Below are 106,516 nucleotides of genomic sequence, written 5' to 3'. Positions count from 1 at the left end.
TGAGCCCCATGGACAGGCAGAGCAGGGCTGGCAGCCAGAGCTGGAGCACTTCCAGCAGGATCTGGGGAGCAGCAGGAGCAGGAGCAACACGGAGGTGACTTTGTCAGGGGTGACTTTCCAGCTGATGGTGTTTCATGCCCATCAGCTCCACGCTGTGGGGATGAAGGATGGCCAAGGTGTGAGCGCTGCTCTTCACTCTGCTCGAGGAGGATTTGGGATCATGGCTTGGAGGTCCTGCAGGCAGGGACTTTGTTGGTCATCTAAGGTGGCTTTGTGCAGCTGGAGGGATGTAAAGCACTTGGTGGGGAGAGTGGATTCAACTGCTTTGTCCCACTGAAACCCCTGTGGGTACGGGACAGCTCGCTGCACCCCACTACCCTGGGAGGGCAGGGTCCCAGCCATGGCAATGGGAAGGCAACCGGGCTTTAGTGGGCAGGGAGTCAGGGCACTGGGGGACCTCAGCTGTGGAGCAGAGCCCTTCTGGAGGAGGCTAAAGCCCTGATTTCTGCTTTGCCCCCGTTGAAGCTGGGGATGCGCCAGACCAAGGGATGCGGTGCCTCTGCACGGGCATGGGGGTTTAAACCTCTCCCTTGGGGGGGGATTCAAGCATCTCCGAGCCGGGTCCAGGTGATGTTTGAGAGGCAGAAAGGGCACAGCCGGGCCTTGGTTGGGGGGGGGGGGGCGCTGATTTATCCCATTAGAGCCCCCTCCCTGCTCGCAGCCCCCAGGACGGGTCCAGCCCCGCAGGTCCCCCCTCCCCGGCCGGGCCTCAGGGAGGACGGGGTTAAAGCTGCGGCTCCCGCACCGGCTCCGCGCCCGCCCTCCCCCCGCCTCCCGGCGGCGAGGAATTTCCTAAAACACCCAAAAAAAAGTGGGAAAATAATAATAATAATTAAAAAAACCCCAAACCCAACACCCCCCCACCCCCCTCGGGCCCCCACCCCCATCTCCGCCTTTAATACCAACAAACAAACTCCTCGGCTCTCCCTAAAGGAGGCGCCTTTGACCGGAGCGAGACGAGACCCGTCGGGCACCGGCATCGGCATCGCGGCACCCCCGGGACCCGGCACCTCGGCACCGGCATCTCTGTATCCCCGGGAACCGGCACCCCCCGGCACAGGCATCCCCGGCACCCCTGGGAACCGGCGTCTCTGCACCCCCGGCACCTCGGCACCGGCACCACCGGCACCAGGCACCCGACACCGGGGCAGAGACCGCGGCACCGCCGGGTACCGACAGCAGGAGCGAAGCCTCCCGGCACCGAGACCGAGCCATCACCGGGCACCGCACCGGGACCAGCACCGGGACATCGGGCAGAGGCACCCGCGGGCACCGGGACCGAAGCCGCCGGGCGCCGATCGCCGCGATGCTTCCCGGGGCAGGACCCCTCGCCTTCCTCCTCCGGTGCCTGCTGCTCCTCCTCGGCTCCGAGAGCCGCGCCCGGGCTCGTAAGTGTCCCCCCCCCCCCCCGCCGCTCCCCTCCACGGGTCCCTTTGTGCCTCAGTTTCCCCATCGCCGGGGTCCCCGGCACCATGAGGGTGGGACTACGCTTTGCGGGCATGGCCCCGGATACGGGGGTGCAGGTGCTGGTCCTCCATGTGCCAGCAAGCCAGGTCCCCCATCCTGCAGTGGTGGACACGCAGTGGTGTCCTCCACTACCTGCGCACACTGCTGGGTGCTGGTGAGGATGCTGGGGGCTGGAGGGGCTGGCAGGGATGTGCTGAAGGTCCGGGACCTTCCCGTGGGCTAGAAATGGTGCAGGGCAGGGAGCTGAGATGCAGCTCTTCCCCTGCACAGCTCCCGCTCAGCAAGGGCACATCTCCCCGCTGCGGGTGGACAGGCACATGGGCAATTTGGGGAAAGGATGCCTCCAGACCAAAGCTGGGGGCTTTTCTTCGTGTCCATCCCTTGTCCATCTCCATGTCCATCTCTTGCCCATCCCATGTTCTCACCTGCTTCTGCTCCCAGCTGGCAACTGGGATTTGGGATGGGAAAGGGATTTGTGCAGCGCTTCCTTGTTCAAGAAGCCTTGAAGGACTTGGCCAGGGCTGTTGAGGACTTGGGTAAGGCACTGGGACCCACTGGGCACCCCTACAACATCACAAAGCCACCTGAGCAAAGCAAAGCAGCACCCGCTGGGTCCCTCCGTGTATTCTCCTCTCTAATCCCAGCGGAGCCTGTCGGTGGCTGCATTAGGGTGATTGATGACCTGCCTGCTGCCAGCAGTGCCTTAGGCACTCGGCAAATAACCATCCTCCTGGAGCACTGACCCAGACTGTGAGCGCTGGATTTGCTTGTCCCGGCAGTGGAGCGTCCAGGGGGGAAAGGCAGGAGGATGGATGGGGCTGTGCAGAGCCCTTGGAGAGCAAAATCGGGGTGAGTTTGGCTACTTCCCCTTCCCTGGGCTCAGCCCGCAGCATCGTTCCTCGCACAAGGGATTTTGGGCTGACTCCGTGCCTCTGCCAGGGCTGTGTTACCCGTGGTACCCAGGTTAGGAGGAGGATGGAGACATCACCAGGAGGTTGAAGTAGGTGCTAGGTGAAGTCTTTGCTTTGCTGATGGAAGGAGAGTCCCTACATTGCACATAAACCGTGATGAATGGGGCAGTGGGGGGTTGTCTGCTTCGGGAGGAAGTGTTGGGGTCCTTTTGCATCCCTTGTGATGGTGATAAAGGGCTGGAGACTGCGGGACAGGGGCAGGGAAGTCCGGGATCTCCTCTCTGCATCACTTTGGCAGTGCTGAGGGTACATCCCATGGCGCTGGGGGCTCCAGGAGCCCCATGCCTGAAGGTAGAGGGGTCTGGGTGATGAGACCCTCATCCTCCTCCATCCACCTCTACCCTTCATTGCCTCGCGTTTATCTCTGCGCTGAGCACTCGGGGAGGATGAAGACAAGAACAAATTAGCTTCGAGCAGCCTCATCAGCCAAGAGACCTCCAGTGTCGCGGCTAAAAATAGGTGAGGAGCAGAAACACTCGGGCTCGAAGGCAAGTCAGAAAGGAGGAATTTGCCCACAGAAACAGGCTATTTTAGGGGATTTACACTGTGAGCCGAGAGGCTGTCAGGGGCACAGGTTACTGGGCTGGATGCGTTGCGGGTGAGCAACGCAGCAGCAACAGCTGAGTGCAGGGATGGTTTGGCTGGAGGCATTTAAAGCCAGCATCTCTGGAGAGCACGGGGCAGGGGTGTTCTCCAGGAGCTGGGGGAGTTACTGCTTCATTTCATTTCATTTCTAATGTGGCTCCTGCAGAAAAAGGGAGCTCATGGGGTCTGTTCTATGAGTTTGGACCCGGTGTGATGGGGGAGTGGGTGGTCCAAGAGGGGAAGGAGTGGGATGAAAAGCAAACCCTACCTGTGGACAGGGTAAGGGAGAGGTGATGCCTGCACATCCTACTTTAGACACCCAAGAATCCCCTTGGGAAGGAGCAGGGGGAGCAGAACCCCTGTCTGCTGCTCACAGAGGCCCTGAGGATGCTCTGGATGCAGGACTTGGTTCCTCCACCCTGGGGAGCTCAGGGATGCTCCATGAGGCTCAGTTGCATGTTTCCAGGCTCCCACAGTGCCAAGAAGGAATTCCCAGCCCAGGACTGAGCGAGGCGAGGGTGTGGGAAGTGATCTGGATGTGAGCAGAGCCATTGGGATGCCGCATGCCAAGGGCTGGGTGCGTTTTAAGCAGTCCCCTCTGAGCTGCGGTTGCACTTTAAGCCCTCCGTAAACACAGGGCTGTCACGGGAGTGCTGGGACTTTCTGTTCCAGACACTGCTTCTTACACCTTATTTATGGCTGCTTTTAAAACCTACAAACTGCCTTGCATAAAATAAAGCATAAAATGTTCATGCTTTATTTATGTCTATTCATTTATATTTATTAAGTTTATAATGATCAAGCATAAGATGTTTGGGTGCCATGGTTTAGTGGGAGGTGTCCGTGCCCACGGCAGGGGGTTGGAACTGGATGATCTTGAGGTCCTTTCCAACCCAAACCATTCCATGACTCTATAAACACAGCCCCTGTGCCTGGCGTGGGGCTGCCAGGCAGGTGTGGGACCCCCACAAAGGCTCCTGGGGCCGTGAGCATGGCTCAGATGGGTCCAACTTGGTGGCGAGCTGTGAGGGGACTGCCTGGGATGCAGAGACATAGAAAGGTTTGGGATGCAGGGACCTTAAAGCTCCTCCAGTTCCAACCCCTGCCACGGGCAGGGACCCCTTCCATAGAGCAGCTTGCTCCAAGCCCCTGTGTCCAACCTGGCCTTGAACACTGCCAGGGATGGGGCAGCCACAGCTTCTCTGGGCACCCTGTGCCAGCGCCTCAGCACCCTCACAGGGAAGAGCTTCTGCCTTATCTCCAACCTGAACTTCCCTGTTTCAGTTTGAACCCATCACCCCTTGTCCTATCACTGCAGTCCCTAATGAAGAGTCCCTCCCCAGCATCCTTGCAGCCCCCTTCACACACTGGAAGCTGCTCTGAGGTCTCCACGCAGCTTCTCTTCTCCAGGCTCAACAGCTCCAGTGTTCTCAGCCTGGCTCCATACAGGAGCTGCTCCAGCCCCTGCTCATCCTCGTGGCCTCCTCTGGACTCCCTCCAACAGCTCCATGTCCTTATGTTGAGGACCCCAGAACTGCACCCAGTGCTGCAAGTGGGGTCTCACCAGAGCAGAGCAGAGGGGCAGGATCACCTCCTTCAGAGACCCCCTGCACGTGGGATGAAACAGGGGCGAAACAGGGTGACACTTGTGGGGCATTCCGGTAGCATCCTTGTTGGAGGCACTTTGGTGCCTGGAGTGAAAGTCCCTGCCAGGGAGACTGCGGCATGGGGCTGGTGGAGGCTTGCTGCTGCAGGTGAGCAAACTGGGAGAGGTTTGTGCCTTCATGTTCTCTGCTTTGGGGTCTTGCAGGTGCATTAGTCCCTCTCTAGACACAGGTCAAGGCTTTACCTGCAGTAGGGCCTCACTTCTGTGGACTCTTGTGTGTCCTGTAGCACGTCTTGGGGGCTTGGAGCAAGCTGCTCTATGGAAGGGGTCCCTGCCCATGGCAGGGGTTGGAGCTGGAGGAGCTTTGAGGTCCCTTCAACCCAAACCATTCGGTGCTTCTATGATTCTATGACCCCATGATTCTATGATTCTTGTATTTGAGAAGTGGTCAGATGGGACCCGTTCCTGAAGGCATTTACAGTGGGAAACACCCCCCTTTCCACCTCTACTCCTGCTTCCAGGTCCCTTAGGGCCACCTCCAAGCACAGAGCAATCAGCAAGCTCAGATTGGGTCTCCATGGTGGCATGGACCATGCTGGGCCGTTGTCATCTCCTTACCTAGGGAAGGGAAACAAGGTGGTGGCTTCACCTGGCTCCTTTGGTCCTGCAGCTTTGCAAACCCGCTGCAGCTCCAGAGCCCTCTCTGGCAAAGCAGAAGTGAAACAAGGTGACTTTTGTGAGCCTGCCGCTGCTGAAGATGCGATAAATGAGGTGACTGAGGGGCACGGGAGCAATTGGCTGCCACAAATGGCTTTTGACTCCGAGCGGAGGGGGAAGATCTCCAAAGTTTGGCCTCGGAGAATGAAATTATTAATCCTGGCATGGGAAAAAATGATCTAAACTTTTAAACCTCCTCCATCCCTCCATCCATCCCTCCCTCCATCAGTCCATCCATCCATCCCTCCCTCCATCCCTCCATCCATCCCTCCATCCATCAGTCCATCCCTCCATCCATCCACCCCTCCATCCATCCCTCCATCCATCCCTCCATCCACCCATCCGTCCATCATCCATCCCTCCCTCCATCCATCCCTCCATCCATCCATCCGTCCATCATGCACCCATCCCTCCATCCATCCCTCCATCCATCCATCCCTCCATCCGTCCCTCCCTCCCTCCCTCCCTTCATCCATCAAACCATCCACCCCTGCATCCATTCATCCATCATCCATCCATCATGCATCCATCCATCCATCCATCCCTCCCTCCATCCCTTCTTCCCTTCATCCATCCCTCCCTTCCTCCATCCATCCATCCATCCATCCATCCATCCATCCATCCCTCCATCCCTCCCTCCATCCATCCAACCATCCATCCATCTATCCCTCCATCCATCCAACCATCCATCTATCTATCCCTCCCTCCCTCCCTCCCTCCCTCCCTCCCTCCCTCCCTCCCTCCCTCCCTCCCTCCATCAAACCATCCACCCCTGCATCCATTCATCCATCATCCATCCATCCTTCCATCCCTCCATCCCTCCATCCCTCCCTCCCTCCCTTCATTCATCCCTCCCTTCCTCCATCCATCCATCCATCCATCCATCCATCCATCCATCCATCCCTCCCTCCCTCCCTCCCTCCCTCCATCCATCCATCCATCCATCCATCCATCCATCCATCCATCCATCCATCCATCCCTCCCTCCCTCCCTCCCTCCATGCATCCCCAAACATGCTGCTGCCTCAGGCCCAAGCCCCATCACACAACTGAGACGTGGACAAGTGTCTGCTGCTGCTCATGTGACCAATCAGGCCCTCTGCACACATGAATCAAGCTGCTCTCGAGGGCTGGACCCAAACCAGGGCTCCACTTGGGATTAAATGCTTGGAGGAAGCAGCCAACTGGCATGGGAGCCTGCAAGCCGAGCGGGGCCGCCGCGCACAGAGGCAACTTCATCTCTTCCCCCGCAGCGTAATTCATGAGGATGCTGCAAGCAGGGAAGAATGAAGTCGTTTTCTCACCCTTTGGCTATGAGAAACGATGGTTTCTTCTTCTTTTTTTGTGGAGTTTTGTGGAGTTTTATGCCTTTTTCGTCTGGGTTTCTGCAGTTCCCAGCCCCATTGTCCCCGTTCCTGTGTGGTTTGCTGTAAGCACATGTCCTGCGTGGCTGGAAATATGGGTGTGCTGAGTTGTGAAGAGGCTTGGAGCAGGCTATGGGGACAATGTAAAGAGCTGACGGCCCTGCCTTGGCAGAGGGGATGGGCTAGGTGATATCCAGAGCTCACTTCCAACCCTGGTGATTCTGTGTTTCTATGTAGGCAAAAGGAAGGAAAATGCTTCTGCCTGTGCCTCTGGTGGCATCCACCCCAAAAGTAACTCAAATCTCCACCGCTGCAGATGCAACGTGGCCCCATAGCGCTGTGCTTGGGCTAGGTGGTGTGGGCAGTGGTGGCCACCTCCTCTGAAGGAATAACTTGGAGAATCAAGTGCTTGAAGCCATCAACTCAATGAGGAGCTCAGGGTTGCTGGCAGGCTCACAGGGATTGAGTTGGAATCATAGCAGCCTTCCAGTGTCTGAAGGGGGTCTATAGGGATGCTGGAGACGGACTCTTCATCAGGGACTGCAGTGATAGGACAAGGGGTGATGGGCTCAAACTGAAACAGGGGAAGTTTAGATTGGAGATAAGGAGGAAATTCTTCCCTGTGAGGGTGCTGAGGCACTGGAATGGGTTGCCCAGGGAGGTTGTGAATGCTCCATCCCTGGCAGTGTTCAAGGCCAGGTTGGACAGAGCCTTGGGTGCCATGGTTTAGTGCGAGGTGTCCCTGCCCATGGCAGGGGGGTTGGAACTGGATGATCTTAAGATCCTTTCCAACCCAAACCATTCTATGATTCTGTGATTCTATAATTCTATGAAAGGGACCCATAAAGAGCATCATAGACCCATAAGGCTGCCCTTCCCAGTGGTCACAGGGTCTGGCCATGGTAGAGCATTGCTTGGGTCTATCCTGAGTTGGGCTGGGTCAGCCTGGAGAAGAGAAGGCTCCTGAAGGGGAGACCTGAGAGCAGCTCCAGTGCCTAAAGGGGCTGCAGGAAAGCTGGAGAGGGGCTTGGGACAAGGGCCTGTAGGGCTAAGAATGATCTTGGAGCAAGCTGCTCCAGTGGAAGGTGTCCCTGCCCGAGGCAGGGGTTGGAGCTGGAGGAGCTTTAGGCTCCCTTCCAACCCAAACCACTTTGGCATCCTATGGTCAGGAGCTGAAGGGGATGTGTCTGCCCACTGCAGCGTTTTGGTATGGGTTTTGCCTCGGTGGCAGGAGAAACGCTTTGAGCAGGTGGCACCTCCAGCTTTGGCAAGGGACAGCACTGGCCAGGCTCTCTGAATCACTGCTGTGTCCCTGCTGCCAGCGCAGAGCATGGGATGGCCATAAACTGTAACACAACAAGGTTCACCTCAACAGCAGGAACAGCTCCTTTACGTTGAGAGGTATCCGAGCCCTGGCAGCGGAGTCTCCATCTCTGGAGACATTCAAACCCCACCATGGACACGGTCCTATTTAAGCCTTGCCTTGGCAGGGGGTTGATCTCCAGACGTCCCTTCCAGCCCTAATGGTCTTGTCGTAGTTTTAGCATCATTGGGGTGCTGAATGCCACTGGGCTCGTTTTGGGCACCTCTGAGGAGTCCTTCCAGCAGCACAGCAGGCTCAGCACCCACCAGCTTGCCTGTATTCACACGATGGGCTGCAGGAGCTGGGCCCCATGCCTTCAAAACCAGCCCTTTCCCCTCTCCCCACATCCCCAGGGCACCACAAGCTTTTAAAAGACCCATAAATGCTTCAGGGAGCGTAAATATCTCCACTACCTTGAGCAACGTCATCGCCCAAACTACCTCAAATCCCCCCGATGACATAACCCTTAAATCACCTCCAGCTTTTAGTGGGGCTTTGGGCACCGAAAGCACCAATAACACACATTCATGGAAGAACTTAAGCCCTGGAATGTTCCCCCTGGCTGCTTGGGGCTTGGGGAGACATCACAAGAGAGCAGGAGCTGGGCTGTGGTGGGAGTTATGGGGTCTGGGTTCCTGCACGTTCAGTTGGGGTCAGAGCTTGGGCCTGCAGGACCGGTGATGCTTTTTGATGTGAGTGTTAGGGATGGCTGAGTTGGGCTTCCTGTGGGGAGTATGGGCATGACCTGGGCATGGTTTTGTCCCACAGGTCCTGCTGTGGGCTGGCCTCATCCTGCCAAAGAGTTATAGAATGATAGAATAGTTTGGGCTGGAAGTGATCCCAAAGCTCATCCAGTCCAACCCCCTGCAATGAGCAGGGACATCTTCATCTCGATCAGGTTGCCCAGAACCACATCCAGCCTGGCCTCACGTATCTCCAGGGATGAGGCATCCATCACCTCTCTGGGCAACCTGTGCCAGTGTTTTACCACCCTCATTGTAAGGGATTATCACTCTGGTCCCTGGTGAAGAGTCCCCCTCAGCATCCTTGTAGCCCCCTTCAGACCCTGCCCCAGCTCTTCCCGTCCCATTCTCTCACAGAGCTTCTGGTTGTCTTTCAGGGCCGGACGTGTTCTGTGACTTCAATGGCAAGAAGTACAGCCCGGGGGAGAGCTGGCACCCCTACCTGGAGCCGCAGGGGCTGATGTACTGCATCCGCTGCAGCTGCTCCGAGGCAGGTCCCGCCGAGGTGCCCCGCGCCGTGGGGGGGATGCTGCTGCAATGGCCATTGGCTTGGCAGCTTTAAAGCAGATGAGGTTTAAAGCGGGTCTAATTTGACCAGAAAAGCCCTTTCCAGTCCCATATGGACATCGGATTCATCTCTTTCCTTTTGAAAATACCCCCTGTCGCCATAGGGTGGTGGGGTCACCTTATGAGGGAGCTATCTCAGTAGCGTTGGTGGGCTGCAGGCTCAGGGCTGCAGTGGGACCATGGGTGGTGTTTGATGAGACCATGAGCTGGTTGGGGTTAACCTGGGGATGGAGATCTCCATGGCTGGGTTGACCTGGGGATGGAGATCTCCATGGCTGGGTTGAACTGGGGATGGAGACCTCCTTGGCTGGGTTGACCTGGGGATGGAGATCTCCATGGCTGGGTTGACCTGGGGATGGAGATCTCCATGGCTGGGTTGACCTGGGGATGGAGATCTCCATGGCTGGGTTGACCTGGGGATGGAGACCTCCTTGGCTGGGTGAGCTACACCAGCACAATCAGTTGTGATAATGTGCCCACCATCCAACATCTCCGTCCTCTGGCAGGGGTGAACGTGGAGCTGAATGAACCTTCTCTGACTCTGTCTCTCCCCAGAATGCCAACATCAGGTGCTACCGGATCCAGTGCCCGGCTCTGCAATGTGCCAGCTCCGTCACGGACCCTCAGCAGTGCTGCCCGCGGTGCCTTGGTAGGTGGACATCCCATGGGGAGAGGGTGACAAGGTGGCCATGGTCCTGCAATCTCCGGGCAGCCTGTACCTGCACTTCTGCCTTATCTCCAGCCGAAATCTCCCCTGTTTCAGTCTGAACCCATCACCCCTTGTCCTATCACTGCAGTCCCTGATGAAGAGTCCCTCCCCAGCATCCTTGCAGCCCCCTTCACACACTGGAAGCTGCTCTGAGGTCTCCACACAGCTTCTCTTCTCCAGGCTCAACAGCCCCAATGTTCTCATCCTGTCAAACCCTTCCAGGTTTCACCTCTGTGCTGAGCTCAGCAGGCTCAGGGCAGCCCCGTTCTCCCGAAGCTTTATGACCATGCGATGCCCTGGCCACTTCTTCCTGGGGTGTCAACAGCTTCTCACCCTTTTGGCTTGGGTTGGTGGGGAAGCCGCTGAGCATCCGTGCGACGCCGGTGCCTGGCTCTCATCCTGTTGCTTCCTCATCTTTTGCAGAGCCACATTCCCCTTCTGGCCTGCGGGCACCCCTCAGGTCCTGCCAGTACAACGGGACAAGCTACCAGCAAGGGGAGATGTTCACCACCAGCGAGCTCTTCCCCAGCCGCCAGCCGAACCAGTGTGTGCAGTGCAGCTGCTCCGTAAGCGACCAGCGAGCCCAGGGGAGGCAGGGGAGGGGGCTCGGGCTCTGCTCCTGCACCCCGACAGCGTCCCACCAGGGCACAGACCTCATTGAGGACCACTGGGGGCATCCATGGTGGGATGGTTTGTCATCAGGATGGGGCTGTCAGTGCAGGAGGTTGAGCTTCCTCTGAAAGGGAGCTGGGTTCTCCCTGCCCGGTGACTAAGGACCACTACAGAGATGGGTGCTTCCCTCTCTTTGATCCCAAGCAGGGTCCATTAGGCCCTGAGGTTGGAGCACAAAGCACTCTCCTGCATCTCCTTCCCAAAGGGAACAGCATGAACAAGCTGCTCCAACAGTGGGTTATGCACTGGAGATCCCACAGGCCAGTTCTGGGGGTCCTTGGGGTGGGCAGGGGACAGCCCTATCCCCACTGAGCACAATGGGGTTCTTTGCCTGCTGTGAGGACCAGGGCTCTGGGGCTCTCCATGCAGCATCCAGCTATCCCACCTGCCCCACTGAGGCATCCTATGGCAGATGGACAGCAGAGAGGACACCCAGGAGCCTTTCCACGTGTGTTCTAGCTGCAGAACAGATGGAGTTTGTAGCTGGGAGAGCTCAGCATGCTTGGCAAGCAACAGCAACAGGAGGTACCAGCTCTTGGGCTTCGGAAGCTCCTGGGATGTGGAGCTGGTGAGATTGAGTGAGCTCCAGAAAGGATTTGGTGTCTCCAAACCACTGCTGGGTGCCTGGATCTCATGGTGGCACCAAACCACTGCTGGGTGCCTGGATCTCATGGTGGCACCAAACCACTGCTGGGTGCCTGGATCTCATGGTGGCACCAAACCACTGCTGGGTGCCTGGATCTCATGGTGGCACCAGCAGCCAGCTCCTGCCCTGCCTGGATGGAGCTCACCACCCCTTGATCTTCATTCTGTTTGCTTGATTTGAGGGGAGGCTGAAGCCAGAGCTGAGATGAGCTTGAGCACCAGGAGCTGGGCTCCCCTGGAACCCCCTGCAGCATCTTCATCCCCAGCCTCTGGGCCATTGATGTGCAGCGCCATGCCCTGGAGAAGGGCCATGCATGTGCTTTCCAGGCTGCCCACACAAAGCATCTACAGGAAGCATCTGCCTTTTACCCCCACCTGCAATGACTCTGCACGTCCTCGATGGTCCTGCTTGCCCTGCCTGAGGGCTCTGATAGTGGTTCAGGATGCTGAGTGCTCCTCAGCACACAGGGAGTGCCCATTGCCAGCAGTGGAGGGATGCTCCTTCTCCATGAGCCTCCAGCAATGCCGTGAGACCGGAGCTGGCTGCGCTCTGCCCTGAGCTCTTCCAGAGGCTGGGATCCTGTGAAAGCCCATCACCACCAAGTCCTGACAGGGCTGCCTTGGGAGCTGGCAGCAGCTCTGAGGAAGGTGTGTGGAGCGTGGAGCCCTGCCTGCCAGGAGCTGAGTGTCAGCAGATGAATGGAGCAGCTCCTCCTCCTGGAGAGGGAGCGAGGAAGGGGGACTGGAGGTGCCGATGCTGGGCTGGGATGCTGGGAGGAACTGCTCATGCTGGCTGCAAGCCTCTGCCATAACAGAGGGCTGCAGACATGGCTTTCACCACCCATCATACAGAGCCTTTGCATGGGAGCAGGCTCCACGGGTCTGCGCTTTGCTTCCAGCAAGTAATTGGCCTAAGCTTGGCCAGGAAAGAAAGAAGAGTGAGAAAGCCCAAATCGCCTCCTCCTCTCATGCCAAGAGCACGCACGCTGTGGTTGCCATCAGCTTGATAGCGAAGTATGCGTAAAGCTGGTCTGAGCCCTTGGTGATTGTGCACACCTTGGAGCTGGGGGGCGAAAGGAATAGCTGAGGTGTAGAAATCACACAGCTTCTGAGGCTGCATCCTCTCATAGGGAGCCCAGCTGGGTGCCAGCCCATCACCTAGGGACAAACACCAGGAGGGAGCACTTGAATCCAACTCTGTGTGCAGGCCTGGCCCTGCTTTCCCATCCCATCGCATCCCATCCCATCCCATCCCATCCCATCCCATCCCATCCCATCCCATCCCATTCCATCCCATCCCATCCATCCCATCGCATCCCATCGCATCCATCCCGTCCCATCCCATCCCATCCCATCCCATCCCATCCCATCCATCCCATCGCATATATCCCATCCCATCGCATCCATCCCGTCCCATCCCATCCCATCCCATCCCATCCCATCCATCCCATCGCATCCCATCCCATCCCATCGCATCCCATCCCATCCCATCCCATCCCATCCCATCCCATCCCATCCCATCGCATCCCATCCCATCCCATTGCATCCCATCCCATCCCATCCCATCCCATCCCATCCCATCCCATCCATCCCATCGCATCCCATCGCATCCCGTCCCGTCCCGTCCCATCCCATCCCATCCCATCCATCCCATCCCATCCCATTCCATCGCATACATCCCATCCCATCGCATCCCATTCCATCCCATCGCATTGCATCCATCCCATCCCATCGCATCCATCCCATCCCATCCCATCCCATCCCATCCCATCCCATCCCATCCCATCGCATCGCATCCATCCCATCCCATCCCATCCCATCCCATCCCATCCCATCCCATCCCATCCCATCGCATCCATCCCATCCCATCCCATCCCATCCCATCCCATCCCATCCACCGCTGTCCCCAGGAGCTCCGTGTCCTTGTCAGAGGCCCTGGCCCTCCCTCAGGCTCTGTTTATCCAGCAGGATAATGCCTTGGATACGAAGAGGAAAATCCAGGGATGGAGTGTTGCAGGGGCTGTGTCCGATGCGCTCAGCTGCTGGAACAGCTGCAGGAACAGCTGGTCTAAACCTCCCTGAGACCTCCCAGAGACCAGATCCGCTGGGAGAAATCCTGCTTTTTATCACACTTGCTCTTTGCCGCCGGGAGCAGGTCTTTGCCATGAGCCTCTGCTCAGGAGGAGAAGGAAGGAAGAGGCTGCGTGGCCAAACCCTGCTCCCTGCAGGTCTGCATCCCATGGAGGGCCCTGAAGCAGAAGCCTGGTTTGGGTCGCTCCATCCTCCACCACATCCTCTCGTTGACCAAACCTTCTTCCTCCTCTTCACATCCCTTTCACAGCGGTTTGGCTTCCTGGTGGGAGAAGAAGCTGCTGTGGCTTGGTTTGCTATGGGTATCATTGGTTAACCTCTTGGCTTTGGTTGGCTGAGAGCTTGTGGACACCTGGTTCATGGAGGAGAGGCCCTTGCTGTTGAGGTCCGGGTGCTGCTGTGCTGCTGAACATCCTTTTTTACCCTCCTGCAAAGCAGCCAAACCTCATCCCTGCGGCAAACAAGTGCAAGTCCACTGACTGAGGAGGGATTGGGATGCAACAGGGTCAAGATCGGCCTTGACCTGTGGTCTTCAGCTTGAATCACTACAGGAATGATGTTTCCTGAGCTAACCAGCACGCCAGTGGAAGGTTACATCTGCACCTCCGTCCATAGCTCTTGATCCAGTGTCTTTGTGAGCTTGGCTCTGGTGCTACTGGATAACCCAAGAGGGAGGGCAGAGCAGAGCTGTGGAGCTGGGTCTGGCTTCAGCATCATCACTCTTCCCCTTTCCACTTGCCTCTTCCAGGTCCTTGTCCTGGGAGATGCCAGAGGAAAGGCTCTTTGAGCTGGTGGCTGCTGTGCAGCCTTTCCAAGTGTGTGGTGGCCATTTCAATGTGGCAGCACTGATGATGCTTGAGAGGAAGGCGCTGCCTCCTTCTCCTTGGGGAATACCCCCCCATTCTTGCTCTTGGCCATGAGCATGCCAGGAGAGGACACCACAGACCATGTTCCACCCCACAGGACGGAGCTTGCACGCACAGATCTTCATCCCTCATCAGCTGATAGACTGGTGGTAGTTGAGGATGGATTCCTGGCTGGCTTTTGATTTAGGATCGATCTGACACCCCGCACACAGGACATAGAGCCCTGTCCATCTCTTCATGATGCTGATGATGCTTTTGTTGCTCCTGCTCTCCTAGGAAGGCCAGATCTACTGTGGCTTGGTGACCTGCCCGGAGCTCCTGTGTTCCTCTCCCCTCACCGTGCCGGATTCCTGCTGCCAGGTCTGCAAAGGTAATGAAGGGCCCAGGAGCTGCTCTTATGTGAGGGTGGGGAGACCCCAGAGGGTTGCCACCGGCTGGCAGGAGCCCCCTGAAGCCACTGTGGCACGATTTGGGAAGCCTGTGCTGTAAATCAGAGCTGTTCCTCTGTCTTGGCTGCATCATAAAACTAAAGATGAGGGCTTCCCCTCCGCATCTACTCGCGTCCTGCCTCCCTGCAGCCCATACACTGCGGAGTGAGGAGGGCATCAGGCTCCACGTCTCCAGGTGAGACAGACTCAGGAGGAAAAGAGCAGGTTCCCTCCTTGCTGACAACGAGCTCACAGCACAAAAGGACTCTTTGCCACGAAGCTGGAAGGCCGTGGTGGTCTCCTGGCCCCGGACGTAGAATGAGCTCCTTCCAAACCCTCCTCCTGTGCAGTCTGTGTTCCTCCCGCTTGGGTTTTGGTGCAGCTGGGACCTGTCCTTGACTTGGTGGCAAATGTCTTCGGATTTCTTTTCTTTTGAATCAGAGACCTCAGAGCAGCTCCCAGTGTCTGAAGGGGGCTGCAAGGATGCTGGGGAGGGACTCTTCATTAGGGACTGCAGTGATAGGACAAGGGGTGATGGGGTCAAACTGAAACAGGGGAAGTTCAGGTTGGAGATAAGGCAGAAGCTCTTCCCTGTGAGGGTGCTGAGGCACTGGCACAGGGTGCCCAGAGAAGCTGTGGCTGCCCCATCCCTGGCAGTGTTCAAGGCCAGGTTGGACACAGGGGCTTGCAGCAAGCTGCTCCAGTGGAAGGGGTCCCTGGCCGTGGCAGGGGATGGAGCTGGAGGAGCTTTAAGGTCCTTTCCAACCCAAACCATTCCATGATTCACAGTTTTTCTTTCACTTCTCCCTTCCCTCCTGCCACCATAAGCACCTCCTTCATTTGCTCTCCAAAGCTACAAGCTGTTAAAGATGATGCAGAGAGAGGTCCAAGTTTTGGGGTAGATTTTGGCTGTTATCAGTTTGGTTTGATGATTTTGAGTATTCTGGGGGGAGTGGGGTGGGTTTTATGTTTGGTTTTATTCTCTTCATTTGGGGATGCATCCAAAGCTGTGCAGCAGGCCTTGGTTATATGTTAATATAAACGTTAAGTATCCCAGATAAGGAATAAGTTGGAGCTTAAATCCTCAAGAGGGTTTCTGTTTCTGATAAGGACAGCTCTGCTTTCAGGAGGGGAGAGACCCTCTACATAAGTACTGAGAGCCAAAGGCCTTGAATTCCAGCCCCACTGGACCCTGCTTCCTCCTGTGAGCAGGGGAAAGCTGTGCATCACCCCTGCGCTTTCCTCCTCTGTGCCCTGACAGTGAGTCAGATTTAAGGTCCCTTCCAGCCCAAACCAGTCTGGGATTCTCTGATTCTATCTCCATCACCTCACACGTTAACTCTGCGGTGTTTTCATGCCACCTCCCTTCAGCAGCCACAAGGCCACGTCCTTCTCGGAGCTGAGCTGTTGTTAACAGCGGGGAGAAAAGGGTGTTTGGGGTATGGCACCCGTCTGATGGGAATTAAAGCTCCTCTGCACTCACAGCACCGTGAAGGGAGCTGCTTGCAGTCAAGGAGAGCAGATCCTCACCCGGCCCCGCAGCGTTTCACAGGACCCTGTTTTCCCTTGCAGATGGCTCACAGGAGAAGTCCACGGAAGAGGAGCCCCTGCAGTTAAACAGAGGTGTTGTACGTGACGTTTGACTCTTAAACCTCAGCCCAGCCCCATTGCACAGCTCAAAGGAAGCCGTTTGTCCCTGAGCCCTAGGTAGAATCAGAAGCCCCTGGTTTACAGATGAATCCTGTGTGGGAATGGGCTCTGAGGGCTCTCAGCACAGGCTGAGACCTCAGACCACCGAGGAAAGACTCTTGTCTTCTTCCTCTGAAGCACCTCCAGTGTCTTTGGAAAGGCAAAAGACTTAGAACTGGAAACCTTGGGCACTTCCCGTTGTTGGGAAGTTGAGGTTAAAGCAGCTGAGGAGCACGGACAGAGGAGACCCAGAGGTAACCCACAGCCAGACGTGACCCTTACCCACAGTCAGATGGCCCAAAGCTCTCTTTGGGTGCTTTTTGCATCAGGAGATGGTGTCTCCTCTCCAGCCTGCCCTCAAGGGTCTCCAGTCTCCAGTCACAGAGCAGCCAGTGCCTGTTTGTAGCAGCAGCTCCAGCAAGGAAGAAGTGACTCCTTGGCTCCAGGGGTTGATTCCTGGTGACGTTTCAGAGCTGGGCAGCCCATGGCAGTCCTGTGGGATTAAGTCACAGCTCCTGACCCTGCCCTTTTCCATGCTGCCGGGGGCAACGCCAGCATCCCACCTCCATCACCTCCAAACCCTCCAAACCAGGCACAAGGGAACCCGTTGTGCCACGTGTCGCGTCCCAGCAGCTTGCTCTTGGGAGCCTGGGATGCTCCTTGGGATGCCAGTCCTGCTGGCTCCACACCAAGCCTCCTGGTGCTGCCAGGTGGGAGGGCAGGATGTGGCCCATCCTTACCTCTCTGATCCTGTTTGGATAGCATTGATCCCAGTCCTCAGTTTCCCAGCAAGCATCTAGGCAAGACCTAGCCTATGTTAGTGATGTAGGACCTCACTTGCTTCTCTGAGGGCATTGGGTTGCTGCCCCAATGAGGCTGACCCACATGCAACATAGGGAGGACACCAATGTGGGGCACTGCTCAAGTGGTTACAGCGACCTGGGTCATTGCTCATCCCTGTCTCTGGGCCTTCCTTTCCCAATGGAAGGTGTGTAGGACACTGCATGGCTTTGGAGTGAGAACAACCCAACTGCCCGGGTCTGAGTCCCCTTCTTTCCTCTCTCTGGTCACAGAGGCACTCACAAGACCAGTGCCTGGGGGAGGCCATGGGCAGGAAGCCTCCCGGAGCCACTGTGGCCGCTGCCCTCAGCTCTTCCCTGGAGTTCGTGCCCAGGAGCTTCAAACCCAAGGGAGGAGGTGGCACCACCGTGAAGATCGTCTTGAAAGAGAAGCACAAGAAAGGTGAGGGGTGGAGGGGGTGGGCTGTGTGTGCGTGGAGGAAGGGGGCTTCTCCAGGACATGGAATGCTCCAAGGAATCTGGCTCAGGAGCAGGTTTCCACCACCAAGTCCTTCCTATTCCTCTACAGCCATTCTCACCCAGCTATCTCAGCCCTGGTGGCCCATACAGTCTTGATGGCATGTTCAAGGACAGGTTGGATGGAGTCTTGGGTGCCATGGGTTAGTGTGAGGTGTCCCTGCCTATGGCAGGGGGTTGGAACTGGATGATCTTAAGGTCCTTTCTAACCCAAACCCTTCCATGAGTCTATGATACTAATCTACTGCTTCCCAAAAGGCGTTGGGAGAAGGTTGGTCCTTGGGGTGTTTTGGAGATCTGGGACCTGGGAAGGGAGATGCTCAACTGGAAGATTCCACATGGTCCTTCCAGGGCAGTGCCGCAGAGGGACAGGATGATGCTCCTTGCACCTACCACGTGCTGGGTCTATCCCAGCGCTGTGGTCTTCCTCCTGGAGGAGGGAAAGAGAGATGAGGAGGTAACCCTCATGGAGATAAAGGCGATGAGGAGGTAACCCTATGGATGCAGAGGGGAGAAGACAGGTCATTCCTCCTGCTGGGGCTCTCCCACCCCTGTGTCTCCAAAGGGCTCTTCCCAGACCTTGGAGATGAAGCCCTGGAGGAAGCTGTGGGACCTCCAAACGTGTTCGTGGAGGAGTCAGCAGGTGGCACTCTTCACTGTGCTTCATGCCTGGGCCTGCCTCCGAGGGACCCTGGGCTTCAGAGCCCTGGAGGATGCCGAGGTCCTGCCCACGCTCACCCCACCGGGGAGGTTGTCCCCAGCAGCACCCATCTCCTGCAGCTTGGGTCCCCTGCCCCGTAGAGTCAATTGGGTTGGAAAAGCCCTTTAAGCTCATCCAGTCCAACCCTTCCCAGCACTGCCAAGGCCACCACTGAGGCACTGAGGTCTCGTCTACGCCTTCCATGGCACCTCCTTAGCGGGGTGGCTGCCGTATCCCCTTGTCTGCTGCTGGATGTGCTGCCAGAGCACCGTGCTCCTCAAGAGAGCAGGGCCACCCGTTTCCGAGGTGTGAAATGAGTTGGGCTCCACCAAGCATTGACTTTGCAAAGAGGAGGGGGATTCATTTCCCCTCTTTTCTTTCTCTCCTCCAGCCTGTGTGTACAACGGGAAGACCTATTCCCATGGGGAAGTGTGGCATCCCGTCTTCCGGCTCTACGGCCTCCTGCCCTGCATCCTTTGCACTTGCAGGGATGGTGTCCAGGACTGCCAGAAGATCACCTGCCCCAAGGAGTATCCGTGTGAGCATCCAGAGAAAGTAGATGGGAAATGCTGTAAAATATGTCCAGGTAGGTGAGATCCCACCTTCTCCTGCAGGTACCTTCCAGGTCCTTCCTTTAGCCTTGGTTTGAAGCCCCAGGCAGATGTGTTCACATCACTGGTCACTTGAATCGACATCAGCTCAGCAGGGCAAGCACCAGTGTAAGGGTTGGTCTGCCTTGAAGGGCAGCAGGACTGGCCCAAGGTGAGGAAGGCGCATCGATCCCATAAGGTTGTATCTGTTGGGTGGCTGTAGCCTGGAGAAAGATGCTCAAGGAGGGACGTGATAAGAGTCTTCAGATGGAGAGAAGATGTTTTCTGGGGAGAAGGTCTGTTCTCCAGAGCTTCAACTGGGACAAGAAGTCATAGGGTTAAATTGTGGCACCTGAAACGTAGGTTTGAAGTTAGGAGGATGCTTCCCAACTGTGGTGTTACCTGTGGCACTCATGGCTTGATTGAACTGGAATTGAATTCCCCAGTCCTGGAAGGGGAAGGTTTGGCACACAACGGTTGGGGTGCTCCAGGTAGAACTGGGCTGATGCTGGGGCTGGGACACGGTGGAGAGGACCTCTTTATTTCTCATATTCAATGGGGTTTGGGTCTCTTGGCTGCTTCTTGGTCGTTGGAAAGCTGTTCACCTTGAACCACACACCTGGCAAAGATGGGGCAGAGCATCCCTGTCATTCAGCAGTAGATGTTTAGCTGAGCGACCACCCAGTGCTTCCCTGGAGACACTGGAGGTACCTGAGCACCTCTGAGCATCCCTGTGGATGCAGCGCTTCCTGGCTGATCTCTGATGTGCATCCTCAAGGCGGTTTCCTGGGGGGGTCTCAGCAGGGAGAGCCAGCAAAGGGCATCGGCACACTTCACAGTGCGGGATGAGAAGTGGGAGTTTCCAGCCTCTGAGCAGGGATGCTCTGAGCCAGCAAAGGGCATCGGCACACTTCACAGTGCGGGATGAGAAGTGGGATTTTGAAGCCTCTGAGCAGGGATGCTCTGAGCCAGCAAAGGGCATCGGCACACTTCACAGTGCGGGATGAGAAGTGGGATTTTGAAGCCTCTGAGCAGGGATGCTCTGAGCCAGCAAAGGGCATCGGCACACTTCACAGTGCGGGATGAGAAGTGGGAGTTTCCAGCCTCTGAGCAGGGATGCTCTGAGCGAGCGAAGGGCAGAAGCTCAGCTTGTTTTAATAAGGTTCCTGATGTGTTTATGAGCAGGATTTATGACGTGGTGCCTGGTGGGAACGGGATGTGATGACTGAGCAGAGCCCTTCCAGTCTCGCATTCCCATTATAGTGGCTCTTTCTGCTTTCAAGTCTACAACTTTCTCTGCTGGGATCTCTCGTCTGCTCGGTCTTCATTTATTTCCAGTTAAACACTCTGACCCAGCCAAAACGGCTTTCTCCTTGCTTTCCAGTACTCCCAGATTGCAATCTCACACACACACACGTGGCTCAGCCGAGTCTCAGTCTCGTCCTTTGCTTTGCTGCATGGAGGTTTCACCCATCTTCCTTTTCCAGGCAGCTCCCAGGACTTTGCTCCTCTTCCTCCTTTGTTCCCAGCAGCCTGGGGACAAACAGAGTGATTCCTGTTAACAAAAGGGATCCTGACCGCAGGGGAACCCGGTGCTGTGATGCATGGGTTGGATGGGGAGACCGTTGTGTCCCTGCTTCTCCTCCGCAGCACTGTTGGCCATAAGAGTGATGCTCCAAGGTTGTTAAATACCTGTTGTACCTGCAAGGATGTGTAGTTCCTTCTCTGTCGTAAAGGTGGGGATTCCTCAGTGGGTGCAAAGAGCAGCCAGGGAGTGAGTGAAGTTCACTGGTCCGGGATGGAGGTTTCCCTGCATCCGGACCCCGCGGTGGCAGGGATGAGGGTGGTGGGTCGCGGCCGTCCCCCATCACATCACACTGAGCCTGCAGAGCTGAATGCTTGTCCTCCCATTTGACAAAGCCCTGCTTTGCATCCCTTTAAAGCGGGATTTCCATCCCCTCTCTGAGCAGAGCAGCTCAGGACCACGCCAGCAAGCACAGAATGAGGCCTAGAATAACTGTCCTACTAAAATAAACCCCAGGCATCTATTCATAGCCAAACTTTCTTTCGAGTAGTGTAAAACAGCTCCGGCATCCAAAAGGACGGGGAGAACAAGGCTAAATTCAGCAGAGCTGAGCTTCTCTGCGTTCCAAAGACCACAACCAAAGGCAATAAATCTCCTTCCAAACCCACGGGGGATTCTTAATTACTCCAGATCCATTAAAAGCATGAAACAATCAGCAGCTCTGCTTTAGCAAGGATGCTGGAAGTCACGTAGGGGCCTGCCGGTGCCCCCGCTGAGGGTCTCCCCACTGTTGTACCCCATGTGGGGCGAGGCTTTGGGCTGGGGCTGAGCCGGGCGCGATGCCCAGGCCCGGTGCTGGCTCCCGTGTTGCGGGTTCATCCCTGCGTGTTGCTGGCATTGATCCTGTGGGATGGCAACAGGAGAGAGATGGGAAGCAGGGAATTCAGCCTGGGCTTTGCAGTGGTGATGGTGATGCCCCAAGGTCCTTGCAGTGGGTATATGGGGGATGCAGGTGGGGAAAATCCCCCTTCCCCATCCCTGTTGGCACAAAGGATACCGAAATCATGGGGAATGGGGATGAGCAGATTCAGAGATCCTTTAGCAACATCTCCCTTTGCTGTAGATTGTGGTGTTGGGAGCCAAGGTCCATTTGGGGATGTGGTTATCCCACATGGCATCAAACCCAGTGAGATGCCTTTCTCTTGATGCCAATAGGGAGGCCAACGAGATGCAGGGGCTTTGCAGTGGTGATGGCACCACACCAAGGTCCCTGCAGTGGGTATGGGGCATCCAGGTGGAGAAAATCCCCCTCCTCCATCCCTGCTGGCAAAGAGGAAGCCAAAATCAAAGGGAATGGAAAACCTGGGGCTAAGCAGATCCACAGACCCTTTATCAACATCTCCCTTTGCTGCAGATCGCAGTGTTGGGGATGAGAGCCCTGGAGCCAAGGTCCATTCGGAGACACAGTGTCCCACGCAGCATCAAACCCAACGCGATGCCTTTGCCTTGCCCCGGGTGCTGAGCTGGCTTCCTCCAAGCTCCTTCCTGCCCCGTTCAATGAGCTCTGTCCTTGTTCTTGCCCAGAAACCAAGGTCAAACCCACTGCTGAAGCAGCCACCACGCGCTGCGCCAAGAACCCCAACCGCGTCCTGGTGTACGTGTTTGTGCCACCGAGCTCCGGGTCCTCCAAGGAGATCCTCAGGACGATGGCAGTGGAGAAGGAGCCTGCAGAAGAGGTGGAAATCTACAACTGGAAGCTGATTAAAGGTGGGTCATGTCCCGCCAGCAGCCAGCAATGGAGGAGGTGTGTGGAAACGTGCTGCTTTCCAAGCTTTGTTCGTGCTCTCAGGCGTTCCTAGTGGTGCTCCAGACCTCATGTGGTGAGTGCAAAGCTGCTGACAGCAGGCTGGCTCCTCCAGCTCCATCCTTCTGCACTCTTTTGCCATCAGTTGCATGGAGATCAGGGGCTGGAAACCACTCCTGGCCCCACTGTGTGCCATCATGAGCTGTAACACCATCCGGAGGTACAGCACATGGGCAAACAAGGGCCATGGGTTCTCCTCCAAACCTGCCCTGGCTTTCATGCCAAATGCACATGGAAAGCAAAACAAAACGATGTTCTGGTCACTCGTTTCTTGTTCGTTGCTGGAGCAAAGCTCGCAGAGATGCTGCAGAGGTGCCCACAGAGGGGCTGAATTGGCCCCAGCTCACTTTTTGGATGGGTGGATTTGGATGCTGCTGTTGGGGTGTCCTCCAGACAGCAAATACACCGCCAGTGACACCAATCTCTTGCTCTCTCCTCACACCTTTAGCTTCACAACACTCTTACCAGCAGAGGAGCCTACCTCTGCTTGGGCCACTTGGTAGATACCTGTGATGTGTTTCTATTGGGCATGGGAATGCATTGCAGTGCTCCAAGCCCAAGTCTCCATTGGACATACTCTACCCCTTGCAAAAAGCTGTGCCTTGAGCCCTTGAGGTTGGCCAGACCCTACTTATGGATACAGTGAACCTTGATCCACGTCTTCTGGATGAGTGTAGGCAAACAGTGGTCTCTTGGGCATGTTCCTTCCATCCCTCCCGTAGGAGCCCTCCGCTGGCTGCCTCTTCAAGCTGCCAATGGGGAGAACACGTGGAGAGGAGTCAGAGATGGAGCCCTGGCTGCCACCCCGTCTCCACGCTCCCCCTGCCATCCTCCATCCTCCCCAGTGCCCCTCTCCCCATCCTCCCCCCTTTACCCCGGCACAATGGCACCTTGTGGCTGGAGGACACTGTGAGCCTGCACTGTCTGGGCCCCACCGCTTCCTCCCCTCGCTCCTTGGCAGAGGTTGCCACCCAAAACCTTCTCGCCACCTTCCGAGGCCAAGAGCTTCGTGTCTGCACGGAGCTCCTGAGCCCTGCCAGCCAAGGAGGACAGGGGAGGCCCTTGTCCCCGAGGCCAACACAGCTCTTTTGCTTGGCAGAGCAAAGTGTTACTATTGGGAAAGAGCATGAGCTCAGGCACATATGGATTCCACCTCGCCATGGTCCATCACTCCACCAACAGAGCAGCGTGTGTGGAGAAAGGAGCCCGCAAGTCACGCCTGGAGCCTGTCCCTCTGCCTTTGTATGGGCTTATGGGACCTACGTGGCCTCTTCTGTTCCTCTGTTTCCTCTTCGGGGCTGGAGTTGAGAGGAGAAACCGGCGCCAGCACCAGGATGAAACCATACCCGGTTTGGTGATGGGGCATGACCAGCCCCAGTGAGCTGCAATGGGGCTTCCCCATGGTCTTAGGGGTCTGGACACCTCAGTGACTTTGGAAAGAGACTTTCTGATGGTTTAAGGGAGGAATTCTCATGGGGAGAGAAGACAACAAGGAGCAGGGAGGATCAGAGAGGGACCAGCATGGTTTGGAGTCTCTGTTGTTGACTCCTGCCCCGCTGGAGGCCTGGATTGCACTGCAGGTGCAGCATCCCTATGGATCTCTTTCCCACATTTCCCCTGCCAGGCTGCTGATTAGACATCCACCAAACCATTCCTTTCTATCCTGAAAACCTGCACCTCGGGGACCGTCAGCAAGGCCCAGTGTTTCACCACACTGGTACATCCCCATAGCACAGACCTGCCAGCCGCATGCTCCTCCATCATTTGCTTGATGAGATCATAGAACCACGGAATGGTTTGGGTTGGAAAGGACCTTAAGATCATCCAGTTCCAACCCCCTGCCATGGGCAGGGACACCTCACACTAAACCATGGCACCCAAGGCTCTGTCCAACGTGGCCTTGAACACTGCCAGGGATGGAGCATTCACAACCTCCCTGGGCAACCCATTCCAGTGCCTCAGCACCCTCACAGGGAAGAGCTTCTTCCTTAGATCCAATCTAAACTTCCCCTGTTTCAGTCTGAACCCATCACCCCTTGTCCTGTCACTGCAGTCCCTAATGAAGAGTCCCTCTCCAGCATCCTTGTAGCCCCCTTCACACACTGGAAGCTGCTCTGAGGTCTCCACGCAGCTTCTCTTCTCCAGGCTCAACAGCCCCAATGTTCTCAGCCTGGCTCCATACAGGAGCTGCTCCAGCCCCTGCTCACCCTCATAAGGATCTCCTGCCATAAAGACTCTACAGCCCATCCGATCCCTTCCAGAGCCACAAACCCTTTACCAATGGAAGACTTTTCACAACGTTCATCCTTCTTCCAGCTCGAGCTCCTGCCTTCTCACCCTCACCATTGTGGCTGTGAAGAGTAGGCTCCTTTCCTCTGAGGATGCCATCAGCTCCCACCTCTGTCCTCTTCATCCATGGTTTAAGGCTGAAGTTTTACGTGGTTTAAATTCAGTTTAAGCTGAATTTATTCCCACTCTTCCCTTGACGTTAGAAATTTCGGGTCCTTTGCTCCTCTCTGTAGCTCTGCTCTGGACTCCTCTGTGTCTGTCTTGAAGGGCAGAGCCCAAAACAGGACATCGGCTCTGGCCCAAGGCTGGCTCCTGCTGAGATGAGTCTCATACAGCCATGTGCACCCATGGTCCTGTCTCCAGCACCCGCCAAGGCTTCATCTTGCAGATGATTTAGCAAGTCCTAAGAGCAGTGTCTTGGGTTAGACTTGCTTCATTCCCCAGCCCAGCGTTAAGTAAGTACCATGTTTAAAGTCATCACAGAATCCCAGCCTGGTTTATGTTGGAAGGACCTTAAATCTCCTCCAGCTCCACCCCCTGCCACGGGCAGGGACCCCTTCCACTGGAGCAGCTTGCTCCAAGCCCCTGTGTCCAACCTGGCCTTGAACACTGCCAGGGATGGGGCAGCCACAGCTTCTCTGGGCACCCTGTGCCAGCGCCTCAGCACCCTCCCAGGGAAGAGCTTCTGCCTAAGAGCTCAGCTCAGTCTCCCCTCGGGCAGGTTCAAGCCATTCCCCTTGGCCTGTCCCTACAGGCCCTTGTCCCAAGCCCCTCTCCAGCTTTCCTGCAGCCCCTTTAGGCACTGGAGCTGCTCTCAGGTCTCCCCTTCAGGAGCCTTCTCTTCTCCAGGCTGCCCCAGCCCAGCTCTCTCAGCCTGGCTCCAGAGCAGAGCTGCTCCAGCCCTCATGTTCACTCCGCACACATGGACATCACCTTGTCGTTGGGAACCATTTCTTTGTGGTACCTAGTCTGAATCTTCCCTTTTCCAGCTTCAAACCACCCCTCCTTGTCCTATCACTACAGGGGCATCCCCCATTCCCATCTCCATCCCATCAAGCCTCTTTGGTGCTTGCAGGCACCGTGGGCTATCCTTATCTGCACCTCCCAGTCAGTTCTGGAGCATCAGCTGCATTCATTCCTCCACTGCTCCCAGCTCCTGGCATCTCTCAGAGACAACCAAAGGTCTCCACCAGCTCCCGGAGGGCCCTTGGGTGACTGTGATCGAGGTGGGGTGATGAGAAGATGTTTGTCCCTTGGAGCTCCTGTTTAAAACACCCCCTGGGTTGCTAACGTCCTGGAAAGGGCCCCACCGGCCACGGGGACCACTCGCACCCCCTCCTGCTCCTTGCTAAGGATAGACCAGGAGGATTTATTGAGCCCTTGGGCCTTCCTCGCGTCATCAACGCTTTTATTATCCCCACCCAGCATCTTCTCCTCCTGACTCACTTCAAGGGCTTATTCATAGCTCAAAGAGCCACGTTATTTCTCCTTATGGCTTTGACTTCCTGTATTCATTCCCCCTTGGTCCCTAACATCCCATTTATATGGATTGCTTGCCCCTTGCTTTTCCTTATATATTCCCTATTGTGTAATTCCTGCTGGGAATCAGGGCAAGTCTCTTAACCAAATAAGGGGGGGGGGGGGCACATTGCCTCTCGCATCAGCAGTGGAGCCTGGAGGGATGTGCCAGGAATACCTGCCTGCTTTGTCACGCTTCCCAGGCAACGCTGAGCCTCACGAGCCCTAATCCTGCAGAAAGGTTCTGAGCGACTCCCATTGCTCAGCGCAGGTTCTGCTTCTCCTGGGTCAAACACGTGAGTCGGGCACCTCCGCTAATGGGATGCTGCTGGCACAGGCAGGAAGAGCAACCTCTGCTGAGGGCATTTATGGGGTTTTCCTGTCCTGGAGGAGTTCCAGGGCTGGGGGGCAGAGAGATGGAAAACGCTGGTCCCTGAGGGCATCCAGGAAAGGAAAGCATCCAGGGATGGAGGGGATTACGCAGTGGGGAAGGATGGACAGGGATCCCAGGACTCCATTGGTTTAATCTTTATTTCTCTTATGGGTTTGGGGGCAGATCAAACCTCCTCCAATGGGAGATGCTTTTTGGAGCGACAAAACCATACTGCTCCCACCTGCCCATGGTGTTGCCCCTGCTGTGTTCTGGTGTAATGAGCAGTTGTCAAATGGGATCTCTCCTGCTCTTTGGCCAGCCCTTGATTCACTCCTAAACCCCTACCAGGCTCGGTGGCAGCAGGTCCTGCACCAAAGCAGGATGATGAAGGCAGCATCCCTTTTACACCCCGGGAGGGGACGGAGCAGCAGACATCCAAACCTGTCTGAGCCTTCAAATGTGATTCCCTGTGGTTCCCTCTGCAGGAATCTTTCATCTGATCCAGACCAAGAAGATCAGCAAACAGGAATTCAAGCAGGAAGCACACAACTTCAGACTCATCACCAGGACGAACGAAGGTAGGGAGGCAAAAATCCCATCATCTCCCCACTCGTCCAGCCCCAAACAACCCCGTGTTTCACTGCCCCTTCCACAAAAGGCTTCGTGTATCCCGATGGCGCGGCGTGGGGAGCTGATCCATAGGGAGAAGACTTGTCCAGACACAGCGGGGTTGGAGCTGCCCCTCATCTGCAACACTCCTGCTCAGCAGTCACATTTCCCCTTGATGCTGCTGGAAAGGGCAGCCAGCTTTCTAAAAGTGGATGCAGGCTTGTGAAACCCAAAGGCTTTGTGCCTCCGGAGCGTGTAAACCTGTTGGATTTTATCCCATTTAATCCATCTGGCATCACGGGCAGAGTGGAAGGGGGGGGGGGGAAAGAGGGAATTAAGCAAGGGATTTGAGAGAAATAAACCCTTGAGGTAGTCTGAGAACTCATCCGTAATGTTCTTGGATGGGGAGACGTTCCCGGGAGCAGGAATGCCGGTGCGCATGCCGAGCGTGCCTGCGCGGGGCCAAAGGGCCGGGCGCTTTCCTGCTGCCTGGGCTGGGATCAGCTGCAATGGGTTAGGTCCGGATCGGCCCCGTTCCCATCTTGTCCAGCACCCACAGGGCACGGGGTCGGCCGGGAATGGTGCTGCTGCCCCAGTGCGTTCCAGCACACCCAGTGCCCCCGGGGAGGGAGGGAGCTTTGTTTCCGCCTCCCATCCATTCCAGGCAGCATCTCTTGGCCAAGCAATGGGGGATTTTCAAGTCCCTGCTTCCAGGTCAGGCTTTGGACCCTCGCTGGGATCTCTGGCACGTGTCCCCTTCTTCTCACCTCACCAATAGCCCTGTTGGGAAACCATCCCTCTGCCGCTGCCGCACGTCCTAGGAAAGCACTGCCCAGAGGGTTCCTCACAACAGGACATTAATTCAGCCAGGAAATATTCCCCCCCTTGGGAATGACGGCCCCAGGGCTGCTGGGATTACGAGGGAAGCACCAACCAAGGGGGGAAGCATCTCCAGCTCCCTCCTGCACGCACGGGGATGCTGCTGTTTCGGAGGGAGCAAGGAGAGGGGTTGGGATGCTTTGTGTTGGGTTTTGGGGTGTTTCCCAGCTCCCACCAATGCATTTGCTTTGCATTGCACAGCAGTGAGGCTGTGGAGGGACCTAAGGGGGTTTCTTTAAACAGGGGAAGTTCAGGTTGGAGATAAGGCAGAAGCTCTTCCCTGTGAGGGTGCTGAGGCGCTGGCACAGGGTGCCCAGAGAAGCTGTGGCTGCCCCATCCCTGGCAGTGTTCAAGGCCAGGTTGGACACAGGGGCTTGGAGCAAGCTGCTCTAGTGGAAGGGGTCCCTGCCCGTGGCAGGGGTTGGGAATGGATGAGCTTCAAGGTCCCTTCATCCCAACCCAGCTCCATGATTCTAAGATCTTGCCTTACCATGCAAAGCCCTGCACAAAGAGCCAAGTAGCTTCCAAAGAAAGCATTGGGAATGCCAGTGATTGTGCTGTTAACTGCATTTCAGGAGGTACACAGGGCCCCTCTTGACCCCAAGTACCATTTTAATGGCAATTCTAGGATTACAGGAGCACTGATGAGTTGCTCCGGCCATGGCCACCGTTGTGGGTAGACCTCTCCCCACGTGGTTCTTGGAGGTCCTCCATCGAGGGAGGTGCTGTGCATGGGGTGAATCGGGTTTGCCTGCTCATCAGCGTCCCTCTCCCTTCATCCAGGTCACTGGAACATCTTCCGAGCCCAGACATCAGAGCTGCAGATGACAGAGAGCCCAGAGAAAGACACAAAGAGCTTGTAACGAGAGCAAACTCTACCCTAGCTATCGATTTATGTACACACCCCATACACACATACACCTATATAGGAAGTACAAAGCCTCATTACTCAATAGACTGGCACAGCAGTAAAGGATGCACTAGTGTAAACTACAGAACCTCCAGCCATGGAGCCAAACTGAACCACATGGGATCCCAGCCGTGGAGGTGCCTCTCTCCAACGGGAGAGCACAAGAGGTTGGCCATCACCTCCTGCGACAAAGAGGTTGGAAGTGCAGAGGGAAGAGGAGGAAGGGACAAGGGAGATGTGAGACCTGGAGCGGCACGGAGAGGTGGGATACATCCCTGACACCCGGCGTTCTGAAGAGCATCAGGAGTTAGCAGCAGCCGTGACCACGCTTCTTTCCAACCACCAACATGAAGATGACCTGCAAGGAAAGAAAAACCATCCTTATCCTTTTCCTCGGAGCCCCTGTGACCTGCAAAGGGTTTCCTTGGATAGACAACCCCATAAGGGTACTCCTGGAGGAATCCTGGGTCTTCTCTGCTCCCGCCGGAAGGATTCTTTTCCCTTCTTTGCAGGTCACTTGAAGATGGAGTTTTTGGGAGGACCCACCTGCTGATGGGGTCTGAGACCCCGAGCGCTGCACTAAGGTCGCTACCAAGCGTGTTATTATGCTATATATCTATCTATATCCTACATAATATCTACTGGGCTGTATTCACAGGAGGGGCATCTCCCAAAGGGCGAACAGGACCATTTCTGCAGCGTGGGGAGGAGGGGGTGCAGCAGCATCGCCCTCCCCCTGTCTGGAACCAGCTTTGGGGGATTTTCAGGTTGTTTTGGTACATGTATTTATCTCTGGTTTTATTCTGTTTTGATAAATCTATTTATTTGGAGATCCAGAGCTGTCTGATAAATCTGATTAAAGCGTCTTGATGATTCAGCCTCCTGTGCTGGCTCTCCTTTCTCCATAGGGTCTGTGTCACGAGAGGGGTGAGATCCCCATCCTGGTGGGGTTGGACCCCCATCCTGCTGGGGTCTGATCCCATTGGACTCACCCAGCAAACATCCTCAGGGCTGCAGAGAGCATCCCGGGGATGCTCTGCTCATCATCAGGGGCTCGGCATAGAACCCCAGCGTGGTTTGGGTGGAAGGGACCTTAAAGCTCCTCCAGTTCCAACCCCTCCCACTAGAGCAGGTTGCTCCAAGCCCCTGTGCACGGGTGGTTTGGGCTCTGGGTACCAGAACAGTCAGACCACAGCTCCCAGAAGCTGTGGTCATTGGAGACACTGTGGGGCTGCAAGGTGGGACGGGGAGGTCCCAGCCAGCTCCTGGAGAGAGCATGGGAGCCAGGGAGGCCATTCAGGGTGTAGACGGGCTTCCAGCTGTGGCATCTCCTGACTGACACGACGTAGGGAGCCTCACTTCTCAGGTGGGCACCCCAGGGATGGAACATACATGAGCCTGTTCTGAATGTCCAGCAGGCTCCAAGCCCCTCTTGGGGCAGCTCCGGACACGGTGAGCATCCACTCGCCCTTGAAAATCAATGGTGCCTTCCCAACATGGGGAAACCCAAACCCAACCTGGAAAACCCTCAAATCCATCTTCTAGGACACCCAAAGTGAGCCAAGTCCTCCTGAGGCGCCGCAAAGGCTTTCCATAGCCAACCTCTCCATAGGGATGGCTCAAGCTTCACCCATTCAAACCAGAGGGATGACACGCTCTAGTGGAAGGTGTCCCTGTCCATGGCACCGGGTTGGAACTGGATGAGCTTTAAGGTCCTTTCCAACCCAAACCTCTCTGATTCCATGAAACTCAGCCCTCAAAGCTGGAAGAGGAGCACGTCCAGGGCAGAGCTCTTTGCTATTTGGACACGTGGTCAAACTCTTCTCCTCTGCTCCTTCCAAAGCCACCACGTTCTCATTTGGAGACCCCACCAGGCAGCTCAGAGAGGCCCTTTGAGGTGCACGTTAGCTCCACAGCCCCTTTCCCTGTGTCTAATGGGTCCATGAGGATCAGTTCCCTTGTCGGTGCAGCTGGGAGGCAGAAGGGGGTGTCCAGGCCAAGCGATCCTTCTTACTTCATCTCCAACTGTTTTCAAAGCCCCTGGTCAGACGCCCCAGATGGTGCTAAATGGCCATGAAGAACCTTTAAACACTGGTTTATTGTTGTGCTCCTGGAGTTCGAGAATCCTGATGGGCCTGAACTAATTCATTTCGACCCAAAGAGGAAAGCACTGAATCATGGTCCTTTGGCAGTGCTGCTGAGAAGCAGTCGCAAGCAGTTTCCTTTGGGTTGATCCAGCCTCTACAAACAGGGATCTCCACCAGGAGCTGCCTGCAAGCAATAGGAGAGCAAGGAAACCACCCCAGTGCACCACCGAGGGCGGCACGGGCAGCGCTCCCGCATCCCATGGGGCAGGAGGACCACGGGATGCTCCACCTTGTCCCATCGGTGTGTCCAACCTCCCCTTTGGACCCCCCCGTTTGGGGATGGCCACGTAACACAGGAGGAAAGAGACCTTGGGGCCGTGGTTGTGCTGTGCCAGTCACGTTTCCTCCACCTCCCATCCCTCCTCAGCTCCAGCCCCGTCTCCAAGGATTTACCTGGTTTTCTCATCACCAGAGGCTTTTTCCAGTGTCCAGATTGCCCTGGCTTGCTGGAAAAGCTGTTTTCTATAGAGGCATTGCTCTTGTTTCCCATTTTGGGGGGTGTCAGGGCTTTGACATAGCTGGAGGCAGCGAAAGGCGATCTCATTTCCCCAGCAGCTCGCGTTAAAGCCGCCGGATTAGGTACATCCTGAGCCGCTCCGGCATCCAAAGAGGTGCAGGACCAGGAGAAAAGAGCCATTACAGACATGTTGCTATGTGAGAAGAGACAGGAAATATCAGGAGTGTTTAGTCTGGAGAGGAGACAGGTCCGCGGTGGCACGGGAACAGCCGCAGCGCCAAGCAGCGCCGCGATCCTCTGCTTTCCCCATTGCTCCTCGCTGGAAAAGAAAGGGATGTGCAGAGGAAAGCGGATGCAGGCACAGCGTGAGGGGCTCTGGGGTGCTGCAAGAGCCATTGTTAAGGGAAATCCCATCCCTTTGCGGAGAAATCCCCTTCTTTGGCTGCGGGAAGGTGACACAGGAGCATCCATCCCGGTCCATTGGGAGATGCTTCACGGAGGAGCCAAACCTTCGAAGCACCTCCAGGGCTGTGGGTTTCATGCAGCACTTTGAGAGCAGCACCAAACCTGCTTAATTTCCCTCCTAATTACCCTAATGATGTATGGGCACCTCAAACTGAGCTGCGTAGGTCACCGACACCGGCTCTTCCCTCTTGCCCAGTGGGGAACAAGGCTCCAGTGATCATAACCAAGAGGTGTTGGCTTCCCCTTCCCTCCTGAGCCTGCAGGGAAGGGGGGCTCATGCAGATTAAGGTGAAAGGAGATATTTTGCATGACTGCAAATGCGATGCAATGGAAAACAGCAGGAGCCAAGGAAGTTTGAGTGTGGCTGGCAATTATAGAGACATATAGTGTAGAGAAGTGTTTTGACTAACCTGATAATAGAGCATGAAATAGCATGGCTCTGACGTAAAAAAAGCCCTAAGATCCCGGAGGGAGAGCCAAGATTCCTGGTGGTGACTTGCCATCCGTCCTGGAGCACACAGCCACGGGGTAATTCAGGTTGGAAGGACCCCAGGAGGTGCCTGGTCCAACCTCCAGCTCCAAGCAGGGATAACTTGGACTTACATCGGGTTGTTCAGGTGTGGGTCCAGGCAAGGGCTGAGTTTCTCCAAGGTCCTTCCCTTGGTCCCTGTTCCGGTGTTTGATCAGCCTGAAGGGGAAAACTGTCCTGGTTTGGTGCATCTTCATCTAACCTGGGTCCAGCAATCACTGCCTGCCCAGTACTGGGGACCCAAACAGTGCCCAGATGCTCTGCGCAGAGACCAAAGGTGGCTCGGTGCAGGTTGCAGCAGCCATGGGATACCCGATGCACTTGCACACAAACTGGAGGGACATTCAGCTCCCATAGGAGAGCACCAGGAGATCCAGGTCCTGCAGAAGAAGTGGCAGAAGATGGGGCCCTGCAGAAGCAGTCGCAGCGAGCAGTTCAATCACAGCTTCTCCCTGAGGGGAGAGAAGGGACTGCACTGAGGTGATGCCTGCCCCAAGGCAGGGATGCTGCATTAAACACCCCAGTGTGTTGCTGTTGCCCCATGGAGACAAATCCCTTCCAATTGCATGGATACACCTGCAGTGCCCCCAGGGAGCCCACGGCACAGTGGCTGGAGCAGTGGAGCTCAAAACTGGCTCTGTTTAACCCACGTGCAAACGCTGGTAGAATCACAGAGAGGTTTGGGTTGGAAAGGACCTTAAGAGCATCCAGTTCCAACCCCCTGCCATGGGCAGGGACACCTCACACCAAACCATGGCACCCAAGGCAGATGCTGGTAGAAGCTGGGTGGGTGAATGCAGCGTGCAAAGCCCATCAATGCCCCCTGAGCTCTTGTTGCAGGGCTGGTGTCAGGATCTGGACAGAGCCAGGCTGAGAGAGCTGGGCTGGGGCAGCCTGGAGAAGAGAAGGCTCCTGAAGGGGAGACCTGAGAGCAGCTCCAGTGCCTGAAGGGGCTGCAGGAAAGCTGGAGAGGGGCTTGGGACAAGGGCCTGTAGGGCCAGGCCAAGGGGAATGGCTTGAACCTGCCCGAGGGGAGACTGAGCTGAGCTCTTAGGCAGAAGCTCTTCCCTGGGAGGGTGCTGAGGCGCTGGCACAGGGTGCCCAGAGAAGCTGTGGCTGCCCCATCCCTGGCAGTGTTCAAGGCCAGGTTGGACGCAGGGGCTTGGAGCAAGCTGCTCTAGTGGAAGGGGTCCCTGCCCGTGGCAGGGGTTGGGAATGGAGGAGCTTTAAGCTCCCTTCATCCCAAACCATTCGAGGACCCTCTGAAACCCCCCATAGGACGCCCATCCCTGCACACTCAGCATCACAAGAGATTTAAGGTCCCAGAGCCCCGAGCCAGCTCTGCCCCCACATCAACCCCATCTCCCCGGCTTGGGGTGGGAAGGGGGGGATCCCTGCGGAGGCAAAGGGACACAGGAGGAGGAGCGGGGCGAGGGAGGCGATGCCACCGACCGCGAGCCGTTGGCTCCTGAGCTCTGGCTGCTGATCCAATTAAAAGGGTTAATCCCAGAGAGGCCTCTAAGAGGTGTCCTGTGGGGAGCCGTGGTCATTAGGGCAGGCTCCTGGGGCTGGTGGAGCACTGACACCATTGCAGGGCATCACCCGCAGAAAGCATCCGTGCCCCTCCTCGGCCACACGGCCCCAGGCAGTGCTGGGGCGGTCACCAGCACCCGTGGCCCCTGTGAGTGTCACCAGTGCTCCTTTGGGATGGATTCTGACAGCCCTGGGAGGAGGGAAGGTGTTTGACACTGGTGAGCAGCCAGGGTAAACCAAGGTGCTGGGTCCTGCACTTGGGGCACAACAGCCCCATGGAGCGCTCCAGGCTCCATTGGGGATGGAAAAGGAGCTGGGGGTGCTGATGGATGGAGCTGAACGTGAGCAGCTTGTGCCCAGGGAGCCCCCAGCATCCTGGCCTGGATCAGCACCAGGGCGGCAGCAGGGCCAGGGCAGGGCAATGGAGCTGGAGCAGGGCCTGGAGCCCAAGTGTGATGGGGAAGGGCTGAGGGACCTGGGGGGTTCAGTGTGGAGAAGAGAAGGCTCAGGGGGGACCTGATGGCTGCCTACAGGTGCCTGAGAGGAGGATGGAGCCAGGAGGGGCTGGGCTCTGCTCCCAAGGAACAAGGGATGGGACAAGAGGAACCGGCCTCAAGCTGCACCAGGGCAGGTTTAGATGGAGCTGAGGAACAATTCCTGCCCCAGAGGGTGCTCAGGCATTGGAACAGGCTGCCCAGGGCAGGGCTGCAGGCACCGGCCCTGCAAGGGTTCGCAAACCCACTGAGGTTCCTCCAAACCCCATCAGGCTTCGGGCTCCTGTTCCATGGCAGGAGGATGAGCACTAAATACTGACCCGAACACTGATCCCCTTCCAGGCTGCTTTTAGCACGTCAGGAGAAGTTACCCAGACACCGGTGCGGGCTCCATCTCCTCCTCAGCAGAGAGGGGATCTGGAGCCCACTGACGTAGGCAGAGGAGAGCTCCACATGGTCCTGCCCTCAATGACCTTCCCTGGGAGCCACGAAGCCCCAGTTCCACAAGGGGCAAAGGCTTCCAGGACGTGATGACAGCCGCACCGAGACGGGATGTGCCTGCCAGTGACCCCCACCTGCGCCAAGAGGCTCCCACGGGGAAACTGCAAATCACTCCCCTGGCTTCCCCGCATGGGTGTTGGCGTCTGGAGCTCGATGTGAATCAGCAGAGCCAGCAGAGAAGGTCAGGAGAGAGGTGAAGGCAGGCTGAGAACATTGGGGCTGTTGAGCCTGGGGAAGAGGAGCTGCGTGGGGAGCTCAGAGCAGCTTCCAGTGTGTGAAGGGGGCTGCAAGGATGCTGGGGAGGGACTCTTCATCAGGGATTGGAGTGATAGGACAAGGGGTGATGGGTTCAGACTGAAACAGGGGAAGTTCAGGTTGGAGATAAGGCAGAAGCTCTTCCCTGGGAGGGTGCTGAGGCACTGGCACAGGGTGCCCAGAGAAGCTGTGGCTGCCCCATCCCTGGCAGTGTTCAAGGCCAGGTTGGACACAGGGGCTTGGAGCAAGCTGCTCCAGTGAAAGGGGTCCCTGCTCGTGGCAGGGGTTGGGAATGGATGAGCTTTAAGCTCCCTTCATCCCAAAGCATTCCATGATTCCATGATCCTCACCAACCTCGCGGTCCCCGTTCCCAGTGGGGCTGGTCCCTCCTCCCCAGTGAAGCTCTGCACCCCTGGGAGCAGCCGTGCTCCCCACACCTGGTCTGGGAAGAGGGATAACGTCATCCTCAGCTCCTTGGCACCAACCCCATTGCAAAATAGCATGGAGCAGGCCAGGGCTGAGGCCAGCGGGGGGGGGGGAGCTCATGGGGAGCCCGGAGCCAAGTCTCCCAGCCGGGAATTGGTGGGGAATGCTCAGGCTCTGCTTTCACAGAGCCCGTGGTTTCATTCCCTTTACACCGAGGGGGGAGAGGGAGGAGGCATCTCCTGCAACCAAAAGCCTGGGGTTGGGATGACGGCAACCTCAAACACCTTGGGTTGGGATGGTGGGGGGGGGACATCGGTGGCGTATGGACCCCAGTGTCCCCATGGGATGGACTCAGCAGGACTTGAGGATGCTGGGGAGGGACTCTTCATCAGGGACTATAGAGACAGGACAAGGGGTGATGGGCTCAGACTGAAACAGGGGAAGTTCAGGTTGGAGATAAGGCAGAAGCTCTTCCCTGTGAGGGTGCTGAGGCGCTGGCACAGGGTGCCCAGAGAAGCTGTGGCTGCCCCATCCCTGGCAGTGTTCGAGTCCAGGTTGGACACAGGGCTTTGGAGCAAGCATTCCCCCTTGAAGGAGATGGGGACAGCCAACAGGGATCAGGAACAACCCAACTTCAGCCCCATTCATAAGGGGGATCCAGGGATGTGATACACTGGGATTTTAACAAAGCTTTTGACATCTCCATTAGCATCCTCATGGCCAAAACCGGGGTGATACGGGATAATAGGGACCCCCAAACAGCAGGTATCCCTGGGATAGAAGGATGGGAGCTGGTCAGGATGGCAGAGGTGATGGTGCTGGGCTCCTTTGCAGCTCAGCCACATCCCATCCCACTCACTTTACCCCTGAAGGCCTTTCTGAAGCTGCTGAGCAGCCGGGAACGTGGTGAGTGAGGGCAAAGGGCTGGAGGGATGCGGTGCCTTGGACTTGAATGTGGGATGCAAGGAATGCCAGGAATCCATCATGGCAAGAATAGTCTCATTATTGGAACATTACTATATTCAAATACATGGTTTATGTAGAATATTACAATAGATATAGAATATTTTAAGTATGATTATTTAAAATGTAGGGTGAGGAGGGCCACAAGGAGAAGATATTGGGGTGGTGGGTGAGCAGGACCTGGAGCAGGAGCAGCGATGGAGAAGGATGATGATGGAGAGGTGGAGGAAGAGGAAGGTCAGGTCTGCTCTTGGATTAACAGGCCAGAATCCCTCAAGACCCCAGTTCAGCAGGACACGGGTGAGCAGGGGCTGTGGTGGTTGTGTGATGGTGCCCTGTGCTGGGGGCTGTCACTGGGGTTGCGTGAAGGGTGAAGCCACCAAACCCATGGCAATAACTCCCCAAACCCTAAACGAGCCCCCTGGCACCCACAACACAGAGTTACAGAATGGCTTGGGTTGGAAGGGACCTTAAAGCTCATCCAATTCCAACCCCCCTAACATGGTGGTGAAGATCTCATTCCCTCGGATGAGATGCTGTGTCCCAGCTCCATCACACCCAGCAGGGTCAGCATCCCGTTTCAGCCCCCATCCTCTGCAGGGTGAGGCTGGGAGCATTGGTGGTTGTTTCACTGCTGGAGTTAATCCCATCCCCGTGAGTTAATTCCTGGTACCTTGGGCCCTGGCACAAGACAGGCACCACACGGCACCCATCCAGGTCCTCTGCAACACCATGCCCATGGCAGAGGATGAGGAGGAGCTCTATCGGCAATGGGTGTTGTGTCCCCTCCTTGAGGGTGGCTTGGCAGGGGACATGGCCTGGGGACCATGGGGTGGCCATGGGGGACCACGGCTGGGATGAGAAGGGTGTAAGGCTGAGATCCTGGATTTGGGAGGCCAGGTCTAGCCATTAATGCCTATGTGCGAGGCTCGTGGGGTGTTTCAAAGGCCAGGGATGGGCCTTGGTGTGGGGATGTGCAGAGCCGCAGAGACACAGTCTGTGCCCCACAAGGGACCTGGGAAGAGCATGGATGTCCCTGTGGTGCTTGGAACCTCACATCCAGTCCCCACCCCACCAGACTGGGGGTACGAGCATCCCTGTCACTGCCACACAATGGTCCATCACCAGCTGGGCTCTGAGCTTCACCCTCCCCACCCTCAACCATCCCATCTGGCTGCAGGGCAAGGGTGACACCCTAATGCCACCACCCCCCCCCCCGCCCCCCCCCATAGCCACCCCATGGCTGTGGGGCTGCTCGGGGTCCTCCCCAGCATCCTGCACCCCCTCTCGCAGCAAGGCCGGTAGCCGGGAAGCCGCGCTGGGACCAGGAGCCTGTTTCATACAGGGACTATCATAACATTGAAGCTCATAAAGCACTTAGAGAGGGGTTTGCACTGCGGGGGGGTGAGCAGGGGGCTGAGGGGTGGGGGGTGTCGTGCATCTCAATGCTGCTCTATTTAGAAGGGAGAGTTTAATGGGAGGGGGTTGGTTTTATGGCACTGGATTCGTTCCACCTGGGCTCAGGACCACATTCCCCGTGCGCCGAGCGGAGCGTAACCGGATCCCATTGAAAGCGGCTGCCAGGAGAGGGCCTGGCTGGGGAACACAAAGCGGCTTTGAGAGCGGCCGAGCCCGGGCCCAGCGCCAGGCGGCGGCGGCGGAGCGGAGGAGCAGGGGGTGCTGCAGGATGGGCACCACGGTGATGGGCACGGGGCGATGGGGCTGAGCGTGCTCCTCATGGTGGGGTGAAGGGAAGGGAACGGGGGTGTGGGGATGCTGGGGTAGGTGTATAGGGAGCATGGGGCAAAGGGATATGTGTGGGTGCAAGGATGCATGGATAAGGTGGCGTCAAGGCTATGCAGGGAACACGGGATAAGGTGACAACCAGGGGTATGCAGTGACCATAGGACAAAGTGACATCTATGTGTGTGCAGGGATCACGGGATAAGGTGACAACAAGGGGTATGCAGTGACCACAGGACAAAGTGACATCTATGTGTGTGCAGGGATCACGGGATAAGGTGATGCACATGTGTGTGTCATGAGCATGGGGTACAGTGACATCTATGTGTGTGCAGGGATCATGGGATAAGGTGATGCACATGTGTGTGTCATGAGCACGGGGTACAGTGACATCTATGTGTGTGCAGGGATCACGGGATAAGGTGACAACAAGGGGTATGCAGTGACCACAGGACAAAGTGACATCTATGTGTGTGCAGGGATCATGGGATAAGGTGATGCACATGTGTGTGTCATGAGCATGGGGTACAGTGACATCTATGTGTGTGCAGGGATCACGGGATAAGGTGACAACCAGGGGTATGCAGTGACCATAGGACAAAGTGACATCTATGTGTGTGCAGGGATCATGGGATAAGGTGATGCACATGTGTGTGTCATGAGCATGGGGTACAGTGACATCTATGTGTGTGCAGGGATCATGGGATAAGGTGATGCACATGTGTGTGTCATGAGCATGGGGTACAGTGACATCTATGTGTGTGCAGGGACCCCTGGGACAAGGTGATACCTGTGTGTATGTAGGGACCATGGGGACAAAGTGACATCTATGTGTGTGCAGGGATCCTTAGGATAAGGTGACACCTATGGGCACATGTTGGCACTGGGGATGAAGTGACACCTATGGGTGTGCAGGGATCACGGGACAAGGTGGTATTCATGTGTATATGGTGACCCTAGGGACAAGATGACATGTGTGTGTATGCAGTGACCATAAAGACAAGGTGAGATCCGTGTGTGTGCAGGGACCCTTTGACAAGGTAATGCCATGGGTGTGCATGGGACAAGGCGACACCCATAGGCATGTGTTGACCATGGGGACAAAGTGACATCTGTGTGTGTGTAGGGATCAAGGGGAAGGGGACGTCCATGTGCATCTAGTGACCTCGATTGACCCTATGGGACAAGGTGATGTCCATGTGAGCACAGGGACCCTCTGACAAGTGATGGTCAGGTAGATGTGGTAACCCTGGGCATAAGGTGATGTCCATAAGTGTGCAGGGAGCCTCAGGATAAGGTGACACCTGCACGTATGTGTTGACTGTGAGGATGGAGTGACATCTATGTGTGTGCAGGGATCACGGGACAAGGTGATGTCTGTGCTCATGAGTGACCCCAGGGACCAGATGATGTCTGTGTATATGCAGGGACCCAGGGACAAGATGACATCTGTGTGTACACCGACCCCATAATCTTCCCTTTGTCAGGTTCAAGCCATTCCCCTTGGCCTGGCCCTACAGGCCCTTGTCCCAAGCCCCTCTCCAGCTTTCCTGCAGCTCCTTCAGGCACTGGAGCTGCTCTCAGGTCTCCCCTTCAGGAGCCTTCTCTTCTCCAGGCTCACCCAGCCCAGCTCTCTCAGCCTGGCTCCAGAGCAGAGCTGCTCCAGCCCTTGCAGCATCGCTGTGGCCTTGCTCCAGCAGCTCCATGTCCCTCTTGTGCTGTTGCCCCAGACACAGGACTGCAGGGCAGGGGGTCTCACATGTACATTGTGACCACGGGCTGGGTGATCCCCATGCACCAGCAGTGTCACAGGGGTGACACCCCTGCCTCCAGGCATGGGGTGACATCCACACCCAGGCTGAAAGGCTGCCCTGTGTGCGCCGCGCGTCCCGGGCCACCCGCGCCGTCACTTCCCAGTCCCTCCAAGTCCAGCCTGCTCTTTCCCAAACAAGCAGTGGTTGTGTCTGGGGTTTAACAGAGCATCCTCCAGCCAGTGCTGGTGGAGAACCTCAGGAAACCTTCGAAACAGCCTGGACGGGAGTAGTGAAGAGAGCAAAAAACCCCACCACGCTCCCTGCCAAGGAAAACACTTACCTAGCGAAGCATGAGTAATAAGTGCACTTCTTACGCTGTGCAGATAGAGCTGCTCCTGAGAGCACCACGTAAGGCCCCGTGTGAAAGGTGGACGGCCTCTCCGTTGGGTTTTCCCCTTCTTCTCACTCCCAAGACACACGCGTGTTGTCCCCAGCGCCCGCGTTGCAGGAGCCTGTTTACGGAGCCGGCTTCCTTCCCTGCAGGACGACATGGAAAGGGAATGGAAAAACAGGAGCTGCTCCTCCGCGAGACTTTCTATTTTGGAAAGGTTAAAAATAATCCCTTACAGACACCAGCCCAGGAAGCTCTCGGGGTGAAGGGACGGGGAGGGATGTGAGGAGTAAACAAGCACCGGGCTGTGGCGGGCGGCGCGGGAGCCGCTGCTCCGGGATGGGGATGATGGGGATCGCCGTGAGCCACGGAGGTGGCCACAAGGAGATGGGGGGTTGTGTAACAGGGCTGCTAATAGGGATGCTGAGCATGGGGTTTGCACTGAGGTGGATGCTCAGCACCAAGGGAGGATGTTCAGCACCGAGGTGGATGCTTAGCACCAAGGGATGTTCAGCACTGAGGTGGATGCTCAGCACCAAGGGATGTACAACTCCAAAGTAGATGCTCAGCACCAAGGGTGGGTGATGCTCGGCCCTGAGGAAGGGTGCTCAGCACCCAGAGGGAGATGTTCAGACCTGAGGGGCCCTGGGTGCTCAGTATCCAGGCACAATGGCTTATCACCCTCCGCATCGTGGTCCTGGTACCCTCTAGTCATGGTGAGTGGGATGCGATGCTTGCCTATTGCATCCTCATCCACCATGAGATGAGGATGAGGAAAAAACACCTCCAAACTCCCACTGATGCTTCTTCTCTTTGCATTTTGCAGTGTCTCTCTTCTCTCCACCAACTTTGAAGGCCCTGGTGATGCTCTCTGGCCTCTACTAGTGACTGCATTCTTGTACTCATCCCTTAGCCCCACCTGAGCGCCATTTACTGTGGTTTCGTGCTGTAGGCATCTAACATGCCACATCACCACCCAACAGAGTGGGGACTTCAGTGGGCAGCCCACAGTGAAGAGCCCCACCTTGAAGAACACCACATTGGGGCTTAAATATTACTGCCATGGCTTTGCAGTTTAATTTCCTGACTTGTGGATGCCGGATGGGACCCCTCAAGGTCTCTGGTCCAAGCCCCAAAGCAGGGTCAGCTTTGATGTGAGATCCAGCTCTCAACTCAGAGCAGAAGCTCAGGGCTCCTACAGGTACTGCTGGCTTCCAAACCAGCGGCTTTTGGGATGCTCCAGGCAGCTTCCAGGCACCAAAACCCCTCCTTTGAGCCCTTCAGATGCGGTTTAAGATGGAAAACCTCTGAAAAGAATCAAACCGTGAATGAAGACTTGGAATTCATGCACAGTTCCTGATGGGACATGGGCTGAAGCCATCAAATAATGGCACCAGCAACCCAGATGCTGAGAAGTCAGCATCTCTGGTGCCTTGCAGCACCAGGACATGAACATAGGCAGAATCACTCATAATTTGCCTTAGAAGAGTCAAAGACAGCTGGGTGATGAACTTGACCCTGTCAGATAATAGCTCCCATAGGGATCTCAGCACCCATGGCAGCAGATATGAACCAAAGCAGATCCCAGTGTGGCCGGGGGTGCTCCAAATCCCTACCAGCAGCACCCACACCTTGTATTGAGCACCTTAGGGTGCTGCAGCCCATTCCCCGCAGCCAGGGAGAAGCAAGACGCTGACGCAGGGCCCTGGCAAGCACCCGCTCTGCTCTCCACCAGCCTCACGGAGCCGAGTTTTGCTTCCTTATAAGGCCCTGCTTGCTCCATGATTCCCAACTGGAATCTGCAGCCGAGCTGGCATTGCCTGTTTAGAGAGCAAAACAATTCCCTGCACCACCAGGACACCCTCCTGCCCAGCCCAGCCCTGCTGCTCACCGTCCGTTACCCTAGGCCAGCACCCAGCAGCGCTTCCTCGCACCCTTCCTCTGTTTTAGGCTGGCTGAATCCAGAGTGGGAAAGGCAGAGGGATTTTTCCCAAGCAGGCTCTGTCCTGGGGGAAGGAGGGTTATAAATCAGCTCAAGGGACACGGATGTTTCATCCCTAGGAGCAGCATTTCCAGCCCCTTCTCAGGGCACACACACGAGTGCTGGTTCAGAGGCACCGTGTCTGATGGGAGCCTGGTGCATCAATAGTTGTATCCAACGGTGCAACTTCAGCTTCTCATCCCACCTGGAAAACAAGGGTAAAGCTTCCTCTGTTTGAAAGTAAGAGCAAACACCACTATAAAATGACCAATCATCCTCTCCCAAACATGAGGCATTGCTCTTCTGAGGTCTAAAACTGGTTGGAAGGGGGATGCAGAGGGAAAAGAAGAAATCCTAAAGGATTTCTGTAGCTCCAGGATGAGATTTTGGACCCTGAGCACCATAAATACCAAATCTTGAGCTTACTGTGAGGCAGAAGACATGCTCTTTATCTGAAAGCCTTGCCTGGCTCTGAGCTGCTCTGATATTTCACCCTCACGAGCCACAGTGAGAAGGAACCTTCTCCCTTTAACCAGCCCCGTTCCTTGCTCCCATGCAATGCCTGGAGATGCTCCAGCCTCACCAAGGGGGCAACCAGGGACCTGAGGCCCCCCTGGGGCTGGCAGCCCATGAAGTGCAGGAGCAGGGAGTATGAGATCATGATTTTGGGCAGTCTGAAGCTCTCCTATGCCCTGCTTCTTCAGACATTAAGTCATTTTCCTGAGGAAGTCGCCTATGACGTTGAGCTGGTTATAGAGGGAGGTGGGGTGGAGCAGCGAGCTCCAGCTAGACCCTGGTAGAGGTGAGGTGCAAGAGCACTGGGACACCACGTCCTGCCAACATCTGCCATGGGAATGAGACAAAAAGGGTCCAAATTCAACACAGACCCTGGCATTTTGAGGTATTCTCACCCGTATTTCAGATGCCGTAAACCAGTTTAATGCTTCCAGCCCTGCCTTTGATGGAAGAACATTGCATCCACTCCACCAGTGACATTGTTCCATGCAGACAAATGTCACAGCAACCCTTGGAAATCAGAGTGAAGAATTAATGGACAGTTAACAAACAGCAAGAACAAAAGAAAAATGTCTTTAATGGGTTTGTTATTACTTTTCAAAATACACCCTCAATTCCAGCAAAAAAAAAAAAAACAGGAACACTGCAGCAGTGTGGTTAACAGTTAAATTCCCTTCATAAAAGGCAGAACAAGGTGGCTCATTCTTTCCACATGGACCTCTGCTGCTCACGTCACTCCAACCTGGAGAGCTGACTTCGGCTGACACACCTTGAGAGCATGAAACCTCTTTCAGCTTGTGCAGCAGGCTCTGGGTTTGGATGGCTGGGAGTACCGTGTCATTTGTGGCTTCCCCTCATCTTCCCAGCCTTTTTTCCTACACATCTCCAATTCAGAAGGTCCAGAATTTAAGTTCTTAATGCTTCTGAGGAGTTACATGGGGAGGGGATTGAGGTTGCCCTCAAACAGCCCTGTCAAGCAGGGATCCACATGTCAAGCAGCTGAAACCCCACAGTCTGGACACACATGGGCACACAGAGACACTGCTGCTTGTAGGTGTTTGAAGGAGATCCTCTCACGTGCCCTGATGGCCCAGGGTGATGTGACTTCCACCAAGGTAACTGTTGGTCACTATTAGGAGTGTGTGCTTTCAAATTCAGAGTCACCAACCTGATCTCCTGGTCAGAGTGACTGTAAACAGCTCTTCCTGGCCAAACGCTGGATTTCAGTGGGGTGCCTCAAGACATTCCTTCCTTGGTGACACTCTTCAGGCTTTAGGTAGCTTTCTGCTAACCACAAACTCTTTATAAACCAGGATGTACATACATGCCCATACACATGTTGGAAACAACCACTGATGACATCAGTCACCTATGTGGGGTCCTCAAAGGCCCAGGTTCAGAAATGCTCAGCACCCATGTCTGGAAAGCCTGCTATTTCTATGGATCTACCAAATTTAGCACCAGAAAGCATCCAAACTGGCACCTCATTTCTGATTCAGGGGCCTGCAGTGCTTTATTCATCTCCAGTAACTGGTTCCTCAGCACCATTTGCTGTGACACACTTCCCTCAGCAGGCGGAGGATGAGATGCCCTAGGAAACAACTCTCCTGGTGTCTAGATTATGCCTGGAAAAACACAGTTCAGACAACCCAAACCCCACAAAACCCAGAAGCAGGAATTCTTCACGGACAACACACCTGAGCGGTGTTATCAGCAGTGCCCTCTGATCACCCTTCCCTTTGACTCCTTAACTTCCAAGGTTAAGGATACAGTTGCTTTCCTAATAACAGCAAAGCCTTCCCCCAAATTACTCCGGAGCCAGTTGGGTGGGAAGCCTCAGAGATGTTTTTGCAGACACAGAGCACCAACAGTGTCCCGGGTCTATAATTAGGCATCTGAGCAGTTTACAGAGGATGCGTTCAAGGAAGAAAAGAGTAAGAGAGTTTTATATGGGCTGCTTTGTCCAAAAAAAGATTATGAAAGGCAGAGCAAAAACTATTTACCAGTCTTTAGGGGAAAATCAAGTTCATTTCATTCAGTTAAAGCTGAAGCAGATGTTCAGTATTTGTGGGTATGTCTCAAGACCGGTTACGTTACAGCTTCGAACCAATGTGACCATTTACATCAATCGGGAGAACTGGGGGTGTAAAAAAGAAGGGGGAAAAGAATGCCACAACTCAACTCTTTGTTTTGCTCCACTGTGGAAGAGGCCTCAGCACCAAGCAGGTAAAAGGCCATTATTAAAAAAGCATAAGATTTTAATGGGATAAATGGGGAGTCTTTCAAGAGTTCCTCTAGATTTTGCTTCTAACTGGTGCTTCCCACACTCAGTAAAGAGGATTCAAGTTACTGCAGTGAGGAATTACACTTTTCTCTGATACAAAATCTAGTCCAGAGGGCTTACTTACACAGTAAGCAAGATATCTTACGTAAGTGAAGATTGCATGTCGTCCTCGTCCCCTGCAGCAGCTTGCAGAACGCTGCACAAGAAGAGCAACGGTCCCAAGAGGACCAGGAGAAAGACCCAGTTCATTTCTTCTGGAAAAAGCCCATGATGGAGACCTGCTTGCTGGCTCTGCTGGCAGCAGCCACCCCTTTCTTCACGTTCTTCCTTTCTTCTTTTGGTTCTTTCTTCAGAGGCAGCACAGGCTGTTTGGGTGCAGCGGGTGGCTTGGTCTTGAAGTCATCGTCGCTATCTGTGCAGGATTCGCTCTCATAAACCTTCTCAGTCACTGGTTAAGAGAGAAGAAGAACAGATGATGGTGGTTAAGCCTCTGTACCAGAGAGCAGAGACCTCCCTGCTGCAGGGGAGGAAATGAGCCTTTCTGGAAGTGAGCATTTGGGGCTCAAGGAGAATGTGTCAGATACAGGAATTCAGTGCGTTGCTCAAGGTCACGCAGGAGATCCAGATGACTGGATGGGCTTTGCATGCACTGACTCAAACCGCTTCCCCTCTTTCTTCAGTGTAAGATGGCAGGTTAATGACTCAGGAGCTTTAATCACAGAACATGCAATGGTCTGGATTAGAAAGAACCTTGAAGCTCCTCCAGTTCCAACCCCTGCCACGGGCAGGGACCCCTTCCATAGAGCAGCTTGCTTCAAGCCCCTGTGTCCAACCTGGCTTTGAACACTGCCAGGGATGGGGCAGCCACAGCTTCTCTGGGCACCCTGTGCCAGCGCCTCAGCACCCTCCCAGGGAAGAGCTTCTGCCTAAGAGCTCAGCTCAGTCTCCCCTCGGGCAGGTTCAAGCCATTCCCCTTGGCCTGGCCCTACAGGCCCTTGTCCCAAGCCCCTCTCTGGGTTTCCTGCAGCCCCTTTAGGCACTGGAGCTGCTCTAAGGTCTCCCCTTAAGGAGCCTTCTCTTTTCAAGTGTCAGCCAGCTCTTTCCAAATGGCTTGATGTCACCACACACATATATGCCACATGCAGGCCTTCAAGAGCAGCAGCCCAAGGCTCCCTACTGGGAAGGGCCCTCAGGAGAACAGTTCCCTTTCCAAATCTATTCAAGTGTTGCCCTCTTCTTAGAAGCAAGGCCCAACTCTACTGAAGACCATCAACTGACAAGCAGCCATCAGAAAGTGATGAATCTGAAGGTGAGCAGAATTGCAGATGATGGAATGTCTATTTTATAGTTAAAAAGCACCATTCCGAGTTGGTCTGATTTCCACAGGGACCACAACAATCAGATTGCCCTAAAGTCCAGATGAGACAACCCAAAGAGAGGCCCAGAATTCCCTCACCAGCACCTCAGATGGTCAGGGAAGCTTGAAGCAAACATAGATAAAGCAGTACAAAACCTTGGGGGCAGTTGCTTTCTAGAAAGGTGGGCACCCAGAAAGAAATCCCTTAAAAACCCCAATAAATCCAAACCCATGAGTGAAATCAAGGGCTCTGAAGGGGATTGCCAGCTCACCGCTGTCAGCATCCAGGGATGGAAAGCTAAGGGATATAAAGCAAGGCTCACGGATATTAAAGTGGAGTCAGCTCTGCTGATGAAAGCCATGGTTAGACACTAGTAAATGTTGTTGTATCAGCTTTCCCAGCAGTGCTCTGGGATTCCTCTAGCAAACCATTTTTCTTTAGCAACTCTATTTCTTTAAACAGATGTCCCAACTTCCCTTCTTCTGGGAATCTGGCTTTCACTTGTATTAATGCATCAAATCAAAGTAGGTTTTCTACGTAACCAGAGACTGGGAAAAGGAATGGTATGAAGCCCTGCACGGCAGTGCTAGCAGATGCTTAAACAGGGACTGGAAACCCAAACTAACCCCTCTTCAGAGGCAAGGGGGTTTCAGTGAGCAGCTTTAACTGCACTGGCCACTACTGAGCTTTATAAAGTTATCAGGCTGTCACCCCTGTCAGTAATCACTGCTAAGTCCAAATGCGTGCACTGAATCCCCTCCAATTGCAAGATAACACAGTTTAGATCAACTTTCTTTCACTGCTCTCTCAGCTGAAGTCCAACTCTGTATCTGCAGCAGATACGGGCATGCAGACAGATATTGATGCTCAGCTCAGAGCCAGACTCACTAAATCAGTGGTAACTCAAACTACACGAGTTCTTAACTTAAACTGGTGCCATAAGACAGATTTACCTACAATATACATAGATACATATTTCAATTTACAAGTCCATGGAGCTGCTTCTGGATTGTAGGACCTCAATTTTCTTGCTTTTTAAATGTAGATGCTGCCTTTCAGCTGTTACATTCAGCTCTGGGGGCAGCAATACAAAAGGCATGTGGAGCTATCGGAACAAGCTCAGAGGAGGCCATGGAGATGCTACGAGGGCTGGAGCAGCTCTGCTCTGGAGCCAGGCTGAGAGAGCTGGGCTGGGGCAGCCTGGAGAAGAGAAGGCTCCTGAAGGGGAGACCTGAGAGCAGCTCCAGTGCCTGAAGGGGCTGCAGGAAAGCTGGAGAGGGGCTTGGGACAAGGGCCTGTAGGGCCAGGCCAAGGGGAATGGCTTTAACCTGCCAGAGGGGAGACTGAGCTGAGCTCTTAGGCAGAAGCTCTTCCCTGTGAGGGTGCTGAGGCGCTGGCACAGGGTGCCCAGAGAAGCTGTGGCTGCCCCATCCCTGGCAGTGTTCAAGGGCAGGTTGGACACAGGGGCTTGGAGCAAGCTGCTCCAGTGGAAGGGGTCCCTGCCCATGGCAGGGGTTGGAACTGGAGGAGCTTTAAGGTCCCTTCCAACCCAAACCATTCTGTGATTCTATCCTTTCTAGTTTTAGGAAGTGCAAGGTAGAAAATGCAGCAGCTTAACTCTCAGCAGTTCCCCTTTGCTATATACTAAGGGCAGACATTCGACTGATAAGAGTCCCACTTGGTACAAGTCCTGTTCTTAACCCCACAGATACTTTAATTGCTCAATTCCCCTCAGGGCTAATCCCTAAGTTAGTTTTGCTTTTTGACACCAATTCCTTGCTATTGCAGATGTTGTGAAAATGAGCTCTTAAAATCATGGAGAAATTTCAAGTACAGCCTAATCCTAACGCTAGGATTTAACATCTCTTAAAACCTAGTCCTTGTTTAGGAAGACAACAGGGAGAGGGGGGAAAGAACCCCCTATATTGCAAAGAATAACAACAATTTACTTTAACCTGAGAGATCTGCGAGGTATTTACCCTTCCAATGATTAGACCTGTGCATGGAAAGGGTGGGAAAGGGAGGGGAGGAGAGAAACTGGACAAGAACCAGACAGCAAGTTCTGTGCAAGAGACTGGTAGGGATTTAGTATGGAAAGCAGCCCCTCTTCCTTACCCATTTCCTCAGTTTCCCAGCTCCATCCACCCCCTCTATCCCAGAGGATCTGTCTCCCAAAGCACACCAGGGGCTTGCATTTCCCTTCTCAGATAATGGTAGTAGATAGGACTGTAAAACTAAAGGCCTGGATTTCACAAGAGGCTATTAAATAACTTGGGAATGAGAAGAAGGGAAAGGCAGGCGATATTCCCAGCACTGGTATGTTTGTGAAAGGCTGGAAAGAAAGAGAAGAGCACTCCTTGCTGGAAGCTGAACCCGGAACATTCATTCCTGCAAGCCCTGGATGCAGAGCTCGATCAACTCCACTCCTCACATAATGCTTTCTATTTTCCTTCCAAGTGTTTTAATGGCTCTATCTGGGGTGGGAGAGCAAAACACCCCATAACACAACCAGCCAAGGCACTCAATAGCTTTGTGCAAGGCCAATTCTTGGACACAACTCCAGGATTTGAGATTTCACTTACCAACATAGTGTTTCTTTAAAGGAGACACACAAAGTTAATGGGAAACAGAAGATACAACTACACAGATAGGTGCAAACAGACACAAGCTGACTCACGGCCAGGCAGCTCCAAACCTGGGCCAAGCAAGTCTGTGCCTTTCTATGCTCATGCACAATGACAAACCTGTGTGACAGCAACAGATCTTCTCCTAGGACTGGCTGAGCTCCCCTGACATCAGCAAGGCTGGAGAACATGAAGCATCCCATACGATTCAGCTGACAAAACCACATTCCACCTTCTTAACGTTTTTTAGCCTTTAAATAATAGACTTTGAACTCCTGCAGCTCTGCTTCAGTGTCAGGACACAGAGGAGGAAAGCGCAGGGGTGATGCACAGCTTTCCCCTGCTCACAGGAGGAAGCAGGGTCCAGTGGGGCTGGAATTCAAAGCCTTTGGCTCTCAGTACTTATGTAGAGGGTCTCTCCCCTCCTGAAAGCAGAGCTGTCCTTATCAGAAACAGAAACCCTCTTGAGGATTTAAGCTCCAACTTATTCCTTATCTGGGATACTTAACGTTTATATTAACATATAACCAAGGCCTGCTGCACAGCTTTGGATGCATCCCCAAATGAAGAGAATAAAACCAAACATAAAACCCACCCCACTCCCCCCAAAATACTCAAAATCATCAAACCAAACTGATAACAGCCAAAATCTACCCCAAAACTTGGACCACTCTCTGCATCACCTTTAACAGCTTGTAGCTTTGGAGAGCAAATGAAGGAGGTGCTTATGGTGGCAGGAGGGAAGGGAGAAGTGAAAGAAAAACTGTGAATCATGGAATGGTTTGGGTTGGAAAGGACCTTAAAGCTCCTCCAGCTCCATCCCCTGCCACGGCCAGGGACCCCTTCCACTGGAGCAGCTTGCTGCAAGCCCCTGTGTCCAACCTGGCCTTGAACACAGAGCACCAGCTCCGTGGCCTCCTCTGGCCTCACTCCAGCAGCTCCACGTCCCTCTTGTGCTGCTGCCCCAGAGCTGGATCAGGACTGCGGGGGGGGTCTCCCCAGAGCGCAGCAGAGGGGGAGAATCTCCTCTCTCCACTGCTGCTCACACTCTTTTTGACATATGCTTTTGGTAATCAACGAGTCAGGATTCAGCTCCAGCTCCATAACTCCCTGTGCAGGCCTTCACCAAAAGGGCAGTTATCTCGATCTTGCAGCATGAGGTTGAAGTGGAACAGCAAAGTGATTTTGTGAACCTCTTTCTGAGCCTGGGAGAGGCTGGCCTTTAAACACCTTCAGCACATCTTCAGTATAGTTCCACTGTGGTGTAGAAGAGAGCTTACCCATGCAGCCTTCTTCATCATCAATGAACATCTTGGATTTCAGCACACGCTTCCGTTTCCTCTTCCTCCCTCCAGCTGAAACCTGAGGGACATTGAGGTATTGTGAGATACCAAGAGTTAAATCCCCATGCACAGATCAGAAAAAGCTTCACCCCTGGGTGTGCAATATGGTGCCCCTCATGAAGCTGACCATGATCTGAGAACTAAACCTGTCTCTTCCCTGGATATCCCAGTCTCACTTTTGATGATGCCACAACTCCCTCCATCCCACCAGGACAAATGTCAGAGAGAAAACACAAATGAAATGAGACCTTAAACCTTCCCCTGTGCCAGCATAGGGGCACATTCCTCTTCTGAGCCATGTGACAGCTTGAAACATGTTTTAGTTACATGAGAAGGTGGCACCAGGGTTGTCCCATCAAACCTCTGAGGAATGAGGAAGCAACAAGCTGTGCAAGACACCACAACTGATGTGACACAGTTGCACCCTCAGTAAACCTACGTGTATTTTCTCTGCTTAGAGGTTAACTTCTTGCCAATTCCAGCCCACCCCCTTAGGCAGCAGCTTTCTTGTGATAGAAGATTGGATACCAAGAGTCTCTGGTTTCATTTCTGGCCCTGCCCTGGCTCCCAAGGCCAAGATTCAGAGGGAAAAGTGTTGAAATATGAGCCACAATTCATAGAACTGTTAGGAGGGGAAAAGGGAAGAAAATAGAAACCTGCTTATGACAGCAGAAAAGTCAGAGTTTAAACAACAGCGAGAAAATGAGTGAACTGGTGAATGTGATGTATTCTTTCAAGCAGGATGATGTGATGGGCTTGACAGGGAAACAGGACTTCCCCTTCAGCATCTTAAAAGTGGCTGGGTAATGCCCATCGAGTGAGATCAAACCAGAAGCTCATCACTAACACGCTCTTACCTCTGTGGATGCAGGCTCCAGTTCAGTTTTTAGGGTAGGTACGGGAGGTGGAGATGGAGGTTTCTCTTCCTCAGGTGTAGGAGGTGGTGGGATACCTGCTAAGAAGATGAACATTGTGGTAGCACCCAGGGCTAATGCTACCCCTCTGTCTTAACTAATATCATTTAACTCTGAGCAATTGCTTGTAACTTATATTTAGATCAAGGTTTACAAGTTCTCACTCAGGTTTGTTTAATTCAAGTCAGGACAAGTTGTCTGGAGTGGTCAGCCCCCAGCCAGATGGCTCCCCCGGTGCTATGTGCTGCAGCTCCCACAGGAAGGAGGGTGGGATAGGATGGGAGAAGCGCATTTGGGATTTTGGTAAGCCAAAAATCCATTCCTCCAAATGAAACCTTAAACTGGCAGGTTTTAGCCATGTTTTTCACTTGCTCATTGAAAAGATGGACTGGAACTTGTTTAGAGATTGAAGGAGTCTGGGTTTAAGGCTACATATTCCCAATCACTGGTTGACCTCAGTTTCTCTACCTCTCCCCCATCACTAAAACAGTTATTGATGGTGCTACACACCCCAGACAATCCATGCTATTAGCTTGGAACTACCTTAATCCAAGAATTAAGTGTAATAGTAGTATCACCCATCCTAAAAGATCACTAAGAGACACCTCAACCTTTGGTTGGCAACCAAACCACCCCCAAAAACTAAGCCCATTCTCTCCTGTGCCGTCATCTGTGCTGTGCTCTCCTCTGGGTGCAAGGACAGAGTGGAATCATTTTAATGCCAAAAGTGGCTGAAATAGTCAAGGCCACTTCATAAAGAGCAAAACCAGGTCTGGAGCTTCTACCAGCAACGTCAAACAGAGCCTTAGTGAGGCTCATAAAGGGGAAAGTCAGGGTCATTCTTCTGTGGGGCTGGCAGGGGGACAGAGCCCTCATGGGAAAGCAAAACCAGTGCAGGGCAAGGAGCAGCACCTTGCACCATGCAGCACAGTGGCTTTAAGAAATCCTCTCCAAATCAAGGGGAGAAACACTGCCATGGAGGTCCTCAAGTGTGGGGCAGAGCTAAGAATGGGGGGGGGGGGGGGAGAAACTCCTCATCTGACCTATTGCTTAAGCACAGCACCGATGTGGCTGGATGGGAGGTCAGGGTGCCTGCTTGGCTTCTGCTCCCAGCTCCACTGGCTGCAGCCCTGCATTCATCCCGTTGTTGTAACAGGAATTCTGGATCCGTGGCTGTCCCAAGTGATTAGGTCAGTGTTAAGAGTTATGACTGTTGGCCAGGCAAAGGGCCAAGTGACCTTCAGAGGTTAAGAAGGGCTCAAGTGAAACAGTGCTTGGCTGCCAAGGCTAAATAATAAATGACATTCTTCAAACAAGGGCTCAGCCTCATAACTACTTCAGTAAGCAAGGCACAGAAATGCAAACAGAGAGGGATAACATGACTCGGTATTCCACCTTGCTCCAGAGAGCTGGGGCTGGCAGCTGCGCGAGGATAAAACACCAAACAAGGGATCAGCTCTAAGGTGTTAACTGCTGGAGCAGGCAGGAACTGCAGCCCAGGAGCTGCAGGGAACTCAAAATTCCCCCTGTTTAGCAGGCTCTCAGAAACTGGAGGCTGGAAAGAGCACATATTGCACTGCACCAAACCTGCTGCTCAGCCAGCCACACCAATCTGAAAGCAGCTTGAAGGGCTAAAAGGGGTGAAAAGCAGCTTGCTGCACACAAGCAGAGGCTGCTGAAGGTACCTGCAGTGTGTCAGCTTACTGGGGGCAGATTTAGGCTTTGTTTTCAGCCTCCTTCAAACAAGCACCCCCAGCTTTTGGCAGGGAGAAGGCACCTTCTCCCCACGTCAGAGTGTTTCGGACTACCACCAAGCTGCTTCTCTATCCCTTTATTATCCTCTCCTAGCCAACACAGCCCTCTGACATGTGCTAACTCCTGAGTCAACCTCTAGCTGCTGCCCACAGTTTACTCAACAGCAACAGCTGCATGAAATGGATACAAGTTGGGCAATTGGATGTCCCAAAGATGTAAATCCTGGCTTTGTTCAGCCTGCTCTGACCCTGCCTGGAAAAAAAACTGTGAGAAGCTTTAGGGCTGCTGCTGCTGCTCTGCGAAACAGAGCGAGTGTGGAGGTTACAGTGCCACTGAAATCACCCTCCAAAGTGGCTGTAAAACACTTGTCAACACTGTGAAACGCTGCCTGTGTTGGTATAGCTGGAGCTGCCAAACCCTCCTGTCCTCTGTGGACACACTTGTGTAGTTTATTCTGGCACTGGAAGCAAAACAACCTGCAGTGACTAAGGCACCCTCATACCAATATAACTTTTTAATGAAAAATCATTTAAATGGGGAGGATTGTGCCTTATGCCCTCTCTGTATATTCAACTCGGTACAATGTGCTGACACTCGTGTAAGAAGAGCTTATTTTGGGCTACATTCAGTATATAAAGAGCAGACTAATATAGAACGATGCAAAAGACCTGCCCTGATATAAATACAGCCATACAGTGCTTCACATCATGGAATCCCGGACTGGTTTGGGTTGAAGGGATCTTAAAGCTCCTCCAGCTCCAACCCCTGCCACGGGCAGGGACCCCTTCCCCTAGAGCAGCTTGCTCCAAGCCCCTGTGTCCAACCTGGCCTTGAACACTGCCAGGGATGGGGCAGCCACAGCTTCTCTGGGCACCCTGTGCCAGCGCCTCAGCACCCTCCCAGGGAAGAGCTTCTGCCTAAGAGCTCAGCTCAGTCTCCCCTCGGGCAGGTTAAAGCCATTCCCCTTGGCCTGGCCCTACAGGCCCTTGTCCCAAGCCCCTCTCCAGCTTTCCTGCAGCCCCTTCAGGCACTGGAGCTGCTCTCAGGTCTCCCCTTCAGGAGCCTTCTCTTCTCCAGGCTGCCCCAGCCCAGCTCTCTCAGCCTGGCTCCAGAGCAGAGCTGCTCCAGCCCTCGCAGCATTTGATCATCAGTTGTTTCAAACCCACAAAATGGGGCTAAATCTTCCTGAAAAAGGGTAGGGTTCTTACTTGTAGTTTCCCAGGTAGAGCCCTGTCTGAACACAGTTCAGTCGCAGCAGTGGCTGTAGACAAGCATCACCTATCTGCAGCTGCACCCCTGCCTAAGGCCATGCCTCCTTCTCCTCCTCCTCCTCTGCTTCCAGTGGAGGTCAGCCAGGTTAGCAGCAGCAGCAGCCACACTCTTGGCCTTTGATCCCACCCTGGGGGTACAGCTTCCCATATTGCATCTTGCATATTTAAAACTTACCCCTTGATCATCTGGGGGGTGTTTATGCAGGTGGTGGATGCACCGTGCCCTGTCCGGCAGCGATTCCCAAATGCTGTGCAGCATATGGTGCCTTCCTCCCTGCTCCCACTGGGATGCAGCATGGAACAATGTCACTCCAGGCCCCATTTTCCTCATTGATGCTGATTAAAATTGACCCTGCTCTCTGGAGAAACCAGCTCCAACCTTCCCAAGGATAAAAGCTCTTAAATCCCAGCTGCTATATATATATATATATATATATGTATTTAATTATTTGTTACTTACATCCTTGTATTTGAATACTGAATGGAATATTATCAGCTTGGATTCTGTATGAGTATTTCAAAGAACTCAAAACTATCTCCTTTCATCCAGCTGGATTTAGAAGGGCAAGCTGCAGAACCAAAGGGCTGAACATGGACCTTGTCAGGGTGGTTTAAATAGCCATTAGCTTGAAAAGGAAGAACGGAGAAGCTCTCTTGATTCCCATCTTTCCCTTTTAAAAGGGAATAGCACTAAGCTAATCAATAATACACAAATTTGTATGTCTAAACTATAATTTGCATACATTTCCAATTCTAATCCACAACACAAAGCTCCACAAAATGGAGAGAACAAAGAGGACTATGCATGATGCAGGAGGAGCAAGAGCAGCTCTCCAAATGGAAAGTCAAACCTTCTGCCTGCATCTCCAGTGGGTTAAACAGGAGTAAATCAAAAGCCAATTTAACAGATGACTGAGTGAGTGGCCTTACTTGTCCTGCTCTCAATGCCTAAAGCTACTCTGAATGAGGACAGTTAAGACACACGGGCTCCCAACCTGACTAGAGGACCAGACTGATGGCTTCTAATCGCAAATCCAGTTAACTCACACTTAAGAGCACAAATGAAACAAGGCACAACACCTAAACAGACCTACTGCAGGCACTCAGGTAGGAGTACACACACAGACTTTGGAGCATACCTTGGAATATATTAAAGCAGAAGGCACCACATCCAAAGGTATTAACTATTCAGCACATGCTAAAGGTGAATATTCAACAAGAGACAAGAGCTCTAATATCCAAAAGTGGATATGCAGCAAGCAGGAGTTTGCAGTATTCTCTGCAGGTCATGCTTTGCCCTAAAAGGCTGGACCAGATGATCCTTGAGGTAGGTGCCTTTCAACCTGAGATTCTAGGGTTCTACAGAAAGAGCTCCTCAATTTAGAACAGTCATAGAGCACTGTTTTTAGTCTCAGGAGCTAGAGAGAAATAGGTAAGTAAAGCAGACTGTGTGCTCAGACCACTGCCATCAACACAGGAGGCAGAGGGTCCCCAACTCACAGCAGAGCAAGGAAGACTGAACCAAGAAGCCTTTGCACTTCAAGATTAGAATCAGGTATTATTATATTAGACTAGGTAGACTGAGCTGAGCTCTTAGGCAGAAGCTCTTCCCTGGGAGGGTGCTGAGGCGCTGGCACAGGGTGCCCAGAGAAGCTGTGGCTGCCCCATCCCTGGCAGTGTTCAAGGCCAGGTTGGACACAGGGGCTTGGAGCAACCTGCTCCAGTGGAAGGGGTCCCTGCCTGTGGCAGGGCTTGGAGCTGGATGAGCTTTAAGATCCCTTCAACCCAAACCAGCCTCATTTCTGCCCACTCCTGTTAGTGAAGAGCCAACGAGCTGAGAGATTCCAGCCCAGCAAGAAGCGGTGCTTTCAGTGGCCAAAGGAGCTGATTTCAATCTTCCCTCTTCAGAGCTAAACACCACAGCTTGTCAGGAGGCTGAGTGATGAGTAAATGGAAAGACTGGATAATAGCTTACAAACATTTAAAGAAATAAATACCAAAGAGTGTGGGCATATATACTTTTTTTTTTCATGGCCAAACAAGGAGCTGCACACAGGAATGTGATGAAATTAAGGCTAATCATGAAGAACAGCTTCCCGAGAGATTTATCATCCTGTGGGATAGCCCGAGCAGTGATGGATGCCTGATGACAGAGATCACTTGAAATTCTGCTGGGCAGCAAAGAACCCATGAAAATAGGCCTAAGGTGGCATGGAGGCTGCTATGACATCCAACAGTATTCACCTCTCTAATTTGTATTGCAGATTCTCTTCATTCCAGGGTTGTTTCTCATCTGGTAGCCACACTGAATAAGCAAACAGCTTCAGCTGGAGCCACCTCCTCACTAACACAACCTATTTCATGTTGCACCTATTTTTGACTGGAAGCTGTACACCAAACTGGTGGTTTCAATTATTTGCCTGTAATGATCCCCAAATTCTTTTCCTGATCAGTTTGCTGGATGACTGCTCCATTTCACACATACTCGCCAGCTCAATCCCAACTTCTTTTCCAGTTATCTGTATTGAACGGCATTTGTCACCTCAATTATCCAAATTCTTTGGAATCCAGCCCTGCTGTTCCTCATTATAAACCCAAATCTTGCGACGTTCTGGGCACCCTTCTCCTCTCAAAGCCAAGAGCCACCGAGGAGACGCGGAGTCGCATCGGATATGGCTCAACTGCTTTGCCTCCAGTTTCTCTATTATCTTGCTTTTTTGGATGCCTCACTTCCAATGCTCTCTTCCAACCCATTTCTATAAACAGACAGAATAAAGATACTAAAAATGACCCTGGGAAGGGGGGAGGTCACTTTGTGAGTGTTTATTCACCAGATAAACTGGTTATGACCAGTCCTACAGCTCTGGAAGGCGCGCTCTCTTTCACAAGAGATTTGAGAATCTCCTTCCCACACGTCAGCGTGACTGGCAGCACACTTGGTGAGGAGACAGCCAGATCTGAGCTAAGCTAAAACAAAGACTGAATGACTGCAGCATCTCAACTCTATGCCCAAGTGCTTGCAGGGCAAGATAAACAGACAGCTCAAGCTACAGCCATTTGCACGGTCTTTAGTCCTTGAAATGGCAATCCTCTAAGGCCTAAAGACTTATAAACCCTTCAGTCCTCTAAACTACAAGTCCTCAATCACTAACCAACACTTTAGATAGTAATACTGTCAAAGATTACTATTACTATTTAGATAGAAATACTGTCAAAATCAGCCCCCTGACCTCCATGCCTGGTTGTTTCTGTATCTTTTTTACCTTCCTCATCACTGCTGTCAGACTGAAGCTGTTTGATTCGCTTCCTTTTCTTCTTTACATTTTCAGGTTCTCTTTCTTCCTCATTATCCGACTTGTCCACCCTCTTCATTTTACTGCTATAACAAGAAAGGAAAAAGAGGAATGAATGTGTTATCCCTTGCGTGTGCATCAAAGCATCACGTGTGTTTAGATGAGCACGTGTCTGACAGAAGTACTGCTAGCAAGGACATCAAATACCTCTCTACCTCTTAAAACCGTCACACACACTGAAGAATACTCACCTATACAATCAAGCAGAGGTGCAGGAGCATTTTTAAGCCTCTCACCCATACCCATACCCAGTTCTCCAAAACAAGAAGGATTTCTTTAGCCCCATGTTTTGCCCAGTACCTCACCTAGCTTGGCCACAGCACCCTGGCAAAAGAGCCTTTCTGATCTTGTCTCTTATAGCTCAGGCTCCCAAACACTAATGTCCCCAACAGCATCTCTCAGAAGCTCTTTTGACAGCCTGCTTGCCACTGACTGACTATGAGGTAGTGTCTCAGAATCCTGGAGCCATTTTTAAAGACTACTGGAGAAATAAAAGAGCTTCTTTCTTTTGAATGTTGGCGAGACGTGTCAGACTAACAAGCCTGGAGGCTAAAGGCCCACGTAGCCTCCTAGAGCTGGGACAGCCCAAGTGGCCTTCCCAACATCCCACTGCCAACACGCAGCTTTCCAGGCCCTTGGCTTCTTGACTAAGACTAGCAATAAGAAGTCCAGTGAGCACTAGCTGTGATGGTGGGCTGGGTGGTGGTGTGCTTACCTATTTAGTTAGAAACAGATCAAGACCACCAATTAATTACTCATAGGCCACCAGAGAGCCATCAGCCTGTAATGATTTTTTGTCTCTCTCAGTTTGGGTTGGATGAAACACAAAGGGCTCAACTTCAAATTGACTTGGAGTCTCAGCCCAAAGTAAACCAGCGACATTGAAAGCAGCACTACATGAGCTATGGAAATCAACAAGCAGAACTTTGTGTGCTGGAAGCTGTGTACATATAAGTTTGGGAATATACTACCTTCCCTGCAGTACAGGTGCTCCTGCCAGCCCCCCCAGATTGCCTGCAAGGTCTATGTTAACTCTCCTCACAGCGTGAGGTTGCCTCATGGAAAGCCACCACTGAATACTACCTGGACCGTGCCCCTTCCATGTGCAACGGCACAAATGGCCCCAAGGCATCTACAGCACTAAATGGAAAAGAAATATTAGGAGAGGATTCTAAGGGAGACAATCTTAGCCTGGTTTAATGCAATTTAGAAGCTGGAAACAGGAGGTGAGCCAGCACTGTGTGACCAGCCAGCTCCATGCAGCCATCAACAAGTGGGTTAACAGACTTTAGGGATCCTGAGAGGTGTCACCCACCTTTTTTTGTCCTTCTGTTGATTTCTAGCAGGTTCTGTTTTCTTCCCAGGCTTCTCTACAACAGTATTAAGGGATGACTCTGGTGCTGCTTCAGGAACCGAAGGCGTGATGACTTCCTTCTCTTCCTTTGGCTGCTCAGGCACAGAGCTGACTTTGAGTTTATCTGTGGACAAGCCATTACAAGAAGAACACTGGGCATTCAGTTTGACTGACAACAAAGGATGGGATAAAGAAAACCATTTACCAGCTTGGTTCTGCTGTTCCTGACAGCACAACCTAAGAAAACCAAGTGTGCCATAGCAGTTAAACTCTGTACAAGAGGGCTAAGAGGCAGAAGCCCTGACAATCACCAGGACCTGAGGCACTGCAGAAGGCTTGGGAGCCCCTCTTCTAGACATCCTCTTTAGCATAACGCCACATCCAGGATTTAGAAGGGAGCAACTGATCCATAAGCAGTTGCTCTCTTCTAAATTAGAGCTTCAGTCAAGCACAAAAGTGGCTGGAAACTGGAGAATCTGGACTGATGAATAGCAAGGAGAGGTGTGTGCAGTCCCCATCCTGTATAACATCAGAGTCTTGTCAGTAACATAACATAGTATTGTCAGTAAGAGCCATGGCTTCTTGTTCTACACTAACCCCAATGTGATTAAGAAACGTCCTCTTCTGCCTATAAGGACAATTCAGCTTCAAAAGGCTTAATCTAATACCACAAAAGAGATAGCAGGGGGGAGCAGACAGCAAAATACTATATTTATCCACCTCATAGGTGGTGCTGTCAGCACACCAGCACCTGATGGCAGTCTGTGAGCTTCACTCAGCAGCTCTACCCCACCAGAAACAAAGAACAGGCACGTCAGAAACCTGCAGCACCCAAAGCACAAGATGTCCAGCAAAGAAAAAGTATTTAATAAGGAGATCAACCACGTTCTTAGTAAGAACAGAGGCTGCTGAGAGGGCTGAGACTTCATGCCAATGCCTTTCTGATACTGCTTGGAAACCAGGCCGCCTGCTTCATTGAGCAAGGGAAAATATCTTATGGAGCAGAGCTTGACTGACAGCTCTCTTATTTATGATCAACAGCAGAAAGCTGAAGGACCCAGTTATTGTTATCTCAGGACTTTCTGGCAAGGGTGAAATCTCTGATGCCAGGACAGACATACTACACGCAGGGAATAAATCTTACTCCTGGAATCACCCTCTCTCTTCTAAACACATCAGAATTTCCAGTTCTACTCTGTTTGCTCCTTCCCTGCAGCCACCTCAAGTTTCCTTGAAGCACTCCCTGACAGGGCTCCATAAAGTGAACCCCATTGGAAATCATGGGAATGCATTCACAAAGCTTTCTCCATCACCACTGGGTCTTCTTTACCATGCAGTCTGCTGGGGTTCCAGCATCTGAACTCTGGTTCAGGGCTCTTCTTAGACCTTAAGAATTTACTTGAGTTCATTGTAGTAACTGTGTCCTCAGCTCCCTCAGCCACATAAAACAGGAACTCAATGATGCCCAACAGTACTGCGTCTTGTGTGTTCAGGGCTGGAACTGTACCCTGCAACCTCTGACAGAGGGCTGTTAGAAAGTGAACTTGGCTGTTTACTCCCTCCCAGTAACTCTTCTTTGAATCCTTTTGTACTTGTTATAAGGGCATCTTTCTTCAAAGTCCTACAGTCCTTTTCCAATGTCTATTTAAAAGGTATTTGCTTCAGACTTGGATCATTTAAGTCAGAAAGTAGCTCCAGAGGCCACCTAGTCTGAACCCCTGCTCAAAGGGAAGGCCACTCTTCAATTTTACCCTCAGTTTTGAGGCAAGAAGTTAACCCTCCATCTAACTCTAGACTCCTCAGTGGTCTGTGATGAAAAGCAAGCGTCATTAACGCGCCCTGTATAACAGGTCTTGGCAAACACTGGGCCAAGAGCTAATCTTCCAGCCAGAAGTACTCACTTTAAATCAGATTTCTTCTGCACACACACACAGAAAAAGCCTTCCTGGGTTAGGCTGCACAAATATGTCATTTCCATTGATCTGCATCCAGCAAGCTTTTTGTCTGAAAAATTCCACTTAAAACTCTTTAATTTTTGCCTTAAGAGCTGCAGGCAAAAGTATTAACCCCTCTGAGGCCAAAAGAGCAGAAGAATAGTATGGAAAGCTGTAAGGAAAGAAGGGATATAAAGAAAATCCAACAAGTTTGACTGGGCAAGGGCGGGAAGGAAGAGTTGCGCTCCTTTCTCTTTATGCCTCCCATCATAGCTGTGTAACAACACACCTGAAATCATAGAATCATGGAATGGTTTAGGTTGGAAAGAACTTTGAGATTATCCAGTTCCAACCACCTGCCACGGGCAGGGACACCTCACACTAAACCATGGCACCCAAGGCTCTGTCCAACATGGCCTTGAACACTGCCAGAGATGGAGCATTCACAACTTCTCTGGGCACCCTGGGGCCAGTGCCTCAGCACCCTCCTAATAAAGAACTTCTTCCTTATATCTAACCTGAATTTCCCCTGTTTCAGTTTGAACCCGTCACCCCTTGTCCTATCACTGTAGTCCCTAATGAAGAGTCCCTCCCCAGCATCCTTGTAGCCCCCTTCACACACTGGAAGCTGCTCTGAGGTCTCCACACAGCTTCTCTTCTCCAGGCTCAACAGCCCCAACGTTCTCAGCCTGGCTCCATACAGGAGCTGCTCCAGCCCCTGAGCATCCTCGTGGCCTCCTCTGGATTTGCTCCAACAGCTCCATGTCCTTCTGATGTTGAGGACAACAGAACTGCACACGGTGCTGCAAGTAGGGGCTCAGCAGAGCAGAGCAGAGAGACAGGATCACCTCCTTCAACCTGCTGCTCACACACTGGTTATCTTTAATTGCTACTCAGCTTTAAAAAGAAAGCTGTAATTCCACTATCCCTCAGGATTTTTAGCTTTCAAACTCCAGTTTCTGCAAACAGATACACGTTCTAAAGCACTTACTCATGGCAGCTTTTCCAAAGAAGTTGTTCATTATGTTGCCCTTTGCTGGTGGTTTGCTGCTCGTCGCAGACACCTAGAAGCAAACAGAGGAGTAACCACAGGAATTATTCACACAGCAAAGCCCTCAAAATGCAAAGCCCTGCTTCTGGACAAGCAAAATAAACCTATATAGTTTGTTGACTGGTCAGCGTGTTGGATTTCAGCGTCTGTTTAGGAGAATGTGAAGATCCTAGATGAGTAAGTTACTCACTACTTAGCAAGGCCTGCAAATGCAGCTTAGGGCACATTCCCATCTGATGGTTGACAGTGTTACTGAAATAAGTGGTTGGGACTTGGGTCAGATCCCAGGCAAGAACTGTTCTTTTTGCAAACTATCAGTGCCTCAATTCACAGTAACTGACAGAGGAAAGAACAAAGATTGGCCAAACCATGAAGACTTTATCCAGCTCCTCTGGCACGTCCCCTGCTCTGCTGAAATAAATATCACTGCTCAATTCCACTAAGAGAGCCACCACCACAGTGAAAAATCACATACACAAAACACCCACCTAAGGAAGCCTGGCTTCCTCATCCCATTTAGTTTCATGCAAAAAAAGGCAACCAGACACTAAAGTTCCCCAAATATTCAGACACGTATTTCACCAGAGCTAAATTCACTATAAAAACTCAGAAAAATGAACTAAAATGCACTCAGCAGTTATTAAAAAAAGGCAGAACATATGCAGGGAATGTTACCATTTAAATCCCCATTTACTGGCTATATTGCTTTAAAAACAATTATACTGATTAAAATGGAATCCTATCCTGGAAAAAAGCAGCAGTGGAGAAGATAAACAGTTTAGTCTTGCACTGGTCAAGCTCCGAAACTTCCCTCACAGCACATGTTTAAACACCTTGATGCTTTTAAGACCTGGACTTCTCACATTGCACTTCTTGCTCAAAACAAAGCCTTTTAAGCACAATGGAGAGGAGCAAGATCCTCAACTGGTGCATATCTTGGCCTAACTGAGGACAACAGAACAACTGTTTCAGTAATGGAGCTGTGCTGGTTTATACTCATTCAAGGAGGAATGTCAAAGTGTCTATGATATTACAAAATCACACAGCAGTTTGGTCTGGAAGAGACTTTAAAGCTCAACCATTCACCCTCCCAGGGAAGAGCTTCTGCCTAAGAGCTCAGCTCAGTCTCCCCTCGGGCAGGTTCAAGCCATTCCCCTTGGCCTGGCCCTACAGGCCCTTGTCCCAAGCCCCTCTCCAGCTTTCCTGCAGCCCCTTTAGGCACTGGAGCTGCTCTCAGGTCTCGCCTTCAGGAGCCTTCTCTTCTCCAGGCTCACCCAGCCCAACTCTCTCATCCTGGCTCCAGAGCAGAGCTGCTCCAGCCCTCGTAGCATCTTCATGTCCTCCTCTGGATGAGGAATTATGGCAAATCTACTCTTGTGGATAGATCAAGAGCTTGGCACAACATGTTTCTGCCCAAGATGACTGACAGAAGGCACATTTGTACTACACAGTTGCAAAACTGACTGAGCACTCCCAGGGGACAGCAAGTTTAGCTCTAGAAGGAGGGGCTGAGGCTGTGCTACGGTGGTTAAGGTTATTTAGGTCGAGTAAGAGCAAAGCTCAAAGCATGGTTCATTAAAGCTATTAGCCCAGAGGGCTGCCAAAGAGTCTGAGGTAACTTACACTTGGGGCTTCCTTAGACTCCACTTTAGTTTCTTTATTTGTGTCCTGGGATTTGGAAGCTGCTTTTGCTGCAAACATTCCCATGATCCCTTTGGGCTGCTGTGTGGTTGGTTTAGCACTCGATGGTCCACGGCCATTGACTGCAGGGACACTGGCAGCACTCCTGTCACTTTTGGTCTGGGAACCATCCTGCACAGACGTCTGCGCTGGAGCGACTTCAACCACCGGCCTGGGGACTGCAGCATCACATCGAATGGCACTAAACCTGTGGGATGGAGGGACAAGTTTAATTAGCTTCTTACTTTTCACCTTGTTTTCCTGCCGGGTAGCATCTTCTCTGGTCCTGGCTTCTCTTGTTATGGTTAAAAGAGTAGGTTAGTTTGTGCATGGGAGAAGAAAGAAAGGCTGGCATACATTGAGAGGATGGAGACCTCTACTGAGATCAGCTGAAGCTGTCACAAAGAGACAGAGCTTTAAAACTCAGCTTCCAGTGTCTGAAGTGGGCTAAAAGGATGCTGGAGAGGGACTCTTCATTAGGGACTGCAGTGATAGGACAAGGGGTGATGGGTTCAAACTGAAACAGTGGAAGCTCAGGTTGGATATAAGGAAGAAACTCCTTATCGTGAGGGTGCTGAGGCACTGGCACAGGGTGCCCAGAGAAGCTGTGGCTGCCCCATCAGTGGCAGTGTTCAAGGCCAGGTTGGACACAGGGGCTTGGAGCAAGTTGCTCTAGTGGAAGGGGTCCCTGCCCGTGGCAGGGGATTGGAACTGGATGAGCTTTAAGGTCCCTTCCAACCAAATGATTCCATAATTCTATGATTCAAATGCTAAACAAGCTGTTCAGGATGGAGCAGACTACATTCTGTTCCTGAAGTGGTTCTGCTCTCTAAAGTTCACAACATAAACTGTATGTCTGGCTGATGATCCAAAACCTTTACTTCCAGATGCATTGACAGGCTACTACTGAGGCAACAAGCAGCTACAATCACATCAGCCAGGTAAATAAATCACAACTGAAAACAGAACTACTTGAATAGTAGCAGATCTACTAGTAATAGATCTACGCGACATTCAGAGTTAGATACATAAAGTCATCACCATGTAATCACTGGGAGACAGAGAAACATCTCAGCTTGTACCAGTCTGAAGTGTGACTGTTTGGGGCTCCAGAGCTCCAGGAACTAAACAACGTGCTCACAGTTACAACTTGCTGACAGTCAGGAATAGCAGGACCCAAAAATAACTAACTTTGACTCCCCACTGTGCAAATCACAGGCAAAGTTTTCCAGATTTCCTACACAAATGCCACAAAAAGGGCAGAGGCTGAGCCCTCCCAGCCCCCTGAATTGCATAGTGTGGCTTTATTTGCATAAGAACTAAATCAGGCTTCTGCCAATTAATTTCTGTGCCTCAGCGTTAGCAGCTCACATGGACAATCCACTTCTCCTAGGAGCAGGAACTGTGATGTGTTAACAAAACAACACCATCTCTACAGCATTTTTAGGCTGCAGCAGCACTCTCTTGACATTCAAACCTTTAAAGGAAGGAAAGAAGACATTGAAGAAAGATACACCCTACCCTCCTTTCTACTTTCAGTGTTTTCAACATGGTCAATGCTGAAGAAGCTTCACTTCTACTCCAAAGACCCCCATAAGCAACATCACAAACCCTCCACATTACAGACAGAATCCCAGACTGGTTTGTGTTGGAAGGGAGTTTAAAGCTCATTCAGTTCCAGCCACTGTTACAGGCAGGGACCCCTTCCATAGAGCAGCTTGCTCCAAGCCCCTGTGTCCAGCCTGGCCTTGAACACTGCCAGGGATGGGGCAGCCACAGCTTCCCTGGGCACCCTGTGCCAGCGCCTCAACACCCTCACAGGGAAGAGCTTCTGCCTAAGAGCTCAGCTCAGTCTCCCCGGGGCAGGTTCAAGCCATTCCCCTTGGCCTGGCCCTACAAGCCCTTGTCCAAAGCCACTCTCCAGCTTTCTTGTAGCTCCTTTAGGTATTAGAACACTGTTATAATGGCTCCCTTGAGCCTTCTCTTAGGAAAGATGTGTTTTATATGTAAATAATAACATTTTATCATCCAAAATTATATTGACCATGGAACAAGCACATTTTACCCTCACACATTCCCAATTAGCTTGCTTTAGTGCTGCTGTGTGACTACAGCTTATGGGCTTGATCCAAAATACACTGAATAATCACTGAAAAACCAAGCAACACTTGGACTATGCTCTGCAAGCAAGGAGCTGCTTCTGCTTGGAAAGCTGACATTAGCAACATGGATTAAATCCAGTTATTTATACTAGCACATCTGAATACCTCCATCATCTCCCCATCTTCACAGGTCCCATATAAACACAGAAAAGGATATAGATCCTGCTCTAGAGTGAGAGATCTATGGGCTGACAAGGGAACACAGGAAGCCAGCAGGTTGTTTGCTATGAACATAAAGCTCTGACTTTTGCAGGTCCTGCAGGAATCTTGTCCCAGAAGACAATTCATCTAGTGGACATGGCAGAGGGAATGTGCTCACTTTCAATTTTGTTGAGCCAGGTCACAAATGAGCTTCCCTCAGTTTGCTTGGAAAACCCTGCTCCAAAGCCAGGAAGGGATTTACACATCAGAAAGCTACTGCAGAACCTGAATTGTCTGAACCTCCTGGATGCACAAATCCCAAAGGGACACTCCTCCAAGACACAAAATATCACCATGGGGAGTGCCCGAGAACAAACAGGCTGGAACAAGGCAACTGCAGCCAAACCTACAGCACACATTGTCACTGAGACAGTGTTTTCTAACCCTGACATTCACATTTGAAACACAGGGTGGTATTTTCTCAGCCACTCTCTCGTCCACACTTTGATTCTACTTTCAAATTCTATACTCTTTCTATGACACAACATTCAGGCATCTCCCTTTCTAAACCAGATTGGTCATGGCACTGTACGTCCTGATTACATCAAGCTGAAGCTATTGTGGTGGAAACAACATATAAAATGAAAAGCCACAGCTGCCAGGCAGCTTCTGGAGGGGAGACAATGACCCCTGGAGACTGAAGCACCTCTGAACTCTAGGACTACTGTTACAGAACCAGAATGGTTTGAGTTGGAAGGCACCTTAAAGCTCATCCAGTTCCAACCCCCTGTCACAGGCAGAGACACCTTCCACTAGAGTAGCTTGCTCCAAGCCCTGTCCAACCTGGCCTTGAACACTGCCAGGGATGGGGCATTTCTCTGATTCAACCATGAAGGACACTTGTGCTGCTTGGTCTCTTTTGGACACTTCCTCTATGCCTCGGGCTCTTACATATGGAGAAGAAGATCCTGTAAGACATCTTCAGAGAGGTGGATAAGCCCAGTCTCACAAACCAGAAGGCAAACTCTTGCTAGTGCTTTACTGAGCACATCACTCATGTTTTGCTCAGTCTGCTTCTATTTATTGTGTGACTGAACACTGGATAAAAATGGTCATGATCAAGCATGACCTGGAAATGAGAATGAAGTTTCCAGCCACCAGAAAAGAAAGGTGCTGGAACAGTCTGTCTATTAGAGTAACAGAGCAAATGAACCAAGTGCAAGATGGAAATAGCTCAGTTTATGAAACAATCATATAATGATCTGTCTGGCACAACTTAGAAGCTCTCTTCTTCAAGCTTTCTAAAAATCCAGGCGTATCAAGGAACCACTGATTCCTGCTGAAGTGCTCTATGTAGCAACACCTTATCAGCCTCAAATCATAGAATCAGCTCGGCTGGAAAAGACCTTTAAGATCATCAGGTCCAACCACTGAATCTCCAACACTTGCCCTGTCAACTCCATCTTTTAAGCAAGCAGCCTTTTGGTGTAGGAAATCCCTTACAGGTAATGGATCAGACCTGCAACACAAACACCAGCTGGGCTCTCCTGACTTCCTTCCCTAGTCGAGCTGATCCCTCCAATTCCCTGCCCTTATTTTTACATTTATAAGATTTGCCACTTTCCCCTCATCTAAATCATTTGCTTCAGCTTGTGCTAGCTCTTTTTACTCCTTTCCCCTCATGCCTTCTTTCCTGTCTCCCACCATGACCCCTGTATACTACTTACATGAGGCCCCAAGAGCCTATAGGGCTCATGGCAGGCTGGTGCTGGCCTTCTACCAACTGCTGAAGAAGAAAAACCAAGAAGCAACTCACTTGCTGCAGTTGTGCAGGTTTGTTTTGACAATATCATAGTCTGTGTTGTAGAGGGGTCCACTGTCCTTGAGCAGAGCTTTCTGAATGCTGTAGACATGCACGCTTGCAATTGTGGATAGTTTAGACTTCATTGCTGAGGAAAAGGAGGAGAGAAGTCCTCTGTTAGCACAGAACCATGTGGCAACTATTAGGCTGTACCAAGGATGGAGAAAGACTGACAGATCGCTTGACAGCAAGGACCTGAACATAAAAACATGTAATTGCACCTTTGGTCAGTCCTCACTAAGTGAGAGCTCATGTTAACAGACCCCACATGTCAAACATGTTTCCCACTATACATATTTGGTTCTTACACAACATTCCTGGTTCTTACGCAACTGAATTAAGAGCAATTTCTGTGTTGACTTTCAAAATATCTGGTGTTTGGGATCCAGAATATAGAATCACAGGCTGGTTTGGGTTAGAAGTGACCTTAAAGCTCATCTAGCTCCAAGCCCTTGCCATGAGGGCATATCTATATGACTATCTAAAGTTAAGGCAGAAAATAGATAGTCATAACTCTACCCTGCTGGAACTGCTCTCTGCCATTAAGGTAGCATCCACCTTATCAACTAGCATCAGTGCTGTCTCTAGTAGTCTGCTGGGATTCATGTTTTGTCTTTTCCACACCATTTAGACTGTGACTCCCTTGAGACAAGGGCTGGTTTTTAGGAATTCTTTGTTCATTGCTTATATTGTTCTTTCCACACAGTCCTGGTCTGAGACAGAGCTTCTAGGCACTGTAAAAATACACACAGTAATCATTCCTTGGGGCCAGTCCTAGACTATACAGCCCTAACTCCATCAAAAAAAATCTCAGCCTCTTCCAAATGTAAGTCATACCTTTGGCCTGTCTTCTAATACAAAAACCATGCCCAACCCTTTCCTCCAGAGCAAAACAGAGTATTACGTAGCACACATAATTCAAGCAACATGACAGATAGTAGTTGCGCTGCTCAACAATCTACTCCACTGATGAGGAAGGCTTTAGCAAGAAATCCACTTCAGATTTCAAAAAGGAAAATAAATGAGAGTCTTTCAAACCAAGTGAGGTCATAAGCCTATTTAAAGTCACCAACGCCACATTATGTTCTCAAGAGCCAAAGATGTTATTTGACAGTAAGGAAGAGCCTGCAGTTGTGTTTCAGTCGATACAGATCAGGCCTCATCAGCTGGACCAGACCTGGAAAGATGGTAACACAACTGACAGTGTATGGAGAGTAGCTGCAGGAAGCAGTGTCACAGTGGTGGGGTTTTTAAACCTCTGTGACAGGAAATCTCTCAGACAAGAGACAGAACGTTCTCATGGGACGTTTAAACTAAACCCCACATGATTCAGGGCAAATTAAGACTGCAATTGCACATAACCAACAACCAGAATTACCTGCTTCACCTTCCTTGGGAGCCTAAAGGCTTAGAACTGTTCTAACACCCTGAGACACTGCTGGACACTCCTAAGATACACTGATGACCTTAAGGAGCTGTTGCCTGGCAGTGGCAGGGAGGCGAAAAAGAATCATTGGTTGAAGGGTGCAACAGAAAAAAAACAAAAAATCAGACCCAAATCACCAGCCTGAAGTTACAGCCCTTGGCTGAGAGACTGAAAATTCTGAGAAAAAGCTGGTACAGGGAGTACACACCTGAACCCAGCAGCCTGAGCAGGCATTTACGTGCAGATGGCAAGCTCAGAGCTTTCCTCACTTTACTGTTTTTTCAAAGAAAAAGTCAAAACCACATAATCTTCACAAGTTGCTCACCTTCGAGTTGGTCCTCTCTCACTACTGCAACCTTGTGGCACTGTAAAAAAACAGACAGATGGCAAACAACATATAGTAAGTATTTTTACATTTAAAGACTGATATTTTGGTTAACTGACCTTGTAACAGTCTCATAAGACCTAAAGGGGCTGCAGGAAAGCTGGAGAGGGGCTTGGGACAAGGGCCTGTAGGGCCAGGCCAAGGGGAATGGCTTGAACCTGCCCGAGGGGAGACTGAGCTGAGCTCTTAGGCAGAAGCTCTTCCCTGGGAGGGTGCTGAGGCGCTGGCACAGGGTGCCCAGAGAAGCTGTGGCTGCCCCATCCCTGGCAGTGTTCAAGGCCAGGTTGGACACAGGGGCTTGGAGCAAGCTGCTCCAGTGGAAGGTGTCCCTGCCCGTGGCAGGGGTTTGGGAGTGGATGAGTTTAAGATCCCTTCCAACCCAAACCATTCTATGATTCTATGATCTATTGAATAACAGAGTCTATTGATTATAGGTGCGGCTTTACAGCAGCAGAGAACACTGCCAATGCCTTTAAACAGCCATCAGCCACTAGTTCTTAAAGCTCTGCCTTCCTACTTTTCTAACAGACTGTTCCAGAGATCATTGCAACCCTGAAGAAATCCTCTGTGTTCCATTCCTGACACTGGGAGATGAGACACAGATAAAACAAGAAGTAAACAACTATGCAGCACAGTGGAGAACAGCAAACTAACACAGCTGATGCCTGTGGTAAGAAATCTGCCATACTAACCCACATCACCCATGTATAGTTAGATTGCCAGTAAACTTTAACACAGCAACCTGACACAGCACCAAAGAAGCAAAGCAGTGTGAGAAATTAAGCATTAAATTAAAAGCCAGAAATTAGTGTTTCTGGAAACATGCTCTGTGGCCAGTCTCCAAGGACTGTACCTGCTCCATGGCATTTAACAGGCTGCAATTCATACAGAGAGTATCCAAAGAGACAGGCTAGACAAAATCCAACCATTAATTTTAACTGATCCCACAGATTAGCCAGCAAAAGAGGGGAGAAAACAAAGGCAACTTGAAACACTAAATAAAGATTGAGAGTCTCAGTCCCTCGCCAAGGATGATAAAAAGCAGCAAGAAAAGAGTGTGCGGTGCTGAAGGCACGATGAGAATGATTTGTGACTGATTTCTATCCCTATCTCCTCTTGGACGAGTCTTGCAGTGGAATCCACAGTCTTTTGGCTACACCTACTGCCAGCAGACAGTAGTGCAGGGATACCACAAGCACAGGGCTGTGTTTGAAGAGCTCACACCCCTTTCCCAGCCAAAACTGACTTGTGCCAGGTCCTACCCACCAGCTACTCCAATACCTACACATCACTTGGAAGCATCATCCAGATCTGACCCTCTTATCCTATCTGCTCCAGTTATCCCTCCAACACGCAGCCCGAGGAGCTTTAAACTCCTCCAGTGTGGCATTCCTAACCCTGGCATTGCTTCATGCCTGCTCCTGATGACTTACTGCACCTGTAGGTCACCTCTCTAAGCAGACGCTGCTCCTGCAGTGTTCAAAACCAAGATGTTTAAAAGCAAACCAAGAAGTGACTTTTCTATGTTTACCTGGGTACAGATCTTGTCTTAAAAATACCCAATAAATAATGTGATCCTATGTCAGAATTCATATGTTTCAAATATATTATAATATATTCAAATATATTATAATTATATATATAATTTAATAATAATAGAATGCGCTGACAATTCTCTAGTGAGCCAAGAGATGCCACTTTGCTGTTTCCAGAAGAGATCAGGGGAAAACCTGTTGAACTCAGGCTATAAATGTGCCACAGCTGTACATTTATAATATATATCTATATTTATATTTAGTATATATTTATAGCATATTCATATATATTTGTAGTATATTTAAATATATACTATATTTTTATATATATTTATTTAAATATATTTATGGTATGTTTATTTAAATACATTTCAGTATATTTATATAACATTTGCAGTATGATTATTTATAGTTTGCTTCTCTATATTTAAATGTCTATATAGTTAACGAAATTCATATTATATTTAATATATATTTATTTGTATAAATAGATATTTAACTAGATATAAATATGAAAATTATAAATGATCACATGATAAGTGTTTATATAAATACACTAAAATGTATGTAAATGTATGTATTTTATGTAAATACATATTTAGATCTTTAAATAAATAATTACTTTCAATTTCAGGCAGCGTTGGAGAATTAAAGAGAACATTCCATGCATCTGAACCAGTTTATTATTAAGGAAAACAAACAACAGAAGGTTTGTTGGGGCTTTTTCCCAATCCACACATAAAAGCCAGAACACCCTGAGGCGAACCAACTCCAAATGAAGACTGTGGATTGTGTTGTAAAGAGATTTTGGGGTATCTAAAGATACAAATAGATACCTGGTGGAATGACAAAGGTATTCAGTGTTTGGGTATTAAGTTGTTCTGTGAGCAGAAGGAAACAGATGTTCTATTTGCTCCTCTCTTTCAAACAGCTCTGGGGTACCCAGCTGAAATTTTAGGTGGTAAGCAATGAGGAAAAAACCCATATAAATTAAGTAGTGCTTAAAGCTTCATAAGCTAAAGCATTTTAAATACAAAATATTGTTAATCAATACATGTTTTCCTTGTGTACCAGGATAAAATGTTGCCTCAATTAACAATTTAAACTATTATTCTATTTATTACTATTCCATTCTAACTGAATTCCAAGCTCTCTCCAAACACTGCTCAGCACTTCCATGCCACAGCAGATCCCGAGGAACGGATTAGCTCATCTCACAAGGGTTCCTCCAGATCTCTGCAAAATCTTTGCCATCCAATAACAGTGCTAGGATTGAGAGATGACTGACAGCACTGCATTAAATCAAAGCCCTGGTGTGTTATTCAGCACTGTATTATCAAGTCATGATCTTTCCTCCCCATCATTTGTATGCTGGGACAAGGCTAGCACCGCATTTTGTATGTGCACAGAAAACTTTTTTCCACTGGAAAAAAAGAGAGCAAATTCAGTTTTGACCCAAAAATCATAAACCAAGAGGGAATCCACAAGAACAAAGAGCTCACAGACACCCTTGAGGAACCACTCACCACGTGTCCATTCTGGATGAGGTTTCCAGCTACTAAGTAGGTGACATGAAGCTGAGCTCCTGAATTCTCCTTTCGTTTCCTCTCCACATAATCATAGAGCATCCTGCACAAAAGAAACCAGTGTTAATCACCTAGGAAGGAAAGAGCCCACCATCACCCCTTCCATAAAGCTTACGTAAAGGAAGAGTAAAGCCAGCCTGGCATGGAATCTTTTCAAATAAGCAGTGCTATTTCAACCAGGATTCAATTTATCTCAGTAAGCCACGTTCTTCCTCTGCCACTTTGGAGAATCTCAGTCCAACCACGGTATAAACCAAAGGTGAAATGAATACAAGCTCTCAAAGCTTGCACAGTTGGTTGCAGGTGGTCTCACATCCTCTGGACAGCTTGTTCCAAAGTGTCACCCCAGGAAAGGCTGTTTTCCTCATTATATCCCAGGGTTCTGAAACACCTGATGAGGAACTGGTGATCTCTGGTACCTAATCACACTACCAGGTGTATATATACAACCCCAGCCAGAGCCACTGGCACAGGGATTAGAAACAGGAGGGAAGAGCATTATTAATACAATTCTGTGATTACTGATGACAAGATAGAGTGGAGACTGAAGCTTTCAGCTTGATTTATGTTGAGTGTCCCACATAACAGGGCAGAGACACTGCTGAACACTATGAGGACAATATCTGGCAAAAATACATGAAGATCATCACTGCTGCAATTACCACACTGTCCCAGCCAGCACAATCACTAAAACAATCCATTTGTGCTATCAGCCACTTTCCAGCTTCTAGGAGAGAGTTTTAAGCACAAAGATGCCACCAGAGCTCTCCATCTCCAGGTTGCTTTCAAGGGTATGAGAAGGTGCCTCTGCTTCACCTACTTTACTGTATGACCAGAATGGCTCCCAGCAGAGCTCTCCAGTCACCTCCACACTATCACTGAAGCACAGTCAGGTTTACACATCATCTAAGTTGTTCACACACAGGCAGAGGAAAGAGACCAGACAATCTCTTCATTACATTAGAGTTTATGCTCTAGTGGTTTGGGCAGGACACGTGAAGCTGAGCTCAGTACATTGCAGCTGAGCACACAGCAAACATCCCTTCAGGTCCAAGCTACAGCCAGAAATAAGGAGAGAAAACACTGTATTATAGAGCTTGACACTTTCATGGAGCCTTTAAATCATATGCTTGATTTTACCTTCCTGTGCAGCAACAGCCCTGGAATCCTTGAGAGCTCATTCTTTGTTTTATAGGAGATTTAAAAGGTTACGATTTTTATTCTTCAAAATACACCAAGACAAGGTTATATATTTATACTAAATTCAGAGAAGCAAAACCATGCTGACAGCTTCCCCAGCCTTGAAGCATCTACCCATGCCCATCAAGCCTGGTAAGGAGATCTTTATAATGGGCTGTGCAGCAGGGTGATCAGAATGAATAAGCATTTGCATACACATGAGCTGCAGTTGCAATCAGTGTTGGTTTGTGTTTTCCTGATCCTGCTCCCAGCAATATCCATGGATAACGTACAATATCCTAAGCTGGGACACGCAGCAGCAGGCTTTCACAGAGGCACAGCTCTGCAGAACCACAGCCCCGTTCTGAAAACACATCCAGGATGGAATATAACACTAAACCAGCTATTCCAACCAAAGAATTTATGGTCTAAAGCAGCATAAGGTGTCCAGCTGAGCGCTGCTCTCTAAAGCACAACTCCCAAAGGCAAGACCTGCCCCCAGGAAGACACTGAATAACAGGCTGTGCCCAAGAAGGATTTTAGAGTATTTCCAGAGGGATAATTTTAATGTATTAACCACGATCGTGAAATGAGTCATTAGCAAGGTTTTGCCCCAGAACAAAACGTTTGTGGGATGCACTAATACCTACTGTTTAGCCTGGTTGACATGAACTCCCAGGGTATAGCTCAGCCACTTGTACGTTACCTGTAACAAGAACAAAGCAAATCTCACTTCAGTAAGAAAACTGCAACCCTGTGACTTGTTAAACCTCCATCTACTCGTTTAATGGGTAAGTCAAACTCGTCCCTGCCTCCAAGAAACACACAGCAAACCCTGTTAGAAGGGAGAGCACTTGGACATGCACCCAGGCAAGCTTTCATGAGTAGACTGAATTCCTGAGACCGGAGCAAAATACATGCCCTGAAAGGTGTGGTTTTGGGAACACCTTCTTGAAATGCCATTATATAAACAGCAGGCATGCAAAACACGCTCACTGCTTAGCTTCACAATGCAGGAAACCAGCTAAACAGCGCAAGTTTTAGCTGTGAGAAGCTCTTACTGCTCTCCCAAATGACTACTGATTGGAGTCCTGCTACAACTTGGATTTCTGCTGCCTGGCCACTGCCTTAGAACCATGGAATGGTTTGGGTTGGAAGGGAGCTTAAAGCTCCTCCAGCTCCAACCCCTGCCACGGGCAGGGACCCCTTCCACTGGAGCAGCTTGCTCCAAGCCCCTGTGTCCAACCTGGCCTTGAACACTGCCAGGGATGGGGCAGCCACAGCTTCTCTGGGCACCCTGTGCCAGCGCCTCTGCACCCTCCCAGGGAAGAGCTTCTGCCTAAGAGCTCAGCTCAGTCTCCCCTCGGGCAGGTTCAAGCCATTCCCCTTGGCCTGGCCCTACAGGCCCTTGTAAAAAAAAACACTTGCTCTGTTATTTAGACAAGGCATGGCTTTTATACCTGTTTCTCCTCCCGCTCTGCCTCTTTAAACTAACCCTAAGGCTATGAAGAACAGTCTGCCCCATCCCTGGCAGTGCTCAAGGCCAGGTTGGACACAGGGGCTTGGAGCAAGCTGCTCCAGTGGAAGGGGTCCCTGCCCGTGGCAGGGGTTGGGACGGGAGGAGCTTTAAGGTCCCCTCCAACCCAAACCACTCTGGGATTCTATGAGATGTTAAATTAACCTCAGGGGGGTGAATACTGTAGTGAGAATAGTGACAGGACAAGGGGTAACGGGTTAAAACTTAAACAGGGGAAGTTTAGATTGGATCTAAGGAGGAAATTCTTTCCTGTTAGGGTGCTGAGGCACTGGAATGGGTTGCCCAGGGAGGTTGTGAATGCTCCATCCCTGGCAGTGTTCAAGGCCAGGCTGGAGGAGGCCTTGGGTGCCATGGTTTAGTGTGAGGTGTCCCTGCCCACGGCAGGGGGTTGGAACTGGATCATCTTAAGGCCCTTTCCAACCCAAACCGTTCTCTGATTGTAATATCCTGACCAGAAACCCATCTCCCGCCCAGCCTGACAGGAACCCCGCGGTAACCGCTCAAAAGCGAACTGCAAACAGTGCCAGGCACCACAGCGGCCCTCCCGACGGGGAGGAAACCTCCGGCGAGCAGCGCTGAGGAGCCAAGCAGCTTCAGCCGCTGCAGCCTCCTTCCGCCAGCGGCCCCGGGCACCCACGGGTGTCCCACAGGCGGGGGGCACCTGCGGGCTTGGGGTGCACCGGAGCGGTGAGGGGGGGGAGGCCTCGCACCGGTGTCAAGGCCCAGCCTCCTGAGGGGACCCCGAACGTAAACAGGGACCCCCCCACAACCACAGCCATGAGAGGAGGGGAAGGGGCCGGCTCTGCTGCCGCCCCCCGGCGCGGGACTCACGATGCGGTTCTGGTCGGTGACGAACTCGTCGATGTTCTCGAGGTAGAGCTCGTCCTCCATGGCGGGCGGCAGGCCAAGGCTGGGCCGCGGGCGGCTTCCCGCGCAGCTCAGGCCCGCGGCCGCCACCCCGCTGCCATGGCAACGAGGCCGACGGCGGCTGCGCGGGGACAAAAAGCCGCGGCGCTGAGTGCGGCGGCGCCGCCGGGTCCTTGCGCCCGCCGCCTCCGGGTCCCTGTGCCCGCCGCCGCCCGGTCCCTGTGCCCGCCGCCTCCGGGTCCTTGTGGCCGCCGCCGCCTCCGGGTCCCTGTGCCCGCCGCCGCCTCCGGGTCCCTGTGCCCGCCGCCTCCGGGTCCTTGTGCCCGCCGCCGCCCGGTCCCTGTGCCCGCCGCCTCCGGGTCCCTGTGCCCGCCGCCTCCGGGTCCTTGTGCCCGCCGCCGCCGCCGGGTCCCTGTGCCCGCCGCCTCCGGGTCCCTGTGCCCGCCGCCTCCGGGTCCTTGTGCCCGCCGCCGCCGCGGTCCCACACCAGACCCGTGGTCCCACATCATCCCCGTGTCCCAGATGCGGGCTCTTTCGCCTCACAGAGTGGAGATGCTGTTTAATTCATCTCTGTGCAAAGCTGGGGGTATGGGACAGCCCCCAGGCTGCCGGCAGCCCGCTTTTGCACATCTCGAGCAGTGAAATCAGTGTTTGCCGTGTATTTAAATCCTTACCTACAGGCATTTGCTCTTGTCCCCCGACTCCACGTAAAGACACATTGATTCCACTACACGTGTTCCATGAGTAAGGGTAGCTGAGGGCAAGGCTCTCCTGCCTCCGGGGCTGGTTGTCAGCTTTACCATGAACCAAGCTCCTTCAGGGCTGCCGTTGTCTCCTGTTCTGCTGAGCTTCACAGAATGGATGCTGTTGGGTTTCTTCCTTTTGACCCCAGGTTCCTTCCGCATCTGTCTGAAGGGAGCTTTTACTCTCCTGATCCCAGTGGTTCATGGACCAGCCCTGTGGCTCTCCCCAGGTCCTGTAAGCTCAGAGGGAAAAGTTTCTGTTCCAAACCCAAGAGTTTCACTTTTGTACACATAAACCTCTACCAAATCTTCACTTCTTCATTGCTAGAGAGCACCCTCACAGCCCCACACAGCCCCACGCTGTCTCCTCATGGCCCCACAGCCCCACACAGCCCCACGCTGTCTCCTCATAGCCCCACACAGCCCCACGCTGTCTCCTCATGGCCCCACAGCCCCACTCAACCCCTTGCCGCTCCACATCCTTACCACCATCCCACCACTCCTCACCTCCATCGCCCTGGCCTCAGGCTGACCCAGCGCCTTCTCCCTGACAGCCAGGGCAGGACGAGCCATTGTATGGAGCACATGGAATCATAGAATGGGTTGGGATGAAGGGAGCTTAAAGCTCCTCCAGCTCCCACCCCTGCCACGGGCAGGGACCCCTTCCATAGAGCAGCTTGCTCCAAGCCCCTGTGTCCAACCTGCCCTTGAACACTGCCAGGGATGGGGCAGCCACAGCTTCTCTGGGCACCCTGTGCCAGCGCCTCAGCACCCTCCCAGGGAAGAGCTTCTGCCTAAGAGCTCAGCTCAGTCTCCCCTCTGGCAGGTTCAAGCCATTCCCCTTGGCCTGGCCCTACAGGCCCTTGTCCCAAGCCCCTCTCCAGCTTTCCTGCAGCCCCTTCAGGCACTGGAGCTGCTCTCAGGTCTCCCCTTCAGGAGCCTTCTCTTCTCCAGGCTGCCCCAGCCCAGCTCTCTCAGCCTGGCTCCCTAGGAGATCCCATGGCCCCCTCCCTTCATTGGGATAACAGAACTGCTCCGGCAGCTCTGTCCCTGCAGGTGATGTTCTTCACTTTACCAACAGTTCGGTACAAGCAGCACAAAAGGAGTGAATCGGTGATGTCTAACAGAGCCACGGCATTCGTTTCTGTGGGACAGAACTGAAGCGTGTTTCCTCTCCTGCCTGTGATTTCAGCTGAGCTGAAAATCGTGCTTTTAGGGTAAGAAATGGGTTCTTCCAATGAAGAGAGCACTGAAACGTTGCCTTCGTGAGCACCGGGTGTTTGCCTGACTTTAAACTTCCTGGGTTTAACCTAAAAGAGGGGAGATTCGGAGTAGGGAGAAGGAAGAAATCCTTCCCTGTGAAGGAGGTCACAGGGAGCTGCAGGATCTCATGGTCTGTACTGAATGCTGCTTACTCCTGCACATTAAAGTGGTCGTCACAGCTACAGACTGCTCATTGCCGTGAATGAGGAGCTGAAGGCTGGAACCCACGCTGTCTCCTTCCCCTGCATAGTAACACGTGTAAATGCTGTTTCACTTGTAAAGGATGTATTGGGCAGAGAAGAGATTCAGAGCAGCCCAAGGAGAGGGACTTGGGGCTGTTGGTTGGTGAGGAAATGAACATGAGCCGGCTTCAGTGTGCGCTCGCAGCCCAGAAAGCAACCGTATCCTGGGCTGCATCCAAAGGAGCGTGACCAGCAGGGCGAAGGAGGTGATCCTGCCCCTCTGCTCTGCTCTCGTGAGACCTCACCTGGAGCATTGTGTGCAGTTCTGGTGTCCTCAACATAAAAAGGACATGGAGCTGTTGGAACAAGTCCAGAGGAGGCCACGAGGATGAGCAGGGGCTGGAGCAGCTCCTGTATGGAGCCAGGCTGAGAACATTGGGGCTGTTGAGCCTGGAGAAGAGAAGCTGTGTGGAGACCTCAGAGCAGCTTCCAGTGTGTGAAGGGGGCTACAAGGATGCTGGGGAGGGACTCTTCATCAGGGACTGGAGTGATAGGGCAGGGGGTGATGGGTTCAGACTGAAACAGGGGAAGTTTAGATTGGATCTAAGGAGGAAATTCTTTCCTGTGAGGGTGCTGAGGCACTGGAATGGGTTGCCCAGGGAGGTTGTGAATGCTCCATCCCTGGCAGTGTTCAAGGCCAGGTTGGACAGAGCCTTGGGTGCCATGGTTTAGTGTGAGGTGTCCCTGCTCATGGCACGGGGTTGGAACTGGCTGATCTTCAGGTCCTTTCCAACCCAAACCATTCTATGATTCTATGATTATATATTTCACAACTACAATAAGAAGGAAAAACGGGAACAAGAGGCATTATCCCATTGTAATGCATCCAACTGAGAGATGCTGAGGTGGATGGGATTTCTCTGGCACAACAGAAGGTACAGTGTATGAGTCCTAATGCAGGATCCAGAAAGACTTTGGGATTATTCCTTTCGAAGGTCCGATCATGCTCTTCTGCATAGGATTTGCAGCACTCTCATCTCAGGCCCTGAAAGGAGTACATTACACACGCACTGAAGAAGCGTTATCCCCATTTCACAGAGGACAGCACCGACACACAGAGAGGTGATGTGATTTGTCCAAGACGCTTTCAGTGCTCCCAGGTGCAAAGCCCACGTATCCCCACTCCCTGCTTTTTTCCCCCAAAGCACTATAAAGGATTCCTTCAAAGATGCTTCCCAGTGACAAAACGCCTTCTCCTTACGGCTGCCCCCAGCCAAAACCACCGGCGGCAGCAGGAACGGGGCCCGAGGCCTCCTCACGATGGTCATTGCACAACTGCTTTCCAAAACCATGGAAAAGAATGGGCAGGGGCTCTGGAAATTCATTCTACAGGGTTGCTGGCGAGCATCTGCCTCGGAGGAGCTGGAGTGAAAGGAGGTTGAAGTAATGCCTTATGAATGGGACTTCTTTGAGCAATGCTGAAGGGAGAGATGTGGAGATGCCAGGGTCAAAGCACAGGTAACAGAATCTGTCTGAACCTCATCTAGGACCTGGCACCCATTTCCCTTTATGGAGCTCTGCTCCAAGCGATGGCCCTGCCCATGGCAGGGGTTGGCACTGGATAAGCTTTAAGGTCCTTTCCAACCCAACCCATTCCAGGATGATTCTATCAGAGGCTCCTGAAGAGCCACGTTTGGGAACAAAATGCATCCCATCTGTGCAGAAAGGCAGGAAAGGAAAGTCCTGGGACAGATACATGGGGAGATGCAGTGTCTGACCCCCCTCCCTGCTTCCAACCAGGTGAAGTATGAATAACCACAGAGAATTAGTGGGCTCACCTGTGTGATGGGCGAGTCATAGCTAAGGCAAGCAGAGAGGCAATGACTCTTTCCTTGACCACACCAATGCAAAGGCATGGAAGACTTAGGGCCAAACAACATAAGAAAAGCAGTGGGAATGAGAAGCATAGAGGGATTTAGGTGGGAAAAGACCTTTAGGACCATCGAGTCCAGCTGTAAACTTAACACTGTTTGCTTCTAGGATTGCAAGGGTCAGGATGAGGCACAGGCAAGTCCTAGAACCACCGAATCCCAGACTGCTTTGGGTTGAAGGGACCTTAAAGCCCCTCCAGCTCCAACCCCTGCCACGGGCAGGGACCCCTTCCACTGGAGCAGCTTGCTCCAAGCCCCATCATAAGGTCCATGAACTAGAACAGAACTTGGTGTCATAGGAAACAGCCGCACTGGAGACAGCTGTGGGTGTTTGCATGGCCTAATTGTGTTTTCTATGGTCTTTTCGATGTGCGTTCACAACAAGGGTCTTGAGATGCTCAACGAGGGAGGCACCAAGAATGCTGACAAGGGAGAGGCATCCAAGAAACTGCTGAGGTTGTCCCAGTGTGCTGGGCGCTGCTCAGGGCACCCCTGGAACATGGGCTCAGGTTGGGTCCTGCTGCACAGCAAAGCTGTGGCCGGGCTGGAGAGGGGCCAGAGAAGGGCCTCAAAGATGCTCCAAGGGCTGGGCAGCAGTGAGGAAAGGCTGAGAGAGCTGGGACTGCTCAGCTGGAGAAGGTGCAGGGAGACCTGATCCATGTGCCAGGAGGTAAAGGGGGGCTGCAGGGAAGATGGAGGCTCCCTTTGGACAAGGAGTCCCATGGGAAAGCCCAGGGGTGATGGGCACAAGTTACTGCTGGGAGATTCCCACTGGGAACAAGCAGCCACTGGAATAATGTCCCCAGGGCAGTGGTGACTCCCCAGGGCTGGACACTGTTAAGATGGGGCTGCACAGGGTGCTGGGCATCCAGTGTGGGTCAGGCTGTGCCTGGAGAGGTTGGAGCAATGATCCCTGAGGTCCCTTCCATTGGGATTCTGGGATTCTCCAAGTTCCAATTGAAGAATGCATGCGAAGGATTGTGTCACCCCTGTGACTGCAGTCTCTTATTACCCAAAGCACTCCCGGCACTGCTGGCAGTGCTCTCTGCTGTCTCCACCGGCAGCAGGCAGAGTTTCAGGCACCCACCGTGTGTGCAGACCCCTGAATTGAAGTGTCTTCATCGGGAGCTGGTTCCCAGCCCACGCACGTGTGCTGTGCTGGGCTGTGCTGTGCTGCATCAGAGCCACGCGCCTGGAGGAGAGAAGGCTCCTGAAGGGGAGACCTGAGAGCAGCTCCAGTGCCTGAAGGGGCTGCAGGAAACCCGGAGAGGGGCTTGGGACAAGGGATGTAGGGACAGGCCAAGGGGAATGGCTTGAACCTGCCCGAGGGGAGACTGAGCTGAGCTCTTAGGCAGAAGCTCTTCCCTGGGAGGGTGCTGAGGCGCTGGCACAGGGTGCCCAGAGAAGCTGTGGCTGCCCCATCCCTGGCAGTGTTCGAGGCCAGGTTGGACACAGGGGCTTGGAGCAAGCTGCTCCAGTGGAAGGGGTCCCTGCCCGTGGCAGGGGTTGGAGCTGGAGGAGCTCTAACCTCCCTTCAACCCAAACCATTCCATGACTGTAGAACCTTCAGCCTGTTCCCAGGGCTCAGATCCTGCAGTGTGAGCGGTACCTTAAATTCCCTGATTCCCTTCTCCCACCAGGATGTAAGACAGGGACCAGGGAAGGAGCATCCCTGTTTTCTCACCCCAGGCACCTTATGTGACATGGCCAAGCTGACTCCTAAGAGTTTGCCTCCGATATCTCCTTGCCTGCTTGTCCCCGGGATGCTGTAGCTGTGCATCACCCTGTATCTGCCGAGATGCTTCGCTGCACACCCTCATCTCTGCTTTATCCATCGTCATTCCTCAAGGGATTTTCATTCCTCCCTAGCTGTTACCCTTAGTTATCTCCTTTACAGCCTGTCTGCTTGTGGAAACAGACGTGCAGAGCTGCTGGAAAACAAGCTGTTCTGCCAGCGCTCCTCCTGTGCCCATCCTCCTAGTGAATACATGTCAAATACTGCACACTGAGGCACGCTGATGGGCTTGAAATGAATGCCATCAGGAACACGAGTCCAGAGGGGAGCTGTTCCAGCCGTCTTCCCATGCAAACAGCCCCCAGAACACGCTCGGAATGGGATGTGTGCGTTAGTTAATAACCTGAAGTCAGAAATGCCAGCTACCGATGCGACTCACCAGGGGGAATCTCCCAGGAGCAACTTGTGCCCATAGTTGTTCATTTTGTGCCTGTCATAGAATCATAGAATCACAGAATGGTTTGGGTTGGACAGGACCTGAAGATCATCCAGTTCCAACCCCCTGCCATGGGCAGGGACACCTCACACTAAACCATGGCACCCAAGGCTCTGTCCAACCTGGCCTTGAACACTGCCAGGGATGGAGCATTCACAACCTCCCTGGGCAACCCATTCCAGTGCCTCAGCACCCTCACAGGAAAGAGCTTCTGCCTTATCTCCAACCTGAACTTCCCCTGTTTCAGTTTGAACCCATCACCCCTTGTCCTATCACTGCAGTCCCTAATGAAGAGTCCCTCCCCAGCATCCTTGTAGCCCCCTTCACACACTGGAAGCTGCTCTGAGGTCTCCACGCAGCTTCTCTTCTCCAGGCTCAACAGCCCCAATGTTCTCAGCCTGGCTCCATACAGGAGCTGCTCCAGCCCCTGCTCATCCTCGTGGCCTCCTCTGGACTTGTTCCAACAGTTCCATGTCTTTTTTATGTTGAGGACACCAGAACTGCACACACTGCTCCAGGTGAGGTCTCACAAGAGCAGAGCAGAGGGGCAGGATCACCTCCTTCGCCCTGCTGGTCACGCTCCTTTTGATGCAGCCCAGGATACGGTTGCTTTCTGGGCTGCGAGCGCACACTGAAGCCGGCTCATGTTCATTTTCTCATGGACCAACACCCCCAAGTCCCTCTCCTTGGGCTGCTCTGAATCTCTTCTCTGCCCAACCTGTAGCTGTGCCTGGGATTGCTCCAACCCAGGTGTAGGACCTTGGCACGGTTAAACTCCATAACATGGTTACCTCCCACCTGACCTTCCCCTGTTTCAGCGTGAACCCCTCGGCCCTTGTCCTGTCCCTACAGCCCCTGGTGACGGGGCCCCATCTCTTGCGCTGCAGTTCCCGGTCCGCGGCAGCAGGTGACGGTTGGACACCGCGCTCCGGGCCGCGCTGGAGCTGCGCTGCTGGGGCCGGGAGCAGCGAGGGACCCGCAGCGCTCTTCACCTCACGCACGCCAGGGCTCCTGCTGCCCACCCCTGCCTGCTTCCCACCACCCATCGCCTCCTCCTCGCTGCCAGCTCTGTTTAGGCTGGAGTCCCCCTCCCCGAGCACTGTGGCACTCAGTCACACGAAGATGCTGCTGAGGATGCGGGTATGGCTGCGCCCGGCACTGCTGCGGCACTTTGAAGTGCGCATGGATCAGTAACGTCAATCCTAGAATCACAGAATCATTTGTGGTGGGAAAGACCTTTGAGAGCATTGAGTCCAACTGTTAACCCAGCACCACCAAATCCACCTCTAAACCATGCCCCCAAGGGCCACATCTACGTTTTAAACACCCCCAGGGCCGGTGCCTGCAGCCCTGCCCTGGGCAGCCTGTTCCAATGCCTGAGCACCCTCTGGGGCAGGGATTGTTCCTCAGCTCCATCTAAACCTGCCCTGGTGCAGCTTGAGGCCGGTTCCTCTTGTCCCATCCCTTGTTCCTTGGGAGCAGAGCCCAGCCCCTCCTGGCTCCATCCTCCACATCCCTGTGGTGGTGTTGCCCCCTGAGCTGGATGCAGGACTGCAGGGGGGGGGGGTGTCTCACCTGGAGATGTGTCCATTGTCCCTTATAGGCCTGCTGTCCCCATGCAACCCCACTGCATCCAAACCCACTCCTTAACTGAGCTCTTCCAGAAGATCCTTCTTAGAAATGGAACATGAAACATACCTTAGACATGAACATGAGCCGGCTTCAGTGTGCGCTCGCAGCCCAGAAAGCAACCGTATCCTGGGCTGCATCCAAAGGAGCGTGACCAGCAGGGCGAAGGAGGTGATCCTGCCCCTCTACTCTGCTCTTGTGAGACCTCACCTGGAGCATTGTGTGCAGTTCTGGTGTCCTCAACATAAAAAGGACATGGAACTGTTGGAACAAGTCCAGAGGAGGCCACGAGGATGAGCAGGGGCTGGAGCAGCTCCTGTATGGAGCCAGGCTGAGAACATTGGGGCTGTTGAGCCTGGAGAAGAGAAGCTGTGTGGAGACCTCAGAGCAGCTTCCAGTGTGTGAAGGGGGCTACAAGGATGCTGGGGAGGGACTCTTCATCAGGGACTGCAGTGATAGGACAAGGGGTGATGGGTTCAAACTGAAACAGGGGAAGTTCAGGTTGGAGATAAGGCAGAAGTTCTTTCCTGTGAGGGTGCTGAGGCACTGGAATGGGTTGCCCAGGGAGGTTGTGAGTGCTCCATCCCTGGCAGTGTTCAAGGCCAGGTTGGACAGAGCCTTGGGTGCCATGGTTTAGTGTGAGGTGTCCCTGCCCATGGCAGGGGCTTGGAACTGGGTGAGCTTAAGGTCCTTTCCAACCCAAAGCATTCCATGATTCTGTGATCCTAAACGATGCTGTGGTGAGTCTTTAACCTCACTGGCATCATTTTGGTGGGTCTATGAAGCCACGCTGGTTGGCAGAGGCCAGGGTGACCTCTGAGCAGCAGTTAGGGACAAACAGGAGACAAGAGCATCTTCACTTGGGGTCTCTGAAGACCAAACAGTGCATGTGAGTGAATGGAAACAGCAGTGGAAAACACGGGAAGCTCGGAGGAGCGGAGCTGTGGCCACTGGCTCCGAGATGGGTCAGAAGATGATGAGGACCAAGAGAAGCACAACAGAAACCCACAGCCGCCACCGGGATCCTGCCTGAACGAACTCAGCCTGAGTGACTCCATCCCAGCACACTTCGGGGAAGGTTCCCGATGGAATTAGATGTAGTGGGAATGTTCGGCCTTGCAGGTAACCGTAGCTGCGGTAGCTGCTGTGTGCAGGGCTCGATGCTGGTGTCCCGTGTAGGCAGCTTGGCTGATGCTTCCAAGGCATCACACAGGAACAGGTATCATGGAAAAAGAAATCCATGGCTTCAGGCTTCCCAGCACCAGGCCAGGAGACCTCTCCATCACTGCACATCATGGAGGCCCAGCCAGTGTCAGCAGGGAGGACCATTCCAGTTCAAACCCCACCAGGGCAAGGAAGGAGGTGACCTGTGAGCTCCATCCAGCCCTATGGGAGAAGGGAACGATTCCAAAACCACATCCAAGGATGCATCTTTGGGATGGGCTTTTTCACCTGGGCTTGTGCAGCTCCGAAGCTGAGGCCCATGTGTTGAAGCCCTTCCTGCTTCCAAGGATTCACATCCGTACATGCCGGCAGAGCAGCCGATAGTCCCGCTGTTCCGGGGGGGCTGTGGACACAACCTGCCTGGAAGGAGGATGGGATGAGGGCAGCCCGGGAGAGCTCCATCACCCCGCTGGGATACCCCAGCCTTGCCAAAGTCAACAGGAATTTGGTCCCGGACCTCACCAGAGCCAAGACCTTTGCATCCGCCTGCGTCTCTCCATGGGCTGGGTCGGTTCCCTTTGCCAGGCACCTGTTCCACAGCCACCACCTTTGTCCTCCCCTTCCCCTCCCGCTGTTAAGCCCCGATGTGCATCAAGCTCCAAAGCTCCCCGAGGGAGGCCCCTGTGCCAGGGAAACGGGCTCTGACACCGCAAGGTTTCAGGCACCCAAAGGCAGAGCTGCGCCGGAGGAGCCCATTGCCCCGTGAGGAAGGGAAAACCCACTTTAAAAGCACTCAGAGCCTGGCAGAAGGAGAAAGCAGGAGCCATCCACGGCCCCTTTCCAGCCCCATTTCCTTCCTGCTTCAAAAGCAGGATATGGACAGTAAATATCCCCCCCCCAGCCCCACTCATCCCTGTCGTGGTGCTTACGAGGATCCCAGAGCTATTACACACGAACCCCCCTCATCTTACGCAGGCAGAGCCGGGGCGAGCCAAAAAGGAAGAGCTCTGCCTTTGATCTGCAGGCAAGAAGTTGATGCTTAATCATAACGAAGAGGAAATGGCTCAACGCACACAATGATGGTGCAAGGTACGAGCGCGTCCTGCCAAGGCAGGGACATGGAGCAGCCCCTCAAGTGGTGCTTGAGGTGGGGAGGCTTGGGTGCTGCTCCAACAGGAGAAGAGAAGGCTCAGGGGGGACCTGATGGCTGCCTACAAGTGCCTGAGAGGAGGATGGAGCCAGGAGGGGCTGGGCTCTGCTCCCAAGGAACAAGGGATGGGACAAGAGGAACCGGCCTCAAGCTGCACCAGGGCAGGTTTAGATGGAGCTGAGGAACAATTCCTGCCCCAGAGGGTGCTCAGGCATTGGAACAGGCTGCCCAGGGCAGGGCTGCAGGCACCGGCCCTGCAAGGGTTCACACCCCATGGAGACGAGGCCTCAGTGCCATGGGGCAGTGGTGGCCTTGGCAGTGCTGGGAACGGTTGGACTGGATGAGCTTAAAGGGCTTTTCCAACCTGGTTGGTTCCATGGTTCCATGACCCCTGGCGCGGTTTATGGTGGGGTTTTCCCCATCTGTATTTCCCCCCAGGCTATATTAATCTCCTAAGTCATTCACTCTAGAACTCGTTTTTCAAGACCAAAGGGATGGGCCTTCCCTTCCTTGCAAATACCCCCACAGACGTTATTGCTGGTGTCAAACAACAGCTGAATTACCTGCGGTGACAAAGGGGAGATCATAAAACATGGGATGGGCTGGGTTGAAGGGACCTCAAAGCTCCTCCAGCTCCAACCCCTGCCCCGGGCAGGGACCCCTTCCATAGAGCAGCTTGCTCCAAGCCCCTGTGTCCAACCTGCCCTTGAACACTGCCAGGGATGGGGCAGCCACAGCTTCTCTGGGCACCCTGTGCCAGCGCCTCAGCACCCTCCCAGGGAAGAGCTTCTGCCTAAGAGCTCAGCTCAGTCTCCCCTCGGGCAGGTTCAAGCCATTCCCCTTGGCCTGGCCCTACAGGCCCTGCTGAAACGCCTCTCCCCATCTTTCCTGTAAGTCCCTTTTAGGAGCAGAGAGGCCACAATGAGCTCTCCAGGACTCGGAGGTGCAGTCTGCATAACCCCGAGAGCTCAGGAACGCAGTCAGGACGCTCTATAAACTCAAACCGCGCTGTCACAGGCTTTATCCAGCCGGGAGCTGGAAGGACCTTGGGCTGGGAATGGTTTGCTCAGGGTTTAATGGGTGACTCAGGAGCGCTCCGCCCAGACCTGTGTATTTTCTGCATGGGGAATGAGAAGTGGGAGTCGCAGGGTGAGAAACTGTGGCCCCCACCAGCAGCACAATGACTTCATCTACAGCCCATGCCCTTGAGGTGCCAGCACAGAACATCAGCGGCACCCCATCCTGAGCAGGTCCAGTTCACCCCATCCCCACCAGGACACGGTGTCCCCATGCCCTGTCCTCCCTCTTGGTGCTCTGTGTCCCACACCCTGCGGTGATGGGGCCCTATCTCTCCCCTACTGCAGCCCTGGGCCCTATCAGCCACCCCCAGGTCCCCAGTCTCATCCCTGTGCCTTATCCCCCTCCCCAGGCCCTGTTTCCTATCTCTGCCCTGTCCCCAAGTGTGATCCCCCTGTCCCCGTCCCGTCCTCTATACCGCACCCCCGTACCCTGTCTCAGGCCATGTCCCATGCCCCAGCCCCAAACTATCGTCCTCTATTCCCCTGTCCTCTGTCTCTGTCCCCATTCACTGTGCTTAGCACCTTTCCTTCCCCATTCCTGTCCTTGTCCCCCCATCACCTGTGCCTGTCCCATATCCTCCATCTCTGTACCCTTGTCCCCTCTGATCTCTATGCCCATCCCCATCCCTTGTGCTCGTCCTGTAACTCCACCTCCATCCCCTTCTCCCATCCCTGTCCCCTATTCCCTATCCCTTGTCTCCATCCCCCATCCTCCCCTGTCTTCATTCCCCATCCCCTCTCCCCAATCCCTGTCCCGTCCTCCATCCTCTGTCCCTTCTCCCCATCCGATCCTCCCTGCCTGCCCCCTACCCCTATCTCCTATCCTCCATCCCTACATCTCCCCAGTCCTCCATCCCTGTCCCCAGTCCTTCACAGAATCATGGAACGCTTTGGGTTGGAAAGGACCTCGAGATCACCCAGTTCCAACCCCCTGCCATGGGCAGGGACACCTCACACTAAACCATGGCACCCAAGGCTCTGTCCAACCTGGCCTTGAACACTGCCAGGGATAGAGCATTCACAACCTCCCTGGGCAACCCATTCCAGTGCCTCAGCACCCTCACAGTAAAGAACTTCTTCCTTATCTCCAACCTGAACTTCCCCTGTTTCAGTTTGAACCCATCACCCCTTGTCCTGTCACTGCAGTCCCTAATGAAGAGTCCCTCCCCAGCATCCTTGCAGCCCCCTTCACACACTGGAAGCTGCTCTGAGGTCTCCACGCAGCTTCTCTTCTCCAGGCTCAACAGCCCCAATGTTCTCAGCCTGGCTCCATACAGGAGCTGCTCCAGCCCCTGCTCATCCTCGCGGCCTCCTCTGGCCTCGCTCCAGCAGCTCCATGTCCTTACGCTGAGGCCCCCAGCCCCGCGCCCGCTGCTGCTCACATCCCTGTCCCCCCTGCCCTGCTCCCCCCATGCTCTGTGCAAGCTGCCCCGTTCCCCGTCCCTGCCCCTCTCCCCCTTCCCCTCCCTCCCCGCCCGACTCCTCCCGGCTGCCGCTGCCCCCCCCTCCCCGGCCCGGTCCCCGTGCTCCGCGCTGCGCTGCGGGCCCCGCGATGCCTCCGGGCGCGGTGCGGGTGCTGCTGCTGGGGCTGCGGCCCTACCCGCAGGCGCTGCGGGTGCAGGAGCGCTGCGTGGCGGCGGCGCGGGCGGCCGCGGCCGAGAGCCTGGTGCTGAGCGAGCCGGCGGGGCCCGTGTACGCCTGGGGGCTGCGGGGGGCGCCGGGGCCGGCGGCGGCCGCGGGGCTGCGGGCGCGGGGAGCGGCGCTGGTGGCGGCGCGGCGCGGGGGCCACGTCACGTTCCACGGGCCCGGGCAGCTCCTGGCCTTCCCCGTGCTCGACCTGCGCCGCCGCCGCCTCCCGCTGCGCCGCTACGTGGGGGCCCTGGAGGAGCTGGGCCTGAGGCTCTGCCGCCGCCTCGGCCTCGGCGCAGCCCGCGCCCTCCCGCCGCCCTTCACCGGCGTCTGGCTCGGGGAGAGCAAGGTCTGCGCCATCGGTGAGCGCCGCAGAGCGGGGAGCAACGGGAGCGGAGAGAGCGGGGGGGGAACGGGAGGGGAACGGGAGCGGAGGGACCGGGGGGGGGGGGAACGGGAGGGGAGGGAACGGGGGAGAAGGAACGGGAGGGGGGGCAACGAGAGCGGAGGGAGCGGGGGAGAGGGAACGGGGGGGAAGGAACGGGGGGGGCAACGGGAGCGGAGGGACCGGGGGGGGGAACGGGAGGGGGGAACGGAAGCGGAGGGACCGGGTGGGGGACGGGGGACGGGAGGGGAGGGGGGGAACGGGAGCGGAGGGAACGGGGGAGAAGGAACGGGAGGGGGGGACGGGAGCGGAGGGACCGGGGGATGGGTTTAAGATGGGGGGGGAACGGGGACCGGGGCTGCGCAACGGGAGAGGAGGGAACGGGAAGGGAGGGACCGGGGGATGGGTTTACGGTGGGGGGGGGAGGACCGGGGACCGGGGGGGGGCGCAACGGGAAGGGAAGGACCTGGGGATGGGTTTACAGGGGGAGGGGGAACGGGAGCGGAGGGTGAGCAACGGGAGCGTTGGGACCCGGAGATGGGTTTACGGGAGGGGGGGGGGAGGAACGGGGACCGGGGGGTGCGCAACGGGAAGGGGAGGCACCGAAGCGGGGCTGGACCGGGGGTGGGGTTTAGCGGGAGGGAAGCATGGATCGAGGGGAGAGCATCGGGGCGGGGTTCGGGGGGGATCGTGCACCGAGGGTCTGTGTGCTGGGAAGCGGCTGTACTGGGGGGGGGCACTGGGGAGGCTGTACCTGGGGGTGGGGGGGTGTGCACAGGGAGAGGGAGTACTGGGGAGAAGGGTATTGGGGGGGGGAGCAGCAGGGAGGGGTTTATGGGGGGATAAACTGGGGGGTGAACACTGGGGGGGTCTACAGGGAAAGGGGGGGTTAGAGCAGGGGTGATGCCCCGGGGAGGGGTGTATGGGGGTGAGTGTGGAGGGGAAAGGGGGTTATACCGGATGGGGGTGCACCGGGGGGTGCCCTCGAGGGGATGCATTGGGGATGGGGGGGTGTGTTTTGGGTGGGAGGTACACTGGGGGGTGTGCTATGGGGTGCGGTGGGGTGCAGCCCAAGCAGAGGCACCCCAAAGCAGGGCCCAGCACCCTGCACTCCAGAGCTGAGTGCCTACAGCCTGGTCCCCTGGACCCCCCCCCCCCCCATTCCCCTGTCCCTCTCCCCATGCCCCACAGCCCCCCTTCATGGTGTGCCCTTGCAGTGGGTGCTGACCGGGGTGGGGGGGTGCTTCTGTCCGGGCAGGGGTGCACTGCAGGAGCCACATCACATCGCATGGGCTGGCGCTGAACTGCTGCACCGACCTCAGCTGGTTCGAGCACATTGTGCCCTGCGGGCTGGAGGGGAAAGGGGTCACCTCACTGAGCCGAGAGCTGGGCCGGCACGTCCCGGTGGAGCACGTCCTCGAGCCCTTCCTCGACTCCTTCCGGGAGGTCTTTGACTGCACCTTGGTCTTCTCGGAGGAGCCCGGGGACTAAGAGAGCCGTGATGGGAGCCCTGGTGAACTCCAGTGTCCTGGTGTCCTGGTGTGAAGTGATGAATGGTGGGTGATGGAGCCACTCGGGGTGGTGGTGATGGAGCCCTTGGGGTGGTGGTGATGGAGCCACTCGGGGTGGTGGTGATGGAGCCCTTGGGGTGGTGGTGATGGAGCCACCTGGGGTGGTGGTGATGGAGCCCTTGGGGTGGTGGTGATGGAGCCACCTGGGGTGGTGGTGATGGAGCCACCTGGGGCTTTACTGCAAAGTGCCTTTGCCTGCGGTGGTACAGAGAGGGTCAGGCTGTTGCTTAAACACCCAAACCCCCATCAGGGCTGCTGTCCACAGCTCCATGGGTCGAGACCTCCATGGGTACCACATCCCCGCTGCGCACTTGGGAGATGCTCAAATAGGTGCTTTTGTGGGTTTATCTCTGCCTGTTTTCTCCTAAATATCCCAGATTTGGGTGAGCACTCACACCCCCAATGGATGACAAGAAGGGGGTCGAGCATCCTTCCCTCGCTGCTGCGTAAAGAGGCAGATTTTCTATAAAGAGAGTTGCTGGGAACTTCACTGCTGATCCTTTGCTCATTTTCCCCAGGACTTAGTGAATAACAGCCTTGCTCTGCACCCAGAGAAACCCTCACATGGCAAAGAAGGATTCTCGCTGTGGTGTTGGGTGGCTGGAAAATCATAGAACCACAGCCTGGTTTGGGTGGAAGGGACCTTAAAGCTCCTCTAGTTCCAACCCCTGCCACGGGCAGGGACCCCTTCCACTGGAGCAGCTTGCTCCAAGCCCCTGTGTCCAACCTGGCCTTGAACACTGCCAGGGATGGGGCAGCCACAGCTTCTCTGGGCACCCTGTGCCAGCGCCTCAGCACCCTCACAGGGAAGAGCTTCTGCCTGAGAGCTCAGCTCAGTCTCCCCTCGGGCAGGTTCAAGCCATTCCCCTTGGCCTGGCCCTACAGGCCCTTGTCCAAAGCCCCTCTCCGGGTCTCCTGTAGCCCCTTTAGGCACTGGAAGGCTGATGCAGCCCAGAGGAAGTGATGTGCTTGAGGAACAATCGCTAATGAGAGGCTGTGAGCGGTGATTAAAGACCACTGGATGGATGCCCATGTGGGAAAGCCGGAAGAGGAGGGGAAGGGGTTGGGATGCCCAGGGAGAGGAGCTGTGGCCATCACAGATCCCATGGGACCAACCACACAGCATGGGATTGGGCCTGGGTAATGAGGACCTGCTCCTGCTGGCTCCATGGTGTTGGCACCTCCGAAATGACTGCTCCATACACAGCATCAACGTGGGCTCACAGTGACGGGATGCAGCATCCCAGGGCTGCGATGGCACCAAGGTCCTGCCCATCAATGCAAACCTGTCGATAGAGACACACAAACTGATTTCATCAGTGGGTTTCTTAAGTGGTAAGAAGCCAACATGGGGTGGAGCTTCCAGAGCTGCCTGCTGCCCCTTGGGGATGCTTGCAGCTCTCCCAGTGGGCAGGAGGGGCTGGGCTCCCCAAAGCCTTCTCCCTGCTGGTAGATGGCACAACCATGACCCATCCCAAGTCTCTGCATGTGTCCGAGATGGGAGAGATGGAAAATGGCAAATAAAGCCCCTGCGCCCTGCTCAGAACCAGACCTGAGCCCCACATGCATCCCCTCTCACCCGCTGCTCCGGGTCCTCTTTGTGCCCCACAAGCTTTGGGGTTTCTGCACTGGGGATCCCCGCGAGCCACCCATGGGTGCCCCCGCCCCGCAGCCTCCAGAGGGTTCGGGTGGGCAGCTGGGAGGTAGCAGAGGGGCGATTCCCGTTGCGTGGAGCCGGCTCAGCTCCGGCAATGGAGCCTGGGGAAGGAGCGCGCCCTGAGCAGCCCCGGTGCCCGGTGCAGGGCTCGGTGACGGCGGCGCCGGCCGGAGGAGGGGCGGGAAGGAGCGGCCGTGGGGCGGGGGGAAGCGGCGGCTCCGGCTCTCCCGGCCCCGGGCAGGTGGCTCTGCCCCGGGAAGGGGAGGAGGCAGCGCGGAGCTCCCCGCCCGGGCCGCGGCCCCCGCGATGCCCCAGTGCCGGCTCCGCGGGGCAGCAGCGCAGGCGAAGGAGGCCCCGGTGAGTGCGGCCCCCCCGCTGCCCCCCGTGGTCCTTTATCCCCTTTAACTGCCCTACCCCCCCCCCCAATTCAGCTTCCTCCTGCTTCAAACGCGGCCCCGAGCCCTTCCCCGTGGACTCGTGGCTGCTCAGCCCCTTCCTCCTCCTCCTCCTCACTGCTGGGGTCTCATCCGCGGAGGTGCAGCACGGGTTTGGGGTCACCCTTTTATGGGGAGGTTGTGCATGGGGTAGAGCTGCTGGTGCTGCCTGCATGGGGTGCTCTGGACCAGGGGGTGGCCACCCCGGGGGGGGACAGCAGTGGTTTCTGTGTCCCAAAGGGTGGCACATGCAGGGGACCGTGTCCCTGTGTCCCATCTGTGCCTGCTCTAAAGCCCCAGCAAGGTGTGAAGGTGCTCAAGGGTGCATAGGGCATGTGGGGGTCTGGGGTGGGCTGGCAGAGGGGCTCTGTGTCCCCGTGGGGTTTGGGGGGTGCTGGGATCCATGGGGAGGGAAATCCTGGGGTGGGTTTAGGTCAGCGACCCCTTGGGATGAATCCAGAGGGGTGCATGGGGTGCTGGACCCCCTGCCAGCACCACTGCAGCTCCTTGCCCTAGGGAACTTAGCCTGGAGTAGTGTGGATGCATGGCAGGATCCATCCTGGAGCTGCTACTGAGAATGGGGGACCCCAGGCCGGCTTCCTGGGGTCCCTTGGGTGCTGGATCTGGGTGCAGGACATGGGTGGTGCTCACTGTCACTGCATGTCTCTAGGGAAAGCAGGCTGTGAACCCAACCATCCTGGCCCCTGGGACGTCTGTGTCCACTGCGTCCTCAGCCCCAGGGAGGAGATGGAGGCACCCCTGAAGCTGCGGGGGCTTCATCCCCTCCATGGAAGGAGTGGGATTGAGGGAGGGGGCTGCCATGAACACAAAGGGTTTGGGTGCCCCACTCCTACCCTTGCTGTGTGGCAGAGGAGGTGCTTTGAGGGTGCGGAGAGGGGTTCTTCATCAGGGGCCTGTAGGGCCAGGCCAAGGGGAATGGCTTGAACCTGCCCGAGGGGAGACTGAGCTGAGCTCTTAGGCAGAAGCTCTTCCCTGTGAGGGTGCTGAGGCGCTGGCACAGGGTGCCCAGAGAAGCTGTGGCTGCCCCATCCCTGGCAGTGTTCAAGGCCAGGTTGGACACAGGGGCTTGGAGCAAGCTGCTCTATGGAAGGGGTCCCTGCCACTGCTTGGAACTGGAGGAGCTTTAGGGTGCCTCCAAGCCAAAGCACTCTGGGATTTTGTGACTCAAGGACCATTTTGGGGTCCTGGTTGGGTCCCGTGGGACATCCCAGCATCACCCCAAGCTGCTCCTTCCCTCCCACAGCACAGAGGAGGCCATGGAGGAGCACAACCAGACGGAGACCTGGCACCGAAGCCTGCAGGCGGTGCTTGATGCCTTGAACCAGACCCTACACGGGATCCCGCTGTGCGCCTCCGACCGCGCTGCGGGCGCTGCTGTCACACGCAGCAGCAGCAGCAGCAGCAGTGCCCGGCCCGGCCGCGACGACAACGCCTTCCTGTACATCCTCTTCGTCATGACCCTCTTTGCCGCCACCGTGGGCAGCCTCATCCTGGGCTACACCCGCTCCCGCAAGGTGGAGAAGCGCAGCGACCCGTACCACGTCTACATCAAGAACAGGGTCTCCATGATCTGAGCCCACCCGTGGCGCCTTCTCCCCCCCCGGAGCCGGGGGATTTGGGGTCACGTCGCTGCTGAGCATCCTGCTCCTTGTGGGAGCGGTTGGGAAACCCGCCCGGTGTCCCCGTGGGGGTGAGCAGCGTGGGGACATCCCGGCTGGGTTACAGCTCCTGCCTGGTGGGGTGAGACCCCCCCTGCGGACCCACCTTGGCTCAGCCCCAGGGGGATGGCAGGAGCAGAAGCAGCTCCTTGCCCACCGTGGGCTCCCAAGGGTGGCAGGGGTCTCCAAGGAGACAAACTCACCATCTCCCTGCGCACATCAGCTGGTGGTGGGCTCCCAGCAGCTTCCTGACTCGGGCCAGTGGGTTTTCCTGGTGCTAAAACCCTGTAATAGTTGAACCCTGCGTTTCTGGTGGGGAATTAAAGGAGGTGGCTGTCTCCTGTGGGTCCACGATTGCTTCTTCTCTGAGCACTGTCAGTGTTGGGGGCAATCCGTGGTGCACCCACCCATGCCAGTGCCGAGGTGGCTTTGAGGGCAGCCCCTTGGTGGCATCACAGCCCCGATGATGGGGCACATCCCCACCCAGCATCGCAGTCCCGACCCCAGGACATGAGATGCTTCCTCCCTGCTGCCATCCAGGGAGCATCACTCCCTCCATGGGCACATGCTGTGAGCATGGCCTGAGCCTGGCTGAAGGCATCCGGCTCCACGTGTCACCAAAGGTCTCTGCGGGCTCCGGACGGTGATGCCGGAGTTTTTCCTGCTTCCTTCCTGCTGTCGGCTGTAGCTTTGGCCTTTTGTACCGCAGGTCCCAAATGTGTTTTCCACGGGCTGAGGGCACAGAGGTGGACGGGAAGGGGATGTTCTTGGGTCCTGCTTTGGCTCCTTGCCTTTGGCTCTGCTATGAAGCTGCCCAGGTTTAGGATTGACCCATGGAGTGGGTCCAAGACGTGTCCCCGTCCTCCAGAAGAGCAGCGGTGACCCAGTCCCGCGCTTATCTTACCCTGTAATAATGGCATAATGAATGTCTTTAATTGCAGTCGATTATCTGGCCCACGGGGCCCTTTCCGCCTGCACTCAAAGGTGAAACCCGGCTGCCATGCCCCAGCCCAAACAGTGACGCCAGAGCCTGATCCCCAGCCCTGGGTGTGAGCGAGCGCCGTGGGGCAGGGCAGCGACCTCGGCACCGGAGGAGCTCAGGGACCAGTTCCTGGTTTCCCATGGCCTCACCTTGGGCACAACCCCCAGATCAGAGCGGTTCGGGGGTGCCCAGCATGGGGCTGAGCCCGTTGTGGTTTCTCAACAGGCACGAGGTGCCAAAGGAGGAGGCCCAGGGACAAACACCAGCGCTTCCGCAGGCACCCGGCCCAAGGGGGAGGTATCTCAGGAGGCTTCGTTGTGTTTGTCCTGCAGCTGCGGCGCTGGGAAAAGAAAATAAACCCTTTATCTGCAAATAAAGCAGGGGAATGGGGCCAGGCCGAGGTGGCTGCACCCATGAGGTGCAAGCACACACCACGCTCCAGTGTTCCCCACCACTGTGGTGCTGGGCCTCCTCTCATAGCAGCTCCTGCGGTGGGATGAGCTGCAGACGGGGGTCCCTGTGATGGGATGGGCGAGTGTGGTACCCAAACCCCCCTGGGTGATGTGCCTCTCCTTGATGGTTACCGACCCACATCAGGCAGATCTGGTGACACGAAGCTTCTGGTGCTGTGACCTGGGGGCAGCCCTGTAACTGGGTTGTATGTCATAAAGAAGAAAACGCTGCTTTTCCCTAATCCAGAAGAGCCTAAAGAGGAAAATCCCTCACAAGACACAGCTCCTGCAGTGACCAGTATCCACCCCATTTCTGACCCACCGCAGCTCCTCCTGTCCATGCCCACAGTTAAACTCACACCAGACCCTGCAGCAGGGCTGGGGGATGCTCTGGGTGCCCCCACCCTGGGGCCTCAGGCTGGATGTCACCAGGCTGGGGGACGAGATGCCAGTGCCACCTTGTGGCAGCTGCCTCAGGGTCCCTGTGCTTCTTCAATGGGGCACCCTGGCACCCCTGAGGCAAGAGCTGGCTGGTGTCCCCATGGGACCCATGGCTTCAGGCTGGTTGGGTGTCCTCATGGGACCCACAAGCTGGTTGGGTTGTCCCCATGAGACCATGTCTCTGGATCACCTTGGCAAGCTGATCCGCAGCAGGGACTTGCACTGAACTGCTGAGGATGCTCAAAGGGGTACAGAAACAGGGGGATATGGGGGGAAGAACAGATTTGGGAGCCTCCTGAGGTGCGTTTTGCTTCAGGTGCCAGCGGATGGAGTTCACAACTAAGTAAGTGCTCATCCCAGAGCTCGTTCCTGTAGTTACAGCAAGGAAGAAGAGGGAAGAGCTGCGGAAGTGCTGGCCTTGTCTGAATCACTAAACCCAGCTGTGCAAATCACAGCTGACTGCACTTGGGGTTTTGGCAGTGCAGGTAGAAAGAAAAGAAGAGGGCTCATGGGAGGCTGGCCTATTTAAGGTGGTTTTCCTTGGCACACAGCAAGGAATCACAGGTGAGATGATGTCTGGAGCAGTGAGACCGTACTTGGGAAAGGACATTGAAAGTTGTGTGTATGGGGAGTTCAGGCTGACTTTGGTTTAGTGAATCAAAGATAGGACTGTTGGAGCAACGGGAATCACAGAGGACTGGTCCTGGGGTTGCTTTGATGCTGGGCATTATGATAAGGAATAGACAAGGTGAAATAGGCCTGATAGTGATGGTATCACTGAGTGATGCTGGGGGTATCAGGGGCTGTTGAGTCACCGGCACAAGGTGCCTCTGGCAGCTGGTGATGTACTGTCTGTGTGGGGAGACCCCCCCTGCAGTCCTGGTCCAGCTCTGGGGCAGCAGCACAAGAGGGACGTGGAGCTGTTGGAGTGAGGCCAGAGGAGGCCATGGAGCTGCTGCGAGGGCTGGAGCAGCTCTGCTCTGGAGCCAGGCTGAGAGAGCTGGGCTGGGGCAGCCTGGAGAAGAGAAGGCTCCTGAAGGGGAGACCTGAGAGCAGCTCCAGTGCCTGAAGGGGCTGCAGGAAAGCTGGAGAGGGGCTTGGGACAAGGGATGTAGGGCCAGGCCAAGGGGAATGGCTTGAACCTGCCCGAGGGGAGACTGAGCTGAGCTCTTAGGCAGAAGCTCTTCCCTGGGAGGGTGCTGAGGCGCTGGCCCAGGGTGCCCAGAGAAGCTGTGGCTGCCCCATCCCTGGCAGTGTTCAAGGCCAGGTTGGACACAGGGGCTTGGAGCAAGCTGCTCCAGTGGAAGGGGTCCCTGCCTGTGGCAGGGCTTGGAGCTGGAGGAACATTAAGGTCTCTTTCAACCCAAGCCACTTTGGGATCCTGTGGTTCCCTGAAGTCAGTGCTCAGTGGGAATCCTGCACTGCTGATGGGGTGGGCATGCAGGGAAGGAGCAGGCTGCTGGCCTGGGAAGGGCACACTGCTTTCCCATCGTGTGTGGCAGGCCAGGCTCACACACACCAATGCCTATCTGCAGGCTGTGGCACACGGGGGTCGTGATGGGGAAAGTTAATCTTGGGGAACATTAGGAACAAGAGAAAAAGGAGGGGAAAGGAAAGCACCTCCTGTTCACAGTAGGGAAAGGGAAAGCATTCCCAGTTCATGGCATGGCAGAGAGGAGCTGGATGCAGCAGATGGATGCTGCACAAGCATCCTCTATGTGTTAGTGGGGAGTCCCATCTACTTCCCCAGCCCCTCTCGCCCTCCCTGTCTGCTGTTCTTGCTGGTTCTGCTCCTCGTGCCGGCTGCAGCACGCTGTGATCTGCAGCAGATGCTGCAGCACGATGTGCCTGATGGGTATGGTGCACAGCTACCACTGGGTGCTGTTTTGGTGCTAACTAAATGACCGTTAGCTGCTAAGGAGCCCTCATGAGCTCTATTTGTCCCATGCCTACAGCTACAGCTAAGCGCTACACAGCCAGGGGTGGTAAAGGTGGGGAGGGGACTAAGGGCAGCCCATGGACCACTGGCAATTGCTACCCACAGTAACTCAGATGTGAAGCTCTGCAGGAATTGCCGGTTGCTTTAAGCTCTCCACGGCCTTTGTCCTGTGTTTTCTGTCATCCCCCTGCAATGGAAGGCTGTCCGTCCGAGTTCCCTCTCTCACAGCGGATGCTTTAGGTAAAGATGAGGGAAACCAACGTGAGCGCAGGCATGAAAAGCGTTTATTCTGCCCCTCTCAGTTCTCTCTCTGTGCGGGGCAGACCCCTCCAGCCGCTCGGTCGGGTCGCCTTTGCGAGCTGCCTGCACAGCGGGATGCATCCCTGCGGCAGCAGAGGGAGCACTGGTCCCTCCCGGCTCTTCTCCGCGGGGTGCTCCCACAAAAGCTGCCTTTGCCATCTGCCTCTTCCCTAAAGCTGCTCCCATAACTGCTGCTGCAGGTTTTGCCTAACCCACAGAAGTCATTTTGCAAGCTTGGTTTTAAGCACACCATGGAAATGCAGCCTTCAGGAGACTTTGGCTTTCAGAGCCCCTCTTCAAAGCATCATCTCCCTTCCCTGGTGTCTGCTGCTCCCAGATGGGCACTGAAAGCTGCCAAATTATCAGCTGAGGAGCCCCGAGCAGGAAGAGCCTGGATTCGGGGCTACACTGGACCCTTTTTGCATCACATTTTACACTCCTGAGCAAGCACGGCCCAGGCCTCCTCTGCACTGCAGTTTTCATCAGTACAAGTCTGTGTCTTCCCTTTTCCTGCTCTTTGTTGCCCTTTTCTTCCCCTGTTCTCACCCAGATGAGCAGAAAAGACACTTGGGGTCAGGCCGGCTGAAGGATGAGACACACAGGCTGATGATAAGCTATAGCAGTGTTATCATAAGTCTAGTGATAAAAGTGACTGTTGGGACTGTGAAACTATGGGGCAGCTCAGATCAGCTTGACTGTCCTGTGGGTACCTACAACACCTGCCGCAAGGGGAAGGAAAAGCAGCATTTCTTAATACAGACCAAAAGAGCATTTCTTTTACTGACCGTCAGGAGATCCCAGAGACCAGGATCTCGTGTATTCTCCTTGCAGGAAGTTTTCAGTACAGAACTTCTCAGTTCCACACAGCTTACTCTGTATCTTGGGATTATTCATGGAGTGGTTTGGGATGAAGGGACCTTAAAGCTCCTCCAGCTCCAAGCCCTGCCACGGGCAGGGACCCCTTCCATAGAGCAGCTTGCTCCAAGCCCCTGTGTCCAACCTGGCCTTGAGCACTGCCAGGGATGGGGCAGCCACAGCTTCTCTGGGCACCCTGTGCCAGCACCTCAACACCCTCACAGGGAAGAGCTTCTGCCTTATCTCCAACCTGAACTTCCTCTGTTTCAGTTTGAACCCATCACCCCTTGTCCTATCGCTACATCCCTGCAGCTGGATGCAACTAGTGTACAAGTGCTCAGCACACACATGAGCTAATAATACCTAGAGGGGAGGGTTAAAAATAACCAGCTCTGGGCTTGCTTTCTGGTCTGTAAAGGACAAGCATTGATATACGAGGAGGCTGCTGACTGAAGCCAGATTCCCTGGGGTGCTGAGGCCAAGAGTGAACAGGAGGCACTGAAACTTCCCTGGTGAAGGAACAGCTCTGGATGGAACCTGTGCCCTGAGAGAAGGGAGGACACTGAGAGCTGGATCAGTGCTTACTCCAGAGGGAGAATGTGGAGAGATGGATCAGTGCTTACTCCAGAGGGAGAATGTGGAGACCTGGACCAGTGCCTACTCCAGAGATGGAACATGGAGAGCTGGATCAGTGCTTACTCCAGAGGGAAAATGTGGAGAGATGGATCAGTGCTTACTTCAGAGGGAAAATGTGGAGAGATGGATCAGTGCCTACTCCAGAGATGGAACATGGAGAGCTGGATCAGTGCTTACTCCAGAGGGAGAATGTGGAGAGCTGGATCAGTGCTTACTCCAGAGGGAGAATGTGGAGAGATGGATCAGTGCCTACTCCAGAGATGGAACATGGAGAGCTGGATCAGTGCTTACTCCAGAGGGAGAATGTGGAGAGCTGGATCAGTGCCTACTCCAGAGATGGAACATGGAGAGCTGGATCAGTGCTTACTCCAGAGGGAGAATGTGGAGAGCTGGATCAGTGCTTACTCCAGAGGGAAAATGTGGAGAGATGGATCAGTGCCTACTCCAGAGATGGAACATGGAGAGCTGGATCAGTGCTTACTCCAGAGGGAGAATGTGGAGAGCTGGATCAGTGCTTACTCCAGAGGGAAAATGTGGAGAGATGGATCAGTGCCTACTCCAGAGATGGAACATGGAGAGCTGGATCAGTGCTTACTCCAGAGGGAGAATGTGGAGAGCTGGACCAATGCCTGCTCTGGAAGTGTGCTGGGGATTGAGATGCTCACCCCAGCTTCCCTGCACCTACACCCGCTGTGTTACTCAGCCCCTACAAGCAGTACTTGATTGAGAACTAGATTAAATACTTAGTCACTGGAGCCTATAATATGGCTTTATCAGCTAGGACAAAAGATGAGGGTGGGAAGAGGTGATAAGGCTCAGTTCCTCTCTGCTTCCTGGCTCTGAGCTGCTGCCTCAGGCACGTGCCTGTGACAGAATTGGACTCCTGGTGCAGGTTTGGCTCCAAGCTGGGTGCTGGGGAGGATCTCACCATCTGTGTTTGTTGTGGTGGGGTCTGGGAACCAGAGAGCTGAGAGTGCGTGAATGGGGAGGAGAGCTGCTCCCTGCCCAGCTTTTGAGCTGTGGGAGGAGGGTTTCCCAGGTCTCTGAGCTGTGTGGGTATTTAAAGTCATAGAATTCCAGAGTGGTTTGGGTTGGAAGGGAGCTTAAAGCCCATCCAGCTCCAACCCCTGCCACGGGCATGGACCCCTTCCACTAGAGCAGCTTGCTCCAAGCCCCTGTGTCCAACCTGGCCTTGGACACTGCCAGGAATGGGGCAGCCACAGCTTCTCTGGGCACCCTGTGCCAGCGCCTCAGCACCCTCACAGGGAAGAGCTTCTGCCTTATCTCCAACCTGAACTTCCCCTGTTTCAGTTTGAACCCATCACCCCTTGTCCTATCACTGCAGTCCCTGATGAAGAGTCCCTCCCCAGCATCCTTGCAGCCCCCTTCACACACTGGAAGCTGCTCTGAGGTCTCAACACAGCCTTCTTTTCTCCAGGCTCAACAGCCCCAGTGTTCTCAGCCTAGCTCCATCCTGAGCATCCTTGTGATCTCCTCTGAACCCATGTCCTTATGTTGAGGACCCCAGAACTGCACACAGTGCTGCAAGTGGGGTCTCACCAGAGCAGAGTGGCAGAGTGTGGCTATTTAGGGTGTTATGCTCCAGAGGAAGCCAAGGAGCATGTAATCAGTGCTGGACAAAGTACTTTTGGCTGCTTGGGCCCCAGATTGGATTTAAAACAGCATTCAGGCTCCCAAACGCACCCACCCCTCCCTGTGCTGTCAAGTGGCAGGGATGTCACTGCTGCCTACAGCGTAGTCTGGCAATACATTGCTCTGAGAGAGGGGAATGGAAGGCATGGAAGGAATACCTGTGTTATTTCCAGGTGACCCGAGAGGAGAGCAGGGGTGCTCAGGGTACATAACTAATAACACAGAAGCTGTGCTGCAGAGCAAGGACAAGCGCAGTGCCTGCAGAGAGCTGGAAGGATGAGCTGGGTTCATCCCTCCTGGCCACAGCTCACTGCACAAAGCAGGGGCAGAGAAACAACCTGGAATACCATGGGAGCCCTGGGCTGTTTGCAGGGATCTGGATAAACTGTGAGGCAAAATTGCCATGGAAACACTGTACTGGGTGGGTTGAGGCCTGAGGCTCCCGGTGCAGGGCTGGGTAGAATGGTGTGATAGACAGAGCTAATCCAGTTTGTGGTGGGTGAGGATTTGGTATGCAGAAGCAGATCACTGAGGAGCTAATGTGACTGTAGAGACATTTAATGCCACTGTATGGTGACAGCAAGGCATGTTTAGTCTTCCTTCTGTGGAAAAACAACATGAAACACGTTGGTGAGAACAAATATATGCATCACTATTCAGGGGTGTGATACTGTGATGCTGCAAACCCAACCTTGATAGGAGGAAGGATACATTTAATCCTGCAAAGGAGGATGGACATGCTCTTTACCCCCACACTGTAGGACTGCAAATCCCAAACAGGAGTGATGTGTCACTAATGAATATCTAATTACAGAATCCCAGACTGGTTTGGGATGAAGGAAGCTTAAAGCTCCTCCAGCTCCAACCCCTGCCACGGGCAGGGACCCCTTCCACTGGAGCAGCTTGCTCCAAGCCCCTGTGTCCAACCTGGCCTTGAACACTGCCAGGGATGGGGCAGCCACAGCTTCTCTGGGCACCCTGGGCCAGCACCTCAGCACCCTCCCAGGGAAGAGCTTCTGCCTAAGAGCTCAGCTCAGTCTCCCCTCCGGCAGGTTCAAGCCATTCCCCTTGGCCTGGCCCTACAGGCCCTTGTCCCAAACCCCTCTCCAGCTTCCCTGCATCCCCTTCAGGCACTGGAGCTGCTCTCAGGTCTCCCCTTCAGGAGCCTTCTCTTCTCCAGGCTGCCCCAGCCCAGCTCTCTCAGCCTGGCTCCAGAGCAGAGCTGCTCCAGCCCTCGCAGCATCAGGCTCAGTCAGTCATTTGCCATTTCATAGCTGCATTTTGCTACATGTGGCCCACAGCAGCCCAGAGGGTTGGTCCCTCCCTTGACAGCAGGAGCAGTGTGTGTGTATGTGGCTGCACACGCTCGTTTGAGCTAGGAAGAAGCCATTCCGTGCAGCTGAGCCCTGCCATGGTCCCCACTGGCTCTGGCAGCTCCCGGCACACGAGCCGGTGGTTGCCAGCAGCCTGTCAGCCCTTCTCCTCCCAGCCCGGCTCCTGTTCATCACGGGCAATGTGTCCTCTCCTGCAGTTTTTGCCCTGAGACTGTTTGCTGCTGCTCTGTTTGCTCTGAGCGTGCCCTGCCTGCATTAGACCCTATGATACATGAGGGTGAGGGCTTGGAAATGTTGCCTTTCCTTCACCTGCACATGCAGTCCCTATGTCCTGCCTTTCCTCCACAGCAAATTTTGCCCTCAGTAATAGATGAAAATAGAGATTTCTGCTGGCAACAGGCATGGTCAGCATGGGAGGCTCTGCAATGAAGCCAGAGTGCCCAGCAGAGCCATGATGTGCCGTGCCACAGCACAGTCCAGTCCCACCAGCTTCTTCCCTATTGCTCTCTGCGCCAGCACAAAAGCACATGGGACTCAGTTTAACCTTCCTGCAGCAACAGAATCAGCTTTAAAAGCTCTTCAGGTGGCTCACTAACCCTCAGATACATCAGACTTGATTGTCTTCTCCTCATCTCCTCTGGGATTGGTGTTTTCTCCAGGTAAACACAGCAAATCTCCACAAGCACCATCTAAGTCCTATCAGCTATAATCTTTAGATGCTTGCCTTGCTCTGGAGCTGCTCGAGCTGTCTGGCATCTGCTGTATGCACTGTGGTGCCTCGGAGCTTACTAACCAAAGTCCTCCCATGGGGAAGGATCTGGAAGCCAGCTCATCCTGACTTTGGATGCACTGGGGGGATTCTGAGACGTTTTAAACCCTCCACGCTCTGGTTATTCCCAGTAAAGAAATTACAGGCTTAGACTTTTATCCTCTATAAGGCTGGTTTATCTGCTCCTCAGGGATATAATCATAGAAGAAGCATTGACATCTGAAAGAATGATCATTCTACTGTTATCAGAAGGGGAAATCATAGCTTTTAATCATAGCTGATAACACAGGGTGTGGGCACGGCGTGAAAGCACCTCATGAGGGTCAAGGTTTCATGTACAGAAAGAGCCTTTCTACTCTGATGGCAAAAAATATCACCATTCAGGATGAGTTAAAGCTTTCATTAGGCACATAGAAGGGAAAAAAAGAGGCAAGAATTGAAGCGTTTCAAGTGTGAAGTTTCATTTCAACAGCATCTCTTACTGCCTTTCCAAATAGCTACAGAGCTTTTGTAAGAAATGCCCTTTGGAGAAGCATTTAACATGCCCATTGTCCCTTTTTGGAGGGGATAACGAAGGTTTTAGGGGCTGGAGCTCCTGTTATACTGGGCTTTACCTTCTTTCCTTGAAGACACACCACAAAGGAGGAGAAAAGAGCAGCAAAGGGATGAAAAGCAGGTGCTGCGCCTCCCGCTGACTCTCAGGTGCAAATCCACTGCAGAAGAAACCCTTGTCAGCTATCCTGAGATCTGGAATAATGTGTTTAAGTCATCTATTCCGCCTCATTTCCTCACTCTATCAGCATCCAGACTCTTCTTCTGTACCAGAAACAACCTTAAGAGTCCTTTAGAGATAACAGAAGACTTACCTTGGCTTCTTTCCTTCTTATCTTTACCTTCTCTTGACTTTTATCAGTAACTTACCGCAAGGGACCAATTTAAGGATTCATTTCCCCACACCTGAGTCAGAGCTCTGGACCAGAGGATTTGTTTGTGTCTGCAGACAAGAAAGAAGTCCCTTCAGGACATGGACCAGAGAGCTTTGAAGGGGGGAGATGTTACATTGAGATTTCTAAGCTTCCTGATGATGGGTCATTCTCTTCTATATATGTAGAGTTTTTAACTGTGTGCTATGCTGGTTGGGTACCCCAAGCCACCTCCCCCCATGTTTGTTATCTATCCATTACATCTCATTCTCCCTTGAGTTTCTCTTTCCACCTCGCCAAAGAGCCTGTGGTGCTCACAACCCAGGCATTTCATCCCTCCCTTCACATCCAGCATCCCCTGGGCAGCAGTCCCACTGCTTTCTGCCCATCTTCCCAAATCCTTGCATCCCTCTGCAGTGCTTGCTGTCACTATGGCAACCTACAAGAGGATCTGCAACGGGATGAGGATGCTCTGTGGGATAAGGATGCGCTGCGGGATGAGGATGCTCTGTGGGATGAGGATCCGCTGCAGGATGAGGATGTGCTGCAGGATAAAGGTGCTCTGTGGGATAAGGATAGAATCATAGAATAGTTTGGGTTGGAAAGGACCTTAAGATCATCCAGTTCCAGCCCCC

The 106,516-nt window shown here is 53.7% G+C and overlaps 4 protein-coding genes across 8 annotated transcripts; 3 read left to right on the top strand and 1 right to left on the bottom strand.

Moving 5' to 3' along the window:
• Positions 1-1,189: 1,189 nt before the first annotated feature.
• CHRDL2 (chordin like 2) lies at positions 1,190-30,070 on the top strand. 2 transcript variants are annotated; one of them, XM_061442137.1, is made up of 11 exons: positions 1,190-1,448; positions 9,253-9,365; positions 9,998-10,091; positions 10,575-10,717; positions 14,702-14,795; positions 16,426-16,481; positions 17,616-17,784; positions 18,950-19,144; positions 22,258-22,440; positions 27,203-27,295; positions 28,989-30,070. In XM_061442137.1, the coding sequence occupies exons 1-11, from the start codon at positions 1,367-1,369 to the stop codon at positions 29,066-29,068; spliced, it is 1,302 nt and encodes a 433-aa protein (XP_061298121.1). In that variant the 5' UTR covers positions 1,190-1,366; the 3' UTR covers positions 29,069-30,070. The 2 variants fall into 2 exon arrangements, with proteins under 2 accessions (XP_061298121.1, XP_061298120.1); XM_061442136.1 differs by having other exon boundaries at positions 9,998-10,153; positions 10,577-10,717.
• Positions 30,071-45,198: 15,128 nt separating this feature from the next.
• On the bottom strand, positions 45,199-76,958 carry POLD3 (DNA polymerase delta 3, accessory subunit). Of its 2 annotated transcripts, none has more exons than XM_061442131.1 (12): positions 76,835-76,958; positions 75,117-75,172; positions 73,228-73,330; positions 70,107-70,146; positions 68,311-68,443; positions 64,135-64,399; positions 62,452-62,524; positions 59,488-59,650; positions 58,083-58,195; positions 51,737-51,834; positions 50,817-50,898; positions 45,199-46,002 (listed from the first exon to the last, which is right to left on the bottom strand). In XM_061442131.1, the coding sequence occupies exons 1-12, from the start codon at positions 76,892-76,894 to the stop codon at positions 45,800-45,802; spliced, it is 1,389 nt and encodes a 462-aa protein (XP_061298115.1). In that variant the 5' UTR covers positions 76,895-76,958; the 3' UTR covers positions 45,199-45,799. The 2 variants fall into 2 exon arrangements, with proteins under 2 accessions (XP_061298115.1, XP_061298116.1); XM_061442132.1 differs by having other exon boundaries at positions 51,737-51,831.
• Positions 76,959-89,778: 12,820 nt separating this feature from the next.
• LIPT2 (lipoyl(octanoyl) transferase 2) lies at positions 89,779-92,317 on the top strand. 2 transcript variants are annotated; one of them, XR_009741395.1, is made up of 3 exons: positions 89,779-90,233; positions 91,515-91,802; positions 91,944-92,317. XR_009741395.1 is itself a non-coding variant. In XM_061442157.1 (2 exons), exons 1-2 carry the CDS (start codon positions 89,795-89,797, stop codon positions 91,745-91,747), a joined length of 672 nt encoding a protein of 223 aa, XP_061298141.1. In that variant the 5' UTR covers positions 89,779-89,794; the 3' UTR covers positions 91,748-91,840. The 2 variants fall into 2 exon arrangements, 1 of the variants encoding a protein (XP_061298141.1); XM_061442157.1 differs by lacking the exon at positions 91,944-92,317 and having other exon boundaries at positions 91,515-91,840.
• An 856-nt stretch (positions 92,318-93,173) lies between these two features.
• Positions 93,174-95,632, top strand: KCNE3 (potassium voltage-gated channel subfamily E regulatory subunit 3). Of its 2 annotated transcripts, none has more exons than XM_061442158.1 (2): positions 93,174-93,276; positions 95,183-95,632. In XM_061442158.1, the coding sequence occupies exons 1-2, from the start codon at positions 93,176-93,178 to the stop codon at positions 95,511-95,513; spliced, it is 432 nt and encodes a 143-aa protein (XP_061298142.1). In that variant the 5' UTR covers positions 93,174-93,175; the 3' UTR covers positions 95,514-95,632. The 2 variants fall into 2 exon arrangements, with proteins under 2 accessions (XP_061298142.1, XP_061298143.1); XM_061442159.1 differs by lacking the exon at positions 93,174-93,276 and adding an exon at positions 93,710-93,841.
• The last annotated feature ends 10,884 nt before the right edge of the window (positions 95,633-106,516 follow it).

The sequence above is a fragment of the Pezoporus flaviventris genome, unplaced genomic scaffold (genome assembly GCF_033815535.1).
Source record: "Pezoporus flaviventris isolate CSIRO_AGI_PZ_B2104156 unplaced genomic scaffold, CSIRO_AGI_Pfla_v1 ptg000215l, whole genome shotgun sequence".
In the NCBI taxonomy this organism is placed as follows: Eukaryota; Metazoa; Chordata; class Aves; order Psittaciformes; family Psittacidae; genus Pezoporus; species Pezoporus flaviventris.
Note: the sequence above shows the minus strand (reverse complement) of the source record. Positions and strands in the feature narration are given on the sequence as shown.

Coding starts and splice junctions, on each gene's coding strand:
- CHRDL2 (XM_061442136.1), top strand. CDS start 1,367: ATGCTTCCCGGGGCAGGACCCCTCGCCTTCCTCCTCCGGTGCCTGCTG. Junction 22,441..27,202: donor CAACTGGAAGCTGATTAAAG/GTGGGTCATGTC, acceptor TTCCCTCTGCAG/GAATCTTTCATCTGATCCAG. Junction 27,296..28,988: donor CATCACCAGGACGAACGAAG/GTAGGGAGGCAA, acceptor CCCTTCATCCAG/GTCACTGGAACATCTTCCGA.
- POLD3 (XM_061442131.1), bottom strand. CDS start 76,894: ATGGAGGACGAGCTCTACCTCGAGAACATCGACGAGTTCGTCACCGAC. Junction 68,444..70,106: donor GAGAGAGGACCAACTCGAAG/GTGAGCAACTTG, acceptor CCTTTTCCTCAG/CAATGAAGTCTAAACTATCC. Junction 64,400..68,310: donor AACCTGCACAACTGCAGCAA/GTGAGTTGCTTC, acceptor TCCATCCCACAG/GTTTAGTGCCATTCGATGTG.
- LIPT2 (XM_061442157.1), top strand. CDS start 89,795: ATGCCTCCGGGCGCGGTGCGGGTGCTGCTGCTGGGGCTGCGGCCCTAC. Junction 90,234..91,514: donor GAGCAAGGTCTGCGCCATCG/GTGAGCGCCGCA, acceptor CTGTCCGGGCAG/GGGTGCACTGCAGGAGCCAC.
- KCNE3 (XM_061442158.1), top strand. CDS start 93,176: ATGGGGTGGAGCTTCCAGAGCTGCCTGCTGCCCCTTGGGGATGCTTGC. Junction 93,277..95,182: donor CCAAAGCCTTCTCCCTGCTG/GTAGATGGCACA, acceptor TCCCTCCCACAG/CACAGAGGAGGCCATGGAGG.